The sequence below is a fragment of the Nesoenas mayeri genome (assembly GCF_963082525.1).
Source record: "Nesoenas mayeri genome assembly, chromosome: 2".
Taxonomy (NCBI): Eukaryota; Metazoa; Chordata; class Aves; order Columbiformes; family Columbidae; genus Nesoenas; species Nesoenas mayeri.
This window is the reverse complement of record NC_137543.1, coordinates 96,987,621-97,131,799: the sequence shown is the minus strand read 5'-3', so window position 1 is coordinate 97,131,799 and position 144,179 is coordinate 96,987,621. Positions and strand designations below refer to the sequence as shown.

General features: G+C 40.6%; 2 protein-coding genes across 2 annotated transcripts; one reads left to right on the top strand and one right to left on the bottom strand.

Moving 5' to 3' along the window:
- Nucleotides 1-54,751: 54,751 nt before the first annotated feature.
- NRSN1 (neurensin 1) lies at nt 54,752-56,371 on the top strand (the record flags this gene model as incomplete). The annotated part of the gene is made up of 2 exons (XM_080339069.1): nt 54,752-54,940; nt 55,973-56,371. 2 exons carry the CDS (start codon nt 54,752-54,754, stop codon nt 56,369-56,371), a joined length of 588 nt encoding a protein of 195 aa, XP_080195195.1.
- Nucleotides 56,372-71,497: 15,126 nt separating this feature from the next.
- On the bottom strand, nt 71,498-139,326 carry DCDC2 (doublecortin domain containing 2; the record flags this gene model as incomplete). The annotated part of the gene is made up of 11 exons (XM_080339108.1): nt 71,498-71,605; nt 73,470-73,817; nt 92,369-92,469; nt 110,078-110,279; nt 112,527-112,581; nt 113,694-113,840; nt 118,268-118,399; nt 118,527-118,603; nt 123,985-123,999; nt 134,157-134,208; nt 139,034-139,326. 11 exons carry the CDS (start codon nt 139,324-139,326, stop codon nt 71,498-71,500), a joined length of 1,530 nt encoding a protein of 509 aa, XP_080195234.1.
- Between the last annotated feature and the right edge of the window lie 4,853 nt (nt 139,327-144,179).

Here is a 144,179-nt window from a genome sequence, read left to right as displayed (position 1 = left end):
CCCAGGTCTCTGAGGACAGATACAAGCACAAGAGGCCAAAGAAAACAAGTAATTCCAGTAGCAAAGCCACGTGAAATATTTTTGTACATGCTGTACACCAGGCCATCACCACAAGTTTGTTGCCTCTGGGTTCTATCTCAGTGCTCCTGATCCATGGCCTTCTGGTTAGGTTACATTTACACACTCCAACACCATTAGTGCAAAAGGCTCTCAAGCCCCACAAGAGTCGGCCTTCAAAGCCACCATCCTAATTGCTAGGTCTATCAACATACTGACCTGCTTGGCCTCTAGGGGACACTACAACATCTGACAGTCTTCTTGTTCTCTAGGAAGCAACCTCTCTGATCTTCTCCCAACAAGGACATGAATCCAAGGCCTGACTAGCAAACACAGGTAGTTAAAGGAGCAAGCTGCCCTGTAGCAGCCCTGCAACACTGTGAACTAATGAAACCAGAGAGGGCAAGAGAGCATGTGTGCACACATGCACAAAGCAGCTGCCTCCAAAAAGGTGCTCAGTAGCAGCAGATTGGAAAGATTCTGGAGTGGGAACAGTCAATACCATTAGAGTAAATTGCCTGGAGTGAGAGAGAGAGGGTTGAGGTTTTGTACTTCTTGTCAAAGAAAAACAAATCATGAATTGTGCTACAGGGTAAGTCTGAGTTATAATCAAGCAAAATATGACTTAAATGGAGAATCTTTGAAAGCACACACATAGTAAATTTTGCAGAAAGAACACAGTGATTTTAAATATGACATTAGGAGCATTATAGCAAGCTCTTTAGAAGTCCCTGCAGTAACATTTCACTACACCATTTGCTAATAATTGATCTTTGGCCTCTCTGCAACAGCTTATTCATCTGTACCATGAGCATGAAGCATCAAGCTTACATTAATGCAAAAGTATTAATGGTCAGCTTTTCCCTAAAATGAAATCAGTTTAAGAGGACCAGTTCTGGAATCTTCCTCCACCTTCCTGGACAGTCAGTGAGACAGAATGAAAGAACCAGCCCCTTTGACAGCACAACCTTCTTCATGGTAGACAGTAATGCTTTGGGAGATTTAAGGGAAAGCGAATGTCACACAAGGTGGGAGTCCATTTTCCACAGCTCCACTTCATATGTCTGTCTTGAGACATGCCTAGCAGCAGAAACCAGCAAGCAGAATGTTTTCAGATAGTGTCCCAAGAAGAATTTTTTTGCTATGACATTTCATGGCATCTGATGATTCATTGGTAGTACTTGATTATGCACATTTTTATGAGGTTTTGTCACTGTGCAGGTTTGGGGGAAAAAGCACACACATAGAAAGTAAATAGCTCCTTTTGCTCTTTGACAATATTGTCCTAACTTTTCCAAGTCACCCCACTGATTTTGAGAACATCAGTTTTGATTACTATTTTTCAGCTTCTCTGAAATGTGAACTCCCTTTAGCTTCACTAGCAAAAGTTAAGGGGCAGGGGGAGAGCACGGGCAAACAGCGAGATTTACTCTGTGTGAAAAAACCTCACAACATTAATCCAATATCAAATTTGGAAAGTCATGCAAAATTGCTCAAAGGCATTAGCGTTACCAATTTAAAGTTCAGATACCTTTGTATTTCAAATCTATCAGTCACACATCACTATTTAGACATCTCTAAATCTCAGGGTATTATAAAATCCTCTAGATAGTTTATTTTCTACAAACACCCACAGGCAGCACATGCAAAGTATCATTTTAATGCTCCTAATACATAATGGGAACTGAACTTCGTCCCAAATACAGTGTTAAAATTAAGAAAATACTGCCTGATTGCTGAGTTAGCTACTAGCCATCTTGGATGCAGTAGACAATAAACCAGATTCCCAATTTAGGATTTTTTTATTTATTTACCTTTTGTTCCACAGGATAATATTACTGAAGCTTAGCCTCAGAGCATGTGCCACCCTGAAACTCTGTGAGAATAATTTTCAGGTACTTCAGTATTTTTGCTTGCCACAATACAAGTCTTATCAGCAGATGACAGACTAAAATATCTGGACGCAAGAGATACTGTAAAAATAGTCCTGTAGCAGACACTAGACTACATTTGTGAGGACCTAGCTGTGACATGAAGATCTGACACACACTGGGTGAAGTTTTTAACAGAATGCTCCCTGTTTCCTCAGAGTAGGGTTAAACTTCCACCTGTTTTATACAAGAGATGCTCTCTTAAAAGTGAAAGGAAAAGAACTACAAATAAAGAACACCAGAAAAAGTTTTACAAGCCATTTCTGCATTTATGGATCCCACTTCTGGGGAGCTAGGCTTGCACAAGTTTTCTTGGCAAGAGAACACCTTCTGCAGCTACTAATATCAACTGCTAGGCTCCAAAAGGTTAATGAGATCACAGTATCTTCTTGTGGTTCGGTTGGGAGAGGGACAAATAAATCTATCTACAAATATATATATGCATATATGAGAAATTAAGCTTTTGTGGACCATCTAAGAAGGACACATTGCACCCAGAAAACTGAGTATTTTTTTGTAACTGCATCAGTTCACTAAATAACAGGCTAGCACTTTTACAAACCCTGCCTCAAACATATCATGCCTACAACTGCAAAATCACTACTAAAATGAATAAATTAAAAAAAAAGCCCCCAAATCATCAATCCTTAAAAATTGCAGATCATAATAGTACCTAGATCAGAGGACAGACAAGAGAATGCACCCTTTCATCTCATTTCAGTTCTCATTGCAAAACGACACGTGAACAGAAATCCAGTGAGTCATAGCTGAGTAATACGATTTTGTGCAACAGCATAGAAGAATTATTAAGGAAACCAAGCCACAACACCTAAAGCAAAAATGTACATGTGGATGAACTTAGATCTTCTTAACTGCAACAGTAAGCACTGCTGTTTGGCTAGGTCAGTATCAGAAAGAATGAGCACAGAATACTAAATTAGGAATAGTCCCTTAAATACTCAGATTGCAATTGCTCTAGAGGAAACATCCTTGTTTACAACCTTTGCTTGAATATTTTTAGTGATGTTGCAAGAGAGAAAAAGCATCACCTCTCCACAGTAATTTTTCATCTAGACTTAATGATCTCCACAGACCAGCAATGCACAAAACTTAGCAATACATAATTGATGACTTTACACAGTCTGAGCTGGCTGAGTCATCTCCAATAGACTATTAAAACAGCATCATGAGCTCAGCTGGTATAACATGCCTAGAAATTCCCAGTTCTTCCTGCAACCAGAGCCTTTATTCCACTCAGGTTGAGACAATAAGAAAACAAGTAATTTAAGGAAAATCGGGGGAGGGGGGGAGAAGAGGGGGGCAGTGCAAATGCAGATCATGGCATTGTAGCTAACAGAGTTTGCTTCTCTATTTCTGAGCATAAATACCATAGCTAGGCTACTTACAACAGGGTGAGGAGCAGGCATTGCTCTACTCCCCACACTGTAAATAACCTTAAGAACCAATGAATTCTAGTTGCATCTTTGGAGGGAGGAGGAAGAACTAGCAGATCCCTTGACAGAGGAATTTAAGGGCACACCACATATCTTATTAGAAGGAAATTGAGCTAGTTGGCATTTCAGACTTTGTCTATGTACAAGGTCTTTATGATAAGAAGTAAAATACATAGAGATAGAAGGGATTTATCAGCAGTCTTTGAATTGACCCGAATAGATGCTTTTGCCTGCAGATCAATAGGAGCTTTACACACAAAAATATTTTTACTTGTTGAACCCTAAGAGAAGCTGACAACAGAAGTCTACCAGCAAACCTTTTCTAGTGTAGACCTGGTCTTGGGTGACAATATACTATATCAGTCAAGGTTATGGGCCTATTTGTTTGCAGAATAATAATATTATCCACACATGTATTGTAACGTGCCCTGACAAAGGTTGCTACCAGCAAGACAGTCATCTAGTTGTCTCATACCCCGTGGTTTATCATATTGTTCTGGATATGCACACCCCTAAACAGCCCTTATCGCAGGGAATATATGAGGATGAAACTGACTATCAAAAAATAGCCTGTCTTTGAGCTAGCTCCAATGTTAGTTCTTTGGTTTGTGATCTTCTCAGAGCACTACATTTAAGAGCTGCTAAGAGACAGAGGAAGGAGGAAACACCAGATTAAAAACAAGTCAATCTATTCAATGCCACTTTCACATCTTGCTGAAGTATACCTGGGGCATACATCCAGTACTCAAAGCTAAGCATTTTAAGAGCATTTTTACCTCTGCCTAGGACAGTCTAGTAGCAAGGTGACACCAAAAGGGGCCCTCCTGTCCCATCCTCCATCTCTGACCATGGGTTATCATAAACTCTTTTGTACAGGCTGGAAGCTAAGCAGCAAATACTCCCTAAACAGAAACCGCTAAGTCTCCACTCCTTTAATCAGCTTACTGAAGCCAGCTCTGGTGTAAGTGAACCAGAGAAACCATCCTTTTTGCCTGTAGTTAGATGCTGGATTGGCTTTAGACACCATAAAACCCCATCATCAGGGTACCCTTGAGAGTGAGTTGGTGAGTCTACATGACACAGAACAGCAAGGTGCAGAATTTCTAGCTCAGGTCACACAAGCAAACCACTAGTTGCCTAGCACCCAGCTGCACTGGCCTCTACTCTGAGGCATAGAGGTGCCCTAACAGCAGGAGCAATTTTGCTTTCATGACTGATCTCACACAGTCTGATACTGACAATCAAATTTATTATTCCCAATGGAGTAAAGATAAGGTACCAAATATGATCTTTCACTATAATGGTTGGTGGTCCTGCAGAATTTGGGTTTTCGCGGTGCCAATGTGCTCCTTTCTCCTGACCTTCAAGCATGGAGTTGAAATGGCTCCCTGTCCACAGAGAGACAGGACTACCTTCACTCTCTTTTTCAAATCAGAAAAAAAGCTCTGGGACGTGAAGGGAACACCATCACCAGCTATCTTCCAGCTGACATCAATAACTTCAGTATGAATTCCCCTGGGACCAGGAAAAATTCCAGCCTATTGAAAGAAATAGCAAACCTCACACACAGAGAAAGAACCACCTTTAAAGAGGTTAACAAAGTCTGGTATCCAATTTTCTCTCCTATTCAAATATCTAAAAACTAGAGCAAGAAAAAATTAAACAAAACAAAAACAAACAAACAAAAAAAGGTCAGGAAACAAAATACTGTATTTAAACTTATTCCATGCTGGTTTTGTGTTTGAAGAATTAATAGTTTCCATGACAGAACTAACACAAGAGTCATGAAATCCTGAACTAAACGTGAAGATCTGTTTTAAGCCATGATAATACCTCTTCAGTGCTATCATCTACCCAATGCAAGGTCTCCCACAAAATATATCATCTAAACCAGTATCTTTATGCTGCCATTTAAAGAATGGGAATGGGAATATCTTATCGGTTCTCTTATGGAGCTGTTGACCAAAACTGATTACACTTTTGTTAACGTAATGATGCTAGTAGATTGGGCTTGGACCAAAAAAAGGACAACTGGGTAAACCTAATAGAAGTCAGTAAGTCAGTGCTAGTCAACATGCTTAAAAAGATACCATACAAAAAAAATTAATAAGAAAATTCTGAAGTCTGTTTACTGCAACTACTTCTCAAAAAATTGCTGCTAAGTAATGATCAAACTGAAACTGAACATCCAATATCCATTTCATTGAACAACATTGTGATATTATCTCCCTGACTCATCTGGACAGAGCTTTTAATGTAATTCCCCCTGCATCAACTTCCAAAAAAAAAAAAAAAAAAAAAAACAAAACAGATCTAAGACATGCCATAATATAGGAAAAGAGTTGAGGTCTTGATAAAAAATGAATCCATTCTGGAAACACAAATGAAGAAAATAATTCAGAAAACAATGAAACAGAGAATCATAGAATCACAAATTCATAGAATAGCTTCCAGCATCATCTAGTCCAGAAACCCTGAAATGTACCAAATGAGCCCATATGCCAAAAAGGCTGAAGAAGAAGACACACTTCCTCACGTCTAGGCAGAATCTCCCCTCCATTAGTTTCAAACCATTAGCTCCTGAGCAATCGCAACAGGCCCTGCTAAAAAGTCTGTCCCCATCTTTCTGATAGGCCCCTTGGAAGTACTGAAAGGCCACAAGAAGCTCTCCCCACAGCCTTCTCTTCCCCAGGCTGACAAGCCCCCATGTCTCAGCCAGTTTTCATAGCAGAGGTGTTCCAGCCCTCTGATCATTTTGGTGGCCTCCTCTGGAGCCTCTGCAACAGGTCCAGCTCTTTCTTGGACAGAGGGCACCACTCAGCTTGCTGCCATCTGCAAACTTGCTTTGTTTTGCCTTCCAAAACTTGCTCTGCTGTGCTCCTTGGCCAGTGATGCATGACAAGCGCTCCCGTGCCTGCCCTGCACTTGTGTTGCACGCAAGGAGAGCTGCAAAGTGGCAGCTCCGGAGGGTGCAGCAAGCCTGGAGCCCTTCAAGTCCTGACTATTTTGCACAGGCAAGAAGACCTAGGGAAATGGAGGCCAGGGAAGAGCAGAGCTTACTCTCGCTACAAGCTTGCACGGGGCAAGAAAGCCAGCGAGCACCAGGGCACGAGTGGTGCCTTGGCAGTGCAAGAGCAGCAGGCAGGAACTGAGCAGAAAGGGCCCAGAGGAGCCCTGACACAAAGGGGCTGTGCTCAATGCTACAGAGGACAAGAAGCAAGCCCCGGGGGCCACCCTTGGGGCCCACCTGGGGAGCCTAGGAAGCTCCCTCCCCCCAGCTGTGGGGCACGAGGGCCACCCTCATGGAGCAGGAGCAGCAGGCCCCTGGCCACAATGGCCCAAAGGCGCCGTGGCAAGGGGCCCTGCTCCATGCTGCAGAGGAAGGCAAAAACCCCCTGGGGACACTTCTAGGCCACCGTGAGGGACAAAAAGCCTTCCTCCCCCCAGCTGCAGGGCACGAGAGGCCATCTTCGTGGTGCATGAGCAGCAGGCAGCAACCAAGCCCAAAGGGAGCAGAGGAGCTCTGCAAAGTGGTCATGCTCAATGCTGCAGAGGAAGGCAAAAAACCCCCGGGGACCAGTGCCAATCTGCCCCAGGGGAAAATTCCTTCCTGACCCCAGCCAGTGCTGGCGATCGGCTATTCCCTGAGCACATGAGCAAGACCTGGCTCCTCATCCCACAGGCTGGTCATGCCTCCCAGGACATGCCCAAGCCCTATTCTGCCTCCACCTGCAGCCATCTCAGGTGCTTCTGAGAGGGGACAAATGCCCCCAGCCTGATCGCCATGGGGAGCAAGAATCCTCCCCATGCCTGGCAGAACACCAGTGGCTGTTCCAACTGGGACCCCTGGCAACATCTCTGCATCCCATTTCTTACAGCTGCTGCCCCTGATTCTGTAAGGCATGAGGACAGCCAGCTCTGCAGTGCTCCTCAAGAAGGCATTCCCTTGCTCTTGCTATTGCTCTCCAGCTGAAAAGGATTTCCCTCCATCAGATGAGCTTTGAAGGTGGCCCTGCCAGGAGCTGGCCTTGCAGCGGGGAACCTCCAGCAGCCTGGCCCAGCCTCCCTCTGGTCTTTCTCCCTCAGCCTGCTCCAAGTGATTCCATGGGCTCCTCAAGGACCTGCTCCCAATGTCTTCAGGCTGCTCCCGGGCCAGCTCTGGCAGTGGGACGTGGGAACACGCTCCCTTTTATGCTGCCCCAGGGCATTGTGACTGCTGCGTGACACGGGGGTGACTGCTATGGGTAATGCCAATGTGACACGGGGGTGATGGGGCCCCCCTAGCGCAGCCCCACCCACTGCCCCTCCATGCAGCATCCTTGGGAGTCAGGCCTTTGGGGTGCTGGCCCCAAGGCAGCCCCTGTGCCCAGAAGGCCCTGGGGGCTGCCTCTGCCCTTGGTGCCCAGGCTCTGAGCATGGCTGCTGGGCCTCCCTGTCAATCTGTCTGTGCATTCTGACTGTGTAAAGAAGGGCATTTCTACCCCAGCCCTTCCTTTGGCTGTGGGCATGCCAGAGGTGAAAGAAAGGGCTTTGGTGCCCTCTGCACAAGCTTTGCAGAGACGTGGATTTCCTCCCCATTCCTTACCAACACACCAAGGGACGTCTGCTTATGGGGACATCGTCCTCTCAGAAAGAAGTCCTGAATTGCTTTGTGTTCTTGACCATCTTTTTCCTTGTGTTTCAGGAGCTCTTTTCCTTCTTTGGCCTTCCTTCTTGACATCTTTCTTGAAAGCAATGGCAGCCCTCTTAGCCTTTGTCTCGCTCCTGCTAGTCATCCCCTTCTATACGCCCTCCATACCCCTAATCAACTGCTTAGGCTCTGTGTGCCTTCATCACAGACAGAACCGATCTGTCTTGAACCTGAGGAATGAGAGAGGTCCCTGGCAGTACAGCTGAGTTCTCTAGCAGGGCTTTGCACAATGCTTGTCTTTCCAATGGAGCTATCCTGCATGACACACAAGAAGGCAACTGCCTGTGTCAGATCTATGCCTTGTAGTCACCCTAGGATCTGCTCATGCCTCCAAGAACAATGAGCTACTCTGATGTTTCCCAACTGCAGAGAAACTCATGACGCTCAGCCTGCCGTTGTGTCACCTGCAGTTCTTCACACATGCTCAATTGATGCCAGGTTATCTCTTCAGTCAGAGCTTCAGCTAGTATGGGGGCCATAGAAACGTGCCATAAGATACAGCTTTTTCTGGTTCATGGATGCCATGACCTCCAGAAGATGCTGTGGACAATGAGTGCATCTTTTGGAGAAGGCAGGAAGCCTGCTTCTCTTAAACAATGTTTTTCTGCATTATCCAAACTCAGGAGAGCTGACCATGAACTTCATGGTTTCCTCCATTGGATGGCATCAAAGTAGGAAGGGTGGAGCCTGAGAGGTGTGTTACTGAGGCTTTCACCCATCCGTAGCCTGCTGGAGCCTAACTCTATGCAGTCACAACCCATAGATCCAGCTCTCCGCCGGCTGGCTGAGCTACACCTGCACTGTGGGGGGGCATCCACACGTGAGGCCACTTTCAGCATGGGCATCTTCCCCCTCGGGAAGAAAAAGCCACAGCTGGCAGTAACTGCATGGCCATTTTTGACATTTGAGTGGAGAAAGAGCCAAATCAGACCAGAGGCTGAAAAAGCTGCAGGAGATGACACACTAGTGGGTCAACACGGTGCAGTTGGTGGCACTGCTGTCTGTGGGGATCAGCTTGACTCCCCCAGAAGTCTGTGTAAAGTTTGCTGATGATTTTTTCAAGGAATTCTGCAGGCATTTAGTGAAAAGGAAACTTGATGCTGACAATGCTGATGTGGGCAAGGATTTGGCTGGCCGGGTGGCCATCCGACACCAAAAGGCAACTGCCACTCCTGAAGAGTCCCTGTGCACCTGGAAGATTGCTACAGAGAAGGACTGAAGATACCTTGCGTTTTGTACGCCCACCTGAGAACGGCGTTTTCATGAAATCACTGGTGACAGCATGAAGATAGAAGGAACTTTATTAATAAAGTTAAAAAAAGAAACCATGAAAAACAGCTAAATCCTCCTTTTTGAGTTACACCTGCAAATGAAAAACTGGTAGCCAATGCATTTGAAGCCCAGGCTTTCCTGTTTGCAAAGGGTCCTACAAGGACAAGGAATGCAGAAAGAGCATGTCCTGAAAGAATTAGCTGGAGCTCTACTACTGGCATTCCCATACCATTGGGGATCCCAGTATGGGAATGCAATCCTGACCATTGGGCAGCACCATTTGAAAAGGATGAGGTGATCCTTGAACGCATCCCAAGAAGGGCAGCAAAGCTGGGGAAGGGGCAGGAAGACATGTCCTGCGGGGAGTGGCTGAGGACACGGGGTTTGTCTGGTGTGGAGAGAAGGAGACTGAGGGAGGGGCCACCCCACTGCTCTCTCCAGCTTCCTGAGGAGGACAAGCGGAGAGGGAAGTGCTGAGCTCTTCTCCTTGGTACCCAGTGCCAGGACAGGTGGTAATGGCTCAAAGCTGTGTCCACCAGGGAAGGTTCGGCCTTGACATGAGGAAACAATGTTTCTTTCCCGAGAAAAGGGTGGTCAAGCCCTAGAACAGCCTTTCCTGGAGAGGTGGTAGATGCCATATGCCCGTCACTGTTTAAGAGGCCCTTGGACAATGCTTTAACTTTGGTTCAGACCTGAACTAGTCAGGTGGTTGGACTTCATGGTATATTTAAGTCCCTTTCCTCTCTTCTTTCTCTTCCTCTTCTCTTCCCTTCCCCTCTCTTCTCCTCACCCTGCCCTTGGTGGCCAGGCTCTGGGCACAGCTGCTGGGCCTCCCTATCAATTCATTTGTGCATTCAGACTGTGTAAGGAATGTTTACTATTTGTAAACTATATTAAGTTTCTTGAATGCAGGACAACCCCAAATTTCAGCCTATCCTCAGAGAAGAGGCATTGCAGCCCTTTGCCATTTTGTTGGCCTTCCTCTTGATATTCTCCAACGAGTCCATTTCTGTCCTGTACTGAGGGAAATGGGAATCGAAATGGTTAAGAAATCTGTATCATTAAGATGTTACTTGAAGTACTTGGCTGAAAAACATTACAGCTTTAAAAATTAGATACCATCTTTCAAACAATCTTTTCCCATGTTCTCCGGTGCTTCTGATTGGAAAAGATATCATGCTATAATGAATCTAACCATCTTATTTCTTTTATTAATAATGGACCCATAATACTCCCAAAAATAATTGGACTAGTGTTTTAGCTTCAAGTCTTGTACTATTACCAGTCATTAACAGCAATGAGAATTGAACAGTTTACTTAGTATTAACATGAATACTCAAAGAAAATCTTTCTAACATATTGTGAAGTTTTATCAGGTATTGGGTGATTATGGTTCATTTACAACTGTGATCAGCTGAGGCAATATTCTGAACCCGATTTATCACAGGAAGAGGGTTTTAACCACTATATACTAAAAATCTGTTTTTAAATAGAGTCTGGTATCATTCACCAAGAGTGCACTAAGCCAAACAAATCCCATTAAGGTTATCAAAATTTGTATGTCTTCCACACCTAATTGTAGACCAAGTCTCTCCTAGCAAATGGATTAAGACTTACTCTTCACATATTTGTTACCTAGACAAGTAAAAATGGTTCAGCAACACTACCCCAAAACCAAATGTTGCAATAAGGCTTAAGTCCGCATTTGTGCAGCTTTAACATACAACAGTAAACCAAGTCATCCATCTACCTTAACATGAATTAACCTTTAATTAGCCTTGAAATATATATATCCACAGTAGATTTCAATTTTGAAAGGCAGTGTCACTCTCTCCAAGTCCTGTTCTTCCTTTGAATAACTGAATGCTTTATACCATATATCTGAACTGAGCAATGAGAAAATGTCTTTGAATGTCTTTATTTGCAATAGAATTAATTAAGTCTAATGATTTACGTAGAAGCACCACTTTCTGGTGGATTTTTTAGTTTCTTAAGCACCCACAGGCATTTCAGTTTTGTATTTGTTCAGAGCTCCTACATAAACAATCTGACATTGGCTGTGATTTTGAGTGTCACACTTTGCTTGTTTGCTATGGCTTTATAAAAGCCCTGATTAAAAGCTCATTATGAAAATGTACCATCTGATTATTTTTTCCCCTACCAGCTCTACTAGATGAGATTCTTTACTCCCAGCTACTGTAACTACTTTCCTCCGCAGCTATACTTGCTAAAACACTACTCAACTGTGTGTGATTTCACATATACAATTCACACAATGAACATTAAAAGCAGACTTCCTTTCTACCACCTCTCAAGAAATAAGGGTTTAGGTCAGCCAAGAATCCTGATGGAAGCGGGATGACTCTTTTCATATTACTCATTTGTGCCTACGTAGTACTTAAAATTCCACTCTCTGCATATTGGGAAATAATCATTGCACACCATACTGACAGATCAAGATTGTTTATTCTGAAACAGAGTAGAAACCTTCCCTAAGAAGATTTAAGGGCATTTTTATATCATGGGGAAAAGCAATTAAAGGTTTCTTTTCTCTTTTTAGCCTGAGGAGATGTAATTTGCTGTTCCCATTCTGACATAAAGTACATGTCTCTTGGAGGCAGCATGAAAATTTCCAAGAACTCATTTGTTGAAGAATACATTTTTTGTGTTTACTAGGTGCTTCAGCTAATGGAAAAATAAGTTTAGAACAGTGAGATTTAATTTTGTGATTAATGATCTATCACATCTCTTCCTTTAAAGAAACTCATGCCTCAGAAGAATTTAAATACTCAGAAAAGTAAGGCAAATTAAACACTTAAGTTTTGAGGCACAATTTCACTTCAAAGATTTACAGCAGCTTATCTGTTATCTCATTTTTTTCATCGGTAAATACTAAAGTACTTAAAAAAAGAGATCAGCCCTATTAACATCAACTTCAATATGGAGAAATTGAAATACATCATTTTGTCCAACATGATATGTTTTGGCCCCTCCCTGTGTCAAGAGACTGACAGTCCCTATGTGAGCTATCATGTTGCCTTCTTCCTTGTTTTGCTTTCCTGGCTATAAACTTGATATGAAGTTCATCAACGGAGATGCTACATGCAAAAACTATGTGCAAGTCAACTGTGCCTCAAGTTTGTGGCACACTACAATCATACCTTTTTGGATCAAGTTTATACCATTTCTGTAAAATCTAGTAAAGTTAGCTTCTAGTACTGTCCTGACAGTTAACAGAAGACTGCCTACAATCTCCCACATCTGTTAACAACAAAAAAATACCTGAGATTGTGCTGGCCAAATTCTATTCATCCTTCATATTCTGGCATTGGGTCTAATGCCACCAGGAAATGCATGGCCAGTGCTTCATGTTTGTACATGCCCATGACAGTGCAATGTCAGACACCCCTCAGGAGACACCCTTGCCTCTCATTTGCTACAGATGTACAGCACCTATAAACAAATGGCAACAGATGTCATCAGAGGATGCAGTTATGCAATTGCTTGCAATGTTACACGGTTTAATGCTCTCGAGAAATGCTTTTATATCAGATTGAGGTTAGAGAATGAATTAAACACTATAAAAGGTAATTGCTGAGGAGCATCTAGCACTTCTTGCCTGTATAAATGTGCATTACCCTCATGAAATGTTTCCAAGTAGAAACATCTTCTGTGAGGAAAGAGCTACTGAGGAATCATCAATAAGCAAGCTTCTCCTGTTAAACTAAAAACATTTACGTGCATCAGCCATTCCAATTGCCAGTCTTCACAGCACAAAATGCAAGCCACCTTGGGAGTGTGGCAAGATTAAGCAGGTTGCAATACTTGTAAAACATTTCTTGACAAAATACTTACACACTGATAACATTTTGTGATATAAAACAAAGGTAAAAACCATGATCACGTTATCTAAAATGCACTGTCTCTCATAAAATTCAGCTCCAAGAGTCATGACCCATTCTGTTTATTTCAGAACGAACTGTTAGGATAGTCTGTTGGAAAAAGCCTTGTTTCATTCAAGTTACTCTACAAACCACATCCCTGATGCTCACAAACATGAATGAATCCTAACATGGTCTGAGCAAGAGCACTGCATTCTCAGGTTGCCTGTATGGGAGCACACTTGCAGTGCTCCTCTTCAGGCTATGACCCAGAGTGAGACAGCCTCCCCTGCCCATGTCCCCAAAATAAAAGCCCCTTTAAACACTTTTTTTCTAAAAATAAGTACCTGTCTTCTTTGAAATCCTGTTCTAAAATGGGAGCATGAAATTCCTGTGGAACTTACAGGTTAGCACTCTGGTAAACTCATAAAACACTGATGGTTTCTGTGGCTTGCTTAGACCACAGGCACTTTCAGATCACCATGTCATGAATGCACTACAGTTATTAGCAATCCAAAATTAAAATACTTACCATGAAAATGCATCATTTTGCTGTTTCATGCTGTCAAATGAATCTGTAGGATGGCAATGATATTTCACTGGGAGCTGAAGATGAATGAAAAAGGAATTAAGCTGAATGCTAAATTTATAACTATCCATAGGAAATCAGGGTCTCAGAAACCAAAACTGATGAATCTTACAATGATTAAGTGTTGATTTAGCACAGAATCATAAAAGGGTTTGGGTTGGAAGGGACCTTAAGGATCCTCTAGTTTTAACCCCCCGTTGTCATGGGTAGGGACACCATCCACTAGACTAGGTTGCTCATATCCCCATCCAACCTGGCCTTCAACACTTCCAGGGATGGGGCATCCACAGCTTTCCTGGGTAGTCCATTCTAGAGCCTCACCACTCTCACAGTGAGGAATTTCTTCCTTATACCTAACCTAAATCTACCTCTTTCAGTTTAAACCCATTACCCCTTTATTCTATCACTACACACCCTTGTAAAAAGTCCCTCTCCAGCTTTCTTACGGAGCCCTTTTAGATACTGGAAGGCTGCTATCGGGTCTTCCCAGAGCCTTCTCTTCTTCACCCTGAACAACCCCAACTGTCTCAGCCCGTCTTCATAGGAGAGGGGCTCCAGTTCTCTGATCATTTTTGTGGCCCTCCTCTGAACTCAATCCAACGGGTCCATGTCCTTCTTATGCTCAGGGCCCCAGAGCTGAACATAGTACTCCAGGTGGGGTCTCACCAGAGCAGAGGGGCAGAATTAGCTCCCTGGACCTGCTGGTCACACTTATTTTGATGCAGCACAGCATACAGTTGGCTTTCTACGCTGCAAGTGCACATTGCTGGATCATGTTGAGATTCTCATCAACCAACACTCCCAAGTCTCTCTCCTCAAACACTCCACCACTCCAGTCATAGGAGCCATCCCACCATATCTCCACAGCTTGAATGCTCCACCAATTTCATCTTTTTTACCAATGTTATATATGGAAAGTCTCAGCTACTGCCTGTCAAATAGCTGCTGAATAATCAGCTCCATACTAAGCAGGTTGTGGAAGGATAGCAATGAAACCACCTTATGAATGTGACACAGGTTTAAACAGACAAAATATTAATTTCAAGTATGATGGTTTTTCTTCAGCAAAAGACTACCTAGCCTGCAGTATATGAGCCATCACCCAATTTTACCTTGTTTTACCTCTGTTGCAGTGATAGGAAGGCAATTTGCCACTTCTACTAGCATATCTCCAAATCAGAAATTAATAAACAGAGCTGTGAGGATGCAGTTAGTTGAACCTTCACTGAAAATTTCACCGAGATTGACAGGAAATTTTGAAACCCACTCTGACAGTCTGATCTGTTTTCTCTGCACTCATAAAAATGCCAGACACTGTTCTGCACAGTGAGGAAGGAGGCAGCAGAGCTGACAAGAAGCTCCTTCCCCAGGCACATCAGGGTGGTATATGCCAATCTTCACCCAAGCAGAGGATGAAGAAAAAGGAAGACACGAGAGCCAAAGAAGAAACACCCCAGCAAATGACTCTGACTGCAATGCAGCAGCTCCCAGAGATCACAGGAACAACAAAATGTATCTGCTGGCACCTGGGAGCCACTCATTCATCCAGCAGAAAACATTTAAGGCTCTTATCAGTAAGAACACAGTAACTCCCATTTTTGCTAGGTAATGACTTCCTAAAAGGACAAAAAAAAAAAAAAGCCTGCTTATTTTTAAATCCACCCCATTTTTTTTTTCTTTAATAAAAAAGATTTGAGAGATTAACATGGGAGCTGCCTTACAAGAGAGCTGTTTCCAGGATCATTGCTCTGCTAATGGCACCTCTTCCCCAGCAGAGCTGTTTGCTAAGAACAGTGGCTGTAAACACTTTTAGACAAACAAGCAGTATATTTGAGCCACACCTTGCCATACTAGAATTCAATCCAAGTATGCTGTCAAAGGTAGGTTGATGGCAGGCAACTAACTCATTCCCTGTTCCAGGTTGTTTGCTTCCAACAAGCTCATTTCACAGGATAGTTAACAGAGCCTCTCATGATAAGGATGACTGCTCAAAGCACTTAGGGTGATGTTGTTTTAACACCAAATCTATACTGAGGTAGCTGACACGAGTAGTGGCATACAATGCTTGAAATTTAACATAGTTCCTAAGAAAAACATTGGCTTACAAATGTTAGTGGAGTGGAACAAGACATGAAACCTTGTATCAACATTCATCTTTTTCTGAAAGTCCAATTATATTTCCTGCTGCTGTGGCTATTTAGCAAATATGATGCTTTCACACAGCATTTTGTTTATAACAAATGCAACTACACTTGCAGATCAATTTGCTGGGAAAAGATTTGACTTCCAAGATTAGCTAGTGTTCTTCCAATTCTTCTGGTCCTTGCATACGTAACACCTTTTCAGTGATATTTATGTGGTGTAAGGTTATTCCACTTTATTTCCTTGCAGGGAAACCACCTGAAAAGGGGAAAATAAATCACTTGATATCATCAGTTCAATGCATATGTTCTGATTTTATGTGGTATATAATTTACATAAAAAATATTTATAATACAAAGAAATTAAAGATTGTACACATCTACCACAGTGAAGTTATTTTTAAGCATTAATGATGGAAACAGGAGAAGTTCATACAGAAGTCTCATATAAAGAACTTCACCCTCTTGTTATCCAAAAGTGCTTTTATCTTTGGACTATCTCATTTGAACTTCTCCCAGATAACTCCACAACTATTTCTGAAAATCTACTCTTTCCTGTCATAAAGATTTCTTAACTAATGTTCATTACTGTTTGGATCCTTTAAATGCTTTTCCAGATCAGTAGGTATCTAAACATAACAGAACAATCATAATGTGTGGTTTGTCCTTATTATCAGAAGTCACAAGTACTGTGATGTTTGATTCATGAACCACATCTTTAATAGCACAAAAAAAACATTAGCTCGCTTAATATGGTTCTAAGTCCTTTCTGCAGTCTTTATTTTAACAAAGATATACACACACAAACATGTCACTTGGTCAACAGAGAATGAGTCATTTGCTGTTATGTTGTTCACACTTTCAACCTCTACTTCTATTAGCCATTAAAAATTATTAAGAGCATACAGATTGCATTGAAGGTCAAGATCGATACTTTGTGTTCTTGTTTTGGCTAGGATAGGGTTAGTTTTCTTCCTAGTAACTAGTGTAGTGCTGTGTTTTGATTTAGTACGAGAACAACATTGATAATACACTGATGTTTTAGTTGTTGCTGAGCAGTCAAGGACTTTCCAGCTTCCCATACTGGCCTGCCAACAAGAAGGTGGGGAGAGCACCAAAGGCTGGGAGGAGACACAGCTGGGACAGCTGACCCCAAATGACCAAAGAGATATTCCATACTGTTGGAGAATTGATTGCCTTGGCTCGGTGGATGTGCTGCTGCTTGTAGAACTTGTCTCTAACACATACCATATCATATCATGCTCAGTATATATTTTGGGGGGCAAAGAAGGAATAGGGGAATGTAATGGTGTAAATAACCATTACACCTGATCTAGCCCAGCTTTCCTGGAGATAGCTGAACACCTGCCTGTTGATGGTAAGTGGTGAGTGAATTCCTTGTTTTGCTTTGCTTGTGCACTCTGGTTTTGCTTATTGAATAGTCTTTATCTCAATCCACAAGCTCTCACTTTTCTGATTCTCTGCCCCATCTCACTGGGGGTGAGTGAGCAAGCAGCTGTGTTGTGCTTAGTTGGCAGCTGGAGTCAAGCCACAACACCTAGCTTTTTGTTGGGAGAAACAACTGAATTATACCATCACTACAGCATCTACGTGTCAAATGAAAGTGTACATTAAGCACACAAACATTGGATCTATAATTTGCAATTCCCTGTAACTGTTGTTCATCCCCATGCTAACCAGTGGAAAGGAATGAAAAAAAAAAAAAAAAAAAAAAAGGCTGCACTCAGCTCTGTTGTGTCAAATTCTGCCAAAAACATCAAGGTGGGTAAAAAAAGTGGAGGAGGAGGGAAAAAATAGTGTGTGGGATTAAATGCATACACAGTCATGAGGAGATTTGGTCATGATAAGTGAGCTATGTGTATCCAATTAAATGCGAGCTAGTAGGTCTGTTAGATGGAAAAGAAAAACCTGCATACAGACATACAGAATACTTTCACGTTATGTCAGGGTCAAAACATAACTATGGAAGAATGTTAGCTCTCGCATAAGTTATTAAGAAGTAACTCTAAAATGCCTAGAAGACTGCAATTTTTTCATCCTCCACCTCAGATCAAATTAAGGCAATGGTACTAAAATCATGTTGAGCTATTTCCAATGCTTAGATTAGCAAAACAATGAAGACACACCTACATTAAAAAAAAAAAAAAAAGGCATAAGTTATGTTGGAATATTAAAGTTCTCCATGGCCATCAGCCTGAGCTTCTGTCACAGCTACTTCATAGCAATATAGGAACTGAATCACAAAGCATCTGGGGAAAGCAGAGTCCCAAAACAGCCTGTGATTCATCCTGCAGCGTCCTGTTACTTCAGGGGGGCGAGTACTATTACCAGCACTCATGACAGTGAGCAAGCCTGATTCGTCAACCTGATTTTTTCCAACTCTGAACTCAGAAACCTGCAAGAAATCTATTCATGGTTACAATGGATACAATGCTCATGGGCTTAGAGACCAGTGAAACTAATACAGGAACTGTTGGAGTTTTGCAACAGTGGTCACCAGAACTAAGTGAAGGATACGTTGTATTTATTGTTTAATTTTTTATGTTCACGGGTTAGCTTGGGTCATTGCCCAGAGGAGCCTGTGGGACCACTTCAAGAGGCTTGATATAATACCCTTAATTATTTTATTTTAGGGATAGAAATGAACTTCAGCATCAAAACAACATTTCTGTCCATGCTTCAGGATTAGCATCTGAGGCTGTCATGTTTTCCTTAGTGCAGCGACCATCTTCTATGCTGTATTTCTTGAGTGCATCAAGTTGTCAGACTTTGAAGAAATAAAAATAACTATACAAAGAAAAAAGCCTTTTCCCGTAAATAGTTTAAAGGTTTACAGGTAACTCACCACCACCATATCATGAAAATGAAGAAGTGGTCCATGGTGTAAAACTCAACTATTGAGCTACTCACAGCTGGGCTGAGTGGATCTGAGAATCTCGTGGAATCAGCACCAAGGATCACAGATGCACAAGCACAACACAATTTGAAGAGATTAGTGTTTAATCACATGTCTTGGAACTAATAAAATAGAAAAGACCAGAGAAAGAAATAAAGCTGGTCTGCAGACAAACAGATTTCAGCCTATCTGTATGTCTGTCTATAACTCTGGAAGCTGGTGCTTTTCTGTGCTGTTGAAACTGCCATTGAATTGATTGCCTCAGTTGCTAAGGAAACCAAAAGGATGATTCTAATGGATACTATTTGGGATACAGAAAAGTTTAGAAAATAAAATTGTTTAACATTAAAAGCATGGAGACACAAGTTAGTTAAAAGCCACCTTCAGTCTTAGCACAGAAAAGGGAACTAGATAGGAGGTTTTCTTTTTCTTCTCTTTAATTTTTCTCTTTTTTGTTGGTCAGATACTTATACTTCTATGCACTCCAACTGGTTTGGCCATCAGCATCACTCCATTGTGATTTTTCTGGGTTTATTTTAAAATACAGAAGTTCTCATTCTAAGCAATGGAGCCCAGGCTTTTTAAAAGCATTGCATATGCTGCAAAATAGGATTTGACTCTGGAAATGCTCTTCAGAATTTAGAATTTCAAATTCAAAAGGCATTTAAGGTGCTTTCACCTTTACTCTAATGAACTGTAAGTCATGTAAGATTCTCTTAATAGATGTGGCAGACCTCAAACCAAACCTACATGACGTAAGTTATACCTTCAGGAACCTATGTTTCTATTTAAAAAAAAAAAAAAAATACACACACATCTCAATTAAAAGGAGTCAGATTTTCTAAAAATGTAAGAAAGCATCAAGGAACTGTATTTTTCCCTTTCCCACAAGCTATATCTTCACAGCATGAGTCATATCTCAAAAGTAACCAGACAAGTCTGAACTTAACACCAGTGAAGGATCAAACTCCAGGCACATATTTATTTACAGAAGGCTTGAGGAGTTATTTCTGCACTAGAGTCATAGATGACCCATAGTCAGACACCTCGTTGCCATGGAAATCTCACACCACTACCCTCTGCCTTGCTCCCATCCAAGATGCTCCCTTGAGATCCCTGCCTGCCACAGCTCCCATGGGCCCCTCCAGCTGCAGCTGCACATTTAACCCTGACTGGCACTTCCAGTTGTAGGACAATCCCGCAGGTGAATCTTTAGGCTTAGGATACTTGACTGAAAGTCATCCGTCACCTGACATTCTCATGCCCACAGAAGTCTCTAAAGGTGTGTCTTATTGCTTAATTAGTGTTACATGGAAGTAATTACAGAAACTAGTGCCCTTCTGTGCCAGATATGGGGCCTGGTGAGATAGAAGAAAGTCCTAGCCAATTAACAAGAATTTATTCCCAGGGGAAGGAAAGAGAAACAATATCCTCAACATCCTACAGCTACTTGTTCTCATGGGAGAGCCATTTATAGAGGCAATTCAGTGACAGGGCTCATAAGGTGCATCCAAAATAGAGAGTTGAAAGAGACAAGAAAGCACATACTCTGTGAATCACACTATCTCTCAAGTTGGAAGGAGCCCATAAGGACTGAGTGCAACTCCCTGCTCTCACAAATCATGTGACTAAGAGCACTATCCAGACACTCATTGAACTCTGACAGGCTTGGTGCTCCCTGGGGAGCCCGTTCCAGTGACTGACCACCCTCTCAGTGAAGAACCTTTTCCTAATGCATAGAATCCACAAATAATGGTTTGGGTTGGAAGTGACCTTCAAAGGTCATCTAGCCCAACCATCCTGCATGGGGAGCAGGGAAATCTTCAACTAGATCAGGTTGCTCAGAGCCCCATCCAGCCCGGCCTTGTATGTCTCCAGGGATGGGGTACCTACCACCTCTCTGGGCAACCTGTGTCAGTGTTTTTCACCCTTATTGTAAAACATTTCTTGCTCCTGTCTAACCTGAATCTCTCCCCCTTTAGTTTAAAACCATTACTTCTTGTCCTATTGCAACAGACCGTGCTAAAAAGTCTGTCCCCATCTCTCTTATAGGCCTATTTACCTATTAAAAGGATGCAAAATAAAGTCTACTCAGAGCCTTCTCCAGGCTGAACAATTCCAACTCTCTCAGCCGGTTTTGTGGTCTCCTCTGGGCCCTCTAAAATACATCCATTTCCTTCTTCTGTTAGGGCCCTCAGAGCTGAATGCAGTGCTCTGGGAGTGTCTCACCAGAGCAGAGGGGCAGAATCACCTCTCTTAACCTGCTGGCCATGCTCCTTTTGATGCAGCCCAAAATACAGTTGGCTTTTTGGGCTGCAAGCACACATTGCCAGCTCATGTCCAGTCTTTCACCCACCAGTACACCCTAGTCCTTCTCCACAGGGTTGCTCTCAATCCCTTCATCTCCCAGCCTGTACTGATACCAGGGATTGTCCTGACCCAGGTGCAGGATCCTTGCACTTGGCCTTCACATGGGCCCAATATGAACCCAATAGGAGGGGTGGTTTCCAGATTTCCGTTGGGAACCTCAGAGAGCTATTTTGACCTCTGTTGGTGGCCACAGACTACAGACCCTGAACATGCTCACCAGGAAGCTCTGCACCACCAGCAGTCCTACCACTCAATATTAAGTAGCACAGAGCAGCGTAATATTTCTTTCTCTCAGGAGAACTGTTCTACACACCACCATTGCTGGCTGGCTAAGTACTTTCTACACATTATCCCAATCCAAAGCATCGGGAGGACTTTAGATGGTTACTGCATTATCTCTGTAGGTACATATATTTGAGTAATAGAGAATAATTATTCCTTTTTCATTGCACCTGTGCCTCTACTCCAGACTCTCTAGTCCAGAATCATAGGTCCTATTTATACATAAGCTATTGTTGCTCTTTCCCAATGTAGCAGAAAGGAACAAGAGCCTAAAATAAAAGTCATAAAACATAAGATTCAGCAGGTTCACTGGAAGCAATATGAGACAAGAGGCCATTGTACCATCCACACAGATACAGGACATTAAAATCACATCTAGAGCACTTCCATTTGCATGGCCTGGTTGCAGACATTGACCTTTGGTGATACTGAAAACATTTAAAAAAATAATTGAATAATCTCAGTGATTATTCTCCAGACAAACACACAATTCCACTTCCAGAAAGATATCTTAATTTGACCCAGACTGTGAGCATTAAAACTGCAACCTATCAAGATACACATATTTGAAGCAATTTCAGTATGAGACAATTAGCATCACTGTTCAAGTCAAGGAAGAAGTAATGATATTTTCAAGTTGGCTCTAAGAAAAATACTTGAAGGAAACACCTTCCCACTACTGCCCAGTGCTGCTGTTGACCTTTCAGTCTCCTCTGTGGCCTCAGGAGGGAAAGCTAAAAGCAGTGATCCTGACACTTTTACAGCTTGTAAAATCTAAATAGCTTTCTTCCTGGTTGAAACTGAAGGATTTTATTATTATTATTATTATTATTAGTCCCAGCACTGAAGATTAGCCACTCCAATTAAGGCTTCAACAAGAAGTAATGTGTCCCTTCAGGGAATACACTGACATTTTAAATTAAGAAACATTCCTGCTAACAAGCCTATAAATCTTCCCAATTAACTGTATTCTCCACTAGTTTATGAGTCTTCTGTTCACTTTGACAATCCTAATCTCCCAAGGGGAGCAGGGAAGGATCAGACCTCCATGAAATCTGCTTTCTATTTCTTGCAGCAGAACGGGATACAGATGCCCTCACTAACTACATTTTTTTTGTGTGTGCTGCATCCGAGGCAAACAGCACCTCAAAAGACAGGAGAAACCTGCTCATGCCAGATATCACTTGGTCCCACAACCCTTAAGGAGGGATCTGATAATCAGGAGGCTGTAAGTGCAGCATTTGACTACCCTAAGCAAAGCTTTATGCAGGCAGCACATTCCCTGCGTTCTGTCTGTTATATTCTGATATCAAACCATATGCCAATACCTCAGTTCCTCGATCCATCATTATTGAGGGGCTGAAGAGCCTGGGTACTTTTTATTGCCATCAGGTGCAAAGGGTTTTAAGTCAGCCAATAGCCCCCATGACATATTTCTCACTCTCCATAAAGCAGCTCTGTGTCAGCACCTCTAGACACACATTGCCAAGTGACCATCCCACAAGAGCGCTTTGCACACTTCTCCACAGATTATTCTTTTTCTAATCAAAGTTTTCATGGAACACAGTCAGGGTCTGTCTTAGGAAGCAGTGTCACACAACAGTGCTTGATTATGCCAGGGGAGGTGGGGGAGGAGAAAGCCAGCACAAAAACATCTGTCAGCAATATTACAATAAGTTTAACTTTTCTTTCTGTAACATAGATAGGATTATTCCCTTTCAATATGTCAAGAGTATAGCTGAAAAGAACAGATGTCAGATGAAGCAAGCAGGGGTACTACCTGACACACCTTAAATACACAGCCAGTTGAAACACCACTTTGGCTGAGTGCGATTAAGTCGGAGCATAAGATGCAGTCATTAGTCTAGGGCACAACAACATTGTCTTGATGTATGATGTGAGGTACAAAAAGAGAAGTCTCTCACAGCTCCCCAGGAAGGTAGTTAGCACAGAAATGGCAGAACAGTTCTCTGCCACAATACAGCTTGTCACACTGCTCTGTTAAAAGGAATGGGTGATGATGTTCTCCTTTACTTCATTGGTTTGCTTTTGGGGTTGTTGATTTTTTTTGTTGTTGTTTGGTGTTTTGTTTATTTGTTTTATTTTTTAGGATTCTGAAATAAAGCAGTCAATAAGCTACTGTTAGGCAAGATGTGTATGAGGTTCAAATCTTTATCTCTGTGAGCACTCAAGAGAAAGTCATGCTGACTCCCTTTGCCCTACACCCTGGAATGCTACAGGCACTGTCCTGTATATTCAATCACTCATCTGTAAGTAACAGCATCTCTTGGCAAGCCATAAGCTTTGCACCCTGCTATTTTGTTTGATTCCAGGAGCTTCACATTCACTTTTGTGTCTGGATTTCTCCTACTGCACAGAGGCAAAGAGCTAATGTTGTTCTTCCACCACCAAAGCTCAAGCAATTTGCTAACATTTAGACAACTCATGCATGAAACTTGCTCCTCAGGTGTAAGATGACCTTAGAGAGACTCCTTACTCTATACAAACACTTATATCTGTACAGTTCTGTAGTCAGTGGCTGTAACCCACTTTCTCATCTATTTAATCTGAGCCATGCACCCAGGCAGATGACTGCTCTGTGCCACCCCATGCACACACATGCTGACAACAAGCATCCAGGGTGAGAGATTAACCACAGAGGCAGAAAAAACAGAATGGGACAGAAAAGAAACATGAAGCATTTAAAGCAATAGACATGCAGCAAGAGAGATACAAAAGGTGAAGGCAACACAAGCGACAGTGCCTACCATCACTGTCATGATGAAATCAAGATAACAGCATATGTATATATAAATACATATATACACACTCAATATTCCAACAAAGTATAGACATCCACTTCCCAGCACCAATACCCAACATCACTCACATAAATTCCTGAAGGCCAGAGCAGCACAACCACAACCGCACACCAACCACAATGATGCCACAACAGTACACGTCTTGCAAAGGTGACTGCACTGTGCAGATACAACCCCTGAGTCCCCATGGTCACCATAACTGTTCAGGGGAGTTTGTCTTTACTGTGGTTATTTTCAGTGCAGGGCCACAGTGCCACAAACTTGGCTCACAGAGCATCCCATTTTGCCAGCATTTGTTAACTCTGTAGTCTCTTCTGCATTCTCCTTTTCTACTCATCATCTCCAGCCCTTCTTCTGCGAGCAGCCCAGGCCCTCTGCTACCATAGGAAGACTTTGCTAGGCTTTCCTTGGGTGCAAACTCTGCCAGTAGTAGTACAAATGCATGCAACCAGGAGTATGAAAGAATGTAAATTAATTAGAATAAGTAGTGATATTTTGAAAACCTGTCCCAGGAAAGAAACCCTTTAGTATTTATATGTTGTTCTTCAAGCTGCATGTCTTCACAGCTCTAGTTGTATTTTGAGCTGGAACAGCCAGGAAGTTGAGAAAACAGATCCTGAGAGGTAAGGATTATCAAGACAGTCAAAAAGTGATGCTAATGAAACACCATGCTTTGGAAACAGAAGCTGTTAGCACCTCTCCTGGCCCACAACACAGAAAGCACTAGTGTATTGACCCTCAGGTACAACCATACAGGAGCAAACCAAACATTTCAAAGACATTTAAAAAATAAAAAATTGCTGATTTAAAAGAAAAAGAAACCAAAATAATTTCCCCAAACTTATTGTTTGGAGCAGAACTGAGGTGGGGGGATGTGGAGAGATAGGGGAAAAAAAAAATACAGGTCCTCCCACTGAGAATGCAGCACATCACCTCCTCTGTTAAGCATGACATGAAGCCGAGTGTCTGCAGTGTGGCCTTTGCAAACAAATAGCATTAGTCTATCACAATTTAGGGCAACCCTGTGCTGTCAGATCTAAGGCGACTGCAGCTGACCTCAGACCACAAAGTGAGAAGATGACATCCCTTCCCAAGACGCTCAAGGTTGCTAGAAAGGCAGGTAGTAAAGGAGATGAGTACTTCTGCAAACCCTTTAATCCACATGCTCAGTCTAGTAGGTTTTAAGAATATCTGCAGATCAGGGTTGCACTGAGGAGCACCTGTATTTAGAAGATCCTGGACACACAGTGGTAGAGACACAAACATTAAGATCTCTCTCTCCAAAACAACAACAAAAAAATCTAATTCCAGTAACAACAGAAACGCATCACCAGCTAAGTGGGTCTGTGTTTACAAAATCTCTAATGCTCAATTTGGTCAGTTTATCACCCTGCATAATTGTTGATCTTAATGCAGCTCCTTCTATTGATCACACTGCAGCACCTGCTATTGCTGCTGCGTAAAAATTTTTACAGTGATACAAACCTTTCTACATATGAACTTAAATGAGAGCATTTGCCTCATTAGCCAGGAAACACTGTCATGGTTCAATTAATTTAGAAGACACAGAAAATGGATAACATATGGCTCCACTCTTACAGAATCAGTCAAAGCGGTGGGGGGTGGGGGAACAAAAAACAAACCAAACAAGTTTGCTTGTTTTTCTGCTACTAAAATAAATCCTTAGCATATGTAGAGAAGTTGTCACCTCTTCTAGAGGTACAGACAGCATCTTTTATAGGTACAGTTCACTCTGATGTTGAACACAGTGAAATCTCAGACACAGAGGCAGACCACATATGATTCATTACTAGTTCAAACAACTATGGCCATTATAAATCCAAATAGGAAAAAAAAAAAAAGAAAAAAAAAGAAAAAAAAAGAAAAAAAAGAATTCAGAATATAGGTTTCTAATTAATCACTACAGTGATTACAATACCAAGAGTTGTTTCATTAATCAAACACAATGCAAAGATTCAGTAACATTCCAGCATATTTGTCCTTCATAAAAACAAGCCAAGAAAAAAACGCATAAGAGATTTAACATCTTCAGTAAGACAGGTCTGGAAACTATTTATTGGGTCAGAGAGTCCTACCTCTTCTTGCTAAATTTTAAGCTTCACTTAAATCAATAAATGAAGACCAAAAAAGCACTTCCAAAGCAATTGCAGTCTGGGTTAAGTTTGCAAGTGTAGTTTTGCAAGTGTGGTTTTCAAAACTCTAATTTTGTCTGGATAGGGAAATCAAGAATACTAGTCCATACAGACTCTGGACAATTGCTTTGTGAGACATTACCCAGCATCCAGTGGCCAGGATGAAACATGGGTTCCCACCACTCCCTCATGCAAGAGGGAGAGAGCCATGGTACATTGCAGAAGTGCTTTGCACCCACCCAACAGGGGAGAGAGGCAGCAGGGGCACAGCACACCTTCCTCTCAATGGCCAAACCAATTGGATGCTAAATTAGCTTAAGACCATGTCTTTTGAGAAGGTTCTCCCATTTCCCTCTTGTCAGGGGCCCTTGTCTTGGTCAGAAGAGGAATCATAGAAATGTCACTTTCTCACTCCTTGCACATGCTCTCAGACACACCTGGGCTCTTTTCTCTTTCCACGCATTTTTATGACCATTGAGGACTGCAACTTGATCTCAATATTCATTGTTATACAAGGGATGATGAGCATATATAACAGGAAAAACATGAAGCAATAAAGCAATAAGAGTGGAAGTAAAAGCAGCAAACCAAAGAGAAGCACTTCACATGAGAAGTTTTCAATTCTCCTGAAATCTTGAGAGAAACAACTCCATCTTACACCAGCATGTATGAAGCTTGCTACACCGACACTTCATACCTTTAAAGACAAAGGTGTTCACTTGCCCAGTTTACCTTAGACAGAAATGTGGCAAAAAAACCCCAAACACCTTCTTTGCCCCAGCATGCACAGAACTGTACCAATATGTTTAACAGGAATGTGCACTAAATCTTATAATTTCTTACAAAAACCCTGACAAGTAAACATGAATGATATTTTGATGTCCTTTGGCACATTAAGATGCTACTATAAAGCTTCCAACTAGAAGAGCAATCTTCTCTCCCCCTCCTTTCTCTTTCCTCAAAATAAATTAGAGAAAAGCTGTGAAAGGAAGTACTAACTAAATTTCAGCAGGAAAGCATTTCACTTGTCCACGCTGACTAGCTCCTGATATAGAAATTTTAACAAGAAAGGCGGTATGCCACAAATATTTGTCAAGAGCGAAAAAACAAAATGCTACACTGAAGAGTGCAAAAGTTCTGAGATTTTACATTAAAGCCTTAAACTTTTAGATTAAAAAAGTATTTCTTAAAGCAGAAGTCCTGTATCATTGATAAAGTTTCTGAAATCAATTCACCATTGCCTTGGGGCTTGTTTATTAAGTTACAGAAGTACAAGATAGATGTAACACATCATTATAAAATATTATTAAATCTTATGTTGATTTGCATAGAAGCCAAAGTACCACAAAGAATCAGGTAGGGCATAAGTGACATGATAAACATACCTGGGATTCTCTACCCTAAAAAAAAGAAGCTTAATTTAGGCAGGGGAGAAGGGGAAGAACGCAAGCTCATGCAATATGCTTAAGACTGAATATAAAGTGAAAAGGAGTATTTACACTTTATGCATACACTTTTTCTTGGCATTCAAAGAGACATACAATCAGTTTACTCACTTTCACACTTCTACGCTTCCCTTTCTAGGGAATGAGTAATATTGATAAGCTAAGGAAATACTTTTGACATATCCAGAAAGAGCTTAGAAAACTACAACTCTGAGTCGTACAAAATTACTTTTTACTATGAATAATTTTTTCCATGAACTTTTACCAGGCCCTTGGGAGTAGGTCAACTGCCACTCATGAAAAGCCAGTAGACAGTCAAGTGCTCAAGCAGTCACAACAAAAAAAGGCCTACTTTTCTCACATGGCAAGGTTTATGAGCTGCTCAGAAGGAAAACGAGAGCCAGGACACCACTCAGGTTTCTTCATTGTGAACAAAAAGGAAGGTAGTTGAAGAATGAAAATACACAAGGAGGATGAAGGATTGTCTCCTGCCACCTTTTTCCCACAACACATACTTACCAAAAATCCATCCAATATATCATCTCCGAATCTCATTCCAGCTTTTCCTCACATGCACCTCCCATGCTGGCAGGTGCTTCCAGCATTCTCCTCTGGATACATCATGTTCTTCATAGCAACTCAAAACAAAGGTGCTCAAGAAAGAAACACTAACAGTAGCTCTCATTCCTGGTACATCACAAAAGAGCAGTCTGATTCCAAGTCAGGAAACAAAAACAGAGGTGGAAAAGACAAAGGCAGAAGAGATACTGATCAAGAAAGACGGGCAGTTTCAAACTGCAACTTGGATCATAGGAACTTCTACCCTTGAAAATGAGCACATCAGAAATCCTAGTCAGATGCCTCAATCCTCTCACTACACCCAGCCACATGAGGATCACTTGTGACTAAGGAAATCACCAAGGTCTGTGGTCATAACGTTTCTACCTCTTATATCCCAAATACTAGCAAAACTACGTGGGATTTAAATTATATTGGGAAATCAACACTGCACAGCAGCACCAGGATCAAAGGAACATGCAAGAAGTTTCATGGTTGTTTGTTTTGTTTGGGTTTTTTGTTTGGTTGGTGTGGTTTGTTGGTGGAGTGGTGTTGTTGTTGGTCTGTTGTTGTTTTGTTCATTGCTTTTGTTTTTTAAATCTTCTTCCTCAAATGTGCTGTCCTCATCCCAGCTAAGACAGCTGCTCACATCAGTGAAGCTGCCGGGGTATTATAGTATTTCCAAGATTATACATTCCATGCTGCACACAAATGTGATTACACATACACACACACATATATATACATAGAGACAGCATGCTCCTAAAGGAGTGCATTAGGTATACATGCTCACTCTGTGTTGCCTTTGGAGAAGAACAGGGGGGTTTGTTGTCGCAGGCATTTTTTTTTTTTGTTCTGTTTGTTTGAGGATTTTTTGTTGGTTTTGTTGGGGTTATTTTTGTGATTTGGTGGGTTTTGTTGTGGTTGGTTGGTTGGTTGGTTTTTTTCAGTCTAGCACTGTGAACTGGAGAATCACAAGCTCCTATTTATTAAGATGACAGCCATAGATTTGCTCTTAGGCTTGGAACATTATTTCCTCCCATCCGCCATAGTTGCAGCAGCTATACACTGAATATTTCTATGCCATACAACACCATTACAGCTTCACAACTCTTTCAGTTACAAGATCATCCTGACCCCTAACACAATTACCACTGTTCCTCCTTTTCTGCCTCCTGCCTTTTTCCCATGATTGTTTTCTGTGCAATATGAATTTCCTTCCATCAGTGCCCATGGTAACATCCATAGAAATAGCAGCAGGCTAGACAGTGGCCATGAACAGCTCCCTAAGCATGGAAACCTGCCAAAATTATCACAAATATAATAAGATGTGCCACAGAAGCAAAAAGTAAAACAGCACTTCTTATACTCTCACACATTCTTGACACACTGTGGTTGCCAAAGCAATTTGTGAAAATTGTGAACCACCTGTCTGACCTTTTTACATTCATAAGCACATGGATGCACCTTACTGGCATGTTCAGAAATTCTAGGACTAAAAATTCAACTAAATATATACCTTCACATTAGCCATCAAAAAATACTTGAGTCACTATGCTGTCAAATATGCTATTGTGATAAAGATGTAGCACAAACGGTCTGCCTCATGCTGAAAGAAATGCTGGAACTGTTTTACAGTGGAAAATTTTGAAGGTGCACATTGAATATTCAATATTCTCAGCAATTAGGGATATGGCTTTTGGGTGTGGGGAGTTGGTTGTATTCCTTTAAGTAAATTTGTTATAAGATTGTGATGGGAGGGTGACATGATCATATCCCCAAAAATCAATGATGATAGCCTGGAATCCTGCAGTGATTTCTTTAAAAATAATCAACAATTGCCTCCCAGAGTATCTGTTTACTGAGAACACCAAATGATTAAGTTTACAGTGTTGAATCAGAGAGAGTAGCAGACCCAGGCTTATTTGGAAAGCTATTAAATTAAGACTGGAAGATGTTGAATACAATAAAACACAGATATGCATGCCGTTAGAAGGTTCCACACGCGGACTTTCAGCATGCAACAGAGAAGTGGTTCATCTGGACCTGCACCGAAAAAGTATATATAGATCTGGACTTGTTTAAGTACAAGGGCACAAGAAAGTCCATGCCCAGCTGCCATGTGATGCTCAACTATTCAGTTTTTCTTCTCTTTCAATCAAGATAGCTTATGCCTCAGAGGACAGAGGTTCACATCCCTTATTTAACAATCAAGTTCAGATCCTCAGCTGACATTTAACAGTCCTTGCCTTTGGGTTACGTATTTTCATTTGAATGCTTTCAACTATTACTTGGGATGCTTGGATAACTGTAAAAGTGCTTCTACTTTCTAAATTCCTGTCAATTTACGGACTATAAGCCTGAGGATGCACCAAGCCTTGCACAAAAGTTTCTAACATGTAGACTTGCTAATAGCTATATTTCAGCATTTCTGCATACAGGACTGCTTACTAGAACATGAAGATGATTACCCTAATTGATAATACCATTGATAATTACAAGGCTTTATTTCCAGCTCCCCAGGATGTGCAAGATCTAAAGCATTCTGTATAACCCAAGGTATGAATTTAAATTAGTGTACTATAGCAGTTTTACAGCTGCATAAGCGCACACACTTCTAAGCCAACGCTCTCCCACCAGAGCATCCTCACATAGGGTTGTGTACAACTGTATATTATATCTATATGACAAACAGCAGTATTTCTTTTAGAGGGGGATTCAGCATTTCACCTCCAACATCACAAATCAATATTAACTTTTTTCCAAGTCCCGCTGTGAACTCTCAAATTTGCCTATTCCTTCTCTCACATATCCAGTTAAGAGGCTTATAACCCCAGCCTGTCTAAGCTGGGGTAGCACTGCCAGCTTCCAAACTGCTCTTTGCCACATCAGCCTCGCGGCTCCTCCTCAGGTTCACAGGGCCAAGAAAAAGGTCCATAGGCAGAAACAAACAAGCATGCAAAGGTGAGGATCACAGTGTCTAAAGAGGTGTTGTGAGAAGCAGCAAGTCCCTGCCCAGAATGCAGCAGGAAACAAGGGCCTTTCCATCAAAAAGTGAGGTGCCACTCTTTAGCTGATGCACAGCGTTTTGTCTCCCTTCAAGAAGGAAACCCACTGTGTTTTTTGCAGCACATATAACTTCCAATTTGGGTGTGAAAAACTCTAACACACCACCCCAGAAAGGCAGTCTGCTCCCTTCCAGACCACCATGAAAGAAGAGTTTAGCATGAAGGTGAACTGACAGAGGACTGCAATAGCAGAACAGCACTTTCACTTGTAATATTAGTCCTGTGACAGAGTCAATCAGGCTTTATATTCCTGCAAAAATCACAGGACTGTTTTGCTTGGTTGGCAATTCAATATTCCCAGGTATTTTTCCTCAGAGCCATTCCTAACAGCCTCCAACTCACTGAGGAAGACTAAATACAACTTCTACTTCATTCACTGTTACTATTAATACAACTGTACGAAGAAGCCCAAGCACAGGCATCCTAACCATACCACCCCCTCAACTGGCAAGCTTAACATACACCATCCTGGTTTCCTCTAAATGCTCAATAAGTTAAGCACCACCATCCTAGGAATAACTGTAGAACAGTATGAAGTGAACTGCAAAAAGTGGTATTTCTGTAGTTTCTAGCACTTTACTAATTACTATTTGCGTAATGGAGCTGAATCTTTTCACATAGCTTGATGCTACTGCAGCCATTTGGCTAATGTAGCTTAAAGACTCAAAGAATATGATATTTCTTTGAGTTAAAAGTGAGGTTAGTATCCAAGTACAATTTAAATGATGTAATTAAAATCTCACTTTCATGGGTTTCTAAGAAACTAGTCTCTTATGATTTTGAAGAACAAAACCTAACCAGGGAGATGAGATAGATTTTCACTAAGTAACAAAGCTGGAATATCAAGACAGAAATTAATTCTGTACGCTACCATGCCCAAGAACAGAAAGTAGCAATAAATGCAAACTGAGAATGTCACTGTAGGGTTTGAGGGAGAAGACCTTATGATTATATTTTTCACAACTAGCAATGGAACTGAAAATTATCCTAATGACTTAAATTAAAAACAAAACAAAACACCACCACACCACAGAAAAAGTACTGTAAAAACCATATCCTTGGAATGAGACTCAAAGGTTATGGAAGAATCCTCCTTGATATTCCTTCTCAAAAGCAGTTGGGAATTCAATGTAACTCCTAAAATAATTTATTTTCTACCTGTATATATAATGACAAATATATAAACTAGATAGCAATTTTTGAACACCTGGACTTGGATTTTATGTATTAGTTTATGTAAACCAAGTGAATTACAAGTTCTTGATATATGTGTGCAGCTTGCAATCTGCCCTTTCATCAGGTTTAGGCTGTATGCATTTGTTTTAATTTTAGGAAACTGTCCACTTAGCCTTGAACCCAAGGAGCAGCTATCACATGGCTAATTGCTTTTTGTTACTTTCTTGATTTTCTTTCTAGTGAATACAGCAGGAGTGAGTGCACCTTTGACTTTCAAAATACAAAATTCCAAGTTAACATCTTTCCTGTTTCTGCCCTTTCCTGTTAACGCCTTTTCCATTAAAAGCATATTTGATGGAAATAGTCAGGGTTGAGGCTGACTCAGGTACACATAAGACTGATGAATCACCTAGAACACAGGTTACCAGCAAAAGTGACTTTGATGGAGGAGGTGCACACTTCTGATTGTGCAGTTGAACTATGCTGCAAACTGCCAGGGATGGAGACAGTATGGTTTGTGCTACAGAGACTATTGCTATATGAGAAAGCTTAAACCCAGTCTCAATGCAGTTCAGACTAAGCTATGGCTACTGTTTCCATGGCCTTTGGAACAGCATGCCAACTTGAAGCACCTGTAGCACCCACTGTCACCACAACATCCATCACTTGATTTTTTGGCATCTTTTATCGCAAAGGCCTCCCAGCTGCATGTCCACAAAAGCAGTGCTTTGCCTTTCCTTTGCTGAGGAAAACTACATTCTCACTTAACTTTCAAAGCTTGTCCCTTAAAGGTATATTCACAGTGACTGAGACAGTGCACAGCCAGATTCCGGTGCCAATCTTAAATTTTTAAAAGGGCATAATTCTGTATCCACTTGCACTTAATAAAATTCCTGTCCTTCCTCTATTACCTGTTTGTGAAGTGGGAAGCCAGTTGCTTACAGCATATAAAGCAGGTGAGCAAGCATGGCTTTTGAGGGTACTGCTGGGATACAACCTTCTGTCAGTGGATTTGTTCAAGGCCTGCTTCCAGATTTTATTTATGTTGTTCTAATGGCCTCACAGATAAGGACCAAAGTGAGGTACAACTCCCTTCTTCACAGGGGCTCAGAGTGCATGCAGTCATGGAGTGCTCTCAGAACATTATCATTTTTCAGGTCTGGTGAGCACCAAAAGCCTCACATATTACACAGTGAAGCCACATGCAACTTTGTTTCTTACGCTAGAGTTTTCCAAGCTCCAAATGAGAAGCCTGTGGCTTTTTAAGTTTCATTCCTGCATGACAAAGCCTACCCACCTTCACTGTAAGGAGATGCACATAGAAAGACTCTGCAGAGGTGAAGGAGCAGAGCCATTTGGAAGAAATCCTTCCCCCAAATAGAACATGCACTTGTAAGAAATCAGTACAAGGAAAGAATCTAGTTCAAACTCTCTTCGCATATGAAGATCTGTGAAAAACAACAAAAGCCTGGCATCTAGCTTCAGATTCCTCCCAAGCCCTCTCCACACAGCAAGCAGTTCGCATAATTGCAAACCATTCACTCTGTATATGAAATAAGTCATCTTCTGGTGCAGAGTGGCTGAGAGGGCTGGCAAGATTTACATAGAAATGCTGAGCAAGTTGAATGCATGTAATGAAATGCAGAGGTTATGTGGTATTAGGAGGGCATTGGTGATGTTGCTTATAGCTGTTAATGAGGCAATGGAAAAAAAAAAAAAAACAGAACAGAAGCAAAGGTCACAAGCTTTAAATATTAATATGCTTAAATATCAACTCAAGAAAAATCTTTGCAGTGAGCAGCAAAATGACCTCACTGCAGGAGAGATTATTCTAAAAGCTGACTAATGAGCAGAGGAGGATCATCATCTTATAGCAAACTGGGTATTTTCAAAACCAGTCATTTGAACAGGAGCTGTGGCTTCCTTGACAAATCTGCTAACATCCACTGCGAGAAGCATGTGAGAAAATATTTTCAGAAGGCACCTATGAAGTATGAGAATCAATGGATATTAACTTTTATACATACCACAGTTCATACCTTAGTTTATACTAGTACATGGGACTGAGAACCTCAGATCAGACATGTTTAGGTACCAGTCCCACAGGAAGGACAGCATCTGATGAGGTGGATCTTAAGGGGCTAGAGCAGCCTGTTGAAATATTCAGCACTTTATCAATTGTATTTTTAGAAAACATAAGAACAATTTATACTCAAATTCAGGGCTTTTCAGTCATTGTTTTAAAGCCTTGAAGGCCTCATACTCAGATTTCTCAGGGGTATTTTAAGTATTTAAATCCCATTATCATGTAGGGGCTTTCACAGATCAGCACCTCAGCACATAATTCAGGGGATTTTCAAGTATGCCTTTCTCCCATTGGTTCCTGTGGGAGTTAGTCATCGGGGGAAAAAAAAGTAGGACAGGAATAATTATAGAATAAAACCTGACAGAGGTGGTCTATCTTAAATTTCTTTGGCATAACAATTTTAAGAACAGCTATATTTAACAGTATGGCTGAATTCACAGTTAAAAAATAGTCCCTGTTATTCAAGAGAAATTCTTGCTGTGCAGTATGTCCTGTTCTCTGCAGTGTTAGTGGGCAGCTGATTATCTTCATTTTCGTAGTAGTCTTGAAATCCTATGCCCCATCTTCAGTTACTTTTTTTTAAACAGAGCATAATTCCTGCATACTTCCTCTGCAGGGCATATCTCTGAAAACTTTTAGTTTTACTACCTCTGAATCTTCAAACACACTCTTTCTGGACATTTCAAAACTAAACACAAGAATTCAACAATGCTTCAACATTGCCAAGAGAAACATCACCTTGTATACAATTATCCTGTTTAGAAGCTCTGGAATAGTATCCTTCATGCAATATCATATTGATGATTAGTTATGTTTGTAGTTTCGCTTAGCTCTTTTCCAGATCTGTAGTAATGCCTGAACACAATAAAACCTGAACAGGAGGGGCACCAGTCCACAGTGTTTAGATATTCTCCCCTCATGTGTCTAGAGGAGAAAAAATGTTAACAAAATGCAGTACATGTATTTTCAAAAGAACCCCATATTATTGTATGTTATTACAAGATTTATAAATGGGTATGCCTGTAAATGTATTTGCCCACATCACCAAAAATTCAAACGTGCAGAATCCAAGAACAGAGACCAAAGACAGAGGAAAACAGCGAGAAGTGCCACATTGTGACCTCACCACCTGAGGAAGGTGTTAATGTCTAACAGAAGACATCCCTGTAGGAATCCAGTTAGCTCTTAAAATGCAATTTAACTTCCCAGTAGACTGGACCAGACAATTTGCAATTTCAATAGTTCCAGGATTCAGACAAAGTCCTGGTGCAATTAAGCAATTTATTCCTTGATTAGCAATTAATTTAACAAGCACAGGTGACATGGAAGACAATACAAAAGTGTAGGCTTTTGAAAAGTGAATCAATTGAGGAGTTAATTATTTTATTAATTTATGTAGTGAGGTGTGCTTAGCTCTACTCAGCCAGACCAGGAACCCTTTGCAAGTATCTTGAGGGAAAGGAACCCTTTGTATGACTGGTAGTCAAATATGCAAATGCCTCAAGTGACAAATCATCCTCTGGCTGTATGGCTAATACTTCAAACAAAATGCAGTTGGAGCCATTCAAGGCTTCTTCCAATACACCCCGACCATGAGTTCTGTTTTCTCCCAGCACAGCTGACTGACAAGCTCTTCTGGTTCTTCAGAACCAAGAGAAAGTCCAATTCCTTCAGATTCAGACAGAAGATCTAGATGTGAACACAGGAGCGGCAGAAGGGGGACACCACTGAAGAGATGACTCTGACGCATGAACCTGTAATTTCATTACCATTTCCCATGGCCATGTCTGGACTAGCGAACCAGGAAGGGTGCAGGTATGAGCATTCTCTCATCACACTTGTTGGCACACTGCCCAACCCCATTTTTGGCCCATGTCACCCAATGCAAGGACGTGGTCACAGAGCACACGTGTCATATGCAGCATGGATGGTGAGGAAAAGTGGTGACAGATATGCATGTAGCCCTACAGACAGAAGCCATACCATATTGCCCTCAAAACGACAGTAAAGGGCCTAGCCCATTTTATTTACTTATAGTCATGTACCTCATAGAAGTACTGAGAATTGCAAAAACAATTGCTTCTGTTTCTAAGAGATGCCAAGTACTAATAAAAATGATAACAGCTTCCTTGGTCTAAAAAAAACCTAACATTCATTTATTTTTGGGATGGATGAGTCAGCAGACAGGAAAGGCAATTCCCAAATATAGTTCCTTATGCCAGAGGACATAGCAAGAAGAAACTGCAGTCAGGCCTCCTACCTCACACAGATCACAGCAATACATTGCTTGTGATGAGCCACATCAGTCAAACCATGTTGCCCTTCACCAGCCCCTCCTTAAAATGTCCCTGAAGTATTCCAATGGTGAGCAGAAAAAAAACCCAGTATTTTGATTGATACAAGACAAGGTGACTTCCACAGCAGGTAGTTGGGAAAGTTTCTGACACAAGACTATGTGGGGTGCCCAGTTGGAACAAAAACAGTGAACAAACATGTAGCGCTCTGTATTGTCACACTCCACCTGATTTTAGGTGAATTTCTTACTAAAAGCATATTCTCTGGATCATTTTGATCTTTCCCTGGCAAAGGCTGCTTAGACAAGCACTCCAGATATGATAGTTATTATATACAGTACTCAGCATCAACACCATGTGCTGGAATTTTTGTTGAACTACAGGTCTGTCCTAACTGTTGGCTGTATTTTAGTACTGTGATAGCTAACAAATCCATAGCAGTCTAATAGCCAGTCTCTGGCTTTTTCTGAAGCAATACTCAGAAAATCCACACATCTTGAAACACAAGCCTCTCTACAAGATGAAGATTACTGCAATGCAATTCAAATTTCATAGAATTTCTGGTTTTATGACCACAGGTCCCAGAAGATGAAACTCACAGTTTTAGCAACTTCAAGCAGAGCTGTATCAATTTACTCCACATAGGGATATGATGCAAATTAGTACTTTTGGAATCCTCCCTGATGAAACATCCATGAAAAAATTATGATGTTTGCAAGAGCTAGCTACAAAAATTCTGGAATCAAATTTTATTTACCCAGAAATAATAAATTACATACTTTTTGAGACATTGTTACCTTTGTAACTTGTTCGGTACAAGTAGATACTTCTCATTAAAAACACAACGATGAAATTACCTTCACTAACACTTGAGAGCATATTTTGTGTAAAGGCAGTTTCCTCTTTTGCAAAGTGTCTGCATACCAGGAAAGGCAATGTTATTGTGAATACAAAATGCAACCACCAAACCCTAAAACATGTATTGCAGAACTGTTTTTTGAACATAAATACCAGATAAATTGTGTAAGTCATAGTGTAAAGTGAACTCATTTCTGAGTGCACTCCAAATACTTTGTAAACTGCTATGTCTCACTGGAATAAAACAACAAGTTTAAATAGAAGTGTTCCAAAACTTCCTGTAACATTGAGTGTTGCTACTAAACAGAAAATAACTAGATGTTAGGAATTTAATAAGCCTACATAATGCTAAACATAAATCAAGCCACCTACAATAACCACCACCTCAGATAACCCTGATGAAGCTGCCAGCCATATTCCACTCCCTAACTCATTGGCTGGTCTAGGAACACAAAAATCTTGAGGTATTTCCAAGAATTTCAAAAGGATTTGAGCCTTCAGTTCTGGGCATTGTTTCTCACACCTTCAGGATAAAGTTTATACCTTTTCATAAAGCTGTACAGTTGCTAATATGTAATGAGAAATCACTAGAGTATACAAAGGCAAACAAACAGATAATTTAGTAAGTTATAGGTTGATTCAGACCTCCATATCCATGGGCCTGAAACTCTTTGCCAGGTATCACATCACTTAGTCTGTATCACTGCCTCCCTATTTATCCTATCTCAAACAAAATATACCCGACACTGAGCATATTTATATGCCAAACGATTGTGCTGCAGAAGGATGGAGTGGATTTTTGAAGGATGTGTGCTAAGATACCCAAAAAGCTAAGAAACAGGAATACATAGCTGCATCTTTTTCCAGTTTGTTCTCCCAAGTCACCGAGTACATTATCTGTATCTATTTGTTGAGCTGTCTACTGTAAGGTATGAACACATCATTAGCAAGACATCTTCCTTCTTGGGAAGTACATTAATTACCTCAGTATCGCCCAAGGTTCAGGATGTTCTCTGGTGAAAAAACAGTGGGTATGAGAACTCCCTACCTCAAAAAACATGCCCTTAATAAATGAAGCTATAAAAACAGTTCTCAGACCAAAAGCCAAGAACAACAGGTTCTTTTTTCCCCCACAGTTACAGAGCACAGCACCCAATAGCTCTCACAAAATACATTTAAGGTCCGTTAAGTAAAAAATACAAACCAGCTGGTAACATGTTCTAGAGACAGAAGACACCATAAGCCTATAAAATATCTGGTCCAATTAAACAATAACTGATAGCAAAATCTGGTTTATCTTGACACTAATGGATTTAAATTAAGTTTTTTTCCTAATTTACCTCATAGTTTCCAAGATCAAGATCACAAATAGTAACATGGTATAAAAGAAGAATGCCCACACATGAATAAAGCAAACAGATACACATAACAAAGAGCAAGCTCCTTGCTGGCCTTTCTATATCAACTTTTTCCTCATTGACTAGAACACAGCAGGAATGTAATTAATACACAAGCAGAATAAGAGCCCAAACAAACTGGATCTCAAGAGAAGAAAACATAGCAGAAGCATATGGAAACAACAGTAAACATTAAAGATTATGGCAAGACCCAGTTCTCTCCTCCAGGATTGCTGAAGAAATATTTATTCAGAATTAAGCCTTTATACATAATGGTCAACTTAAAACACAAATGTTATCTCTCGAGAAGTACCATTGTCAAGTACACAAACCAAACATAGAAGTACACAAAATTATAGCAAACACACACAACTAGCGGATGAGCTTGCTTTCACCCAGCACTATCAGGGACAACACTTGCTCTTGAAAATAACTTTACTCTTTTGCAACACACAATTTAAGCCAAGGCTTGTGAAACTAATTAGCAGCCATTACACACACTAAAGAATAGAAAGAACTAGTAACGACTGTGTCACACTTGCTACTTGGCAAATATATAGCCCTTCTACTGACTTTACCAGGAAGGAAGTTGACCTTCTCATCCCCTTATAGCCCAGGCAACAGGTGTGAGTCAATCTGATTATAATGCACTCCTGAAGCTGGGTTTAAATAGGCTAATAGATTAAATACCTATTAACTGGAAGTCAAAGGGCACAAGAGTTAATCATGCATTCAGGAAGCCCTTAAGACATCGTGGCATCAGGTTTTAATTGGGTTTTCTGTCAAGCCAATTCCTCCTTTGTGATCTATCATGAAGAAACTGAAGTCTTATTTTGAAATGCTAATTCGTTATCTAGCACAAGCTTGATTAAAAAAAAAAATAATAATCACCCAAACCCTACTTTGGGTAGCACAAAAGGTCTGGAGACTGAAGAAACTACCTAATCTCTCTGACAAAGAAAGTGTGGAAAACCTTCTCATACCACCTTATCTCTGTATAGTAATTCTAAATGCTTTATGGTAACCTGCCTAGGTACAGTAGGTATTAGAGGCATCTGAAAATGTCCCTGGCCTAAGGCTTGAAGCAATGTGAGACTGAGAAGTGCTACAAAGCTATTCTTCCAGATAACTGTATTGAAATAGCACTTGGATGCCATTGCTACAGCAGTCAGGTAGAAAGTCAAACATCTTGGCAAAACACTTTTATCATTCCCACCCATACAATTAAGGTTCAGGAAAAGAGGCTCAGGTTTTATTCCACACAGCCACCTAAGCTGAGGAAGCACGCACTGCAGACTCAGTGAAATGTCAACTCTATTGACAGTCTAGGGAATTTTACCATTTACTTCAATGAAGCTACACTATTGCCCAACAGGTGATAAGAAGCGTTACTCTCTTTTAAGGTAATAATGAAAAGCACAAAACTGTCTTCTCATCTTTGGCGTGATTCAGGCTATATGATTTCAGACCACTTCTGAATGAAGCCTGTTATTTCTTGGGGACTAAGGCATCTTCCAAAAAGACTTCTAATCTTGATTAAGAAACAGAATGAAGAAGAATCCAGCAAACTCCCAGTCAAATTGTTAAAAGAATTAGTTAGCCTTACAGTTAGAATAAAGTTCCTCATTTCTATCCTGCATTAGCACTGCATTAGTTTTGAATCCCTTTATCACAATATCACCTTATTTTCTCTTAGATTACAGTCATTAACTACCAGAAATTGCCTTTACTACAATAGCCACAGTGTTGATTACAAAAATGAAAATGTTATAAATCAACTTAAAACCCTCCCCTACAAAAGCCATAGTCTAGTTCAATGTCATTAAACAAATTATGACTGAGATGCACCTTTACAAGAGCAAGACCATCTAACCACTGGAATAAGTAACCAAAAAAGTCATTACCCCCACTACAACTGGAGAAATGAAGGGTTCATTGGTTTGGCTGCAAAATACAAACATTTATTTTGGTCTGACACAAAATGAGAGGTTTTGTTTCACTTTGGGACAATTCCATTTCTTTGTGTCACATTTTCTCTCTCTGTCTTGGTCATTATTAAACAAAATCAAATGACTACTTTAAATGGAAGAGTCGAAGGATTAAGTTTCAAAATAGAAATATTTTGACATGTCAAATGTCACTTGAAACACTTCATGTTGAATAATGCTTTATCAAAATATTTTTTCAAAATCTTTCCCTTCTCCTTCCATTTTTTGTTTTCCCCAGTGTAGCAAACAAGAAAACCCCTTCCTTTTCCCAACTGTCCAGAAACTCTTTTTTTTTCAGTCAATTTACAACCGGTCAAAATAAAATTATGTGTTCTATTTATGTAATAGGTAAAAATAATTCCCAAATTTGGAACAGAATTATTGTTCTTGGTTATGAGAGATGTTGAATAGAAAATTATAATGGTATCTTTCAGTCTTGAAACTGATAACATAAACAAAGAGAATTAGAGATTTTTCTTTGAATGTCAGTATATCTATCATGAATGGAAGATGCTAGATTTTCCACTTCTAGCTGTAGAGCATTAGGATTGCATTCAAAATCCCTAAAGCTACCTAAGTAAAAAGGTGTAGCTGGTGATCCAGTGAAAGTTCCAAGCTGTGTCAGTACCCACCTAACCATGTCAGTGACACCATGACCATCATAGCACCACGCAAAAAATTATTGGGACATTAACACATTTTAGAGTATGAAGTGGTAAAAAAAATACACATAATAATTTTCTTAGATTTATAAATAAAGAACTAAATAAATAACTAAATAGATAACTAACTAAATAAATAAATGCCCAAACCATTAAAACGTATTATTTAGGCAACTACATCTCATCAATTTCTAAGAATTTAGCTCTCTTCAATGAGATCCCTGACAAGTAGATCCCAGAGCAGATTTAAAGATCTGGGCCTTAATCTTCAGTCTTTGCTGCACAAAACACCTGGAGCAAGCAGTTGTCCTGAGCATGTTATTAAACAGGGGTGCAGAAGGAACAAGTGACTTCCAAGGGAAAAATTCATTCTGCAGAGATACCTGGAATGAGATTCCCATTCACAGTGAATGAAGACCATAACCCATTGCAGCTGTTGCCGAAAGCAAAAGTGAATCCAAAAAGCAGTGAGGCTCCTAATTTCACTAGGGAAGGTTCATTAATGGCTGTTAAACACAAAGAGGTGGCTATGACTCCCTGTAGTCTCTAAATCCCGTAGGCTGCAGACTGTCAGAAGATGGGAGCTTAGAGAACCTCATGCAATTTCCCTGTTTTTATAATCTTTTCACAAGCACCAGCAACTGGCCACCATCAGACACAGGTGGCTAGAGGGACTCAGGACTGCCCAGTACTCGTAACTGACCCCTGACTTCAAAGGAATTACTCCACTTTCAACCCTTAGGCAGTCAGCAGATAATAGCATATTACACCAAGCAAGCAAACAGCAGGAAGGAGACTGTGAAACAGATTTTGTTAGGGAACATGTGCTATTTCCTCAAGAAGTCTGCACACAACTGTTAATCTACTTTGTTCAGACAAAGAATGATTATTACACTCTCTTTGTAAGTGAAAAATAGTAGTCAAGTGCAGGTAATTCACCTCTGGGGAGCAACAAAAACCAATGAAATCTTTTTGGTGGCAATGCAAAAACAACTTTAGAAAAGGTCCTCTGCTGAGTTAGCTCTACCAAGTGAAGAGCACCACACTCCCAGTGAAATACAGTTATAGAAATCAAAGGGGTTTAAAAACACTATAGGCACAAGCAGAATATTTACATCAATCAGTTCGTCCTTGTGACATCTTCACAAAGGCAGCAATGTTTTAAATGTCCCGTCTGCAAGTCCAAGGATAATGTCAAAAGCATGATATTTGCTTTGGAACCTTGCTGGTTTACACATCAGGAAGCACATGGTTAGTCTTCTCATTCTCAGGTGTCCACAGGAGTGGGACTGGGCTGCCTATGATTGTTGCCTATTTACTTTTGAACATCATCAACATCAGAACTTCCATTATTTTTTAGTTCCAAAATAATAGACTGTGTTCTGCTCTCTTGAGAGTACCTGCCTGTAATTCCACCGGTCCCATGGCCTCCGAAAGGGCCTCGAGGTCAAAGGCAGAACAGCAATTTACTGGACTGGTTAAAAATAATATAACATTTTCCTCATGTCTCTGTTCAAACAAGTTGGACAGATTTGACACATTTATTTTGTCATAACATTTACAAATCATGTGAACAATCAATGCATGCTCTCCTCAGTTGGGGGTTTTTCCTTCCAAACAGAGGTTAGAAGTTCCAGAGAGCCTTGTAGTAACACAGACACTGTCTTTGGGTTGCAGTTTGATACAAGTTCTTTTGAAAGTAAATATGTAGTTGGCTGCAAAAGCCGAGACAGCATTCACCTGATCCTCCTCACTGCTCTCAGGGAAGCAATTGTTTGGAGAGACACTTTCATCACTAAAATTCAGCAGTGTTTTCTGAACAAGAAATATAGATTAACAGACAACCAAGACAGCCTGGCAACTGGTACTTGATGTAGTGGCTAATTACATTACAAATACAGTGTGATTACACTGTTTTAGACAACAAAAACAAGTAACTCTCTGGAACAGAAGATGCTTCTGCACAAATATTTGTAGAGCATCCTCTAGCCAACATGGTTCACGTCTGATAACCACCATTCGCAGACACTGCCAGTATACATGGGCAATAACAATATCAAAGTGGTGTCCTTCCCACCTTCGGCCTTGTAATCAAAATATGCCTTTCAAAACTCCATTAACATTGATTACACTGTATTTGTGTACTACCTTCACTCTGCTGTGTTGTTAACATTCGTATTACACATAAAGGTATATGAGAGACCAATCACAGTGTAATTGCATTATAAATTTACAATGGCTACTTCATAAAAGCCATCCAGTTTATCAAAAGCTGACAGGAAGCAGTATAATGATTTCTGGGATAGCGATCAGCCAGACAAAATGCTAAGACTCCAGGGCACTTTGAGAACAGTTATTAACGTTGCCCTCATGACCTTCAGCAATCATGGTCGAGGTCAAGTTTTCAGATGCTCCCATTTTCATACGGGCACCAAAACACCAAAGAACTTGGCACATGACATGTGCAGCATCTTTAGCACCCTAACACATGAGAACAGAAAGCACAGGCATGCAAGAGTTACCAAAAGATGCTTTGGTTCACACACTTTTCCTCACAGGTGCAGAAGGTAGGAACACAGCAGAGAGAGAAACTCATCTGACTTGGCCTAAGCCACTTGGGCACAGTAGCTCATGCACGTGGCAGCCACGGCTCAGCACACCTGGAACCTCGCCCCTGGCTGTCTGTCCCATTGGGAGCTCAACACTCTGGGAACTCTGCTTTCGATGGGGGTGCTCAGCACCTGAACGTACCTTACACTACATCTCCTCTCAAGAAAACTGAATTTCTTAGACTGATTCTGAATTGTTTCCCCTCACCTGCCCTTGACTATGCATTACACTTCCCTTGAGAAACCAAATTTTATAAATTAACCCAAGCTCCTAAGCACTGATCTTCACAGGCAATGTATTTTAAAACAACACAGCCGTCTAGCGGTAGTAGTAGCTGCTGCAAATAAAATACACACTGCTGCACACTTTTGCTGTCCAATGCTTGACACTTCTAGAAAATGGTGGTTTTGACATTTTGCCATTTCATTTGGATATAAATTAAGGCTTTTTGCTTCTAACCCCTGTAGACACACTGCATCTGCAAAGGTCTTTTGGAGACAACCTGATGGAAGAACAAGGATTTTTCTTATTAAAGTCTGGAAACACAAATGTGATAAATGGAGGCAGTCTCTGGGTGAAGATGGGTCACCACAATACTTCCAATTCCTCCTTCCTAACCCCCTTTGCCCAGAATCCCCTCACAGGCAAGAGTTTACTCCTTCATACAAACTCCCTGTCATTGCCACATCTTCAATCACTTGTCTATATGTTTTGGATTAGATAGATCCCAAATATTCCCTTGTATCACAATATTTAAATTCACCAGGACCAGCAAGAATGAAAAGGTGAAATAACAATTCCTACCACATACATTTTCAGAGTAAGAAAGAAAAAAAGCGTGTAGATTTATGATTTTGGCTGTGAAAGAAGCATCTTCCCTGTTTCTGGCTCAGGGGACAAGGACAAATATATATACAAAAATAGTGATGGCAGAATATGATAAATTATCACAATCATTTTTGCTAGCTAGAATGTTCTGAAGAAAGCACTGGGAAACATAACAATACTTCAAAAACAAGTAGCCAAGCACAGATTTCTAGACAATATCAACATGAAAATCACCTTGGATGAAACAGGAATGGAGAAGCTGGCAGTGTCTGCCCAGAGTCTGAAAAAAAGTACTCCTTCCATTCATAAGCCACCTTCTGCATCAGAAGTTTTGAAAAACAAAAACATACCCTCTCTGGCTACTTAATTCAAGCCGGTATGCAGAGTGAATATCAATGGCTGCCTCCCCCAGTACCACCCTGTCTCACCAGATGTCTCTCCAAAAGTAGCTGGAAGAAGACAACATTCTCATTTCAGGCAGGAGAAAGGCAGGCAAGAACGCAATGTGTTTGCAAAGGCATTTACATCTTTTAAGCTAGCACCTTGAACCTGCACTTGTGACAGCCATTGATTTGTCCTCCAGGTTCTGCTGTCAAAAAATAGTGTGGATACCGGGCATCATAAGAGGAGCATCTGCTCTGAAAGCCTCAAGGGAATGGACAAGAAACTGCCACCTTCCCCCTCACAGACTACTCTAGTCATTTTGAACTGCCACAGTGGCAGCACAAAGAGCACCAGGAAAGCACTACAGACCTGAACTGACCTCTGCCTTTTGCTCCATTCCTCTCCACTATTTCTGCCCACTTAGAATGTCCACCTGAATGGCAGTGACAGTTTCTGGAGGAGACTCAAAGTCAGAGGCAGGGTAGATGACAGCTACTAGCTCCTACTCCTCGTGGTCCCCTATCAGCCACTTCTAGAGTGGAAGGAGCTCTCCCACCTCTATCTTGCTGCCCTTTAAAGTGTGGGAGATGGGTGGGATCACCTTTATATGCCCAAACTGCTCCTTGTGGTTCCAAGTCAACTGAAGGTTTTCCAGGATAGTGGGAATGTTATGGGCCTTGCTCTCCAGGTGGTGAGCCAGGCACTAGGAAAGAAAGGACAGACAGCCATGTCAATAACATCATTATCATAGAACTATTCAGGCCACAGGTTTCTGCAACATGTGAAACAAACAAAACAGAACAAACAAACAAACAAACAAAAACACACAAACAAAAAAAGAGCCTTTGAAAGCTTGCCATTGCCATTAAGCAAAAAGGGACAGACATCTGAAACTCAGTGAACATGAGTCTCATACCAATTGCTGCATTTTGCTACAAGAGAAATGTGTTTTCCAGAAGCTGTAATTCTTCCTATTCAGCACAGGCTCCCTGAAGCTAAGTAAGCTGGCTGATACAATCACTTCAACTCTCAGCAAGAGAGAAGCCTGTAAAATCTATGGCAACCAACTCCATCACCTTCAGAAGTTCTTGACAATATATGACAATACACAATTTCTCACCATTGTCCATCACAAACATTTAGCACAGCAGGTGGAAAATAAGGAAAGCACTAGGCTTGGGTTCCCTTTCCACAAAGGAACATCTATGACTTGAGGTACAATAGTATACTTGCTCTCCATGACACTCCCAGCTGAAGCCTTCAGCATAAACACAGTCTAAATTTCATGAAAGCTGAGAACTGAGGAAAAACTAAAATCTGGAAATCCCTTAATATAACAGCAGATCACATCATGAGTCACACCATGACCTACAGGTCCTGGTATTCTAAAACATTTTTGCATTGATGTTACCCATTTCAAGGTTAAACAAGACATTTACGTTCTTCTGTTCAACATCTCTCATAACCAAGCTCAGCTGTACTTCAAGAACAGCTCTGATCTCAGACTCAGTTTATAGTTTTCCTAATGCACTAAAAGTGCACTGAAAGCAATTTCTGAGATTATCAGACTTCCAGGTAGTTAATTTGGAGTTTACAGATAATTTTTAGCATTATTGCAAATGTCCCCATCGCTACAATACTAATTTATCTTGGTTCACTGAGCATATCACTTCTGTGTCAAGAAACAAAACTGTATGGGGCCAACACAGGTATTTCATATTCCTTTTATTTATTCCCTTTGTCAGTAGGTAACTAATCAAAGGAAGCTAGCTTTGTGAATAGAGAGAGGACAGTGCATGTAGTTTAATTGCTTTTTCTATAGAAGACATCTTCCTGATCTGGGATAAAGCAGAATTCAATCCTAACTGTGATACTACATGTAAATCTGGTGTTAGTCTTACAAGGCAATTGATCAGGAAATCTCTTTAAAGATTGATACTCCATCTTGCTTTTCACTCATTTACCACTTAACTGTATTTTCCTGTTTTTTCACAAATAATTGTCAGTTTATTGCCTTGTTAGTTGCCTTGGGCTGGAGTATGCCAGTGCTACCCACTGAAAAGCATGCCGCTATGGAAGTAGCTCTGCTCAGGACAGAAGAACCACTTTTGGCATTACTCATTACTTGAAACAAGAAAGTCCTAACAGCTTCAGAAGGACAGGATGAAATCCTTTGAAACTAGCATTTCTTCCTCCAAATGTCATCCCTTACTTGTTCTTTTTAATATGTATTTTTATGATTCCTAGTTTCCAATTGCCCAAATTTACTGTTGTCATCAAATGCAGGTTTTTTTCAAAGGAGCTTGGGCATTGCTATTAATTAAACCACTATTAATTCCACCTTCTTCATGTACTATAGCAATTTAAGCACTTTAAAAATACCTACGTTTTCCTTTGACTAATACTACCCCATTTTGCTTTAATGCACCTTCAGTTTTTCTGCATGTAACAATACTCTATTTTTGTGTGTATTTCAGTACAGAGCATTAAAACGACTCTTCAGCATTCTTGCCCTTTACATTCTCATTATTTTTTCAGAGGAACTGCATACTGCCTCTTTGTGGGATACCTTTTAGCATCCCCAGCTCTTAATGCCTTGTTATGCTAACTCTTCCCTCACTAGCTTCCTTACTTCTCCAAAGTTGCTTACTTGAAATCCTTTCCCACTGAACAATGAACCTGTTGGTATTAGGGCAGACCCAGGACATCCATGACAGGCTGAGAGAGTTGGGGTTGTTCAGCCTGGAGAAGAGAAGGCTCTGGGGAGACATTATTGCAGCATTTCAGAACTTCCAAGTAGCCTATAAGAAAGATGGGAACAGACATTTTAGCGGGACCTGTTGCAATAAGACAAGGGGTGATGGTTTAAACTTAAAAGAGGGGAGATTTAGACTAGATAAAGGAAGAGATATTTTACAATGAGGGTGGTAAAACGCTGGAACAGCTTGCCCAGAGAGGTGGTAGATGCACCATCCTTGAAAACATTCAAGGCCATGCTGGACAGGGCTCTGAGCAACCTGATCTAGCTGAAGACGTCCCTGCTCATTGCAGGGGGTTGGACTAGGTGACCTTTGGAGTGCCCTTGCAACACAAACTGTTCTATGATTGTATGATTCTGTGAATGCTTGGCCCTCAGCCTTACTCTGTTTCTCTTAAAAGTCCAGTCTGGTCTCCTGCTGACCAATTTATTTCCTGAAACCCCAAATCTCAGTGTCTTATTCTTCCTAGCTCATATATCAACTTATTGTGATGTCTGTTCCCTCAGGTATATAAATTGACAGAGAATTGAGCCTCACCACGTTTCAGTGCTGACCAAAAGAGAGGAGAGCTGGGGCAGCGATTAGTCCTGCCCCAAGGCCCCTGCTGCGCGGGGGGACACCGCGGTGACCTTGGTGGGCACCTGGGCAGGGGCACCGTGTACGGGCACCGTGCACCTGCAGGCCTGTCCGGCCCGGGGGACTGTCCGCCGTCCTGCCCGGAGCCGCCGCCCCGGGAGCCACCCCCGGGCGGGGGCGGCGGGGCGAGCGCGGCCCAGCGCCCCTGGGCGCCCGGCGGCGGCTCAGTGCGCAGGCACGGAGCGGGAGCGAGCGGCGCTCCGGGCCGTACATAATACGTGGTGTCTGGGGCCGGCGCGGCGCAGAGCGGAGATGGGACCGGGGCGGGAGAGCCGCAGCTAGCGCCGCCGCGGTTGCTCAGCCGGTCGAGGGGAGCGGCAGGAGGGACAGGTAACCCTGGGGCCGCCGCTCCCGGCAAACTTGGGCTCGGCAGTTTGGCGGGGGCGGCGGAGGCTCCCGTGACCGTCGGCGCTCTCACGGGGGGCGTACGGCGCGGAGCTTCCCGCTAGGGAGATGGCGCTGAGGCACCGGCCGCCCGGCGGGGGGAGCGGTACAGCGGGGGTCGCGGGCTTCGTTCCCCGGCCGGGGGCGCGGGGGTAGCGGCCCGGCCGGGGCGGGCGGGGGCCGCACTGCCCCGCCGCCCGCGGGAAGGCGCCCCAGCGCCGCGCTGCGCCAGGGGGCGCCGCGGCCGGGCTCTCCGGGGCAGGGTGCGGGGGGGCCGGGCCGGGCCGGGCCGTGCGCTCTCCCGCCCTCGGGGTGGCCGGGCCGCCGGAGGTCTGTTGGGCGGGCTGGGATGTCCGCCGAGGTGCGGGCGCTGCGGAGTTCGTCCGCTTTGCCCGCGGGAACGGGCGGTCGTGAGTGTGTGGTGCCCGGCCGGAGGGGGATTCCGCCTCGGCCTGTGCGGCCGTTGGCCCGAGGGGCCGCGACCTGGGTGCTGGGAAGCGGGCGGGGCCGCCGCCGCCCCGGGACGGGACGGGAGGCCACCGCTGTGACCCCGCGGGCCTTGTCCCCCTGCGTAGGAGGAGGCCCTGCTCTCTCCCCCGAAGGCAGGAGTTTGCCCCAAAAGCAACCGGGCACCCCAGACGTCTTTGGGGGATGGTGACAGCTGCTGGTCCCACTCCCCCAGCCCCGTGTGCAGGAGCCAGGGCTGTGTGAGGGCTCACGTTAGACTTGGGTGGACTGGGTCAGGCCAGGTGCTCCTTGGCCCAGCCTCTGGCCTGGAAAAGTACTAGGCAGAGGTATGACAGGTAGTTGAGGCATCAGAAAGGTCATTTTGAGATCGCTGTCAGAGACTGGTTATTTATTCTAGTATTTGTGCTTCACAGGGTCTCGCTTTCTATAGGTAAAGAAAGGGAATGTGGTCCTCTGAACAGAGGAGTCAAGGTGTGTAGATCTGGAGAGCGGGACTTCACCTGAGTGAACCCACTGGCGTTTGTGCCTTACATTTGGTGGCTGTGTGGTGTCACAGAATAATGGTGCATACTTATTTGCTTCATCCTGCCTTTCAGATGCCAGTTCCTTACATTTTTTTTAAAGTGTTAAACCCTTCAACAAGAAAGCAAAGTAGTTGGCAAATTTATGGGGTAATTTTTCTTGGAGAATGGTCATCTTTTTGTCTTCCTGTTCACTAGTCCAGTCACATCTCCCCAGATCGGTGAAGAATAGTAAAGCTCAAAGTAAACAGGACAGCTTTTGCCATGGAAACAAAAGTTGCTAGGGGATGGATTGCTACTACGCAGTGGTGTGCTCTGAAGCTGTGATCATACATCCCACGTGTTCCTAGGCACTTCAGGTTTAGGCACTGAAAACTTTTAATGATTAAACCACTTCCTGCAGCGTGAATGCATGTCCTACGCTCGCACGTAATACAGATTTGGGTAACAGTGACTCTTTTTAGCAAAAGTTTCCCAACATAGCAGCATGTGGTTTCTCAGCCATGAAAGTGAGACATGCAAAACCTCACCAACACTCAAGAGATCATAACTACTGCAGTATTTATTCATTCAATGTAAATTGAAGGTGTGACACGCGTTTCCATCTTGTTTATGGAGAACTGTTTTCTCCCACTATGTTCTTAACAGTTCTGTTTCCTCTGCCCCATCTGTAAGTAGCAGGAACAACATTATGTTTACATTGCAGCTGAGAAAAGAGACCACCTTAGGCCAAATTACCAGGCTGCTTCAATGAGTCATGTAGGGCTGGGAAGCCTTCTCTCTAAGGAACAAGATATTTTGTAAAAGATAAGAGATCACTTATGGTAAGTGGAAGAGTCTGAGCATAAAGAATGTTCAGTAGGACTAATAATATGCAGTCCTTGAAAAGAATTAATGATGCTGACAGTCCTTTTTTTTTTTTTTTTCCCTTCTGTTTTAAAAGATCATACTACTTGATGCTATCAAAACTCTTTCAAGCAAAAGATCATTACTTTGTTTTCTATTCTGCCTCCCAAACTTTTATTTATCATTTTGCTCGTACTCCTGACCAAAACTATCAGCATTTTAGATTGCTAAAGAAATATAATCTATTTGCAGTATAAGTGATTTCAGGCTGTGTGGTGGTTCTAGGCCATTCTTCATGAAGCTGTTAGAAACACCACACCCTCCATTCTCTCTCTTGACTAAACCTACAGATGGTGAAGGCAAAATAGTGTTTATACAGATTTCTGTCACATTACATTGAATTTTCTTAGTTGCAGTGAACTACAGTTGCTGGGTCAGACACAGCAATGTGCTCAACCTGCTTTCTGAATTCTGGAGAAACCAAAGCAGCCCTAAAATTGTCTCCTAGGGACAGCTGGAGTAATGCAAGTGAGCTTTGACAAGCCACATTATCTGGTCATATTAGATCTGGTCCTTCCCTACATTGACCTTATGGAGTCACACATGTGGAAAATACCTCCCTTTTGCTCATTATGTGATGCTAAATATGCTTGCCTGAAAGATTTAAGTTGACAAGGAGTTTAGCATAATTTCTTTATGGAGGTAAGTTTGATGCGAGAGTAAAGATCTAAGTAAGGACCTGAGGGAATGTGTCACAGAATCACAGAATGGATGGGGTTGGAAGGGACCTCTGGAGATCATGTAGTCCAACCCACCTGCTAAAGCAGGTACACCTAGATTAGACCTAGTAGATGTCTCTGCAGACCTTTGGTTGGCTTCTTCTCTTTCCCATGGGGGAGGTGGAGTGCTTGCTTACTCATAACCAAAAGACATGTTGAGGGATATGAATGTAAACTGTTTTTATCCCGGAGGTACAGGCTGTGTGACCCTGAGTATAGGAGCTGGTGCAGCTGTGGTGAGTTGTACCATTGCTTCATCCTGCCCTTTCACCCTATGGTATTTTTATGGATGTTTTTATGAGAGCTCTTCAGTGCTTGACCTGTCGAAAGATGACAGGTAGCTATTGAAGAAATAGTGGCAGTGAGATGAGAGGACTTCTCTTCCTCTCTTTTCAGGAAGGGAATAAGCAGCAGAAGTGGAGACTCCCAAGGGTAACAGAAAGAGCTCTTCTGCAAAAGAACAAACAGGCTCTAAAAGTAGAATAACTTTCCGCATTTCCCCACAAAAGTTCAGACTATATACTTATAGCCATAAAACTTTTTTTTTTTGGTAACTCAAAAAGTAATAGCATTCAAAAGCTGATAGCATTGTAAAAGAGCATAACAAACTAAGTTTATCTCAATATAGTAACTGTTGTGGGAAACATGAGTATTAGCTACATACAACTTGACACAGGGTGGCCCAGGTGCCAGGCTCTCCCTTCCCACCTGGTGAGCAGCTGGTGCTGCCCAGGAGGTTCCTGCTGTCTCAAGGTCTCTGTCCACCTGCCTGTTTCACTGTCTTCCTGGGAAGGCGAGCACCTTGAGCACACTCCCGAGGGCAACTATGCCGTACCATCAGCAGATAGAAAACCCCTCCACAGAGTCAGAGAACATTTATTTGATTTCCTGACACTTTACAGCGGCTGAAGTGGAAAAGGGAAGCCTGCAGGGAATGCAAAGGCAGCTCTGGTTCAAAGCAGGGTCTACTGCCAGAAGCTGTGCCTGGCACTACCCCTGCAGCTCTGCAAAGCTCAGCTGCCAGCACTGTTCTCCTCCCCCCTGGATGGAGCTTTGGCCCTTGTTGGGGACCCCTGCATCTTGCAGGCCTCCTCTGCCACTCGGTTCTGGCTTCTGCGAGGGCCTTGAAGCCTCATCACAAGTTGCGAGAGAGAGACTTGCAGCTGTAAGATGTTGAGATCATGAAATCCCAAACTAAATACATATTAAGTAGACAAAATAAATAAAACCCAAGATTACTGGTCTTTATAAAGAGGCAAAAAGCAAAATCCCCTCTATTCCTGAGCCAGGAAAGATCACCCCTTCCTGAAGGGCAAAGGGCTGCAAAATTGGGAGGTCTTAGCTGCCGTGGGATGTCAAAACCTCCTTACTTTCTTCCCTCAAAGTAAAATTGTTGTGGCAATCTGATGAACTGCTTGAATCTGATATAAATTGAGCTGTGACATTCAGATGCAAGTACTGATTAACAGTTCCCTTTGGACTAGGACTTTTTGAACTTCTTTAAAAAGAAGTCAGTCAGCTTAAGTAGCATTGACCTGTTGCTCAAGGTTTTTAGGGGCTGGTATTACTTTAATGAATTCAGTAGCATTGCACCTGTGCAAGCAAGTTCAGGCCTGGAACCTGCACAGTTAAATACAAATTTTGTGTGCTAAGAGAACTTTCATGAAGTGGAAAGAATAGGGAACATTGTTGGTAGTTTTCATAGCAGTCAAGATTCTGATTTAATTAACGGCAGCAGGAGCCTGATTATTGACTTCTCCAAGGGAGCAGTGGTTTGCTAGAAGTTTGGTATTTCCGTTTCACTCTCTTCGGTGAGCAGACTGGTGCTGTTATGGCATTCAGTGTTCTTAATTTTTAATTATCCATATTTAAGTACAGGATATATACAGTTTCAGTCTGTCTAGGGCTTATTTTGCCTCTGCTTCTCGTGGCTATGAATGTTGTATCTGTGCTTAGTCTTACAGTTCAAAAGTTTGGGCAAAAACATTAAAAAAAAAATCTTACCCAGCTGTTTGGAAAGTTCCTAATGTTGCAAATGATAGTGAACTGATAGAAGCAGAGTCTGCATGGGAGGCAACATGAGTCCTTGAGAGATGCTGGCTTTTGTTACCTGGTGTATTCTGCTTTTTTTCAGTCTCCACAGAAACACAGTAGCACGCTAGTGTGAAAGATGGGTAGCAAGCACCCTGTGTACGGGAGGGAATGTTCCCTGCAGCACCTTTAGGCTGTGCTGTGCCAAGATGCAGGGTGCCTTGGGTTCCCTTGAGCTGAGTCACTGCATGCAGCTCTAGCAGGGTCATCTCTTGGTTTGGAAAAAAGTGAAGGAAAGGTCTCTCCTGGGCTACTTTTATTTGTGTCATCCCGAGAGTTTGTAGCCAGCTTTGCTCTCCCGCTACATCAATAACAATCCACTTTGCATGAAACCTCTCATTGCAGGTAGGAAGGATGAGCTCCTATGCTGACATCTGTGGGTCCAAGCATGCGCAGGGCAGCACCGAGGGAGGGTACCAACGCTACGGAGTTCGGTCCTACCTGCATCAGTTTTATGAGGACTGCACAGCTTCAATTTGGGAGTATGAGGATGATTTTCAGATCCAGAGATCGCCTAGCAGGTGGAGCTCTGCATTCTGGAAGGTACTGCCTGTTTGATGTTTACTGGAGAGCATAACTCTCATTTCAAGACTTTCCCATATAACTAATGGGTTTAGATGTTCATCCAGGAAGACCTGTTGCTCAGTTTTCCCTGAGATGACTGAATAACCATCTGCCTGAAAGCAGGGTGCTTTTACCAATATACATGAGCTTCCAAGGAAGTCTTGGGGTTTTGGGATCCTTTAGATTTTCTGTCACAAGGAGCCATGTCACTGAAACATCAAAGTCTTGTCCAGGAAACCCCACCCATAGCTTGAAAGTGTAGTTTGCATCTTCTCTGAACCTACAATAGTCCTGCCAGAATATTGGAAATAGGATTGGTAGGTTAACAGGAGTAACTCTAAGACTGTGTGACCTAGGGATCAAGAAAACCACAACATCTCCATTAAGGTCTGCGAACTTGACAGAATTGGAGAACGCCAGAGGTTGGAAGGGGCCTGTGAGGCCATGTAATCCAACCCCTCTGCTTTGATGGTAGGGCCATTCTGTGTGAGCCATAATTTGCTATTATACTTGAAATGTGCTAGAAATGTTCTGTGATCTGTTCACAGCAATGGCAACTTTTTTTCTAATTCCTGCAAAGGAATGACATTTCGTGGAGTAAAGGCAAGTGGTGGATATGACACAGACTATCAGCAGGACTGAATTGGTGGGGTTAACCACCACCTAAAGTTAAAGAGATAATCAGTCATACAGCAGTGGGGTTAAACTGTGTTCCTGTCTGTGAGGGGCCTTTGGACATGAAATCCTATTTAGATGTATAGATACATATTCCATTGTTTCCAGAAATGTCAATACTCAATTATATAAATATGAGTTGTAAGAAGACAGTTTCCCCATATATTCTCGTTCTAGTGAGGCCACATATGGCCTAGAAGAAAAAATACCAGCCTTCTCCTAGAAAAGAGAACTGTACCTGCAAGACACTGTGAAAGCTAAATGCCTCCTAGGACATTTTACCAACTAAAAACTGGAAAGGCATATTAATTGTTTTTTTGTTTGTTTGTTTTCCAGGTCGGACTCATCTCTGGGACGGCTTTTATGCTGATAGGTTTAACGGTTCTTGTAGTGGGCTTTCTTGTGCCACCGAAAATCGAAGCCCTCGGGAAAGATGATTTTGTTGTCGTGGATACCCGTGCCATTCAGTTTAATGGGTCCCTTGATATATGCAAACTGGTAGGAGCAATCTTGTTTTGTGTTGGAGGGTCCACTGTGGCAGCGTGTCTGCTAATGTCTACTTTTGCTAAAAGTTATTCCAAAGAGGAAAAGTACCTGCAGCAAAGATTTAAAGAGAGAATAGCTGATATAAAATCCCATGCAAACCCAGTCACAAAAGCGCCAGCACCTGGAGAATCAAAGATACCTGTCACTTTGTCCAAAGTTCAAAATGTCCAGCCTTTATCTGAAACCTGACCCTTTCCTCAGATGTTGTTTCTCACTTGCAGATCACTTTAACTGGAAAATACCAGCTGTTGTTGGCATATGTGCTAGTCAATTACAACATCAAGTGCTGTGCTATACAAACACACAGCTGATGGGGAACCTGCTCCAATACAAATTTAGGATTGGCAAAAGGGAAATTATGTGATTAGACCTGTGACCAACATATTCAGTGTATTTGAACATTTTAATCTCTGGTGAACCAATAGGTCCTTGCAATGATGATTAGGTGTTTAGCTTATCAGATTGCATCCCTGGAAAACATAGGGTGCATTTATGACAGCTCTACCAGGAACACCCTACATTCCACATTGAGCTGGCTTTTTGTTTAATTTTCTTCTTGTTTTTAAAGTACTGTTTAGTCTTACTGCCTGGTTCTGCTGTCTGGGAAGCTAAGATTCTGCCCTTGTAATTTGCACTTATCCTCCTGTCACATGCTATAGTCTGTATCAAAGTAATACTGCACAGGTAAAACATCCATGACAGTGAGTGCCCTTATTTGGTCCCAGCACATGTCACTTCTCAGTGGTGTTACTTTCTAGGAAAAATAAGTTATACTTGATCCTGAGTTACAATTAACCTGTGCAAAACTGCCACTTTTGTCTCGGTCATTGCCATGTTAACAAAAAATACAAAATAAAGGTATTCATATGGTAGGAGGAACATCATACTTGTGTAGCAACTTTGGTTTGTTACTGTTTCTTTTATTATATTGTGTTACATTTGAAGCTCATACAAAGTGTTTTAGTTTTGGCTAGGTATGAATTACTGAATGTGGTTTGACATGCCCAGGCCCCATATTCTGTCAGTACCATGTTAGATGACCTTAACATATTTACCTAAAGACATTTTGAAATGCTGTTTATATTTTTATAGAGGATAGAAAGAGTTATGCTTAACCAGATACATTTGTGCAAATGCTTACCTGAAGACTTGTCCTTTCATGGAAGACCCTTAATTATTTTCCCACCCAGGGCAATTATTTCACTGTCTTCATCTATGGATTTAAATTAAAATGTATAAAGAAAGATGTGACATTTGTACTCTCTGACGATATGTGCCACCTTATAGTTCTGTCTATTTTTTGAATGGATTGAATAAAGTTCTAGGCCTGAGCCAACCATGGATTTTGTGAAAAGTCTCCTTCTAATCAAACAGGTTTCTCTGTAAATTTAATATTTCAGTTTGAAAGGAGAAATTAGCAGTTGAAACTTGCCGGTCTCTTAATGCAGTCTGTGTTTTCAGCTTTCATAGGTGAGGAAGTCACTTCGGTGCTGAATCAAAAAGATTCCAGCACACTAATGACAGGTACATGGCAGGAACGGTGCTGTTCCCTTGCTGACAAAATATTTTGTGATCTGTGAGTCGGTTCATATTTCCACAAGTTAAATAAACCAGAACATATGTGTTTGGAAGTTTCAGCTGAATCTGTAATAATTATCATGGTTGACAACATGGACAGAAGTGAAATTTTCTTCTGTGAAAAAAGTGCCCAGCTTAGCAATGCAATTGCAGTGTCTGAACACTAGCACTGGAAAGATGCATGCAGAGAGTGAAACAGAGTAAGTTTTGGTGCATCTGACAATTCACTGGCAGCCATATGTGAGAAAGGCAAAAGCATATTGCACCCAATGCTTAGAAATAAGATAGTGATCTCGAGGGAGAGATTAAGTAGTGTTAAGGAGGAAAAGATGAGAAGACTGGTAAGGTGAGGAGCTGGGTATTATTTGTAAAGAAAGCTAGCAAGAACGGGGTGAGGGGCAGCGGTTACAAGGCACCCAGCAGGACTGGGAGCAGGGGACAGGCTGCCACCACTGCCCTTCATTAGTTACTCCAGGTGAAGAGGGTCCTCAGCACATTCTTTGCAGGCTGGGAGGAATTACTGTTTACTGCCATTAGCTTTCACTGCTGTCTGGCTATTGGTGTGTGGGCGGCAGAGAGTCAAGCTGTCCTGACCTTTTCAGTGGAGAGTTTTTAATTAAAAACAGTCCATGGAAGAAATGTGACATTTTAGGTTTTATAGTGAAGTTCACTGAAGGAGATGGGAGTGAGAGCTCCTGTAGCTATTACTGAGTCCCTTCTCTCCACCTGCCTTTTGTTAATGCTGTACTAGAAGCTTGACTGAAAATTCAGCTGGAAATATTAGGCTTGTTTACCTGAAGTAGCTGTATGGGCATACAGTTCTCCTGAAAGCACAGCCCACATGTAGATATGCACATGCGAGTGTTGCTGAATATTTGTCCAGAGGACAGCTGACCCAGCACATAATGAATCGAGCTGATCCAGGCGCTGCGTGTTTGGTCCCACTGCGCATCACTCCTGCAGAACTGAACATGCTCTTGACAGAGAGGATGAGTCATGCGTGGCGTTACCCAGGTGTCAGGGAGAAAGAAAAAGTGTCCAGCATCTCGCTGAAGCTCGCTGGGATAGGAAATGCATTTGGGATTCAGCAGCAGCAAAGCTGGTAATGCTGTGGTAGCGAATATTGCAACACACATTTCACCTCATTAAACCCTTGTTTCAGTTGCTTAAGAGCTTATCCAGAATTAAGAACTCTGGAGGCTGCAATCTCTCACAGCAGAGAATCAGTGCTGCACATGGCTTTTGTGGAAATACTGAGTAGAAAATTATTCTGTTACTATGAAGAAGCCACATGCTGGAAAGTTTTAAGGTGTGAAACATTTTCGAGATCTAGTTCCTTGTAATGTTTTAACACTGTCATCCTTTGGTGCAGGAAATGAAGCATCAGCAAAGCAGCATTGGAGATGTGCTTTTTTCTGTTCCCATGGAAAATGCCCGTAACACAGTCTCTTGCGGGGGAGCAGTGAGGGGCAGCGAGGCTGAGGGCAATCTGTCCCTGCGCGTATCTTTTGCCTAACATAGAGCTTTTTCCCTTTTCCCATTCCCCACCAAATTGCAGAGCAGGCTTCACTCTGGGACCACCCTCCTGGCACTGGCTCCTTTTGCTTTTGCAAAGGGCACATTAATGCATTCCCTAGTGCAAATAAAATATGGCTTGAGCAGCCAAGCTTTTCTTTTTCCAACCTTCTGACTCCTCAAGTGGCTTCTTTCAGTTTCTTCATGCTCACCTTATTTCTAGCCTCTCTTTTAGCCTCATTTGGCTTAAAATTACAATGCAACTCCTCTTAGCACAACACTGTTTTCTCTGCAATTGTGAAAGAAATCCCATTTTTCATTCTGCGTGGTGATCTGTGACTTCATTTTGTTAATACATGCACTCCTGAAGGTTAGGTCTGCTTCCTCTACCACTGCACAGAACAGGCTTCCCTTCAGCATCTGTTCTATCCTCCCCCCTCCAGGCTGTCCTGATCCCTCTATTTTCCATTTGTTCCCAGTGCACAGTGAATCATAGGCGAAGGCAGATATGCAGAAACGTCCCCTCCTCCCAAACTGCCTGAAAGCAGATTTAATTTCCAGTTTCTGCTATGGCCTCAGCCTGCCATTTCCAAGTATGAGACTGTTAATCATGCGCAAGTGCAAGCAAACAGCTCTTCATGAACACAGCCACAGCAAAGCAGGAAGGCTGCAGTGTGCTGACCAGCAGCCAGCAGAGAGAAAGCGAGCTTTGGCAGGGGGAGAGCAGCAGCAGAACCTGCACACCAGGGAGGCTTTTTAGCCCGCAAAGACATGAAATCCAAAGCAGACAGCAAAAGACTGCAGGAGCGTTGGATGCACTTTACCAGCAGGTTTCTATCAAAGGGCTAAGAGCAGAGCAACAATTTTGGTAAAATAAAGGTATTAGCACTTTGGTTCATTCAGCACCGATGGGTCATCATGCCATTACACAGCAGGCTGCCCTCTCAGCTTGCTGCATGTCAGGAGCAGCAAGACGATGATACTCTCTGAGCAGGCTTTGGAGGTGCAGCCTCGCTCATGCCTCGTCCCACCACTTCCACAGCTGAAAGAAGCCTCTCTAAAAGAGCATTACTCTGCGCTGACCATTTGGCATTAATGCCCACACATTGCTTACAGAAGCAATGTTTGGGCTTTGCCAGATCATCCCCATGGCACGGTTTGTCTCCAAGGAACATCATCGCAAATGGGGAGACCCATGTAGCCTCCTTCTATTTCCGATTTTTAGAGACCATGTGTGCTCCTTCTAGGGCCTTCTGAGCTCTGGGCAAACAATCCATCCACACCCTGATTTTCTCCAGCTCTTATCTGGATGCACAGCAGACCACACAGCATGTGTTTCCTGCATCAGCTCACTCCATACACATTAAGCAGGGCAAAGCTCAGCTTTGCTGTCAAATAATTTACAGAGGGACTGTTATGAAAATAATCTCTGCATATTAACAGTAGGTCAGGCAAATAGCCCTGCAGACAGATGAGACTGCATCAAATGTTTTCTTTCATTGTTTTGTCTAATCATTTGCAGCTGCTTTTTTGCAGGCTCACTTTTCCACAATTTACCATTCATGAGTTTTTGCAACTAAAGATGGGGCATCATTTTTAAACACTGCTAATAAGCTAGTCAATTTAACGATGTACGAGATATGCTGCTCCAGCAATTTCAGCCTCAAGACTCATGAATTCAGGCCATTGCCCAGCTAAGGCACCTCCCAGTCTGAGGCCAGGAGGGTGCCTGTTCGGCTGGCGAAAAGTTTTTCTGGAATGTCATTATTTCTCCATGTCTGCTTGCCTAATGACTTCAGCATCTTCTGCCCTTTCTATCCCTGCCTCCTTCAGGAACCTCAAGCCCTGACATTTCCTTCCTAATCCTCTGCATCTATTTTTGGGACAGCAGCAGGGGTGAGGTGAGAGGGACCTCTGCCCCAGGCACATCTTGTAGGGGGTGCAAAAATGTGCCTGCCTGAAATGGCAGCACAGGGGAGCCAGATGGAGGAGAGAGGCAAGTGGGAAGCGGTCCCTAGGGGAGATCTGGCAAAATGCAGCATTTCAAGCATCAACATTGGTCATCTGTCAATGAAGATCAGAGGAGACAGTGAATACTGCAAGTACAGAAAAAAAACTTGCTGCAGGTCTAAAACCTGTGACTAGAACAACATAAATATGGTGGCTAAAATCTTAAAGGAAGTAGATATTAAAAAACAACAACTTTTAACATTGATATTGTCTTCACTACAAACGGTTAGACAAGCACAAAGACCTTATTCTTGGACAAATGCATTGTTACCAACGTGAGAACACGTTTTTCCCTTTAATGTACTATAAGAAACAAATCTTCTGACAGCTCTTGCTCAGACTGGGTTCAGCTCTCACCTGACCCCTTGCAAAGGGATTTCTCCTGAAACCAGAGCGAGTTTAAGCCTAGAAAAAAGCCACTGACTTCAAAGACTGCTGAACACTTTGCCACCATCTCCAAGAGGCACAGGTTGTCAGAGAGGGGCTCCAGGATCCATCACATACAGGCTGGCTGGCTCTCTGGCTCACAGCTTTGTAAGGCCACAACCAAGTTGGTTCATCTGCACCTCCCCTTGCAAAGCAGAGGTGACTGAGCTGGCCCAGAACAGGCACACACCATCAACACAAAGCAGAGCAGAGGCTGTCACTGAGACCCAGTATAGCCACAGGAGCCAGTGCCACCTCCTTTCAGCTCTGTCCTGTAGCTGAGCTCTGAGGGTAGTGGCAGCTCCAGCATTTGTCCAAAACCACCACAGAAGCCACATGAACTTCGACAGCCAAGGTCTCAGGTTTCCCCAGGGGTAAGAGGTGACCATCTTTTGGAGTACTCATGACATGGGCTGTGGTAAGAGTTTTGTCCCTTGGAATAAACACCTGTTAAAGAGACATGATTGCAGTGCAGGTAACCAGCCCCTGTGTAGCTCAAGATGACAGCAGGATGGACTGCAGCTAGTTTGTGCCGTTCTCCAGACAATTACGTAACTGTGGAAAGCAATAGGTTGAGTTAGTTGGTTAGTTTAAATATGTCTTGCTTACTCTGCACTGGTGCAGCCTCGCCTGGAGCACTGTGTGCAGTTCTGGGCGCCACAGGATAAAAAAAGATATAAAGCTACTGGAGTGTGTCCAGAAGACATAGTTGGTGAAGGATTTGGAGAGGAAGCCATATCAGGAGTGGCTAAAGTCACTGGGTTTGTTCAGCCTGGAGGAGAGGAGACTGAGGGGAGACCTCATGGGGCTACAGCTTCCTCACAATGGGAGCAGGAGGGGCAGGCACTGATCTCTTTGGTGACCAATGACAGAAGCCAAGGGAATGGCAGGAAGATGTGCCAGGGGAGGTTTAGGTTGGACATGAGGAAAAGGTTCTTCCCCCAGAGGGTGGTGGAGCACTGGAACAGGTTCCCCGGAGAGGTGTCACGGCCCCAAGCCTGACAGTGTTCAAGAGGAGACTGGACAATGCCCTCAGACACATGGTATAAACTGTGGGGTTGTCCTGTGCAGGGACAGGAGTTGGACTCAATGATCCTTGTGGGTCCCTTCCAACTCAGGACATTGTATGATTCTGTGAGTCTGTGATTGTGTTTAACCACATGCCTAAGTGAGCTGCCATCAAATCTTTGTCCTGACAGGCAGTGTTCTCTGGGTCCCCTGCCTCACTGTCATTCCTCCAGCTCTGGGAACTGCCCTCTGAGGAATGCCCCAGCGCTACCTTCTGAACCAAACTGCTCTTTCTCCAGACACCACACATCATACAAGCTTAGCCTTATGTATGACAGGAAAGCATCCTCTAGATCATGCAGATTTTCCCCTGCCTGAATCAATAGCATAAACCAAAGGCCTCAGCATAAAAGTATCTCCACAGCCAATATCCAGATCATTTTCTCTCTGCAGACATATGCATGGCATTCACGTTGAGAGGCCTACAGTATCTAGTTGTTGGGTATGCTGCCAAGTGTATCCACATAAGCTGCCTGCCAGCAACCCAGCAGGCAGGCATACACAAGGCAGTTTCCAAACCACTCTCCAAGAGCAGTGTAGACAAGGCCACTGAGTCCTCACCCTCAAAACACCCAGGTATGGATTGCACAGTTGTTGGTTTAGAAGAACATCAGAGTATACACCAAACTATCTCCACACCTGCTCTGCAAGGACGTCACTGGCTGTGTCTCCTGTGTGAGTGTGATGCTACTGCAGCAGACAGCTGCACACATAGACCTATCTGCAAGCATTAGATGTGCCTGAGGGCAAGGTCCCCAACCAGAGGCACCCAAGAAGTTTATCTATCCTACCTTCCTTGTCCTGGGATGAGACACTTCTAACAACACAGTCAGGATGCTTTGAATGACAAACCCTTTGGTCGTCTTGAACTAGGCCTTTTGTTGCGTGGAAAGGAGAAATAGCCTCCATCTACTTACCTTTCCTCTGCAGGAGACTACTTTTAAACAGTGGATGCAAATCCTAGCCCTTAGCTTACTAAGTTAATTCCTATTTGGTGCTAACTCTGAGGGGCAGTAGGAGCAATAAGAAAACAGCATGGGAAGGTGTAAAGTTCAGGTTTCTCGGCAGACACTGGCTTTGCACCAACGATTTCTAAGTCAGAATTAACATGGAGCACAGACAGGTATTATTTTTAGAAATATATTTTCTCACAACCAAACTAAAAGAAGCAAATACAGCAGAGAAGCAGAAGGATACAGAGATGGTATGGAGTAATGAAACCAGTAGTGGAAATGAGGGCAACTTCCACATGAGGATGCCAAACTGGGTATCTGAAGCACCGCAGCAGCATGACTGCTCCTGTCTGACACTACCCGTTCACCACTGAGGCAGAGAAGTTTAAATCAGCTCTCTACCGAAACCAGAAGTCCTTCCCACCTGAGACAAGTAGAAAAATCTACACATCACAGATCTGAAGATATTTTCTTTCCTCAGGGGCATAAAGGCAAAGGGATGCTACCCATCCCCTAAGTCAGGGGTGTCAGACTCATTTTCACCAGGGCCACATCAGCCTTGCAGATGACTGTACAGTTCTATAATTACATTCGGTCCTTTGAAAGTAACACAAGGCTGATGTGGCTTCCGGTGAAAATGAGTTTGACACCACCACCCTAAGTACTCACTAACAAAATAGCCATTCTCTCCTACCTCAAGGATTGACTTTGTGGTCTCCTAATTCTCAGCTCCTTGCTTCTGTGACATTCAACTGGGTCTTCTATGAAGCTGCTTCAGCTGGAGACTGGAGCACTTTTCCCCCCAAGGCTGGCCATTCCCAGCCTCTCAAGCAGGAGCAGGTGTCCCAAAGACTCCCACCAGCTTATCTCCTCCTAAACACAATTCACCTGCACCAGGAAAGTGAGCCAAGGCCACGAGTAAGGGGCATAGCTCCACAGGAGGTATGGCTATGGTAGGGGTGAGGTCTGCAGGGTGAGGGGGCCCCTTCTCCCCCAGAATGAGGAGAAGATGGGCAGGCTGCTGCCAGCAGTACCGGCCATGCTGTCAGAGCGACTGTGTGACAGGTTTTACCTGGGAAGAAGCTGCATCAGCCACCAGTGTGCAGCAGGTATGCTCACAGTGCAGTCAAGTCTTGCTCAGCTGCAGGAGAAAAAAGGGTTGGAAGCAGTTTTCTTAATGACTAAAGATAAATGATGTAATCTTAGTGGTTTTCAGTATCTTGACAGGATCTATTCTACCAGATAATGCATTAGGTTTGGAGTATGAGCTTCTAGCGATACTTTTTTATTCTGTGGAGTTGAACAGTTTTTGAAAGAGGAGGAAAGTCCAATGTTTTCATATTTAAAGGTAACAAGATGAACTTAGTTTTTTGTTTTTTTTTTTTTTCTTTTTTCCTGGTATCTGATACAGGTAGTATGAGAAAGAAGAGAGAATAAATGGCCCTAAGAAGATTTGAAAGCAATGCAGTGTGTCTTAGGAAATGCTGTTTCCCTTAAACTCTTCTTGTAAAACCTTTTGTTCAATGTCTCAACAATCTTCCACAATGGTGAAAACATTATTTTACTCTGAAAGGTGAGGCTTGAAGTGTTTTAGACTTAAGGCTAAGCATCACTCTCGTTGTCCGTTTATGATACAAGCACCAACTTGATCTGTAACACCCACACTGACTCTGACTCCCTTCCTGAGCGCAGCCCACCAGAGGATGCTCCTCCTTCCACTGCAGCCTCCGCAGCCCTCGCACCTGAAGGCTGACCCAGTGGCTGCAGAAAAGCTTGGGCTGGTGGTGCTGGAGCCCTCCTCTGTGTTTTGGCACCTTCCCCTTTATCCGAGCTGCTACAAATTGATGACTTCCTATTCTGTGCTGAACTTTTTCCCATACCTCTCAGTGGGGCTCATGTGCCTGATGTTCCTCTGGGAAAAGGCTGAAAGAGAAGAAAACCCCAAACCACAGGTAGCACAGTGAGAAAAAAACACATATCTCTATATATACATACCTTTTGTTAACAAAAGCATTCTGCCACTTTACAGTACAGGTTCTGATTTACATGCCACCTTTGCAAGCTGTTCTTTATTTTACACTTGTTCAAAAAGTACTTAACTTCATGGCAAGGGCAGCTAGGGAGTTGCTTTCAATGTTCCTTTTCTTCCTCTCTGAACAGACAGGAGGAATTCAGACGGTGCCGAGGGGGGAACGACAGAGACCACCATTCCTTCGGCACCACTGGAAGTTGTTACAGGGTAAACAGTGCTTTCGTATCCTGTTACTTAAGCTTTATTTCATGCTATTACTGCCTTTTACAACACCAGCCAAAGTTTCTCCTTCTTGTGAAAGTCAGTTTCTTCTTCTTCAGTGGTGAGGGGAAGAGGAAGGATTTTGATATGGATCCCAAGCGGACGTCATCCTTCCATATCATTTAGTTTTAGGCTTGTTCTTAAGCTGCCTCTTCCATTAGGAGTGACTCAGCCAGGATCTCAGATATTTTGTATCATTGTCTGGAGGGCAATTTTTCTCTAGTCAAGACCTGGAGAGCCTGGAGGACCGGAGCCAGAATAGCCACCGAGGCCGAAGCCATTACGTGCAGCTGTTTGATGACCTGGCTGATGCTTTTCTGCACATCTGGAAGAAACAGGGCAGGACTACCCTCCTGAAAATCACCAGTGTTGAGGCTGTAACTTGGATGTTCAGGAGAGGAATTTAAACTTTTTTCAGGTTTTATTTTGGAGTATCGAAAAAAAGCAAATGTTTTCAAAAAATTATTGTACAGAGGGAGTTTGACTTGACCTGCTGCACCTTTGTGCCAGCACAAAGGCTGAGGTCCAGAAAATGACAGTGAGTATCCAGGCAAACAATTCTTACAGAAGAGAGATCTGACTAGTTTTTACATTGAAATGCATAATCATAGTTGACAGTATGAATAGTATGCATGAGACCTGTGCCTTTGAAAATCTGTTAACCATCACCACAAATCTCTGTGTTCCTGATATACAGAACTGTGAATCATTTTATTGAGAATTAGATTCCCTCTAGTTTATACCAAACAATGGATTTTGAAACCTTTTAGGATTAGAGAGTAGAAGGTCTCAACTGTCTTTTGAATTAAATTTTGGTCCCACTGAGGACAAGGCAAAAGTATAATTGAATTAGAGATTAATTTATAAAATCACAAATATTAGAGCCAAGTACTATCACAGCTGCAGGTGACTGCAAGAAAAATATGAACATTTTAAAGGCATTCCTAGTAACCATGTAGGTTTCATGAAGTCTGCATACTGTTTCAAAATGCCCCTTTATTTAAATCAGATGTTCCCCACACTCTAGCTAATACTAAAGACTTTTGAAAGTTTTGGTATCACGTGCTATAGTAAAGGTTTGTACTTTCTTTCTTAAATTTTCCAAATTCTTTCCAGTTCCTTATGACCCATGTAGCTCCCAGTCAGTCCTAGGCTGCTATTTCCATTTTACTTCAGGGTTTCAAGTATTCTGAGCTTGGCTCAAAAAGCACCAAAGTACACATATAAGTTAAAAAGAGGTGTGTCAACCTTTTTATGACGTTAGTTATTGCTAGATTTAGCTATATTTTCTTGTATAATTATAGCAAATTTCAGCTACAATCAATAATATTTTCTCCCATCAGTGATAAAATAAAAATATTAGATTATTATATTTGCATACTATCTATGTGTGCAGTGTGTGTGAACACACAGCAAATGCATTCAGTTGCAGTGTTCATGCACACGCCTGTAAGCTGATGCACACAAATATGCACATGTTCAATAATCTAAAGACAGTGGACAGCTTCCCTGTTTATTGCCATTTCTAATGCACTTCTTGTGAGTAAAACATAGACTGAAGGCTATCAGCCACCCAAACAACGCATCCTTGAGCTGCATCCCATTAAATCATTCTGATTATTACTACTTAATAAATACACCCTTCCTCAGAGTACTGCATTTTGTACTTATATTTATTATCTAATGGCTATTTTAATGTACCTTTGGAATAATTAATCAAAATACACAAGCAACAATCCTCTCCCTATGTTTTCAAGTAATCAGAATACTTACACTTATTATTTTTTTTCTTCTGCACAGGAGTTTGTTTTGTTTTACTTTAGATGAGACTGAGTGGGGATATTTTCTTTATTTTCACCCATTTCTTTCCGGAAATTAACTTTATTTTGCCTCTGATATGTCAAAGCACCAAAACATTAGATAAAAATTAATGAATACTGCAGTCCTGTGGGATTTAAGTATATCACAGAATCACACAATGCTAGGGATTGGAAGGAACCTCAAAAGATCATCTGGTCCAATCCCCCTGCCAGAGCAGGAACACCTAGAAGAGGATACACAGGAAGGCGTCCAGGCGGGTTTTGAATGTCATATGCTTTCATGCTTTGCTTATATGATGAATTTCAGGAGGGAGATATCTATAAGTTTTGGTGGTTTTCTCAAGTATTGCCAGTGAACAGATAAAACTCATGTTATTTGCTGAGTATCAGCTGAACAGTGTATACATACCAATACTCTAGTCCTAACCTGAACGATGGCATTAAAAACCACAGGCAAGTTTAACTGTGCTGTTATTCTTGGATTTATAACTATGTAATAGCTAAATTGTCAGCATCTTTCGCAGTCGCAATATCAAAATGACCAAATCTGATTTTTTTTTTTTTTAAGTTCTAATTATGGGAGAATCCTATCGGCTGCAAACTCACCAGTTTTATAAAGTCAGTCACCCAAAGACAGACTTAACATCAAACAGGACTAGATATGAGACAAAACACAGGAATATCTGTATGCTAGTTCTCTTTAATAGCAAATAATTTTTTAAAATAAAATCAAAACATGAAAGCAATACTTTAAAAAACCTCAGAACTGTTGCATATAAGCTTATTAAAATAACATTATATAAGCTTAACAAAATAATGTATTTCTCATGTAAAATTGAGTTAAGCCATCACACAAGGCAAATACAGACAGAAAAGCTATTAGCAACACCACCCGTATGTTTTTTGTTTAATTTCTACATTAGCATCAGAATTATTTGTTATGCAGAAACTAATTTCTCTCTCTAAAAAAAAAAAACAAAAAACAAAAAAACTAATACAAAATTCATTATTTTAGTGTTGTAAAGGTAGATTATAAAATGGTTACATCTCTATGTCCAAAATGTCTGATTTGCTGTTCTGAAGACATATATCTCATCTTTCTTACAAGAAAACAGAAGAGGAAACATATTAAAGGCCGAATAGCACTCATAGGGATTTCATGTTCCCATGAAAGAAAATTATAATATTGAACTTCCCTAGAATTCAGTTCAAGCACTTAAATTACTCTTAAGTAAAATCTCTAAGCATGGAAGACACTGAACATTTGAGGAAAAGTTAATAAATGACAGAAGCTGTTGGCAGACAGAAGCTATAAATAGAAATCAAAGAGAGAAAAGTACAACCATACAAATCCCTCAGTTTCTTCTAAATATTATTTGTAGGTACAACATTTTGAGGCAAATGTTCTCCAAATTAAATACATCTAACAGATAATTTTGGGTGTAAATTTAACTTCAGGCTTTTGAGGATGAAGAAAACCTCAGAGGTTGTTCAAGTCTTAATCTGCAATAGGATAACAGGAAGTCGGGTCCTGTATTTGGTTCACTGTTAGCTTCTAGCCAAGAGCCCATCCACAGTAATGTCAGTACAAGATTACTGCGATTTGTCTTGATTCAGGAACACATTTAAGCCCATGTTTACTGGTGAGTATATGAGCTTTTCAGCTCTAAGTGAGCAAAGAGGCAGCATTAGCCATCTTCCTTGGTCAGCTTTGCACCGAAGGTTCTGCGGGTAAGTTTCCCTAAGCTCCCTGAGGAGACAGAGCTGTCATCTCTGGCTGCTTAACTATTTTTTGACGGGTTTTAATGTTGCTGCATATATTTTTCCAGTGCAAGATTATCTATAAAGGTACCTGGAGGAACTTTTATTCATTTTGTTGGGAGAGGCTGGGGGGAGTGTTGGGTTTTTACTTCTGTTTAACTTTAAATATTTTCTTAAATGCCAGTGAAATCAAAAGTATTTGAGCACAGGCTTAACTGCTGTATCAATTAAAAGACACAGACATACTTGCTTAAGAGCTTGGGTAAATTAGGAGCTTATTTTGAACTGATCACAAATGTAATAATATTCTCTCAGGTCTTTGTCAGACAGCTCAACTAAGGACACATGAATCATAGACAATTCACAGATGCCAGAGGGCAAAACATTCTAACCCTATTCTCATGGTTTTTAACATTATGGGTTTATATCTACATTGCCAATACCCAGAAACTTGCTGAAGAATCTCTACATATTTCTACTCTTTTGGAAAAATATATTTCATAGTTACTAGAAAAAGTGAATACATTTATATGAGTTTCAGTCATGGCAGGTGCTTTTTCACGTTCCTCCATCAGTGCTTCAAGTTCAATTTGTTCATAAATGTATTTTTTGTATTAATGGCAAGAAATCATCAACAATGACATTTAATTTCTCATAGTAATAAGTTACCAGCATTAAAGGTAAGGAAACCCACTATTCTTTTTGTATACTTAGGGAAATTATTCTCAGGGCTTCTATGAACTACAAATTATTCCCATTACTAACAGAGAAGCAGTACAAGAAATAGGATTGCTGTCATTAACAGAACTAATACTGTGGGTCAATGCCTTATTTACTAATGCAAACTAAGCCACAGCCTATCAGGAGTTTGCTCAAATGGCTGAGGATGCACTTCTAACCATTAAGGCTGCATAAAGGATTAATAAATGCAGAAATTGTTCCCGACTTTTACACAAAACTGGTGGGCTCATCCTAATGTTTCATATTAAAATGGCTCCATTGGTAACAATGGATTCATGGCAATTTCAGTCCGAATCGAGGCCTATTAATTTTTTTTCTTCAATATATTAAATTTCACATAGATTAAATTACAAATCCATTCAAACTCAACTAATTTGAAACTAATCTGCTACATACTCTTCCTTTACTTTTTTCATTACAATAACAGTGAATTGATGCAGGACAATCAGCAAAGCTTCTTGCTGTAAATGGGAAGAAGCTGCAGTATTGTAGGCTGTCTACATACGTTCATAAGACTACATTAGTGCTATTTATGAATGTAAAAGTGAATGATCCTAATTAATATATTGAAAATGTACTATTTTGTAACATTACAACTAACACCTCATTATAGTACACCATTTTTTGTGGGCCTAAGTCCATTAAGTATGCAACGTATTCTACTTACGTCTTAATGTTATGCCTGCAAATCACATATATCATGTGTAATTTAAAGGAAAAACTGCATATGTCCTCATTAAAAGTCAAAAAGTGTTTCTCTTTTCTGAATGCATCTGCAAAAAAGTTTTGCCATCAAATTTGGGTGTTTTTTTTTCCTTTTTCTGGAACAATGTCATTTTGGTGGTTATTCTATTATTGGTAACCTTTTTATATCACAGAATAGTTAATTTATTTCTAATACTACTATACAGTACTCTTGTATTTTCCCCCTCAAATTCTACTGGAAAGTATCACCTCGTAAAAATATTTTGATGTTCCTTTAGTAGCTATTTATGTTTGGTTTATGTATCATTCCATATGGCATTATCATCTCAAGCCTCAATATGTACTCAACTTATCTTCCTATTATAAGTTACCAATCACAAAAATCACATGCTTTATATTTAAAGGATTATAATCTTTCATTTTCTGCTCATTACATTTTTTCTGTCTATGCAACTGCAGCATAGTCACTGCTCTGGTCATTTTTTTCACTTTCCTGTGGGCTGGTGATTGTCACCCTTGGATTTCTGGACGTTTGTTCAAGATGGAAATCAACCTAGAGAAAAAGGACATGTACTGTTAACTTCATCAGTACTTCATTTCAATACAGTGTTAGCTCTTCATACTAAAATTTCCACAGGGGATTCTTAATGTCAAAAAATATTTTTTGAGAGTGATCACATTAACATTTTTATTCACATTATATACTTTCCAAAGGAGAAAGTACTCAAATTAGACTTTCCCCCCCAATTCCTTCATCAAACATCCAGTTACCCACATAACCATTTAAAGTGAATGCTCACTCACTTTCTCTACTTCCATAAATAATCTCAGCTTTTCTAAAAACAAACAAAAAAATCAATATATCAAGCATAGAATAAATTCAGGGCCCAAGAAAGCGTCATATTACTCAGCTCTCTTAATTGAAAAATGTTCTTGTGTGTCATACAGAAACAGAAGAAAGCCTAGCTGCAAGATGCAAGCAATGATGCCCAGTGTCACAAAAAGCAAAGGAAGAGTCTGTTTTTCAGCAGCCTATAGGCAGGGAATATGTGGCAAGCTGTTCTGCTTCTTACGCTCAAGAATCTTGCTCCTCCCAAATCTGGATTCTCCCCATAAATCAAAACACTTAATTTCCCACATTTGGTTTGCTGGTCTGTTCATCTGACACTCGTGGTAGTCCAGTTGATTTTTCTGAGCTACATCCCTCCATCTAAGCCAGCAGCATGTTATCGTGTCTCCTAAATTATTAGGACATTTGCTTTTAAACCAACTAAAGCCTCTTGCTTTGAGGATCTTGTTCATCTTCACTGTCTTTTCCAATTTCTAAGAAATGGAAACAGAATTTCCACAAAGCAAAGGCAAGAGCCCTTTATGAAATGCAACTTCTATGAAAGTCAACTTATCAGAATAATGAGGCACTGTGGTTTCATGAACACACCCTTCTGCTCTGTCCTAAAGGACAATGTAGTGTGGAAATATACAATGATTATTCTTTTCTGGAAATTGCAAGTTTGTTCATTTGTTCTTTCAAAATTCAGCATACTCAGGAAAGCAGGAGATGCAGATTCATCAAATAGTGAGAAACATCTGCTTTCTCAGTTGGACGACATATAATGTAATTACAGATATAACTGATCTATACAGATGGAAAACAGCTTTTCCCACTGTCCTGGTTTTGTTAAAAAACAAGTTTCTCTTTTAGTGAATTTCCCTATCAGCTAAAGCCTTCATATTAGCTGCTTTTTCCTGGAGAACCAGATACATGTTTTGGTAAACATAGCAATGGAATGCGAAGTTATTGATAACAAATGGATGCACTTTTCCTGAGAGGGGCAACGAGAAACAGGTGACCAAGAAACTGATCAACTGAGTAGAACATCCCATTCATGTGAATACTTCATATAAAAGTGGGAGATCACGAGGATCTCGGCCCTTTTGCTTATGGACAACATTAGGAGAGGACCTCGCTAGTCGTCCCTGTGAACAGAGGCCCAGTGACAGACTGAATCCAGCTCCAGTTGGCTGCAGAGTCCAATCCAGGACTTCGGGTGCTGGCTCTGCAGTTGCTGAGACTTTCAAGATTGGTTTTGTATATTTTGTATTATTTTCTCTATTCTTATTAGTAGCATGAGTAAAACATTTTTAATTTTCCCAACTCTCTTCTCTCTGTCCTTCTTTCCCTCCAGATCGCTTGTCCTTAGTGGGAAGGGGGGAGAGGGATGGGCTGAAGGGAGGAGAGGGGGTTAACAATACATCTGCCACAGTTTTATTGTCACCCCACAATCAAAACCCACGACACCCACAAACTGAAGTTCTCATAAATGCCTTCAGGACTTAACAGGAGTGAGCTACTTAGAGACTAGCTGAGAAGAATGAGTAACAGTAACTTAAGAACAACAAACTGAAAGGATTCTCACCCGGTTCTGGCTGTCAGGATCCTCTTCTTTTATTTCTTCTTCAGGGTGAAGATCATCTTGGTAGTTCAAGTGCTCCATTCCCTCACCATTTTCTTCATTTTTATTGCCGTTTAAATGGATAGATTCCTCTTCCTCTGCTCTGTCAACAGTCTCTGTTGCTTCTGCTTCAACTTCATAATTCCCATGTAATTTCTTCTTGTTTTCTTCCACTTCACTGCTTTCTTTAACAGTTGCCCTACTTTCCTCTGCATTCACTTCTTGATATTCTTTCTCTCCTTTATATGTCTCCTCTTCCCTGTCAGTTTCCTCTTCTGCATTTTCTTCTTCATCTACAGTTTCTGCTGGCCTCTGGTGAAAGGAAAAGCAGCAGCATTATGAGGCATTTTTAATCAGAACGCACCATACAACTCTGAAACGTGATAGACATCAAAATCACAATTACATCATTACTGGGGACTAAGTATGCTAATTTGAGGTTTTTCCACATGGACAGAAAATTATTCTTCTGTATGAACATCCCATAATGCACTCTTATTCTATATTAAAAAAATGCGTTAGTGAGATATAAATGTATTACACTGGGTTAATCCATTTGACCTTACTCATAACAACTGCAATGAGCTAGATTTAATTTATACAGCACAGCTACTTTGTTTCAGCTATTCCAGTTTTCCTGACATTCTAGCATGTCGTACATAGCTGTTTATAAAATCTTGTCACAATAAAATATCATACATCACTGGCCCACAAACTGTTCCCCAAGAAGCATTTTACCTATGGACCAGGCCATGCCATGCCAATCAGTCGTATTGTGCAGCCTGTCTTCTTTGCATCCACAGAAAAGTCACAAGACAGATGAGGCAGATCTACTGGTCACTTCCATAACATCATTTGCCTTCCCAAAGACCCCTCTATAGGGTGGTATGGTCATGATTTGTTTGATATGTAGCAGTTAATTTTTCCTACACAGTGTCAAACCAGCAGGCCAGAAGAACAGGATCTTGTCCCGTATTGAAGAAGAGTAAACAGAAACTCACTATAGATAAAGCTGCTAGCAGCATCATTTTATGACAAGCTTAAAGAGCATGGAGGGTGTTGCTCTCCTCCCCCAAGTTGCACGTGCTAGGACAAGAGGAAATGGCCTGAAGTTGCACCAGGGGAGGTTCAAATTGGATATTAGGAAAAATTTCTTCACGGAAAGGGTTGTCAGGTATTGGAACAGGCTGCCCAGGGAGTGGTGGAGTCACCATCCCTGGAGGTATTTAAAAGGTGTTTGCACGAGGTTCTTAGTGACATGATTTAGTGCTGGATTTAGGTTATGGTTGGACTCCATGATCCTGAGGGTCTCTTCCAACCAAAATGATTCTCTGATTCTATATACTATCTAGTTGTTGTAATTTGTCTTCCAGTTTCAGCTTTGAAGATTCACCTGACTATTCAGTGAACCAATGCCCCCACTGCCAAGATGACTTACGTACTTGTGCTAAGGTTTGAAAGAAAATAAAGAGAAAAATATCCCATAGGAGTGACAGGGTGTCTGCCTCCAACACAGCCTCATCAGACTCTAAATCTAAAGTAAACAAGCTAAGAGCAAGAGATTATCTCTTAATCAAAAGTGTTTGGAATTTTACTATCATTAGCAGCTCCTTTATGCAGGCAGCCATCTGCTAAAGACCTATAAGTTATGTCTTATAAAAATCTCTTCCTCACTGATAGTAAGATTAAAAAAAAATCATCACATTAAACATATTAGTAAAAACCAAGTCAGCAATAACAACAATTGATTGAAGCCTCTTGATGAAACACCTTGCTTTTACTATGGTATCCAAGTAGCAACATAAGACAATTATGCCAGTGCACAATACTGCATTCACACAGCTTCGAAAAGGACAAGTTATTGCATTGTAATAATCCATAGAATGACAAATTACTAGAAATATTACATGGTTACCTGACCAGATAAATTATGGCTCCATAAGTAATTTTTGGAGTACAGTGGTGTCTATGTGTTTTTCATTCGACTCTTCCTGACTCACTATCATCTGGTGACATCAAACTGGCCTAATTTCCACCAAATTAAAAATTAAACAAGCCAAGTCTCTACAGACAACTTCAAAGAAGTCACTATCCAAAGCAAACTTGAGCCAACTTTGGTAACCTCCAGCACACAAAGAGAGCAAAGAATCTGTAGATCCATAAATTCTCAGAACTTACCTGCTAGTCTTACACACGTGACCTACTGATTTCTTTTCAGTCTGCTAAGGAAACTAGCAGCTCTAGATTCTGACCAGAAACAGAGGAGGGTGGGACAAATTAAATGCACCAGACATTGCTAGCTAAAATTAAGTGGTTTTGGTTTTGCATCATGACACCTGCTTACTATGTCATTACAAATGCCAAGTGAAGAGAGGGTGAGAATAGAAGAAAAACAAAGCCAGTCTTTCTCAGTTCACTGTTATAGTCATCCAAGATAATATTATTTCCAGCATTCTGTTACTGCCTGGTAGTGGGTACTATCAGAACAAAATATCTGCCCTTGCCTGAACTACTTTAGTATGGTGGCTCACTTCAGACTGCAGAGGGTGTGGAGACCTTACACCATGGTGTAAATGTATGTATCCTAATGCATATGCTTTTACTGGTTTCATTGCTGTGGAAGCCACCTTTGGCACACAAGCACAACGGCCATTTGAGGGGCAGTAACTTCTTAAGGTGCTATGCTAGCCAGACTCACAAGAGTCTGTCTAAAATAGGTGTGGATGCAAATTTTTTAAGAGTGAAAACTGAGTGACACAGAAGATACACACAGCACATAGAACCATACCCAGAAACTCACTGGAAGCTCATAGGGAACTGGCATGAAAATAACATTCAGATTTCAACTAATTTAACTGGGCCAGTCAAGCTAAATTGCCTGAAAAATAATAGTAAAAAACAAGATCGGTAAAATAAATCCCATCAGTGCAAGTGTGAAGTTTTTATAGTCACTGAAAATTTCAAGATAGCTGAGCATTTTACTACAAACAGTTATTACCACTACAGACAAAATAAAAAATCATGTTTACAGCTAATACTCAGAAAGCAAAACGCATTCTTCACTTAATCTTATTTCAAGCTGCATTATACTAGAATGGATATTTCAGACAAGTTAAAATCAGCATTGATCCAGAGGAAAGGACCTTCCACAAGGTAATCTAAAATGCAGTATTCTTCCTACTGCATGCAGAGTCACAGGTAGGCTTTGAAATGCGAATATAATCACAGATGATGTATTTTAGAATGCACAGCAGACCTAAGACAGGACTGTAGGGAGGGAACTGACGGCTAAAATCACCCATCAAATCATACGTTGCTCTTTACATAAAAAGTGTGATATTTTCTACTGAGATCTTATTGATCTACTAGCTATGCATAAATTAGCATTTTCTATTTTAAGTACACCTTCACTGAGAGAGAGATATACTTAGCAAAAGTTAGATTTTTCTTATTTAGGGAAAGAGAATCTTTATGTGCATATATATTAATACATACAGTAAGGAAAATAGAAAAAGGGAGAAAACCAGAGTTTTTTATGGTCCAGAGCCTGTAAATGCTGTACATGCTTAACTTTACCTCTTGAACAGTTCCAGTGATTTCAGTGAACCTCAAATAGTGAGCTAGAGCCCACATTGAAGTTCTTGCTAGGTCTGGTTATAATTCAAAGTCCCATGGAGTCAATGGGATTGAAATTGACACACTCCAACCATCCATCCACCTACAACTGTACAAAATGCCTATTACATTTACATCAAAGTTACTGCAAACTGTGTTCTCTCAGTCAGGATAAATCAGGATGGGCATACTGAAAGGCAAAACAAGTACCTACATATCCTTGCAGAAATTATCAGACTCATTTCTAGAAGTCAGCAATGATCTTGTATACTTAAGGAAAAGCAGTGATATTTCACACCATAGTTTTTAGCTATTCATCAGTTATCTTTTAAATAAACAGAATACTCCCAGTAAGAGGTTCCTATACAGGGACTGCACTGGCTGGATATCTAGGACAGATGTGGGACTCTGCTGCTCCTCTTTGCACCCCAGAAGTCAGAGTTCAGCTTTCAGCCAGTGTGTTGGCTCACAGGAAGTCATACAAGTACATTACATTTGGAATTCCTGTAAAAGCTCAGGGTACCTCAAATCCAGAGAACCAGACGTATCTCCAGGCCTGAGTGACTGAGGTCTCTCACCACTTTGTAACACAACAAAACGAACACAAGCATCAAATATTAATATCAGCACATCGACATGAGAGATTGCAGGATCATAACAGAGAACAAGGGGCACTTCAGAAACTCAGGCTTCAAGCACTCAGCCAGTTGTAGCCCAGAGTAACTGAACACATATACTATAATGAACTACAGAAGTGTCCCTGTGTTATTTTAGTCCTGTGTCCACATCACAAAAAAACAGCAGCACAACTTGAACCTGACAGCAATAAACCTAGGACAGGAGAGGCAAGAGATGATTAGATTCTTATTCCTTGAGGTAATTTTCATAGAGAAGTAAGTGGCTTCTAAGTCAGAGGACTTTTCTGGTGACTGTGATGGATTATCTTCATAGAATCATTGAATCATAGAATGGTTTGGGTTGGAAAGGACCTTAAAGATCATCTAGTTCAAACCCCGTGTGCCATGGGCAGGGACACCTTCCACCAGACCAGGTTGCTCTAAGCCCCATCCAACCTGGCCTTGAACACTTCCAGGGATGGGGCATCCACAGCTTCTCTGGGCAGCCTGTTCCAGGGCCTCACCACCCTGAATAGTGAAGGATTTCTTCCTTATGTCTCATCCAAATCTACCCTCTTTCAGTTTAAAGCTATTACTCTTTGTCCTATAGCTACATTCCCTTGTAAAAGGTGCCTTCCCTATCCACTAAGTGGTCCATCAATTGAACCCATGTTTCTCCAGTTTAGAGACAGTGATGTCATGCAGAAGTATCAAATGCTTTGCACAAGTCCAGGTAAATGATGTCAGTTGCTCTTCCATTATCCAACAATGCTGTAAACCCGTCACAGAAGCCCACCAAATTTGTCAGGCACAATTTGCCATTGGTGAAGCAAATCACCAGTCACCTCCTTAGCATAGTTTCCAGGAGGATCTGCTCCATGATCTTTGCTGGGTACAGAGGTTAGACTGACTGGCCTGTAGTTCCCCAGTTCTTCCTTTTCCCGCTTTTTTAAAATGAAGGTTATGTTTCCCCTTTTCCAGTCAGCAGGAACTTCAGCAGACTGCCAAGACTTCTCAAATACAATGGATGGTGGCTTAACAACTTGATCCACCAGTTCCTTCAGGACATGCAGATGCATCTCATCAGGCCCCATGGACTTGTGCACCTTCATGTTCCTTAGATGGTCTCAAACCTGATCTTCTCCTACAGTGGGAGGTTCTCCATTCTCCCAATACTTGCCTTTGCCTTCTGTGAATTGGGCAGTGTGGAGAGAGCACTTGCTGGTGAAGACAGGCAAAAAAGATGCTGAGTACCTCAAAGTTCTCCATATCGCAAGTAACCAAGACTCATGTTTCCTTCCAGAGAGGGCCCACATTTCCCATAGTCTTCCTTTTATCACCCATGTACCCCTAGAAGCTTTTCTTGTCACACTTTATGTCCCTGGCCAGAGTTAGTTCTATCAGGGCTTTAGCTTTCCTAACACCATCCCTGGCTACTTGGACAATTCCCCTGTATTCCTCCCAGGCCACATGTCTTTGCTTCCACCCTTGTAGGATTCCTTTTTTTGTGTTAGAGTTTGTCCAAGAGCTCCTTGTTCATCCATGCAGGTCTTCTGGCATTTTTTCCTGACTTCCTCTTTGTTGGGATGCATCTCTTGTGAGGCTGGAGGAGGTGATCCCTGAATATTGACAAGCTGTCTTGGGCCCCTCTTCCCTCTAGGGCTTTATCTCATGGTGCTCTACCAAGCAGATCCCTGAAGAGGGAATCTCCTGAAGTCCAGGGTAATGAGACTGCTGTGTACACTCTCACTGCTTTGAGGATCTTGAACTCCACCATTTCATGGTCACTGCAGCCAAAGCTTCCCTTGAGCTTCACATTCCCCACCAGCCCCTCCTTGTTGATGAGAACAAGGTCCAGCATAGCACCTCTCCCTGTTGGCTTCTCTATCACTAGAAGAAGGAAGTTATTATCAATGCATTCCAGGAACCTCCTGGATTGCATATACTCTGCTGTGTTGTCCATCCCACAGATATTGGGATGACTGAAGTCCCCCATGAGGACCAGGGCTTGTGAATGTAAAGCCACTCCTATTTGTTTATGGAGGGCCTCACCTGCTCAGTCTTCCTGGTCAGGAGGCCAGCAGCCGACCTCTGTTATAATGTCACCTGTCCCTGTCCTCCCTTTAGTCCTGACCCATAAGCACTTGGTTGGCTCCTCATCCATCTCAAGGCAGAGCTCCATGCACTCCAGCCAGACACTGACATAGAGGGCAACACCCCCACCTCGTCTCCCCTGCCCATCATTCCTAAAGAGCCTGTATCCTTCCATTCCAACACTTCAGCCATAGGAGCCATTCCACCACATCTCCATGAGGCCAATAAGAAGACAGCCCTGCAGGTGTGCACATGCCTCTAGCACTTCTTGTTTATTCCCCATGCTACATGCATTTGCATAGAGGCATTTAAGTTGGGTGCCTGAAGAAGCTGACTTAATGGCTGGAGTGGCTGGAATTCCTTTGTCCTGCTCTTCAGGTGCTCTCCTGATGACCTTTGATCCTTCCCCAGCCTCTGGGCATCAAACTGGTAGGAGTGGGATGGATTGAGGTTCCCCTCATTCCTCCAATAGTCAGAATTACCCATAGCAAGGTTTGTTATTTTGCCCTTTTTACGGTTGTAAGAAATAGGAAGTAACCTTCTTTTAAGTGAAGATGGTGCTTTTGCTGTTCCCCAGTCGAAAGTACAGTGGTTAAAATAACTAGTTTTCAAACTGTTCCTTCATGACTGTGACTTCTTTGCTTGTCATGGACTAGCAGTAAACAGACTCACCGACAAAAGACTTGTATGTGTATATTGAAAGGCATATTCAACCAAAGGCACATAAAACAACTGAAGTGCTTCTCAGCTTCATGCTGGAGACATGGACCCAGCTTACCTTGTGGAAACCTCCCGACTTAATAGCAGGTTGATGAAGAACAGAGTGAATTTCATTTTGCATTCAAGAAGTATGATTGCTTGATGGTATTTTTAATCTCAGCAAAAACAGAGTGTTTAAAAAAGAAAGATGTATTCTAATTACACTCATCATGCTATCATTCATTAAGAGCTACATTACCAAATGCCATCATCATTCAAAAGTAATAAGTCAGGAAATCTTCAGACATTGAAGCATTTGGCATCTTTTCCTCTAGGGATGCTAATGTAACCTCTCACAACGTTTGTACATGACTGATACTAGAATATTGAAAAGTGCAGTATCACAATCATTTAAGGCAGAAATTATTTTATAGCATTAATGTAAAACATAATTTGGCTTTATTGAAGCCATTTGGAAATGTTTATTTGGCTAATGGTCACAACAGACAAACAATAAGGCAGACAACAAAAATCTTAATGGTTGCAAATACAGACATGAATACATCTCACAAATGCAGCATCAGGAACACTTAACTTTGATTGCACCAGACCTCTCCAGAACAGAGCTGCCCTTGCTCCTACCCAGTCAGGAATGCTTTGCAGCTGCATGGCACAGATTCCAACAGCAAAACATTTTGTTCTCAAACCTGATAGGGTTGCTAAGTGACAGCAGCCCTCATCTCTTCCACATCATTTACAAAATCCAGGCTCTTAAAAACAAATAAATGAATAGTTAAGGGTTCATCAGTCTTACACTTCCCACATAGTAAATGCACGGTTGTTCCTGACAGACGGCAAAAAAGTCTTTCTCCCCACAACATTTAAACACCAACCATCTTAAATGCTGAATGTTGTTGGTTTTTTGGTTTATTTTTTTACAAAAAATGCAGCATCTGTAATCAATCCACAGAATCTGAGTTTTCATAAGATAATAGAACCCAGAAGTGTAACTGGAATGAAGGGAAACTATGTAACCTGAAAAAAACAGCTTTTCAAACTCCATTCCTCAGTTTCATTGTGTGGCAACTGGAAGTCTGCAGAATTCCTTAATTATAAAACAGCCGTGGCAGACAAGAAAAAATCTGATCAGATCTTTACTTTTCTAAGATGTACATAAGTCAACAATATTTTTCTCCACCTATTTCATTGACGATCATGTCTAGTTTTTTCCATAATGTTTTCCATGTGTTCATTAAAATTTGCCTAAACCTCACACCCTACAATACAGTATGATCTGTTGGGCATCCTCACAGACAATGACAAGATTGATAAGAATCTAGAAAGAAGCACTACCGAGGCTGCAAAAATACAGATTTTTTTTTTTTTTTTCCAGAAATAGACTCTTCTAGAGTGAATGAAAAATGTTAAGGAATTTGAGAAATTGTCTGCTCTAGGATTGCCATATTTTTTCAAAACAAGTGCACATACAGAAATTTTTTTTTGAAGTGGTGTCAACACTAGTTTTCCAACAGAACTGCATTTGCAGGCTTCACTCAGAAGTGAAGGCCCTCCAACAGTTGGCCAAATAAGCCTTCAAAGAAAAGATCACACCTTGCTGCTATAGCTTCAGAAATCAGTCATCCAATGCAGAAACCAAGGGAAGATCTCCCTTCTCATTCTGAGTTGCAAGGAACCAACCAGAATAAGTTCCCCTATCTCACACTGACAAACAGTAAAAAAATTAAGTGTAAATAAGCAGAGCTGAAGGAAGAACACACAGGAAAAAGCCTTATCTGATGGTTTGTCAGCACTCAAAATCCAGAATGCTTAAATTACAGCCGCATCATCTGTAGCAAAATTGGACCATAAAAAGCTCTGCAGGTATTCTTTACAAATGCCATTTTGAAATACATATTGATGTAGTGCAAAATATTTCTTCAAGAAAAGTTCTGGCCTTTTTAATCAAGGAATGTCTTTTTGAGCAGTCAGCCTGTTCTAGTGTTGATTCAATGCAAACTTTAACATTTTATTTTCAGCAATAAGGAAGATAAACATTTTATTATGTTCACTGAAAGGTGCAAATTTTCTGCACTGATGATACACTCCAGAGCACCTAGGGGTGATACACAGTCCCACATCATAGCCCCGGAAATGGAGAATAATGAGTACCATCAGGACTGCATTAACCAGTGAACATACCTGTAATAACGGAAAGCAATTGGCTACTGAAAGAACCAGGAGTGTCAACATCTACCAAAAAAATCCAAATCAGTGCCCATTAGACAAATTTATCATCCACTGATTTTTACACGCTGTGGAATAATTACTGAGGGGGCAAATTACTGAAACTAATTATCAAAGGTAAACTTACTGGGAGTAAAGTTATATCCACATTCTCAGCACACAAGGCCTCTTCTTGGCACACATGGAATCTGCTCTGCAATGGTTTCCCCTCCGAACCTGGCCTGCATCCTTAGACATTGACACATGAGGGGAGCTCAGTGTGCTGGCACTAAGGAAAATAGGGGTGAAGCGGTGTGGAGATACCACAGCCAGGCTCTGTGTGAGAGGCAGGTGCAGACTTAGATGGTACTGTGCATATATTTGCTGTCAAGTAAGAGATAACACATCATTCCACCCAAAATGCTGATTGCTGAGCTAGTAGTTGCAGCGAAACTTGTCCTGTGGATGAACCTTGCTCATTATAATTTCATTATAATACTAAAACACACCTCCATCCCAAAAGCTACCCACCTTCCTTTCCAGCGGAGCATATTCTCTGAATTATTTTAAGTCTATACCTTTAAAATCAAAGCAAGATAATTTTACACCAATCAATAACAAAGACATGTAAGACTAGAGTCAATCGAGCTCCACCTAAACATAGAAAATAGTATAAAATACCCTAACAACAGGGGAAAGTTAGGGAAGACACCATCATGGAGAAGTCAAGGAGACAGCACCACAGCCTTGTGGGATCAGTTGACAGGCTGGACCTGTCTTGCCCACCCATAGGTGCGTAAGTCTTACCTTTGGGTAAGACTCACAGACTTGCTCATACTGAGTGTTTCCCTGGGAAACCTGGACTTCAAGCTTGTATTTGTAATCACATTAGTAGTACTGTATAGTAATCTTAGACTATTTATATATGGCACCGAAGTGTATTTTTTCCAGACAGTGTATTTTATCAACAGCAATTTAAAATAACTTGAACCTGTTGCTTTAATAAATCTCATTATCTGTAAATTTGGTTGTGAGAATCTCTCACTGCATGTGCTCAGACTTATGGTACATATTATACTATTTGTGAATCTGTGTAAGCACACAAGTCCAATGATCACAACCTGACTTTGAACTATTGGTGGATCTGTAACTGTGTGAATTCAACATAACACCAGACTGGCTGTTGAGCATGATTGGATTTATAGTGCTGGCTTGAGGTCATTTTGGTTTAATTTGTCATCACTCAGAAGCTAAGCTCAGCTGGCCCAGCCCCCAGTAATATCTGAGGACAAGCTGGAACGCAAGTGGGTTTAGTTTCTGCCAAATTAACCCTTTTAATGCAACACAAATAAACACAAAGAGAGGGAGATGCGGGTGATGAATCTGGAGGGGCAAAAAAAGAAACAAACAAACAAAACAAAACAAAAAAACACCACCAAATATTAATTCTACATCACTTACATCTCAATAGCCATTATCATATACCCCATGGCAATGTAGGCTGGCACAGCAACATGCCTGAATTTCTGGTAGGGATCATGCACTGAACAACTCCATATCTCATTTATTTCATACTTACTCCACCTCCCAAGGTCTGAGCATGGAAGAAAAACAACTATGCTTATGGAAATAGACAAACTAATGCAAACTTGCAGTGTTATTTCAATACTATTACTACTAACTACTGTTTCACAAAATACATAAAATTAAAGAAAAAGTAGTAGTTTGTTCTAATAACTTTACAAGTGAGAAAATTTTCTCTCTCAGAAAGTTACATCAAATATATTTATATTACTAACAGCAAACTCCAAGTAACACACTTAAGTGACACTTCAAATAAGGAACCCCTATTGCTTTGCTGCCTCCCTGCAAAGAACAGCTATAAAACCATCTTGTTTCCTTGCTATTTCCACAATTGATTTCATAGTCTGTCATCAGTTACCATGGATGTTGACATGGTGATGTAAATAACCAACTAGGAGTAAGTCTGCATGTCAAGAGAAGAAACTATCCATTTTGTAATTCGAAGCTGAAGTCTGGTACAGAATATAGAACAGAAGGGTTTGGTTTCAGGCAAAACACTTATTTTTCCTCCTTGATGTTCAATTACAGCTGTCAGCTAGTCTGGAATAAAGCAAGTCCTGTTCTTTTAGTGTGTTCTCAGATGGCAGGCAGCATTTTACAGAACAGGACATAAGCGGGTATCTAGCCAGTATTACTCTAAGTTTGGTTACTGGCTAATGTGGCATTTGTTCAACCATGTGCTTCAAATGGCAAGACAGAGAAGGTACATAAAAGAGAAAAAAGACTAAGTTCTATCTTCATCACCTTATTTATGTGGCTGATGGAAATGATAGGATATCAGAAGTGTCAGCATTCTAGTGAAAGCCGGCATGTAGATATTTATGCATCATATGAGATAGTCAAACCCTGGCTGGCTGTCCTTTTCCATGTTTCTAGCAATAATAGCAATGGCAGTTCAGATAAGAAAAAGCTATATAGCTCTACATCACAGAATTTAAAAAGATTTAAAATGGGCATTAACAAGAACATGTAAAATGCTAAATGCTTCCAAGGTCTGAGTAACCTCAGTTATCTGGGAATAAAAAGTACTCGGTGTTAATCAGACAGACCTGGCTTGTTGTCAGATTGCCTAGGAAACTATACATGAACTTTTAAAGTGTGAAACAAACCATGTCTTGAGTTGCAATACATTTTGATGTTTTGTCTGGCTTTTCTGAAAATATGAAAATCAGATCATTAATAGCGTGCATGGCTGATTCCACACACACCCTCCTCCCCCCCACTTCAAACACACTTGCTTCCAATTCTTTCTCCAGGTAGCAACATCAGTTGACAGCGACTGAAAAATCTGAGGAAAATGCATGAACCTTGGTACATGAGCTTAGAGGTATCAAGCAAGTCCCTAGTGTTGTAAGCTTGCCAGCACAACCAATGTTCACTGGCAACTGCACCAACAACTGTAACTACCACTGTCAAGTACAGAAGTGGCAGTGCACAGGTAGCAATTCTCCGCTCTCTGGTGATAGTCACCATCTTCTGGCTGAGGCAAACTGGTCAGACCCACTGGCAGAGCTGTTGCCTGGAGCATCTGCATGGAGAATTAAGGCTGCTGTCTCCAGTGCTCTTGGATTTCATATGAATTGCAGTCAACGTAAAAACTAAGCCCTGACAACCCAATTCACACTGTCAAATACTTTACACTACCCAAAGGAATTCTTTACACACCTTTGGAGGCCAATAAACAGGCTAATCATTTTTTTAATTTGATTATTGTACTGTCAAGGCCAGTGTAGGATATACCTCAGGATGTCATAAGAAACAAAGGTGAAGATGACAGTTCTTCCCCAATGTCAGCACTATCAGTACAACCCAACACATCCTAATTATCACAACACATCACAAGGACAACTGCAATTAACAGTGCTGATGAGCCCAATGGTTCCCTGTTTCAATCACCTGATTCACACATCTTCAAGAATAACGTCTATAAAGTAGCTGAGTAACAAGAATGACCCTTCTTAGAAACAGCAGCCTAAAATAAAATACAGAAATCCAGATTTTTATATTTTTTTTAGATGGGTATGGTGCCATTCTTCAAAATGGCTACAGCAGCAACTTCATATGTTGCTTTTGTTAACGTATAGATTGGTATCACAGGCAGAAATTAAAACAAAGTGTAAGCTAATAAAACTTCTGTCTATTTTCTCCTCAGACTTTTTTTAAAGGTAGAAGACAAAATGTATATGTGTAGTATTCTTTTACCCAATTAAAATAAATTGGAAAAAAAATATCAACCACCTAAATATAGGACTGAAACAATCAAAGATGAACAAATAGAGAAGTTGGAAGAGAAGTGCAGAGCAGTGGTCTCCAAGCTGGTTTATTGCACAACCCTACCAGTAAAAAAATTTTGAGCACATACTGACAGTATAGAATCATAAAATAGTCTGAGTTGGAAGGGACCTTCAAAGCTCATCTAGTCCAACCCCCTGCAATGAGTGGGGACATCTTCAATTGGATCAGGTTGCTCAGAGCCCCGTCCAGCCTGGCCTTGAATGTCTCCAGGGATGGGACATCTACCACCTCTCTGGGCAACCTATGCCAGTGTTATTACCATTCTTATTGTAAAACATCTCCTCCTTTATCTAGTCTAAATCTCCCCTCTTTTAATTCAAAACCATTACCCCTGTCCTATCACAACAGACCCTGCTAAAAATACTGTCCTCATCTTTCCTATAAGCCCCCTTTAAATACTGAAAAGCTGCAGTAAGGTCTCCCCAGGTCTCTTCTCAAGGCTGAACAACCCCAACTGTCAGCCTGTCCTCAGAGGAGAGGTGTTCCAGATCCATGATCATTTTTGTCACCTCCTCTGGACCCTCTCCAACAGGTCCAGGTCCTTCTTATGTTGGGGGCTCCAGAGCCAGATGCAGGACTCCAGGTGGGGTCTCACCAGAGCAGAGTAGAAGGGTGGAATCACCTCCCTCGACCTGCTGGCCACGCTCCTTTTAATGCAGCCCAAGATAGGACTGGCCTTCTGGGCTGCAAGCGCACATTGCTGGCTCATGTCGTCTTTCATCCACCAGTACCCCTAAGTCCTCCTCCGCAGGGCTGCTCTCAGTCCTTTCATCCCCCAGCCTGTATTGACAGCTGGGCTTGCCCTGACTCAGATGCAGGACCTTGTACTTGGCCTTGTTGAACTTGAGCTTCTTCACATGGGCCCACTTCTTGAGCTTGTCTAGATCCCCATGGATGGCATCACATCCCTCCAGCATGTCACCCACACCTCTCAGCTTGATATTGTCCACAAACTTGCTGAGAGTGCACTGGATCCCACTGTCTATGTTGTTGATGAAGATATTAAATAGTACTGGTCCCAATACAGAACCCCGAGAGACACCACTCATCACTGATCTTCATCTGGCCATTGGGCCATGACCACTACCCTCTAGATGTGACCATCCAACTGATTCTATGATTCCTCATCCAGCGAATAGTCTATCCATCAAATTAATATCTCTCAAATTTAGAGAGAAGGAGGTTTGGCGGCATCATGTCAAAGGCCTTACAAAAGTCCAGACAGACTATAACAGTTGCTCTTTCCTTGTCCACTAATATAGTCTCTCCATCACAGAAGTAAATATATATACTTATATACATAAGTACATGTATATACCTATTTATAAGTATACATGCAAGTACTACCGAAGTTCTAATATTTTCTTCCTGCACCCAATGGATTGTCTTTCATATCTCCTGGGCTGTGCACACTCCACTTCAGAGACAACTGCTCTAGAAATCATCTAGGCCAGTGCCCTGCTGGGCCAACTTGAAAATAAAAATAGGCTGTTTGAGGCCCTGTCCAGTTGTTTTAAAAAATCCTGAAGATTCCCCATGCTCTCTGGACAGGGAAGTGCTTACACAATATCACTGCTCAAAATATTTTTCTTATGTCCAACTAGTACTTTCCTTGCTGCAAATTCTGACCATTGTGTCATCCTATCACTGTGCAACACAAAGAAAAGGCTGGCTCTGTCCTCTCTGTAACTCCACCTGTAGCTGAAGAAAGCAGTTTGATCTGCCTTCCCTTGCTTAGCCTGTAAGATGAATCAAGCCCAGTTCCTTAAGCTTCTCCTTGTGTCATAGGCTCTAGCCCCCTAAATGTTTTAGTGTGTTGCCATGCTGGACTCTGTCCTGTTTGTAAATACCTCTCTTGTACTGGAAAGAAACTGGACAAAATACTCTAGATGCAGCCTCAGAGGTGCTAAGTCAAGAGAGATACATCCATTCTCTTGATGTGCTTGGCTGTGCTCTTATAAGTGCAGCCCAGCATGCACAGTCAACCTTCATCACCCAAAGGGAGCACTGCTGACTCACTGGCAACTTGCTGGCCACTAGAGCTGCATGGCCGCTCCTGCAGAGTTGTTCTTTAGCCTACTCATGCCACCTGTGCCAATGCAGTTATCCTGTCCCAGGTACCACACTTCATATTTCTCTCTGTTGAACTTCATGAGGCTCAAGCAAGCTCATTCTTTCAAGCTGCTGAGATCGCTCTGAAAGGCAGCTGTGCATATCACCTGATAATGACAGTTTGGCTTTACCACTGAGCCTGGATAATGCTGTATCCTGTGCCATTGTCCATGTTACTGATGGACATATTAAAAAATATCAGACCCAGTATCAAATCCTGAGGACCACCATCCATAAATATGTGCCAGTTAAATTTCAACCAAATGACCTTTTAAGTCCCACCAAAACAGCCATTTTTTCATCCACCTTGTAGGCCACAAATCCAGTCCCTACCTTCCTTAAGGATATCTTCCTCCCCATACCTAACACATTCCTTCCAGTTTCTCCTACAAATAGAAAAGTCTACACTGAAAACAAGATAAATGACAATAACTGCTCTTCCTTCATCCACAGAGCCAGTTATTTAATCACTGAGGCAAAGACTTTGGTTAAGTATGATTTGCCCATAGTAAATCCATTTTGGCTACTGCAAATCACATGCATCAGCTTCCACTTCTTGACAAGCTTTGGCTTTCCCACGTGCATCCCTGCCTGCCCAGGCAATGTCTCTATACTGCTCCTTAGCAGTCCATCCCTTCTTCTACTTACCACACTCCACCTCTTTTAGTATGAAGTCAGGAGTCTTCTGTTGATACTGGTCTCCTGCTATGCCTGCTTATTTTCTTGCACATGGGGATAGTTCTTGTGCTTTGAGGAAGATACTCTTGGGGATCAACCAGATCTCCTGTGTTCCTCTGCACTTCAAGGCAGTCTCTCACAGGATACTGCCTGACTGTTTGTGAAACAAGCCCAAGTCCACTCTCCTGAATTCCAGGATTTTTTTTTTGTTTTGGTTTGTTTGTTTGTTTGTTTATTATTTGCCAACCCACTTCCTTCAGGGTCTTAAATCCTAACATCTCATGGCTACTGCAACTGAGGCTGCCACCGAGTATCACAACCCCAACCAGTTCCTCTTTATTCATAAGTAGCAAATTCAGCAGAATGCCTCTCCTAATCAATGGGAGAGGTGCCTGAGGACTGGAAGAAAGCAAATGTCACTCCAGTCTTCAAAAAGGGCTAGAAGGAGGACCCAGGTAACTATAGATCGGTCAGCCTCACCTCCATCCCTGGAAAGGTGATAGAACAACTTATCTTTGGTACCGTCTCAAGGCATATCAAGGATAAGAGGGTCATTAGGGGCAGTCAACATGGCTTCACCAAGGGGAAGTCGTGCTTAACCAGCCTCATAGCCTTTTATGAGGACATATCCAGGTGGATAGATGATGGCAAAGCAGTGCATGTGGTCTACCTTGATTTCAGTAAAGCATTTGACACGGTCTCCCACAGCATCCTCGTTGATAAACTGAGGAATTGTGGTCTGGACGATCGGGTAGTGAGGTGGACTGCGAACTAGCTGAAGGAAAGAAGTTGTAGTCAATGGGGAGGAGTCTAGTTGGAGGCCTGTATCTAGTGGAGTCCTTCAAGGGTCAGTACTAGGACCAGTACAATTCAATATATTCATCAACAACTTGGATGAGAGAATAGAGTGCACTGTCAGCAAGTTTGTCACACAAAACTGAGAGGAGTGGCTGACATACCAGAAGGCTGTGATGCCATCCAGTGAGACCTGGACAGGCTGGAGGGTCGAGTGGGGAAAAAATTAATGAAATATAACAAGGGGAAGTGTAGAGTCTTGCATGTGGGCAGGAACAACCCCAGGTTTCAGTATAAATTGGAGAATGACCTATTAGAGAGTAGTGCAGTGGAATGGGACCTGGGGGTCCTGGTGGACGGCAGGATGACCATGAGCCAGCATTATGCCCTTGTGGCCAAGAAGGCCAATGGCATCCTGGGGTGTACTAGAAGGGGGGTGGTTAGTACCTCCAGAGAAGTTCTCCTTCCCCTCTACTCTGCCCTGGTGAGACCACACCTAGAATATTGTGTCCAGTTCTGGGCCCCTCAGTTCAAGAAGGACAGGGAACTGCTGGAGAGGGTCCAGCACAGGGTAACAAAGTTGATGATTAAGGGAGGGGAGCATCTCCCTTATGAGGAAAGGCTGAGGGAGCTGGGTCTCTTTAGCTTGGAGAAGAGGAGACTGAGGGATGACCTCATTAATGTTTACAAATATGTAAAGGGTGAGTGTCATGAGGATGGAGCCAGGCTCTTCTCGGTGACAACCAACAGTAGGACAAGAGGTAATGGGTACAAAGTGGAACACAAAAGGTTCCACTTAAAATTGAGAAGAAACTTCTTCTCAGTGAGGGTGACAGAACACTGGAACAGGCTGCCCAGGGAGGTTGTGGTATCTCCTTCTCTGGAGACATTCAAAACCCACCTGGACACCTTCCTGTGTAACCTCATCCAGGTGTTCCTGCTCCAGTGGGGGAATTGGACTAGATGACCTTTTGAGGTCCCTTCCAATCCCTGACATTCTGTGATTCTGTGATTCGGTAACTGTCCCACTACCTACATCAGAAAATTGCCTCCAACACACTTCAGAAATTGCCCAGCTTGTTTGTGCTCTGGATGTTTAAAAGTGTATTTACAAACAACTATTTTTAATTCCCTCTCTCCCATTTATTTACAATCTCACATTCACAACTGTTTCTCAGCATTGATCTGACCACCAGGAAGGCAGAAAAATGCTCAAGAATTCCTCATGTTGTTGAGAGGATTTTTAGCCTGAGAAATCTATTGGATATTCTGTGACTCCCTACACTGCAGCATGGATCAGAAGTATTATCTTGTGGCCCAGGTGGCTGTCCCCAAGCCATTATCAACAGACACCTGGGCCACAATGTAACGTCTTGTGGACTGGACACAAAGTTGAACAAGCTGGAAAATTCCTACAAACGGACAAGATGAAAAAGAGTATTGTCTTCTGAGCAATACACTAGCAGGAAAAAAAAAAAAAAAAAGTTTTCAGCAAATACTTCAAGCAGTTCTACTCTCCACTTCATCAGAATAAACTTCAATTTACATATTTACTGGATTATTTCAGTTCACAGGAGTTTCTTTTAAAAATAAATCAAAGTAAAGCAAAAGGGATATAATCTTATGTTTAGTTATCAAGACCTATTTATTGCACATAAATCTTAGAATAAAAAAGTTGGCTATGTACCTTGTTGCTCCAACAGAAGAAAGCGCTGGCAGCTTTAATAAAAATCAGATAAATCAATAAATCCACACCTATTTGTGGTCCAGGACTGCAGGAATTCTGACCTTCTGTGCCATAGTCCCTTTACATTGCTCCACTAGCACAAAGGGACTGTTATCCAGGTGGATCTCTTTAGCAGCTAGGGAGGCCTGATTCACTTAGGCCCCATAAGAGCTCTCAGTGCAGTTCCCAAAATGATGTACGATGAAAAGGTAACTGATATTTGACACATTAACAGAAAATTAAGTTTTGCTAAAGCTGCCATAAAAGAAGCCATACCCTTGAGCTGTTACAATCAACCCCACAGAATTATGCTGTACACTTGAAAGAAACTGATGAAAGAAAAACAACACACAGCCTGTGATCCTCAAAAAAAAAAAAAAAAAAAAGAAAAAAAAAAAACCACTTATTTCAATCTCGATCAATACCTGGTCCAGCGGAACTTCTACACGAGTATCTTCATCTTCCTGCACTTCAGCTGCCCCCCACATTTCAGATGGTTCTTCTCTGACTTTGTAAACATCTTCACCTACAATGGGAAAGATACAGAGCGGAAGGAAGTGAAGCCCAATTGTGGCACCTGGCGGCAAAAGTGCTGCACTGCAGTCAGGTTTCTGAGCTGGCCCACCATTCACTACATCGTTTTCAGTCTCCCATTATTGTCAATTTGTTTTCCTTTCCTTTTTAATATGAAATACTTCTTATAACGAAGTTTTCAGTCTCCTATTATTGTCAATTTGTTTTCCTTTATAAGAAATACTTACATGCTGTGCAATTTGGGGAAGGGAAACAGACACTAAACAAAGCCCTGCATCTGAAGTTCCTTCAATTCTGGCAAAGGACAGGAGTAAATCCAAACTAAATACATGACAACATATTACTTCTGTTGCTACAGTCAATGATAGTACCTTCTAGTAATTAGCATTACAATGCACATCTAGTAAAAATCTCAGGTTCTGAATCAACAACAAACACGGTGATCCAGGAAAGGAGTAAAAGTTTAACAGAAACAGTTGGGATTAATGCTACTCTCCACCTTTGAGCAGGTGCAAGTAGAACTATAGCCAAAACTTCACATCCTCATTAAAAAGCACATACTCCTAGAGAACAAGGTTAATGGTTACAATGGTATTCAATTTTGCAAAGATTTTACACCATTTAGCTTGAGTAATTTTTTCCCCCAAGTGTAAGTAATAACTAGGGGTCTTAGAGGGTCTTAGGGGTCTTCTAATGTGAGTCTTTCTGTATCAGCTAACTAGGAAAGACAGGTACATACAGAAAACAAACAATTTCTAAGTGACACGCATTCCTCTCTCCCTTCTCCCCAAACTGAAAACAGCCCAGAAATTAAAAGCACAGGTTACTCCAAATCATCTCCCTCTCCCTCCATCTATCTAGGAAAGACAGATAGTCCTATGTTGACATGTTCATATGCAACATAATAAGTAACCACAATAAGACGAAAAAATACTTGTGCTGTTTTGGATTGCCTCTTAATTCTTCATAAAAGGATGTGAACTTGATAATATCAGCTGACCATACAAATTGATCTACATTGCTGGACAGTGTTAAATAAACAGCCCTAGTGAGGAAAAAGAATGTGTAAAAAAACAAGACTCAGAGAAATCTGAAGTCTACCTGCATAAAAAGTTGGCATTGACTGCTGTGGATATTAGTTTTCCAGTTACTTCCTCATAATTATGGGAGCCAAGGAAAGAGTTTACACTGGGAACAAAATTCTGAGATCTACCATACCACTGCAAATAGCTGACTTGAGGCAAGACGCCAGCTCATCCAGATGATCTTAGATGTCCACTGACAGGTCACTGACCAGAACACCAGAAATGAAAGCTGTTCTCACATTTTGAAATGAAGAGGCAGAAATGAGGAAGTCTATGGAACATCACAATGATATTCCAGGGTGGTACTGCTGGCTGCATCTTAGGAGCGAGATTTTCTGAGCTTGAGTACCTGAGCATCAGTTCCACTGGAACCTCCCCACCTTCCCAAAAGATCCATATTACTTGTCCTCTGAAAGTAATGGTGTTGGAAATACCACAGGGTTCTTAGCATCTTTGGTTGGATTCTTATCCTGAACCGCTCACTCATCTTGAATAAGGTCCCACCTTCATACTTAGCACGGAAAGAATAATTTTATTTTCTTAATTTCCTTTTTCTGTGTGGATTATTAAATATAATGCATCTGTTGTAGTTTGTTCCATTGAAATCAACTAAGTATATGCAATATTTGCTGGCAGCATGGTGAATCTTGGACAATCTACGTGTACATATCTCATTATAGCAGACCTCTTTGCCAAGACAGGGTTTTTTTGACAAGTTCAGCAATAAAAACATGGAGTGGTTGAGAATAGTAACAAAATGCATCTGCATGAGTGCTACTTGTACTTTTTCAAATAATCAATGCACTTCATATTTCCCATTTTTCTGAGCTCTCTAAAGAACAGAAGGTTCTGTTTCTCTTGTCTGATATTATCTTCATTGCCTCTTATCATAGACATTTGATTGAGATCTAGATCGCTGCCATATTCTGAGAGGAAAATGTATTATATTCCTTGAAAGCCATTGTGAAGACTCTCTTAGCTGAAGGCCTTCCCTTAAGTACGCTAAGAAAATAACCTTGTCCTAGATTCCTCAGTTCACTGAACTATAAAAACAATCAAATCAATGTCTGAGACAACTGCATTTAATATCACCATCTTATCATTTAGACTCTGTAATAACATCTTTGCCTTCAAGATCCTCAAGTCTTTTAACCAAAATGGGGATTGTGTGGCCTCTAGAGGTAAAAGGACTTTGATGCAGAGGTAATTCTCATCAGGTTTTCTCTGGTGGGGCAAAAGAAGTACAAGAGAGACGAACGTGTGTTCGCCCTGGAGGTCAAATCCACAAAATTAATCTTAAGAGTTGAGGGTTCTCAATTTTAAAGCACTTCTCCCTAGATGAGCAGATGACACTCGGGGCTATGCTGAATAACCCAGCAACTAAGCTCCACAGAGGGAGACAGACATGCAATTATTTTCAAAACCTTTAATCATGAAACCAAGAGAGAGTGAGAGACACAGAAGAAGACAATAAGTTTCTATCCAGGTCATGCAATGGAATTTCATATTCAAAAGAGTGAGTGTACCCAAAAGGCTGGTAACAAGGACATTTCAATAAGCAAAACCTGAAATCCCCACAGAATCACAGAATGTTAGGGATTGGAAGGGACCTCAAAAGATCATCTAGTCCAATCCTCCAAGAACTTTCTAACAGGTGACTGCTCAGAAAGCTGGTCATAAATGAAAACAGATTAGTTGAAAAGAGCTCTGCAGAACCTTCCAGCATCTCTCAAGGATACCACTGTCCATTGTCTTGCACAGAAAGCACTCTAAGTGAAATGGCATTTGTGCTCTTCCACAGAATGGAAGATCCCAAAACTAGATGGCAGGCTGCAATGGGAAAGCATGTCCACCACAGAAGTCATCAAAAAACTTCAAGGACAGTTATTCAGACAAAATGGGAAATTATCTAATTTTTAGAACAGCTATATTCTTTGAAGAAAACAAGTAGTTAAAAAATAGCGTTATTTCAAATGCATACAACACAAAAGGTCATTAGCTGGTTTCTGAAAGCATGACAGAAAAGATTTGTTGTCAGAAAAGGGAAACAAAAAATTATTTAAGGAAAGAAGGAAATTGACAACAAAAGGGAAATGAATTATTTACCTCTGCACAAACATCAGCGTATGGAAGACAAATGTCCAAAACACACATACCATTAATAGTTACAGAAAGAAGAAAAACACTTAGGTCTGAAACATGCCAAAACAGGCAAGGAAAAAAATGACACTAACTGAAGAATGGGAAAGTTGTAACACTCGAAGGAAAAAAAAAAAAATCCAAAGAAAATGGCAAGGAATGAAATTAGTCTTACATTAGGACACATACTCTTGTCTTTTGGTAGCAAAAGTGAAAGAAATACAAATATAAATACAAATATAAAATACTTCACAAAAAATTAACTTGATTAAATGGAACATTAAGAAAATAGTTTAAAATTTAAAAATTACTAATGTTGCTACTCCAGCTAGAAATATCTACACTTTTTGCATGTGAATTTACAAATATCTGGAGGAGGGCCGCTTAGTGAAAGGCCAACATATTACTTGCTTATGTGATTCTGTGTCAAGATCTTGTCGGTAGGAGTTTGCAGACCACAATAATAACTATTATCAGTGTTGCGAGTTACTCAGCACTGCCCAAACAAATGTGTTAAGTTGGGTAATTTTGCCTCATATTTAACAGGTAATATTTCAGAAACGCTTTTTGGTATAGGAAAAAAAAAAAGAAAAAGGGCACAAAACCCATCTTATTGATGCAATATTTCATGTCACTGTCTCTGAATCATTAGTCATTTTCTACACACTTCTCTTAATGGAGGAAAAAAACAAGAAGGCATTTTAGAAAATGCTATAAACTACACAAAAAAACACTTTTGCAAGCCTTCATTCTGTATTGTTATGGGCTTCTGTTGGAATCTCTACCAAAGTTAGAAATAAGTAGTGTATCTTACTGTAGAAGAATTCCCACCGCTTCCATTAGATGGAACATTTATGCCTACCCCAAATGGTTCATAAAATACTGCAGATTAAACACGCTTCTCAGAAAAGAGCTACTTCTGAAGTTCTGTGCCTCAAACTGAGAAGTGGCCAGAGTAAGAGTCGTGGTAATGTTGGGGCAGAAGAGCTCTAAAAGGGGATAAGAAAGGAAGGTAGGTCTGAGCCTTACCATTGAGATGTGGCATACTCTACCCATTTGCTCCAAGTTGAGTAGAATATAATGGCAGCAAAGGATTCAAGGGCTCTTTGAGCTCCAAAATACCTCCCTACAGCTTTGCTGACAAGTATAAATCAGAGGATTTATTTCAGTTAGGTTCTCAGTTCACCATGCCACAGTAAGTGCTGCTTCTGTCAACAGGCCAAGCAAAATATTATTGAGAGTCTCTTGATCTTCTGTGAGGATGTTTTACTATGGTGTCTAGACAACCATAAGAGACTGGAATTTTTCAGGTTTTGCCAGTCACTGTGTGAAACAGACAGTCTTGAGCTAAAAATCACCACTATTTTTATACCCTATACAGAGAGAAGTGAGGTAACCTAAACAAACATCCCTCATTATTTTTTATTATTTTAAAGCAGGGAAGTTCAGTAATTTAGAGAAGGGAAAGAAACTGCAGAATGGCAAGAACACAAAACAAGAGGGAAAAGGCATTCAAGAGGAGCAGTCAACTGGAGAGGATATGCAGAAGCTCAATGATATGGACACAAATAGAAAGATGAGGAAACGGGTGAAAAATATGGAAAAAATGGGGTCCAGCACAGTGGCAGGAAGGCAAAAGAATGGGTTACATGCAGTGGAAGAGTAAAAGCCTGAAAGAATGAAAGGAGAGGAAAGAACAAGCCAGCAGCTACCCATGACAATTTATGCTTCTTAAAGGAATCTTCTTTCAGAAAAGCCTGAGAAGAGGAATGTCTTTTTACTAGTACCTATCTGCAATTGAATTTCTATGTTCAGATACTCCCACACATACTCATTTGTGACGGAGATGTGGCAAAATGCAACAATGAAAAAATGCTCACTGTTGTCAGGCAAGTATTTTTCTTGCTTTCTTATTTATTCCTACAACAAACAATATTTAGTAAAGCTCTGGTCAGTGGCTCTACGTTTTGGGGAAAGAACTCTTACAGTGTTTTTTGGTTTCAGGGTGAAGGAATGAATGAAAACCGCAACCACAAGTGTTTCCTTATGGAGCTTCTTCAACAGTTATGATCTATCCCACCTCTTCTCCAGCTCCATAATCCCACATCAAGGAAGACTGATGAACTCTCAAGAGGATCCAGACTGCTCAAAGACTTGTGGGGGTTCTCAGGAAAGGGAACACCTGAAGCCTGATAACAGCTTTACTGAAGAGAGGTAGGTAGTGTCTCAAAAAACAGTGAACCAACTCAGCCTGCCCTAAGCAAAGTCAAATGATACAGCTGTTAAAACACCAGCACCTACTTTATGCTGACCTCTACAGCTAGCAGCAATGGAGCCACACAAACAATATGAACAAGAGAACATTTTCATCAGAGAAAAAAAAAATAGTCAGGAAATTAATTACATGAGGAAGGATGCTTTCAGAAGGCTTCACAATTTGGAAATCATGTCCAGAGGCTATGGGTAGGAGAAAGCCAGAGTGGTCAGGTTAGGATCAGAACCTTAGAAAGGATGATGACTGATAAACAGGGTGTGGGACTTGTGATTTTGCACTTGGCCAAGATAAGTGGCTCAGTCCTCAGGTGGTTCCACCAAAGATAAGAAAAGGCGGTACTGTATTCCTACAGTACGTTTTCACCTCTGCGACTTCGTTGTAAAAAGATAAATAAAACCAATAAAATTTAAGACCAGGTTAAGACTGCTTAAGTTATGCTTCTTGCATAACAGCTCTTAACAGCCAAGGATCTTCATTTTCAGAGTCACCTGCTCTGTCCTGTCCCCTTAGCCGTGCCAGCTAAGCTGGCTTTGAAGACCCTGAGAATTCTTTTTTGTGAAAAGGAGTCCACTGATCATCCAGGGGAATTTTCTAGAAATTTTATACTTCTGGCTAATCTCCTGATAGGTACAGAACAAATTAATTATCAGCAACAGCAAATTTATAAATGCCCAATACATTTTGACTAAAAACATTTCAACTGATAAATGTTGCCTGTTGTCTCAATACGCAGATGTTCAGTGTATCATGCACTCATTCAATATGTACAGAATGAAGCAATGAACCGGTGCATATATATAACTGAGCAGACCTTGTCTAAAGTACAAAGATAATTTTCTGTCTGATGCCTTTCAGCATTTCAGCTGGAATCCTTTTGTACACTTTGATAAACAAGAAAATTATATGACTTTATTAAATAGTAATTGAGTTATACATTGAACTAACTCACAAGAAATCTACATATTTTAAATAATTAAGCATAGAAATTAATGGCTCTTGTGTAAGCTCCTTTCCTAACCAGCATTAACTGTAAAACATTTACTGCAGCACAAATTACAGCATTGTACAGTCATTAATGCATTTCAAATTTTAAACTGATTGAAGTTTAGCAGTAGGGATAAAAAAATCATTGTAATAATAGTCTGCCCTGAATATTTTATGGAAATCAGAGGCATTTACTAACTGCAAGCTCTGTATGCAAGCAAGAAAGTTAATGTGACTATAAAAAAAAGCATTAATGTGACTTACCACGGAGGCTGCCTCATAAAAATGCTAAGTCAAATTAAAAACAAAATGTAAAAAATCTGTGGCTCATTAAATTGGATAGATTGCTATGAGGAACAGGGAGGACATGTGCATTTATGCCTGTCTACAACATAATTTTCTTTTCTGGTTGTTGTTTTGGTTTTGCTTTTGCTTTTGGTTTTTGTAATTTCAAAGTATCACTGTTGTACAATGCCTATTTCCAAGAAAAAGCCACTGCACTGGTGATAGGTTTGCATGCGTGTGTGTGCCTGTGACTTCTGTCATCAAAAAAGTAATGGAATTAAAAAGAAACTGGTAGCAATATACATATGAAACGGTTGGGAATATTACAAAAATATGTATTTTTTCCTTCAGCTGATAATATTGTAGCCTCAAGCTTCTAAGCAATTAGTTCCTCTCTTCAGAAAATGATGAATTTCTAATAAGATTTCACGCCATTGTACATCGATGACATCTAACTGCCCCAACAGGCACTGCAAAAGGTGCTTCTAGATTTTGACCTTATATGCAGCAGTCTGCTTTACTGGTAGGAAATGCACTAACGCTAGTGCAAAGGCAAAGCTGCCTTAGCTGCAACAGCTCATTTATCTTTATACATAAACAGCTACAAAAATAAAGGACAGCATGTCATCATACAAGGTTTTTTCTTCTTCTTTCTCCCTACTTTGGTCATTCACTTCATTTATTTCCCATGTTTTTAAGCATCTAATTTATTCATTTATTTAAATGACAGATTATTAAGACCATTTGCATTCTGAAATTAACCAATCAGCTCCCATTCAGCCACATCTTTTTTAATTCCATGCCTGTTCCAAAACTAAGCCTTCTCTTGGGTACAGCTGGGTCCTAAGGGCTAAACCGTGACAAAGTAAATGCAAAAGCCCTGAAACATCTGTCCTGGTTCAGTCACTCCTATCTGAGCATCAGTACACCTACACTTCATCCTGCAGTGAGTTAGGCAACGGCTTTCCTGGTGCCAAGTACCATTTGCCGATTTCATGTTTTGCAATGTATTCATTGTACTAAAAGCAAACCGAAAGAAATTCACCATGTGCTCAAAGAAAGAGGCTGCAAGGTCTATCATCATCCTAGTTCCCCACTGCCATTAGTGTATCCTGGCTAACGTGATTCAGCACTCTAACAATACACACTAACAGCAACAAGGGTTCTCATTTCTTACTATAAAGTGCGATTTTATCTCCTATTATGTGGGGAATAAACTTATGTTCTGTAAAATCTCTACATACAAGAAACAAGATGATCTTCCATTCTTCAGCACACTCCTTGTCTGCTTTGACAACACACAGTGATACGATCTATATGTCTATGTTTTAAATACAGAGAGCTTTTTAATCCTAAAAGTTGTCAGCAAAAAAAATGGACAACAGTTTTAGCTCACAATGCACAGCTGATATTCAGCATTTCACGTTTATACTCTTTGGCAAGTTCATAATTTTCTTGAAAGCGATTCAGAGCATAATAGCAGGAGCGCTGCCATACCTAATATTCCGTGCAGCTTTCTCTTTAATTAAGGGCTGGCCTTTTTCTTCCTTTTTTAGCCAATAGCAAAACCAAGACATTGAATTTATCACTAACTTCTAAGACCTCAGATTACTCAAATCTAGATCTGAAAAACTATGGAGTGCCTCATCCCATCTCCAGTATCATACTTTTCCAAATCATAGCAAGATCTCAAAATTCACATTCTATTATCTCTAGAACTCATTTTATAGTTTGGGTGGGGAGGTTACACTGCAAGCTGTGCAACGACAATTAAACTACTATATTTGAATGGAATATGTTTTAAAGTGAGGCTGTTCCCTTACAAGAATTTTCTACTATGCTTCTGGATTTGCTACCTTCCTGTTCAACTTCTTACAATATACTGTTCACAGAATGTGGTGCCAACCAAGAAATACGTAGGTTTGGGGTTTGGGTTTGTTTGTTTAAACCTTAAACCAATATCCTTATAATTAAATGTACCTTTGTTGTCACTTTCGTAAGTCCAAATTCTGCTGAAACAGTTGTACTAGTCTAGGCTCTAATACTCACATTTCCAGTTGCAATTACTGTTACATAGAATATATTCAATATTATTTAGGTTCCTACCAGTGCAATGGGAGTCCAACCATTACATTAATACCATGTCTTATAGGTTACAAAAACCAAAGCACCAGCTCATAGTCTACTGGATTTGCTCTAAGTGGTGAACTGAAATCTCACAGAAAGAGCTTTCAACTTTAAGAAATACTTTAATCATCCCGATTTGAGAGGATTATGACATGGATCAGTTATAATATGAATGGCATGCTGGTGAAATTCTCAGTGTATTAAAACAAAACATCCAAAGTAAATACATGGCTAGCCCAACTAAACTCTGTTGAAAGATTAAGTTAAGCTTTAAACAGGCTATGAGTATAATTCTTCAGATGTTAAGTCCCAGGAAACAATCTCTTTCAAACAGTCTGAGACTCAAAGGAGAGAAGATTCCACATAACTGCTAAATTGGCAGGGACAAGGACAGCAAAGAATATGGGATATATTTTCAACTATGAATATTTTCCCTTTATCTGTTTCAATAGTCTCAAAAACGTGCATGTGTAAACTCACCATAGAGTTTATTGGTTTCAGATTAAAATGAATTAGCCCACATCAGTGACAGATAAATGCAGCCAACTAGAATGCCAAGAGTGTTTTTTGTTGTCCATCAGGAAAATAAAATAAAATAAAAATCATAAGATGGTGATAAGTGCTTCCTTTGCCCAATCCAAAGCCTTTGAATTTGAAGGAATTTTTTTGAATAGATCTGCAAAGCCAACTGAGGAACTGTAATAAGCCTTCAGAGTAGACAGTGGAACTATGCTGATCAAAACAGTACTTGGGAGCAATCATTACCACTATGTTTGTGGAGCTGGCTTCTAGCTCTCCATCAAAAATCCATCTCCATTTCAAAATAAGACTTCTCACTCCAAAATGAAACTGAAAATGTCATAATTCAAGCAGTAATTATATACACAGTACATCCGATACTTCAGCATCTGGTCTATGCTAGATTTCTAATTTCACTGTCAACTGAGAGAATGGGCATCTCCAGACACACTTGTCTGTCTTTTACAGCTGAAGCCAAGCAGCCCAGTTTGAATTAATCCTCTAACCAGATCTGGAACGCTATCACGGTCAAGAAACAGGATTTACTGCATCTTTCTTCTTGCCATTGGGAAAGGGACTGAAACAGCCTCTCCAAACAGCCTTTTCTGAAGTTCTGTTCATGTCTTCTGAATGGACAAGGCAAAGGTGAGGCCAAGTACATTACAGCTGGAGTCTTTGCAAATAATCCTGCTGTGCAGAGTTTGAACACTATTAGCCTGAGCAGCACTTTGGCTAACAGTCAGTAATGCAGACAGACAACAGACATGCCAAGAAGTCTGGTGTGCTTGTGCCTGCTCTTTTCTTTTCACCCCACAAGGGCAGAGCTTATAGCTTGGCATTTGTGGGCAAAGGTAGGAAGAGAACAAAAGGGCCACTTGCACACTTCCCTCTCAGTTTTTGTTCCTCAAACATATGTTTGAAGCAGTCTTCAAAACACAGAAGTAAACTGGGAAGAAAGCAGCAATGCTCCTTTCCGCTAACTGAATCTACCTGAAATACCCCAGCTAATCAACTGTATGGTACTGAGGCAGGTTGTCCTGCCTCAGAGGGATGCTTCATCTCATACAGTCATCTTCAGGTGAAGCAGAAGGGCCTTAACATAGAATAAACTACCCCCATGACCAGCTTTTAAAGCCCTGTTATCATCCACTTCAGTCCCACTAGTCACCCAGCAGCTGCAGGAATCCATCTCACCCAGAGACCAGCTGACAAACCAGGACTGAGTTAAGGAAAGATCCTATTGACAGGGAGACATTTCACAGCACTGAGACCGTATATATTAGGAGAAGGGGAAGAGTTTGGAATAATACACAGAGCAAGAGCTTATATTCCGCCCTTTCAAGTTGGACTGGATGTTAACGCAGGTCTTCAGTATACGAAGAGGTACTGAAAATAACAGGTGAAGAAAAACAGTACTGTTAGAAAAAGACATGTACCCTCACCTGCCCTCTGGATCCTAACATGCTGTCCCAATAGTACAGGCTCGTTTTGCACTCAAAGAGGAACATGATGGGTCCTCAGCAGGCATGTACACAAAGCATGTAAGCACAGGAGAAGTACAAACATGCACACAGAATGTCTGAGTGCCAGTGTAAGCCATAGTCACTTATTTGTATTCTGAAACCCAGAGGCTCAGTACCTTTAACATTAATTTCAATTAAGTTTTTTGTTAAAATTAAATAACTGTTCATTAGTTATTAAACAAATTTTGTTCCACAGTTGTAGCACAGTATTCACATTAACTTGTAATGAATACTTAGAATGAAAAAAAAAAATCACAATATTCTTTGCTCTGTTGAGTTCTTGTCACACTTCTATTGTATTAATACAAAAGACACTGGAGTTGCTACTTTTGTTCAGAAGTCACAGTCCATTGGAAGTACACACAAGAACTTTTTAAAGAGCATTGGGACATACATTTAATTGATATGTTCAAAAGAATAACTTCATATTAGTCAGAAAAAAAGCTATATTTCACACTCACATAATGACTTGGGGGTAAAAACCACAAAGCTATGAATTATGATTTGAATAAAGTTTAAAGAAAACTCTTCAAGCTATGAAGATATATATGTGTATATATACACACACACACACACATATATAGTGATATTCGGTATTCTTTATGTGTACATAACACAACATCTTACCAATGTTTTAATGACCTCTGCTGTATGATCAGATGAGATTTTCAGAAAACTGGCTTCATCAATGTTTTTCCAAACCTTTATCACTGAAGTAGCACCCTATAAAGTATTTCAGTTTTCCATTTACCTACCCTTCTGCATTGTTTTCACTTTACCAACATTAACTGGATATCGCATCATCTTGATAGTCGTTTAGCTTTCTGCCTAGAAACTGACATTTTTAGAAACTATGAATATACAATGAATTCTTCATCAGTAAATCTTGCAACCCCACCAAACCACCCTTTTATTATTATTATTTATCTTTGCCATATTGATACATTGAAACAATTCTAGCAATGAGGAAAAAAATTATTTCCTCAGAAACAGGTTTATTTCCTTAGAAAGAAGTTAGATGCTCTCTATCTATTATACCCCTCATGCTTCATGAAAGTTACAAGAGAATCTAAATAACAAAACTTAATAACAAGAAAAGTTCCAAAATATTATTCACTATGAATTTTCACTACAAAAAGAAAGATAAAAAATGTGTACATACACTATTAACAGCTTCAGCTTCACAGATGGACAATCAGCAATGACACAGGTATGAAAGTATCACAGCACCCTACAGTATAAACTAGAAAGTTGCTGAAGGGTAACTGGTTCAGTCATTAGCAAACAGTAAAACTCTCCCTGATGCACCACCTCAACAGTATGGAAAGCACAGCAGACAGCAGTGACTCCCTACAGCAGTGGTATCCAACTCATTTTCACAGGGAGCCACAGCAGCCTCGTGGTTGCCTTCAAAGCACCAAATGTAATTTTAGGACTGTATGAAGGTAGGGGTAGTTACATTTATACAGTTCTAAAGTTACATTCAGCCCTTTGAAGGCAACCATGAGACTGATGTGACCCTGGTGAAAATGAGTTTGACACTCCTGTCCTACGGGGTGTCCCCCAAGGATTAAAAAAGACAAGTAGAAATGGAGTTGGGAATTTCTTCTGCAGATCATCTTCTTTAGTACAGCTCTCCATGGGGTTAATCAGAGCAAAGGTTGTCAAATACAGTCTGGCTTGGGCGACGAAGCCTTCCCTGCAACAGGACCATGACCACTGCAGGACACAGGTACAAGACGTGGGCTTAGCTTAGAGATTTGCTTGAAGACCTGCCCAGTCAGGATACTGATTTCTGCAAAGTGCAGAAATGAAGTTTATAATGGCAGGCTGAAATCCAACTTCAGTAGCAGCTGTGTTTGGGAACACTTAGACCACAACAATGAGATTGTTGCTTGACGTACAGGAAGTTGGAAATAGCACCAGACAGGCCACCTGATGAATCTGGTGCCTCAGATGACATACCTGAACACGTATTTTCCAAAGAACACTGCAAATTATGATCCTCGCACTTCCTGTTCTTATTTCAAGATGTAGTCCATGGAAACGAGATGAGCAGACAAGTTAAACCCAAGCAGCCTACTGAGCCACAAACAGGCTGTAGGATAGGGACATGTTAGGTCATTTGGGTATTACAATATTTTCAGTCTTTGCATATTTCTAACATTTATATCTTTCTTGCTTCTTTGGAATGCTAGAGGTCACCTTAGCATGTTAAAAGAAGCAGGCAGAGAAGCTAGTCACAACCTGATCTGCTTGAAAGGGCAAACTGGTTTGTTTGTTTGGTCAGCAAGGAAACACAGTAGTGAGACTATGCCACTGTGAATTTTTTTTTCTGTTAGAGAAAGGTCAAAACTGAGCCAGGTGACTCTCCTCTGATGTACCATAAAAACAATGCCAATGCTAATGAGGGCAGAATGTTTCAGGCTTCACTTATTTCAACTCATCTACTTCTTTCTCAGATCCCCCCTGACAGAGTTGTAGTCAGTGGGACTGTAAAGCTGATTTGACTGCTGAGGCTCTCTAGGGAAAGTTTTCCGAGGGGACTGCTCTGCTACTTACCTCTGTCCTAAAATGTACATCAATCAGCTAAGAATTTCCACTTCCCATCTGCAGATAGATAATTTGTTGGAAATACTTAATCAGGCTCCTGTGCTATATTTAACTCAATTGATAGTCCCACAGGTGACAAATACTCAGTTAATGAGAAATAAAGAAACAAACTTGATGGGAAAACAATCTATCAAGTCACAGAATAATAAGCCTTTGGCAGTAAGCTGAACATCATCTCAAATCACACAGCAGTTCAGTCTCTTCAAATAATATAAGACAGAAATACAGTGTAATGCTGACCTCTGCAACCCTACATTTGTATGGTCCACTGGCTTTCTGTCAAGGACAGCCTTTGTCACAGAGGGCTGGCAGGGCAAGAGGACACTGAAGCTGCAGCACTCCACACTGACAGCTCACAGCTCCTACAGCCTGCCTGGCCTATGCTTCAGGTCACTCCATCTTCAGGTGTGACCAGAAAAAACACCTGGGAGACAACTGCATAGAAGATGTCCCTTTGGGGTCAGTATAGCACATTTTCTTTGAACTACTTCACTACAAGCTACGTATGTTCTGACTACAGTGGAGCTCCCACACAGGGTCAGACATGAGTGAAAAGACCTTTAGTCTGATTTTTCAGGAGTTGTCCTCCTTCTCCAAATTTTGCCTGCAAGTGCCACAGTCTCTCACAGGCAGACAAATATTGGCAAAAAAGTGCAAAAGCAATTTAAGAATCCTTCATATCCAACATGGAGATGGTTATTTCCTAGTGCTTTCAACTCTCCAGAGGGAAGCCTGCTGTTCATTTACATGGGAATGAACAATAAAAAGGAATATACAGTGACAGATTTTGGTTACCAAACATAGGACGGTGTGTTAACTCCTTTTTTACATACCTAGGATTCAATTAAAAAAATAAAGTCTACACACATAAAACCTGGAAAAGTTTTCTGAGTAACCTACAATATACTGTTAGTATATTACTCGAGAATAGTTCCAGCCATACAACTACCATCACACTAATAATTTAAAAAAAAAAAAAGAAAATGCTGCTTTCTCCAGAGATTCTAAAAGGGTACATTTAGACAACTGTAACTATAAGGCTAGACATTTCCTATATCCCTGAAAGGCATTGTTGCATCCTAGGGAAATGTATATACGAAGTGCATTGAAGCACTCAATTTCAAAGTAATTGAGTAGTGTTAGGTACTACTAATGGTCTTATAGGTGCATTTTAATGTTTAATGTTAATGATGAAATACATGCTTCTTGTTTCTTGAACACTAGACCTCAAATGCCATTCATTTACAGAAGGACATTTCTGCTTCTGTTTAAATGGTGGCACACACCTCTTGCCACTGCAGGTCAAAAGAAACCTCATGTTTTGCCAACAGCATCAGCTCTTGTAAAAATGTTGAGCATCTCTACCAGTCTGTTAGAACTCAGCCTGTTCAGAAAATAAACCACATACAGAGGCTGAATTACCCTCACTTACAATGAGATACACCTATTTCAGAATATGGTTCAGATATATTGCTTGGCTGATATAACTAAACCTATTGCAGCAAGCACAGCTGTACCTCTTTCAGAGAGAGGAAAAAATCTAAAACAAAACTCTGTGGATTGATCTGGATGAACAAATATTGGGGAATTTCACTGGGGAAAGATATGTCTGCAGATGTTCACAAGTCTGTAATTGTCACTGTGGTTGTCATAAAGACTTTCAAGATCATGCGATGGTTTGTTTTTCATGCTTGGCAAAAGAAAACAATTATCACTGGCTTATCTCCTCCTCAACACAGATACACTTGAGAGCAGGGATTGCACCCCAGCAGAAATCCATTACAGGGCTCTGGATTTCTCATCCCATACTGTTGTCTGAATTCAGCTTAGAGATTTCATCTCCCTCAGCAACTGCCTGTACGACCAGCTAGGTCTACCTAGACTTGCAGAACAAAGAGTATACACATCAAACCACCTATTTCCACTTCTGCTAGCAGATCTTCATACATGGAGGACAAATAGAGGTGCACAGAAAGAACTGGGAGCTTCTCCCGACATACACTTTAGGTCAAATCAGAGAACTGGCTGCCTTGAGCAGCTTCTCCTAGTTGGGCAAGACTCACCAAACATGGAAAAGCTGAAGTGAGAATCTAAGTCATTGCTGCTTAGTGGATTTCCAACCATTTCTGTCAGTAGGTGGAGCACCAATAGCACTAAATATGGAGAGGTGAATACCTCCCCATACTTTGCTGTCTAGCAAAGTAAGAGTCACTGCCTGCCGAAAGGACAGAGAAACTGTTGCTGCTTTTAGCACTCTTCCCTCCACTGAGAAATCAAAGAAAGCAATTGGAAACCTCTGAAAGTGTAAGTCAAGGCTGACACAGGGGAAATTTCTCTTAAGCAAGAGGTATCCCTTTCCTTCCAGGAAACATCTGTAGAACTTTTACTCACAAAAATCCTCAGGCCAGAAAAGACATCATATAGAAAAATCACCATAATGGTACTATACCTATCAGAAAAAGTTATGTGGCTTGGCTTTTCTTAATGTAAGAGGTCTGACTAAGATCTATCTCATCATCAGTAGAGGTCCAGAGCAGTTCAGTACCCTGAACAGGAGACTAGATCAGAACATGTAGATTTTGAGCTCTATATAAAGAATTCTCTACTGGCATTTCCCAACAGAAGTCAACACATCTGTTTCAAAATAAAGAAAACATATCAAAGATTGAAGGTATCCAGAGTGGACAACTGCCTAAATGTAAAAGCCTTTCCTTGCATTCTTTATGTCTTACATAATGAGTCTGAGCCTTCAAAAATGTTAAGTGAAGCCCCCTCTGAGAGGTCAGGTCTGGTAGTCTCTCTCTCATTTCTCTCTCTCTCACTCTTAGCATGCATCACTCAATCTGTAAAAAGTAGTGATATGCCATGATGACTTCAAGAATAATATATTCAGTCATTTCACAAGTTATAAAGGGTAAATGTTTCCAGTCACTTTCATTATAATATAATCATGTTTCTTCAATAAGAAAAAAAAAACCTTGACCAAAAGAGAGTTGTCTAAAATTACGTCCATTTATCAGCAAAAGGACAGAATGGTATTTGAATCAAGACTAAAATAAACCTGAAATTCAACAAGCTAACTCTTGAAAATACAATTAGATTACAGAAGCATATATTTCATTGATCTTTTAAAACTCAAATTTATAAAACTGCTCCTGACTCAAAGTAAATTTACAGCTCACGATTCTAGACAAACAGAGGTACAAAACTGTGCTGTTGGATGACATATACTAAAGTTTTAGACTGTGATTTGTTATTGCAAAATTATAAACATTTAAACAGCAGTGAGAAGATGCATCAGATGCTATGAAATGTATAATTTATTTCTCCTGGCAGACATTAATTGGTCTGTATTAATGACTTTTGGAACTATTACTAATGAGGAAAATTAGCCATCCCTGCACGGCAGCAATATCTGTGAGGGGACAGTCTTCTAGCCATTCAAAAAGTGGGAGGAGGGGCAATACCACCCCATAAGAGAAGAAAAGCATTTTTTCAAGGAGAATGTTTATCACTACATTTCTAAATTGCTGCCACAGCACAGTGGGGGAGAAATTCTAGAAGTGCCTCCAGCAGCTCTGCTGTATGATTAGACTCAGCAGGTATCAGCTAACTGGAGTTCATGCCTGTGTTATTCACCCAGAGTCTATTCATTTTGTTATACAGAACCAGGTGCTAACCAGTGATCCTCAGGGACAGCATGGTGTCCTCTGAGCAGACCACCTCCTTTTCTTCACTTTTTTGCAGGGCAGAACAGTGGGAAAATGGTCAAAATATGTTTTCTGCTTTTGTCAAAAGCATAAAGATAGGACCGTATTAGTTTAACTTCCAAGGTATACTAAAAATCATATACAGCCTTCCATGGCATGCAAATTAAGTCAGGAATGTAATGGCTATGCACAGGTACATTTCTTAAGCAGAAAGAACTTCTGTAAATTCAGTTAGCCAGAGTAAATGGACAATTCAAGAACTATACAAGCATATGATTTCACTTTTTTAACTGAAGATCAAAAGCCACTATGCCACAATAGTGTTTATTTCAATACTGACCATTATCTAGAAGGACTCCTGTGGAAGCTGTTACTCTCACTGTCTGTCTCACTTTCACAGAGTTGTTAGAAAAGTGTCGTCTGGACATAGAACCCTCTGGGTTCTGGATTTTTTTGTCTTTTCCTTTGAGAAGCTGAGGTGAAGAACTGTTTTCTCTGGGGTCACTGGATCCAACGGTAGATTTAGACTGCCAATCACTTCCCTGAAAAGAAGTGTACATAATGTCCACTGATGAAAATTACAGAGTTTGTTTTTTAAATCTCAATATTTTTTCAACCTTTTCATACTGAGGATTGGCATCAGGTGTTAGAGAAGCATATTAATTTTCAATCAGTACAGTTAAGTGATGTCTTTAACTATCCAGAAAACTGTAACTATCTCATCAGCTTACTATATGATCCAACTGATTAAATGCTCCTCAACAACTCTCAGAAAAAAATAACACATTTACTTTAAGGAAATCATGTTTCATTTGATGAAAAGAATGGCTAGGTGAATCTACATATGCATGCGTATGACATACAGTTATATCTCAAATATACATGTGTGGAAAGTCACAAAATGTAACATATATAACTTGTGAATAATTCATTGCCTACGTAAATGAGACACGGGCATTAATCTTAGCGTCCAAAGCAGTTGGAAGAATATGACAGTTTTCATGTGGCAGTAAAACTGACTGCCAAGCGGACAGGAAGAAAGGAGTCTGCCAACACATCACCTCTGAATCACCACCAAGAACATTAACCACTTCCGCTGCTTGCAATGTGATGCATCTAGAAACAACCAGAAACCTGTTCCTTATTTTTACATCTTTGATGTATGTACGATCCTGGGTGTACTAGCCAGAGATTTTACTATTTATACACCTTTTTTTCAGTCTAAATCTGTTCACAAACAACAGCATAAAAACCTGAACAGTATACAGCAGCCCTTTAGGGTGCTGTTTATATCGTTCTAGGCTGCGTAAAGACTTAACCAATTGAGCACCCTCATTGTTGCCTCTCATTAGAGGCTGTCAGCCTCCTACTTTTGCCAGTTAATACCAGGTATAGTATCTTCCTAATCCAGATCTAGTAAAGCACTCCATGTAACAATGAAATACTCGAGCAGACAGGGCAGAAAACCTGACCAGTACCTGGAACTATTCACCTTATCACAGACACAGACTTAATCGAATCACAGAAGATGGACATATTCTACTTTGTTGTTTTGCTTAGTGTGGCTGCATTAACAATTCATGCCATTTTAGAACTTGCCCACCAGAAAGGCCTTTAATTCTGTCATGATCATGGACAATACTTTTCACCTCACTGCTAAAGGTAATACTATACAAAATTAAAATCTTAAAAAAAAAAAAAGTCCTGAATAAATTCCCACATCTCTTTAAAAAGTCCTGCATACATGACTACATTTTTATGTGTTTCTTCTAGTTTTCACATAATCAGTAGAAATTAGTTCTATTTAAAATATCTTATTTAAATAGTACCTAGCTTTTACCATCTAATCTACCATTTATCTATGAATACCATCAAATCTACCACTTATCCTTTCTCTATAAAGAGAAAGGAGGGCACAGCAATATTTCAGTCTCTTCAAATTCAAACTGGAGACTGTTACTCCCAAAAAATAATAGTAAAAAAGTGTAGATATCGAATTGAAGTAAACAACTGCATGTATGTTCCTTACTGAGGTTTATCTTCGACTGAATTTCAGAGTGGAACAGACACTTGTATTTGTATTGTTTATTATGTTTAGAGATTTTTTTGTTTCGTAAACAGTGTATGGACATGATCAATTACCACAATTATAATGACAGGCTGTGAGCCTGACTCTGTGACTCTGCTGCCTTGTACTTTTACAGTAAACTGCACTTGTACAGGATCAATGCAAACAGATACTTATATTCTGATTTGGCACTGTTTTAAATCAACAGTGGACTTATTTTGTACACATACAAATAACTGAACACTATATAAAGCAGCAGAGGCTCAAGCTCTGTATTTAGTGCTTAGCTAGGACAAAACACATCAGATAGGAAACGGTTTCAGGGCCCTATTCAGACCCAGCATACAGAAAGACGATTTTCTTAAGATGCTTTGTAAAAGGCTCTGTGTTTTTCATTTAGGTGTAAAATTTGAATAAATAATTAAAAAATACACAAAGATAGCTGACCAGGTTTATGTGAAAAACCTCAAGGTAACAGTTGATCTTTGCTGTGGAAGATTTTCTAAAAAATAAAGCAGCCATTACCCCAATAATATTTTCTCACATTTCTTTTGTCTAATTGACACTTCAAATAGCTACAGATTCATCAAGCTTTAATAAGCATACCACCAGGTAGCTGTAGATTTTTTCTCTTCTGATTTAATTAAAGCCCAAAGGACTTTCCATCTGCCAGAATCAAGCAAGACTAGAAACAAACTTTATTATGGCACTTGGTACTTACACTGCCTTTAGACTTTCGAGATCCCACAATCGGAGGGAGTACAGAGCCTTTGGACCTGTAGGAATAAGCCACATCTTAGAACTGTGTACACTGTCACTATCATAGATACTATGTATCTATAAACAAGTTGGATAACACCAAGTCAGCTATGGCAACAGAGTTAATGGGTTTCTGCATTGCATGTTTTTACTAAGAATCACTAGTTTTTGTTTACTAGACTACATCTAAATGCATAATCATTCACTTATTGAAACAAATGCACTACATTTCCCCACAATGCATACTTGATATACCAAAAATATTCAGAGCAGTATTCAATGAATTACTGTGTGAAAGATCCTTACAACTATTATAATGAAAAGTTCCAGCAATTTCAACAACTCTGTTTATATCAATTGATCAACATAGCTTCTCATTGTCCTTACATTCATTTTTTGCAAATGTTGTTTCCCAAAATATCTTCAAGTTATTTACAGTCTACAGTTGCTCACTTTAAAAAAAACAAAAACAAACACAAACAAACAAACAAACAAACAAACCCCTCCAGTTTATATGCAGAATATGGGACAAATTATCTAAAATACACCAATTTGAGCAACAAATTTCCATTTCTGTCCATTTATTTCAATGAAATGGCTCCCAATTTTCATGTTTTCTGTAGATATCAAAAGCTCAAGTTTCTCCTTACAGACACCCGGTTCAGGACTCTATTTAATGTGATAATTCTGGCCTACAAAAAATAGACCCAAACACAAAGCTTTCTTAAAAGAGTACATATTCCACAAAACATTACCAAGCAAGTATAGATTTAGACTGGGTTAGCTGCACCTAATCTCATTCAGCTGCACATGTTTATATGCGGTGGAGAGGAAGAAGGGGAAGCCAAGTCAAAGTAATCCTTTCTTCTTTTCTCTGACATTAATTTTGTGATGCATGATCAATGATATGTTTATGAGGTGAAATAGTCTTCTGAATTTTCATTTTCTGTTTTGTTTTTTGTTATCTCAACTTCCTCCGAAGTTGTCTATGAAGCTTTGCATCCATGCTAATTCATCCACCCATCCCTCATTCTTCAAATGATTATTTTGTACTGTACTTGTGGTACTTAGTAAACAAACTGACACACACAAGCCTGTGAGAATTATATCACACACTTATAGAACTTACCCCTGTGGCCTTCTTATTGTAGATTTGCTAAACAGCAGATCACCATACGGCAGCTTCTTAAATTTTTCTCTACCCACTGCAACATATATTTGTCCATTCTCCAAGTCTGATCCATTCTGAATGAGTTTTCCATCTAAAGTGTAAAGTCTGAAAAATATGAAAATGCTTAATATAATAAGCCTTAACATTCAGTTAGGTCTATTAAGAGCGCTGAAAGCTACATAAACCTAAACTCACTAAATCATGTTGAATTTCCAGATTTGAAACCAAATAAAGTACAGTGAAAGTCATACAACAATCGGTCGCTACATAAAAAACAAAGGACAAGACAGAACAAAATAATGACATAAATCACATGTTATATAAAACTAATGAAGTATGAAGCACCATGACAAATGAAATACTCTTATAATTTCTAAAATGAAATAAATTTATTTGTACTTAGAAGGTCTTCAGTGCCTTTCCCCTGACATGTTGGAAGGCATCTATTCCATGAGTTCCTGACCCTTCTCATACCAAGTTCCACTTCCCATCTGTGCTTTGGGCACTACGCAGTAATTTGGGAAGAACAGGGCATTCACAGCCCCATGACTGGAAACCCAGAACTTGTCCGCTTAATCCAGACCAAGCTGATAATTTTGCACTTATATTGCATAGATCAGAAGGCTGGAAGTAGCAGGAAATACAATAATACATTATAAAAAGACATTGTGTTTCTCAGGCATCTACAATACCAGTGATTAATATGTCTATAACAGCAGGTAGACTTTTACCACAATAATTTGTTAGTACTCCTTACCAAGAAGAAAGAAATTAATCAGGGACTTGGGCAGAGGAGGTGATTATATTATTTCTATGCTATTCCAATCACTTTACTGTCGCGTTTGTGATTTTATTTAAGGATGGTCCAAACAATGAGGAAGGAGATAACATTTCATAATAAATAAACTCTTTCTTATGAAGCATATTCCAAAACTCAACAATATTTATATTTAATTAAAAAGTCAAAATTAACGGTTTTGTATTTAGGTCTTAAATGCAGGAATGTCGAATGTCCATCTTATCTGCCTTTTTAGAAGTCATCTACAACAGCTAGTATAAGTGTTATTCATAAATTTCAACACAATGCAAGGAGATATCAAATTATATATACACCTATGAATTAAACTTTTAGGAAGAATATCAACAGCCTGCCTTGGGAACAACCCTGACTTACAAAGTGCAAAAATTTTCAATATTTTAATAGAGGAAAAGCTGCTTCTTAAGTTCATACACACAATGGCACAACCTTAAATAAACAAAGGAAAAAAAAAAAAAAAGGATGCAGCTTATAGAACCAGGAATCACAGAATAACTGTGGTTGGGCATGATCTCTGGAGACAGTCTAGTTCAAGCACCCTCTGCAGAGCATGAGCAACTAGAGTAAGTTGCTCAGGGCAGTGTCCAGGTGTGTTTTGAACAACTGCAAGGATGGAGAATCCACAACCTCTCAGTGCAACCTGTTTGTGTTTAATGACCCTTACAGTAAAAATTTTAAGTTTTTTTCTTCTGTTCAAGCAGAATTTCCTGTATTTCAGTTTATGCTAATTGCCTCTTGTCCTGTCACTGGGCACCACTGAGAAGAGCCTGGCTGCAGTTTCTTCACACCTTCCCACCAGGTATTTATACACATTAACAAGATCCCCCTGATGCTTCTCTTCCCCAGGCTACAGAGTTCCAGCTCTCCCAGCCCTCCCCACATGACTTCAAGAACTTCATCTTCATGGCCCTTTGCTGTGCATGCTCCAGTCTGTGCATGTCTTTCTTATACTCCACCCATGAAAGAACCTTGATTTTCTAGGTGCCTTCTGCTATAAAGCAGTACTTTGGTTTTCTAAGTGCAAAGACCAGAGTTCTCAAAGGTGACATTGCAGCTTTTAAAAACCTTTATCATGTTGTTGCTTCCTTGTGAAGAGGTATGCTAACTCTGAAGCACCCCCTTGGTATTACTCATATTTACTTCTTTGTTCAAACCTTTTACAGGCATGCCAGCAATTCAAAGAGCAATTTATGTTTCACTACCACAGACAATGTCAGTTACACACAAACAATGAAAATAAAGCAAGCAATCTAAAACTCAGCAAGAAGCCTATTTCCAAATTAATCTCACTATGTTTTACTGGATTACATTTTGCTTTGGGGAACTCGCAAAAAAATGGCAAACCAGTATAAGTTTAAGAACTGTTTTATGTATTTGTATGGTGCTGCAGGCATACAGGGGTAACTACACACGACTATGGATTTTTGTAACTGATCTTTCACTTTACTTGCATTTTAATGATATATTTGATGCACAAAAGTTGTTTGCTTAATATAACTCCCAAAAATGTTATGGATTATCTGGTAATCTCTAGTTGTATTTTTCACCCTGAAAATAATAACCACAATAACTGAATCAAACATAATCAGTCACTGAAGATTAAAATGAAATTAAAAATGCATTTAAAAAAAATGAAACTTAAAACAAATAACTAACTATTGATTAACAAGCATCACACAAGTTTTGTGGCAGTTACTTCTGAAGCCTTTTACCCACTCACCTGACCACAACCACTCAAAGACCAGCTGGGTTCTCTCTGGCTAGTATTATGCAACAGAGATGTCCTTGTGATCACTTCTTCTGGTCACTGGGGGATAACCTAGGGCTTGTCCTGTGGGATGTCAGTGGACTCCCTTTTTCCCACCTGAACCCAAGCCAAAAAGTGGCAGCCAAAACAAAGTAAGCATACCGGCTGACAAAGGAGACAGCAGACACACAACTTGCAGGACCAATATTCCTAAATTCCCAGTTGTCGATGCACCAGGTACCTGCCCATCAGGTTGCTGTACCTCATCCCCAGGCACAGTCCCTCATATTTCTTACATCTCTATTCTGATGGAGATGACCAATATTTTTTTTAAAGCCATATATGAGACTGCATAAGACTTGGCAGCATTGTATGTCTTTTAATAACATGGAAAAGAAAAACTGTCATATACATAATGCAGGTTCTTGGGATTCTATTTATCCTTCTTTAAGGAGAAATTATCTTTTCCCAGCATCAATGGTCTTACAGGACCTCCCCTAATGCTAACATAGTTTCAGTAAACCTCAGCAATTAATATGTAACTTATTAAAGAACAACAATCACCTTACTAATGTATTTAATGTGTATTCCTAGCATTTTAAGGAAAAGAAAATGAAAACCGGGTTAATAGAAAACCAGAAAAAGGAAAACATTAAATAATTCAAAATGTCATGTACATTATCTTATCTTTAAAGGATTAAAACTGAGCACTGAAGGGAACTTCTCACAAGCAATCCTGGCTATGTATGGAATGTTTTATGCTTTCATGTACATCATTCCATTTCACCAAGAAGTGGCATCAAGTAACGAGAATAGAATGCAAAAGGTGAGTTACACTAGTTGAGAGTCAGACCCAGAAAACTGCAACACATATGTAGGTTTACATTACTGTAAGTAAAAGTCCTAAGCAGCCAGATAAGAGGAGCAAAGAAATGCAGGGCTGAGAGGAAAAATCAGATGAGAGCTAACAGTCAACAGACAGCATTACTTAAATCTTTTATCATCTATATCAGCTCTGAGAAAGCAATCAGAAAAACTGAAAGCCTACCTTATTGCTGATTTGAGAAAGATTTTTGCAAGCTTAGCCTTAGATATTGTGTAAGCTGTGAAGAATGACTTTCCACAAAAGGCCCTTTCCCACCTGAGGAACGGATTTCTGTAATGTGCTTTGCATGGGGCAACACTGGAATGTCAGTAATTTGTCAGTATACACCTTGGCAGCCCATTTACACTGCAATGTTTGTAATGCAAACCACATATATAATTTTGCTCTAAAACTTGGAACTACCAAATCCTATTTTAGACAGCTTATTTTACATTGTAAAAGCCTTAAGGGACTGAAACTCACCTATCCAAGAGGTGTTGCTGGAATACCACAACAACTCAGACCAGCTCAGACACTAGAACTGGCAAATCCCCAACTACAGCTTTGTCCTTGGCTCTTATTAGGAGGCTGAGCTGGCTGAATATAAAGCACACCCTAGTCATAGCATAGGTCTTCAAAACGCAAAGAATATGTAATATTTTCCTTGAAATTCTTTGCCGAAATGAACTAATAGAACTCTCAAAATAAAAAGATAACATGGATTGCATCTATTATTCTGCATTCCAAACATCTTCACCAATTTGACCATACTCATTTATTTAATTCTGACATGTAACTTAATTATTAATACTAAATATATTGCATTATTATTGTATTTTACACGTGTGCTAACTAAATATTTAATAAAAAAATAACAGTTGAAACAAATTGAAGTTTTTCTTTTTTTAAATAGCAGTTGAAATGAAACCTGAAGCTTACTTGGAGTCAACATATTTCCATTTTGTGGCTCTCTAATGTATTTTTATTTTCTTATAGTGGAATTTCCCATGAATCAGGAATGATCCTTTATATCTATCTATGGAGTTTTAAAAACATATCTACGCATATCAAATGTAACTTGCAAATATTCAGGTTCCTGATACCTGTGAACAGCTCCGCTTCTGAGGGTAACTTTTCCTGTAACCATTTCAAGAATACGATCCCAGTGATTCAGTGTTTTCCTGGGAATGAGGAGGCGTGCTACAGGGCTAATTAGGTCTCCATTAGCAATAAGGCTGAAATAAAGCACAGTAAAATAACTTGGAGGAGCATTTTAAATAAAAATCATCTGAGGTTAGGACACCACCGCTACCACCACTCTGACCCCCAAATGGTAGCTCACTAACTGAAAATTCTACTTACAAAATCGTGTAGGGCTCCTGGAGTTGTTTTCGAAACCGTGCTGACACAGTGATTCTACTGTGAGTAACTGGCTTGACCTGCAAGGACAAAAAGAATTAGAAATTACTCAGTCCTCACTCTGGGAACGAGTTTCCTCTGACCACCACCAGCAAGGGGAGCAGCATGTCTGCAGAAAGAAGTTCCTGTTTTTAAAACATGCATTTTATTCCATTCCAGCTTCACCTACTAACAGACCATACATAATTACTGCTGCAGGTTTATATACATCTTGAATAATAACCACAGCATAGTGTACCAAAGTGCAGCACTGCACAATGTATGTTTTCCACTGAGAGATGAGAATGGTATGGACATCTTTGGTATTGTTGTTCCTAGAGACCCAAAGCAACACTCTCAGATGCCATTCTTTCTTTCTTAGTCTTTACTGCTCATAGCCATGGCTCAGACAATTAAACTATCTTCTCTTTATAACAATAAATCCCATTTCTAGATCTCTCTGCTATTATGTAATATGTACTTTTGCTGTTGTCCACATCCGCCAGTGATTTATAAAGGTTGCTGAATACTGTGTCCATTTAGGGCAATGATTCACAAGTGAGATGAACTGCAGATTTTTAGCTCTCAGAATAAATCATAGGCAACTTAATTCCCAGCATTATATCCTATACTCTTGAACAGACACTGTATTGAGAGCAATCAGGCGCCTCAACATTAATGCCATTATACTGAACAGAAAGTTACACAATACCACCTAGCTAGGATTCCCTATTGCATTTACAAACACACCCTCAAATTAAAAAAAAAAAAAAAAGGATAAACCCAAACCTCAAAATCATTAAAATCATTAGGAAGATTTTTTTTAAATTCTCCATAATTAGCAAATCAAAATAAGCTGTCAAACCCCCCAAAAAATTTGAAAGTCATAGTACATGTATTAACAAGTTGTCTGTATTTCTAAGAAGGACCTTAAAAGCTTGATTCAATACCTGGCATGCACAGACATGTGCTTTCAAACAGATGTACGAAGTTTATTTAAATTAGCAATGTTCCAGTCACTATGTAAAGCAGCCTAATGACATGATGTGTTGCAGTTTTATCACACTCTGTGCTAATAATTTAACCAATACTTCTCCTTTAACTTATGGAAAATGGTTTTGGCTCCAGTGCTTTAGATCTTTGCTTGGATTTTCACACAATTTCATTTAGCATTTGACAGGACTGCTTTCCAGATCTTTCTCTTGTATATACTGAAAAAAGCAAAAGAGGTGCTCAACCTATTAGATATTCCCAACTGGCTAAAATGATTATTAAAATAGTCAAATCTGACTTCCCACATAACCCAAAGAACGTCAGACAGCAAATTCTGCGCCAAGCACATAAATTCTGGAGCTAAGATAGCTCTCATGGGTAAAAACCAACCAACAAACCAAAACAAAACTGGTATTCCTGGAAAACAGCAACAGGTAAATCTGTTGAACAAAATCTTTTCTCAATGCCTGCTAAAAAAGAATATCTATGCTGAATTCAACTCAGTTTTGGCTTCTTGCCTTTCTCAAAGGCCCTTGTAAGCAGCATAGCCCTCCCAATCGTCCCTTTTCTGACAGACTCACAAGACATGAAAGCCTGTGCTGCTCATGGACAGAGAAAGGCAGAAAGGCAGCCCTTGCACAGCGGCATGATGAAACAGAAACACTCAGCAGCAGTAGTGGCATAGTGATCTGAAGCTCAGTGCAAAGGGATATTTTGGCCAGAGAATTTTACAAGAGGAGAGACAGCAAGAAAGATATTACTACTGCATTGTGCCAGCAGTGCTCGTGGACCAGACTAGGACCCAGGCCCCCAGAATGGCTGGGAATCTCCCCTTTATGCAAGTTAGTAGGCAGTGTATTTACTCCTTAAGATCTGTTTCATAGATCCATGTTTGTCTTTGCCTCATACAGTGGGAAATTTTGTACTAGACTGCACATAAATTATATATTAATGGAGGGGTGTCAACCTCATTTTCACTGTGCGCCACATTAGCCTCGCAGTTGCCTTCAAAGGGCTGAATGTAATTTTCTGACTGTATAAATGTAGGAGTAGTTACTCACATACTTGCTGTTAATTCCAGTGTGCTCTGAATTAGGTGGAAGATTCACACCTGCTACTACAGGCTTGGAAAGAGAGTAAGGGGTTGTTATCATACAGCTCATTACGTGAGGTAGCAAAATTTGTGGAGACTGCCAAATAATTTAGGAGTTCAGCCATTCTTGCAGAAACATTTAAAACTCATTTTTTCAGGGCATAACTGATGGTTTACATCAGCGAAATCTGAGCTGAAAATATATTGAGTCTCCAGGAAGAAAAAGAAAATACACCTTAAACTGCAACATCTGCAAACATTTCTATTGCTGCTATAAGCCATGAAGGGTTATTTCCCCAATGTAAGCAATTAAATAGCTTTAGAATACAGAAAAAATAAGGTAACTTTCTAAAGAGTATGCTACTGATGGCTGAGGCAATACTGATTTACTTCTGTAGCATCTGGTCCAAACATTTAGATTTCAAACACAAGTTGCATCCAAAATGGGAATGACCTAACTTTGGCTGCCCTTATACCTTTCTGCATAGCTGCTGGGTTACCAGGCTAGCCCCCTATAGAGTGTTCAATACGTAACTAGTAAGCCTTACATCAACTTTTTCTAAAAGTTGATTCCTCATCTATTCCTGATGCTCACTTATGCTGTTGATACCAATGCTCAAGCTCCCACACACTCCAAACAGTCCATCAAACTAAGTTCTCCAATCCAGTCTGTAACACTAGGTTTCAATGATCCACACTTTACTGGAACTAGTTACAAGGCATTCGCTAAGTTTAAAGGAGCTCTTTAAGATAGTCCCAGGTGTGCCCAATTATTTAGTTGTTCCTTCAAGCTGATAAAACCATTACTGTTGATGTAGGTTCCTCAGAAGGCCATCATGTTATTGCATACAGCACAGTCACCAGGCTCCTGAGAAAACAAGCAACCTGGCAGATGTTAAGAGCTCATTTATTATTCAGAGGATTGTATTCTTGTCAATAATAGATACTGTGGCATCAGCTTGCAAGTCTGTCTTCTGGGTTACTCTCTCAAAAGGTTAGTAATATTTCTGTCACCCTTCTGTGAGTTAACAAGTTGGCCTTATTCTTACACAAGCAAAATGCAGAGTACTGTAATATAGAAGCAGCTTGGACAGAGACTTAATATTTGTCTTTTATACGTAAACACAGCCTAAACTAGAACAAAATACAGTCTTTCATTGCTTTGTTAAGTGTGTTTAAATCAAACGTACCTCCTATATTAAAAGGTGAAAAGAATACATTAGTGTAATATTACATTTGCTAATGTAACACCACAAAAATCAGTGCACAGCAACACTAAGATGACTATGACACCATTAAAACACCCACAAGTATTTAGTACAGTGCATAGACAAGACTTCATTTTCTGGGAGCTTGGAACAGAGTAGCCCAGACTAAAATAAGCAGGTGTTGGACCACCGTGGCACAGAACTCTCTAAAGAGATTTTTGCCTCACATGACATGAACAGCACACTGCAAGCGTACTACAAGCATACTGCATCTTTTCTTGGGGTCCACATGCTCTTAGACAGATGTTTAGGCTATTTCTGTTTGTCTGGAAGAGAAGCGATAACTAAGGATTTTGGAGCTGCCTGCCCCCAGAAGGTTCATTTTACAGCTGATCTGCTTTGGGGACCAAAAGAAAGATAAACATCCAGGACACAGGGACACTCTGATGGTGCAAATGAGAGAGAGGAAAGAATAAAATAAATATATAGATTGTAAGAAATTTTTGAAAAACAAAAAGAAGTGGCTGCACAGAGGTGCTGCAAGTATGCTGTGTACAACACCTTTAATTTTTAAGCTGGCAAGCATGCAGATATGCAAGCAACTACATATAGTATAATGTAGTATTCCAACAAAGCATAATGTATGTTCTGGCTACAGCATATCAAGCTCTCCAAGTATAGCAGCGCAAAAACTCAGCACAAGCAACCCTAGCCTGCTCTGAAGCCACATTTTTAAACATTATTCTTCTATTTCACCTGGCTGTCCTGTTCTCTCTTTTTTTTTTTTTTGGCACAGTCTTCATGTTCCTACCCCAAAGAGTTTAGAACAACTTCTGTCTGACCAATATTAAACTATTTATAGTTATGAAAAGCAAGGAACATAATTTCAATATACAAAAGTATACATTAATAAAATACCAAGTACTCAGCCGCTGTAAATCAATCTAGTCCCTTTGAAGTAGATGAAGTTATGTCAAAACACCTCAGTGGAAGACCTGATCCAGGATTTAATTAAAGAATACATAGTTCTGCTGCTGTTTGTTAGTAGGAGATATCACAGTGCTGCAGTCTCTAGAGTATCCTGACCCCCCGGCACTGCAGGGTTACATATTAACAATGACATGGTCCTGAGTGAAGGCTTATGCTTGCATTAAGAGACCAGCATCACTAGCCCCCTAAACCTTTTATTTTGTTTTAATTTCACCAGCCACATTCTCAACTGATGTAAATCAGCACTTTCCCATTTACGTCAGCAACTGTAAGCAGATTTCCATTAATCAGTGGTCTGGTCTCATTATGATTTTATCTTTAAATTTTGTACATTTTCAGCTTGTTTTAACAGACCCATTCAAGGGCAGCTTCCATATCCTGTTAACAAAGGTTGCCAACATTTCACAATTTGTGATGAGATATTCATCTGAGTACATACAGCAGCAACACAAAGCATTTAGAGGTAAAGGAGAAAGCATTATATCAGTTGAAACTCAGAAGGCACTTTAAGTACACTGGAGGCAACCAATCAAATGAGAATTTTCAAGGCAACAAGAACTAAACACGGTCACAGACATTCAAAACCACCATCATGTTTACCTTTCTATTCTACAAAGAATTTGTTATTTCCCACAGTGCCTCTTATACCAATAGAAGTGTGGATCTTTTTTTTTCTTCAGAGAGGAGTGAAATAACTTTGCGAAGCACCTTGCAGAGTTTGGAAAAAAACAAAGCAGCTAAACTCAATACAGGCTACATTCTGGGAGTGGGGACAGATCTGCAGTGTTTGAGATCTCTGTCAGCACTTGAATTTCAGAATACATTCTACAGAGAGTCTCTCAGAGCCCAGCTTTCATCTTTAGTTGTAATTCACTGTGGTTGAGTTTGTGTTGCTGAATGTTAGCAGCAGCTGAGTGCCTCCTAACATCCCTTTGAAAATGTAAAGCCAAGGGGCAGATCAGGATCTAACTGACACATGGCAAAAAAATCCACACTCCCACAGCTGCTTTATAACAAAATTCTATACATTTTTCCCTTATACTAAAAATATGTTAAATAGTCACAAAATTTAACAAACACAGATGAAACACTTAGCAAACATATACAAGACATTTCACAATCTGCTTCAGGTACTTACATCTTCCACTGTTGACTGTTGGCCAAAAGAAAAAAAAAAAAAGGTCAGCAGCCAAACCATTACCACAGGTATATGATCACATGTACACATGAGAAAAATAGTTGTTATAAGAAAACCATTTGGAATTAGTGTGTGCATACCCACTTGTGTATACATGTATATAATGTGTGTATGCATACATACATACATCAATTTAATTTAATTTTCATGCAAAAATTCCTATTATGTTTATGTTCAGCTGACCACATGAAAGACTAAAAACATGTTACTGCTTTTTAGAACACTACGGATGGACTTGCTCATGCAATGCTTCTAACTCAAATAAGTGTTACATTGGGAAAATAATGTTATATATACGGCATTACAAGGAAATCATAATTGAGACTGGTTACTAATGTAAGGACTCTCAGCAACCCACACATTGGTTTGAAATACACAGATAAAAAGAATGGTTTTCACCTCTTTCTTCAGAAGTGTGTTAACCAGTAAAATGTAGAAAACAATACCTAAAAGGGAGATGTTGCAAAATTATGTGTATTGTTTCGGTCGGTGTGAGCCTATTTGCTGATCCACATGCATTAAGTTTTTGCTTCTATGAAGGCTACTTTGTACTTTTCACACTTACTATAAAAATACTGACTGGAAAGTCAGACAGACCCAGCAAGCTACCCAACCTCCTGTTGGCTACTTGGGACTTGCAAGAGGCATGTGACACCTCAGAGAATCGATCCTTCTCTATCAGAAAAGTGTACAGTTCATTAAATAGTATTTTAATTGTCCCCTGAACATACCATGCTGCATATTTAGTTTCTAAAAAGGTTACTTCTATGTACTTGAGAATAGTTTCAAATAGAAACATGTCATTCTTAGCTTTTCTTTACCTTCCAGTGTTTATTAAATAATAAAAGATATGCCAAATACAGGGGTCTGGCAGCATTTTCATAGGCTGCCATGAAGACAGAGGTTAGTTATCCATAGCTATGAAATGGTATGGCTTTCAGATTTATTTCCTTTTCTTACCAGAAATGGCCCCCCTTCAAAGGAGGCAACTGAACAACTGCTAGATTTACAGGTTTACACATATTTATAAAGCCATACTGGACAGCAGCAAAACAACAGTCAAAAAACATAATTTCCCTGAACCAAACGCTCTGTGCTGGTTTGATTTAAACAGGTTTAAGAGCTAGCCCTTCTTATTGCTGTATTAAGGTAGTCTTGGGTGCTACGAACATCTCACTCATTACTCACGTCACTTTATAACTAACCTTTTGAATTTTTAAATATTTCAACACAATGTCACATTCCAAATTTATCAGCTCAGGCAATGAGCCATGGCTTTGCCAGTTTGTTACAATGGCCTGTTTGTTAATCAATGTGCCCACGAAAATTGAAAACAAATATTTGCATTCCCCAAGGGTAGAACTAGGGTCAAAAGAACCAAAACCCAATTTATACACACCATCACCGCTGTGTGATGTGAAAGAAAGGAATGTTCAAGGTTCAGTGATCAAAAGCAAATTAGAACAATAAGTTTTCTAAAGCTATTACAGCACAGGAAACACTTTATCTTATCTATTTCATAGAAACATGACATTTTTAAATGGGTATTTTTATACACTTTGATGAAAGATTCAGAGTCAAACTCACTGCAGTGTTTGGTGTGTACAAAACCATTTCAGTTATCCTACACAGTAATTAACTTGGATAATCTATATTTGCCTGGCTACTTCACATTGCTAGATGGTACAGTGGATAGTACAAAACAGCCTTCAGCAAGAGCCTACTCACCTTTCTGCTGATGTGGATACAAAGCACCAAACTGCTATTAACTGAGCATATCTCCAAGCTTACATAAATAGGTCACAACACTGCAGCAGTACACAAACTTCTCAGCCCACATAAAGCACAGATAAGCCAGAAACAAACTATGCCAGAACAAATGTTCATATACTGATTCAGGGAGCCTTCTAGACTGCAAAACTCCTACAAAATTCCCAAATCATTTAAAGCTACTCTGTTCACCTCCAAGATAAATCACCCTCCTTTTCAGCTGTGGTAAGTATAATGAAGTTCATATCCCCTGTGTATCTGGGGGTCTCACCCCATCTTGCTAAGCCCTGGAAATAAAAATGTTTCTCTTGGGATCTCTCATAGTTTTAGGTCATTGGACAGACCTTCAGCTTGGATAAATCAGACAATGGCACGGCCCTATCTGCCCAGGTATTTGGCCTGTGCAGTAGCCCAAAACAGATCATATCTGTATTGCTTCTGAATCCCAAGAATAGCTCCTATTTTTTCTCTGATTTGCATGATGTTATATCCTACAGTGCTTACAACACACACAATGATGGCATCAATAATGCAGATTTTATTCAAGCAAAATAGATCCTGATACTCATTTCTGTCACGGACATAATGCTGCCAATTCTGACCATTTTTGCCTCTCATAATTTGCGTATTTTAAAATTCCTTAGATTCATTTAAAGCAAGAGAAAGTCTCTGGCCTTTGTGGCTGGTCAGAAGGGCCAGAACCTGTGAATAGTGACAGCTGAAGAACAAAAGCAACCACCAAAAAAAAATTTTTTGTCCATCATTTTTAATCAAAGATAAAACTTGTTAATATTTCCATTTCATTTTAGTATGCAGCAACAAGTTTTTAATAAGACTAACATGCCCCATTAAAAACTTCAATATTGGCATCTCTTGCCTTCCTCCCATCCTCCTCAGAGACCAGAAAGAGCAGGTACACTACAGAACAATGCAGATATGTTAATCGAGGAGGAGACCAACTTTCATATCAAACTCAATACAGACCATGAAATTCTCCAGTGGCATGAACCAAAGCCTCTAAATCCACTAAATCCATTTGTAAGCAAGCTGTTAATTATAATACTCAAAAATTACACAATTCAGATATACAAAACCATATAAAGATAGATTTTATTAATTCACAGGCCTAATTAGATAAAAAGGACACAGCTTATGTTTTAACTGGATGTCTAGTCAGTTCTTCTCTGATTCCTCCTAGTATTAGATGATGAACACTCAGGAAGAGTATCTGCTTTGTATGTCTTGTTGTGCTAATTAAGTTACCAGGATACTAAATACCAAACAACGATATATAAAATTCAACCATTAAAGATGTTGCTCAGGAGATTAAAGATGTATTTCACATCTTTTTTGATCTTTGCACTTTGATAGTCTTATTCTTTAAACTACACATACTATTCCTAACTCAGTATCAGAAAATGAGAAATCCCTTACTCAGTCTGTGACACTAGCAGTAGGAGAAATGTAACTGTTCAGATATGGAGTAGCAAGAGGTTTAGTTTTGCATATTGGCACAGAATATGAAGTAGACCTTTATACACAATTTGTTTCCAGACATAAAAATATTCTATGTGCAGTAATTTTGAATAGCTCAAATTATGTTTGTTTCTTTCTAATTCTTAGGAAAGAATTAGGAGATAATATCCTGTGAAAATAGATTATTTTGACATAAAGTAGCTGTAATTTGCACATGCTGGCATAATTTTTAGTATCTTTTCAGGCACACTCTTACCCTCACAAAACTATCTCCTGTACAGAGAAAACATGAATAAACAACTTCTATCTGACAGCTTAAAGTTAAAGTGAATCAAAAGTACACTCAGTTAAAAAATGACAACTTTTTTCTCATGATTACACCTGTACATTATTTGTCATATATGATAAATGCTAAATTTGAAGTAAACAATAATTATAAATACTGGGATTTTTCATTAGAATGTACTTGGGAAAAAAAGCAAGTACATTAGGGACAAGGTATATCCAGCATAAATATATCAAAATCATTTGTGAAATCAAGACAACATTATCAACTTTCAAAATTCAATTTTTACAGATTAATCAAATCATATCATTGCTGACAGATGAGTGGTGACTCCACTGCCTAACAAAAAAGATGAACTTAAAGGATGCAGATGAAACAATTGCCATAAATGATACTAAAACAATCTGATTTTAAACTATGGAGGAACAGAGAGAAACAGAGAAATGGCAGGTCCTCAAAATACTTTTCATAGACTCATAGAATAATTTGGGTAGGAAGGGACCTTCAAGGGTCATCTAGTCCAAACCCCTGCAATGAGCAAGGACATGTTGAACTAGATCAGGTTGCTCAGAGCCCTGTCCAGCCTGGCCTTGAATGTCGCAAGAGATGGGGCATCTACCACCTTGCTGGGCAACCTGTTCTAGTATTTTACCACCCTCTTACAGCAACATCTTCGACGCCGTTCTGGAAAATTCTGATGGTAAGTTCATATCTACCAACTCTCAAGCATTGTATTTTTAATCTCACATCCCCCTAACACAGTGCCTGCCTCTTCTGTCAGAACTGGACAACTAAGGAGCCTTTCCTGACACAGTATCCCACCAAAAATGTAGTGGGTGACTGACCCAGGCTGCGATCTGCTGATTAGCTACGTCTGACCCACAAGACCCCACAGCAGGAGTGGCACTAAGCTGATATGCTGCAGCTGGAGACTACCAGTAGAAGGCACATTCCGCCAGTCACAGTTTCGTGCTGCGGTCAAGCTTCATTACAGGAATATACACATTCTCTGAAGTTCCCTAGCTAGCAAGCACACTCTCGTTGATGTCCTAGCACATGTCTGTGTCGTCCAATGTGTAACCAGTGTGAGGACAGACAGGCACTGAATCAAAAGAAGTTTCAAAATGTTCAAACATTCCTTTAAATCATTGTAATTATCCAGTATTTTCACTAGAGAGAGATGTTTTGGGGTTTGACTCAGATGCAAATATTCAGGTCATACATGTACAAAAGTTTTGAGGAGTCTTTTCTAATCCTTTGAAGAATCATTAGTAAAAATATTGATTATTCCATCCTAGAATACTCCTCGAAATATGACCACAACTAAACCACCTGACAAAAGAAGCTGCAACTGAAATAACCTTATGGAATAATAAAGTACATTTATGTAAAACAGAGGAAAAAAAAGTGATGAATGATTGGAAAATGTGAGCAGGACACAACTTCTACATGTGAGACAACAGAACTGCAGAGGGTACCTAGTCTGAACATAGGATGAACATGAAGTTAGGAAGGAAGTTCAAGATCTGATAGGTGATGGGCAGAAAGTCCCTAGTGCATCCCCCTCACCAGAGCCCCTGACACCCATCACTGAATCCAACAGTCCCAGAGGCACACACAGCCACTTGTAATGCTAAATGACAGCACTCCAGAATGAACCCACCACCCAAAGAAATTGGGTAAAGTGACCCTTCCTCAATCAGTCACTCACTTGCCTACAACCAGCCAGCTCTTACAATGTTCATTTTCATATTTACTGCCCTACAACAGTTCCTAGTTGATGCCTAATAATGTTACAAACAAATGGTAAGTAAGCAAATGTTATAAAATTGTGGACTGGGATGTTTACATTGCTTAAACGTCACAGAAAACGCAGTGAACCTAAGGAAAGGAGTCTACATCATCATCTCTCTATAGTGTAGAGCTAACTCTTTATGTGCCTTATGCAGGGTAAGATGTGTAAGTAGAGCTTTCTTAAATAACTCTATAAATGTTTTTCTAGAATATAAGTCAGTAAAAAAATCCAAATGGAACACAAATGACAATGAATTTTGAGCAGCACAAAAATCACTTGTGTTAGAGCTTGCTACACAATCACCTTGTCCTAGAAGCCCAGTAGAAAAAGAAAATTAGTAGAAAAAGCGCAAACAAAAAATCTCAGTGTTTTGACTACCCCCAAAAAATCCATCTGCTATCCACCAAGGGCAAATCCATCTAAAAGGTCAGTAAAGGGGCTTAATGAGGGTCTACTATGAACTTTTGATAATAGATACTGTTTCATAAAGACACTATAACCTTTCTTTTTTCTTTTGGTTGCAAGAGACTGTTTCTTTGATATCAAAATACATCTGCTTTTCTTAGGTGCCTGCAATTCTTTGCTTTTACATTAACACACTGCAAAATCTATGGTGCTAAAAAAAAACTTCTTAGTAATAAGAAGTCAAAGAAGAAAGGAGGTTTCACCTGAACACATTTTTCTGAAACAAAGGGAATTTAAAACAAACAGTTGCTGACAGGAGTTGCAAACACAAAAGCTCAGTTAATTCTTCAGCAGCTTACCCAGCCCCAACAACAAGTAAAATTCATCTTTTTGAGCGCACAGGGAGAGACCATCTAGATCAGAGACAGTGCCTACTGCCTCCATACTTTACACATTATAATTGGAAAATAACATTCAGTACCTTTTACAAACAAGTTTATAACAAACAAATGGTAACTATGTCGGTCCATACTTCCTCAAGAGATTGTTAAATTCCTCAAGCACATCATTTAAAATGTATTTATACTTGCAGATCGTCTTCACTACAAAAGGGATCTCTCTTGCAAAACAAGAAGCTCAGTTGCCAAAACAAGTGACGGATGGAAACATACCTGAGGAATAGCTTGTATCAAGGCTTTTGCTTGGGTCAGGATGAAATCTTTTTACTACTTTCCCTACCAGTAATGTAACAGTAAAATGTTTTAAGACATTATTACAACGTGAGGGCTCTGCCAGAGGATTTAAAATAGCCAAGAGCATAGCTGCCATCTGCTGAAACTGACACACAATTTTCCCATGTTTCTGGGACAAGTATGTTATTTCACTCTTACTGCTGTCCCTGGCTGAAGGAGGGAGAAGGCAAAATTCTGAACTTACTCTCTGCTCCCACTTTTTCCTCAAAAAGTCTAACCTAAGATGGTATGTGACAATTCTGGGGGATTAGCTTGTTGCAGAAGCCATCCAATAGGAACTGAAAAATTAGACTTTTCCTAGGAAACTTGTTCCAGCCTTCCATGTAAAACAGCTACCACAATGAAACAGTGCAAGAAACATGTCATCACTTATCTGCTGGGATAAACAGCAAACCAGAAGGGAAAGAGTATTGCCATGTCAGTAAAATGCTTGAGCTAGACATGAATTTGCTCATACAGGCAGCCTCTCTCCAATGCTGCTGCTCACTGCTTTTAGCTCTGACTTGATCTTTCTTTTCCCTTTCTTCATAATCCACGGCTCACCCTTCTGACCATCATGCAAGTCAAGTGAATTTGCAGCACTGTAAAAACAGTGCTGCTGGTGTTACAGCAGCATGAGAACTAAGGTGCTTTTCCTAAACTGGTATGCTGCTGCTATTGCTAAGAAGAGCAAAATACAAACAGGCAAGGAAGTCCTCAATACATATAACAGTGAATTAAGTGAGTAAAGACAGAGATGTGGCTTTAAAATCTCATCAGCTCTGGCAGCATGCAGCAGGGAATAACTTGTGAGATTGTGCTTGATAATTGTTCAAACACTACTGCATCAAGATCACCTCAGAAACCAGGGAACTGAAATCACGTGTTCATATGAAACTGAACAAATTGCAGACTGATGTTCTGAAGTGAAAAGGATCTTGCAGGCCTTTCCCGTTCTAAACTCCTTCCTTTCTTCTGACAATTACTAATTTTCTCTTGAACTATTCTCTTCATCATGTGCCTAAGTACAACAGTCTGAAAAAGGTTTGCAAAAGCAAAAATGATATAAAGACATCTATCTTTGAAATCCAGTGCAACCACCACTGGTATTTTTGCATAACCAGCAGCATCCCATCTCCTTCCTGGCCCTGAGCATGGCTCAAAGTCTACTGAATAAATGAACACTGAACTACAGACATCACACGAAGTGACACTACTGGAACTCCTGCTACTTAGAAACATTTAATAAGCGTTCTGTATCACTTTCATGCCCTTTGCTTCTATCATAAATTATATGATCCTGCAATAAGACTTCAGTATGGCCCTCCCTCATTCATCATCCTATACTGACAGTGGTCTATACAAAAAACTTCACCCAGAAGAACAAGGCTGTAAGTTCAAGCCCATACCTTGGCTTGATTGGTCAATAAAAAATACCTATTTTCCATCAGCTGAGCATTTGGCCCATTTATTTCAGTTGTTTGAAGGCCTTAGACTGGTAAACTAGATTTTAAGAAACTAGACACTGGATTAAAGGAATCTATCATTGCTATCAGAAGTATTGATAATGATATGATTTAATTGAAGACCACCTTGAAACCTGTTTTTTTAAAAGACCCAGCTCTAACTGATACTCAAACTATTCCAACACATCTTACAGACAATCACATCTATTGGCATATTCCGTTTCTCATCTTAAATAGATATAGATAGTATTTAATGAAGTACATAACATTATATAATTGGTTCATTGTTGGGTTGTAACAACACATTTACATTAAGACCACTTTGATGAAATCTTCCCCTGAGCTCCTCTTGTCAATTGTAGAGGACGCGCAGATAACACAGGTGCTTACTAGCTGTTAGCTTCAAACATGTCAGGCAAGGCACTTTACAGGCCAACAGAATCACAGTATTTGAGAAGCTCCAGCTAAAACTAAACCAGGGCATAACCGAGAGAAATAATATTGGTCTGGTCAGTGACAGAACCTGTTCCTAAATGTTAAATCTCAGCACCTTACAAGAACGGACACTAAATTATTTCATTAGATGAGTTCCCAGAATACATGAGATGGAGAACCGAGAACTTCCTTTCAGATTCACAGATTCCAGTAAAGAAGAGAAACTTATTTCTGATGCACTGCTCAGTCTGTCTTGTCACTCCATGAGAAAAGTGAGAAGAGAGTTTAGAAAGAAATTAATGCTTTATACTTCACATCTATTCTTCTTCCTGAATGTATGCCACTGTATTTACACCGTATCTTGAACATTATTTTTTTCTTGTTTAATTCTAGCTTGACACATATTTTCTAATTATATGCAAATTTAAAGTAATTGAGATGCTGCCTTAGAAAAACAACATTAGAGTTACTCCCAAAAGCAGATGTCAAACATTTGGCAGTTCACCTAACACCAAAGAAAACCTACAGCTGCATACAAATGCACAATGTACAGCTGCTGCATAACAGTTTCTTCCTTTTGCCTTCCTCCTCACTAACTGGAATCAGAAATAAATATTTGTAATTGTTTTACTGGAGAAAAATCTGCACCAAGAAACACTCATCAAGTAGGAAATGCCAAATTAAGTGTGCTTCATACAAGCAGAACTGATACCTTTGTACCTAAGCATGATGTTATCATCCTTAATCACTGATCATGGATTCCTCAAATATGTTTCTGTGCTACCTTTTTAAAGCTTTCAGATCCTTGATACAAACTATGCAGGTACAGAAAAACTGTCTTCACAACCAGGCCAGCAGCAATGTGCTTCCAAAACTTGGTCTAGGGCAAGCCAGGTCTAATAGCCCCAAGATCATCTCTCCTGACATAGGCAAAAAAAATCCTGCACCAATTCTGAACACGCAAGCAGCACTCAGGAATACTGTGGCACAAGGACATTTATTGCAGTGATTGCTCACCCTCAAGGCCATTATTTTTTGGTTCACTGATGCAAATCCAGAACAATCAAGGAGAACAAAAATGTAGCAATACTGCTGCCCCTCCTGGTCCTAAAAACACATCTAGGTTTTTGATTTCTAAGTGAATGCCTAAAAAAAAGTGAAAACAGAACTTGTCTCCTCACATCATTTTAACAGAAATATAGTTAGGTGTTCTGTCATTACGCGCCAAAAGTTCATTCCTAGGACTAAATGATTAGGGCATGAAAACAATTGTGTTATTCATAAGCCCAGATAAAAATATGTAAACTATTACTAGGTTTCATCTCCTTTTTATGACTCCTCTCCCCAAATAAATCAATCACAAAGTTAAACTCAACCTGGGGAGTTAAGCTCTCCACAGAGATTGTGGAGACTGCAAACATAAGTCAAATAGGAAGGAAAGAAGAAAGCAAGCTGAGATAATGAATGGTTTATACTGGTTTACTTCAAAGCCAATGAAGACAACAGGAGATTTTCTTTACATAAAGTTTTAAACTGGATGTGGCAATTCAGAAAGCTGAGAGGAAGATGATCAGTGCATCATGCTCAGAGCAACCAGAGTCATCGTCATGGAAATAATATGTTCAGAATGGTAGGTAATTGTATTATTATTAGACATAATAAATATATTGAAGAAAATCAGGCATAAATGCAGGAATATCACTGACATTAACTGAAGATTTACTTCTTAAATATTTCAGACATCCTACCTCATTATTGACTTCGACAGGTTTCTTCTTTGTTTCTCCAATGTCCAAATAGCTGTGGAAGGAAAACAGTTTTGATTATTTACAGAAGCAGCTAACTTACACAAGATATATATTTCTACACTTTTTTCATACACAAAGCTTTTAAAATTTACCATGCCTCAAAGTAACATAAAAAGTAACTAATTCAAAATTTTAATGAAAAAGTGTTAATATAAATCTGAAGACTAGCCCTCTGGGCTAACACAAAAGACAGAAGAGAAGCAGCCACCTTCTCCAAATCACTGTTGATTAGAACAGACTATCAATAACCCCCTTGTCAGAAAGAAGTTCACATACTACTGTGAGGTAGATCAATAAATCTCAGCATGATATCAACTTACCATATTTCAAAGTCACCATTTTGCTTCTTAGTTTCTCACAGTAAATCTCTGACAAATTTAAAGCTTTCCCCCATACCCAAGTTTAATCCAGGGCACTAGCTAAAGTTTAAATGTATCTACGCCACTTGTGTTTCAACAGGTTGTGGATATATCTGAACACTGTACATCCTAGTTTCTCATGGTTGTGATGAACCAATAGCATCTTCAGATTTATTTTATGAATAGACAAAATATAAGCCTCAACTGGACAAGAAAACAAAATACATCTATTTGAACAATACCACTCTCCACCAGAGAGTACATATTGCCACAAACACCACATTAACACAAATGTGTTAGTTAAAGACACAGTGATGGATTAGCTGTATGTTGCCTTTCCAAAAAAAGGGAATTAAATAAGCATGAGTAACCCACAGACTGACAAAAAGGCAACTGTCCAGGCACCCGGACTACACTAACTCCTGTCTTTTGTCAGCACACTGAGAGCCATGAGAGCGGCTCTTCTTACAAATGCAGCTCTCAGTAGGTGCTTGCATTGCAAGATGTTTCTAGTTCTCAGTGCTGTAGAAAGAGACACCTTCATGGGCAGTTATAACTGAGGACAGCAGAACCTTTCAGCACCTTCTGCCAAGAGCTAAACATGAGAACAAGAATGGCTGGGGCACCTAGTCTATGCCAGGAGCACCTAATCCAACAGTAGGTGATCAGCATTTGTCATGGGTACTCCCTATTACCACTTTCAGTGGGAATCCGCAGGTGCTTTGATAGGCTTTTAAGACTAGAAGACCCTAGCTGAGAACGGCAGGTATATCTGATGGCAAGCATCAGTGCAGGCTCACCAAAAGACCTCAGAGCCCACAATACATCTGCAGCCCTTCAGTAATGTCACACTCTGTAGTTAATGACTGGGTTTAGATTTGTTCACTAGAGGAAACTTTTCTGCCTACCAAAAGTTGAGACCTGGATGAAAGTGTAGAAGGAAGAAGAAAGGAAAGGAAATGGAAAGGGAAAGGAAAAAGAAATAATTAATTCTTTGAAGGAATGGTGGTCATTTTTCAAGGTGCCACAGAATGGTCACAAGGATTTCAAGGCTTCAGTGTGCAGGGACAGTAAGACACAGCAAGGCTTCCAGGTAATGCTTGAAAGTGCATGCCAATGCTTTGTAACATGTAAATTTAGCAATATTGGACAATGTTGAAAAACAAAGTATCTAAGCCTCTTATTTACAACCAAACAAAATCAATCAACTGTTTCAAGCTTCTCCATGTAAAAAGGAAAGAGTTCTCCTGTGACCAAACCAAAGAAATCCTAAGGCTTACAAGACCGCAAAGAAATAAATGCCCCAGACAAAATAGTTCCAACAACTGGTAACAACAGCTGCTGACTCTGGTTCTAGTTTTCTGGGCATCTGTGAACTAAAAAAAAGTAGGAAAGAAAAGCAAATATATTGTCAAAGGCTTAAATTCACTATGCAGAGGTCTGGGAATTAAATTGTCAAATTTCAGGGATCTACAAATCTGAAAAGGTCTAAATAGGGCCAAAAGCTTTTCTTGGGACAAGGGCACCCAAAAAAAAATCCCAGACCAAAAACTTTACAAAAATATTCACACTTTCTAGCAAGCAGAAATATTTCCACCCAGTGACTCTCCAAGCCAGTGATGAAACTACAGTCTTATTTAAAGAGACACTGATGGAGAGAGGACAATCTACCATGCACTAATGATCTCATATACAAGTAAATGGGCAACGAAAGGAGGAGGGTAGGGTAGCACCTGAGAAAAAAAAAAAAAAAAAAAAAAAAAGCTAAAAATTGAAACCAGCTGCAGCATATAGTTTTCTTTCAGGAAGTTGAGAGTCACAGAAGAACTCCAAAGGGCTGCAGGCCTGAACGTGGATTCTCACAACTGCAACTACAATATACTAATGCACCTCACTAATACACCAAAAAAGCATGTATTAATTTAGTACACCTGTAAATGACAAAACCAGCTGGGAAATCCGTTATATATTACAAAAATTCCCAACATTGGCTAATAATTCTTCCATTAAAGAAAATCTCTGCATACTTTTCTAAAAGCAGGATTTTTAAATGTCAATTACTTTATCTTTATGTTAAAAATGAAACATATCATCAGTTTAGATTGACTCTATACCCTGAGACCTACCTATCTCAAGAGGTTAAGATTCAGGGCTTGGAATGACCGAGCTTCACGTGCTAAAGCCAAGTGCAATTTAGTCTAGAATTCACCACAGAGAGGTGAGAAAAAGAATGCTTGAAGAAGAGTGATGACACTTTCAGCTTCTGCTTCTCCTTGAATACTCTCTCCTTTCCATTACGCTCCCACACATAGGTGCCACAAGCCTCAATTTCAAAGTTTAGCCCTGCATAGTCTGTCACAGCAATTAATGTGTCCAACAAGCATCACTGCAAGAAAATTGTTAAAAATGTACAGACTTCTTGCTGCTATCAGACCAGACTCAGATCCTTTAGAGCAGATGCTTTCTTTGGTCTCCCACAGCTGCAACTGTTTTGTCTTTGCCTGTGACATATCAGGAAACATATGCTCTTTTCTTTAATTCCCTCAATTCCTTTCGGAAAACTGTCTCTTTCAATTAAACCCTCCTCTCCTCTGACTTTTCTGGCTAACACATCTCCCCACTTGTCATTCTGTCTACAGCCCAGTTAAGAACAAGATCAACATTAAGCCCTTCAGGTTGTCTTAAATAATGTTTGCAAAAGCACTGCCATCATTTACAAAACTATGTAAAGAAATACTAATAGTGAAGAACTCCAACTCTGAACACAGAAATGGAAAAGATTCCAAGTCATTTTTTTCATCCTCACTGTGGCACAGGACTATGGTATACTATCATGGGATATATGAACCAGCCTGCTTTTACCAAGTCCTTCCGGTTAGCTTTTCTTAAAGTATGTTCTTTATTGACCTTAAATACTTTGGTATTTTGTTGCATGTTGCAACCATAAAAGTCTGAAAAGCTCTCACCATAAAGTTCTGACCATAAAACACAACATGTCAATAAGAAATTCTTCTTCCACCTAAAATAAATCCAGAGTGACCAATTCTTTACATAGGGCGTGCTAATGCCACTTACTCACTTTTAGCCTGTCAAACATAAAACACATTTAGGGAGGTTAAACATTATGTGCTGATAACTAAGAACTTCAAGCCACTCACAGAATCACAGGAATTCATATCAAAAAGATATAGTAGATCTTGAGAGTTGAACGCTGCATTTGACATGGAAGAGAGTATAGAGGGAAAGGGGATTTATATTCAGCCTGTCATACATATTTCTCTCTAGTTTTGCCACTGAAGTGCAAGAAGCTTCAATAAATCTTCAGAAGCAGACAGTGACAAAAACTGTAAGAGTGCTGATAGAGATCCTGTTCATTACACAGAGGGTTTTGTCCTGAAACATAATGAGCTCTCCTGAAAAATGTGTCCTCAACTATATACAACCAAGATGAACAAGGTCCTCTAAAACTGATAGCTTAGCATACAAATTTCCAACCACCTCTAAAAAGGGATTGTTAATTTTGAGGGTTTTTTTTTTTTAATTTAACAGTAGGAAAAATACCCACAAAGACTGAACAAAACGTGTAATTAGGCAGTTGAGACCCTGAAATCCATCACCAGAACTAACAACCATTACTGATCACATATAGAGCCACTCATGAAACACACCAAAAAGCCCAGATCTCCTCCATGATATTCTCCCAGTTACTCACTAGAAAATAGAGAAACTGTCAGCTTAATTCTTGGTGTCCAGGTAGGGAAAAGAAAGCAGTCATATTTTAAATAAAAGGAAGGACCATTTACTCTTGTAATAAAAAGGCTATAAGCCTACCCAAAATGAACCAGTATGATGGAGAGATGGATAGCTGCATAGAATATTTTAGACTTTTTAAAAATGAGCAGGAAAGGAAGCATTGGGAATTAAATTCCCAGGCACATCAACTTCACAGTAGGACTGTCAACACTCCACCTTTCTACAGTTTTCTCTCTGTTAACACAGGGCGCAAATACTGACACTCACCGCACAGCTAAGCACACACATCACAACATGCCACTGTCATGTGGGAAATATATCCCACTATATCTCTGTTAACACAGGGCGCAAATACTGACACTCACCGCACAGCTAAGCACACACATCACAACATGCCACTGTCACATATCCTTTGGGTTAAAGGGCTGTTGCTCCTTTTCTACCGTCATGTCAAGGAGATGGCACTATGCAACTGATGGTAACAGCAGCCTTTCTGTGGCTTGCTTCTAAAGCTCTTTTGCGGTTTTATCCATTAGAACTACCTTTCATTTTGCCTTGGGTCACAGCCTTTAAGTCCTTTTTATGCAATACCTCATAAAAAGGGAGGGGTGCTGGGGGTCCTCTGAAGAACTGACACAGTACCAAACCCCCAAATGCTGATGTTCAAGCTCTATATAAATCTTACGTTACTTTTTAGCCACTCACTTCAGTTTCTTGAAGGCTTCCCTGCCACCAGCCACATACTGCTCTCCACTCTGAAGCTCCTCCAGCTGCCGGACACGATGCCCGCCCCGGGGGGTATAGATATTACGCACTGCTCCAAAGGGTGCCTTCACCCCACCCGTCACCTCTTTCAGGAAGACCTCGAAGTTGGACACTTTCTTCTCATTGATGACAATGCGGCGCCCGGGGAAGAAAGGGTCCCCGTTGCGATACACCAGCACGCTCTTCACTGTCGGCTGCGAGAGCCACGACCCCTTCGTGCCGGTGCTCGTCATGCTCGGTGGCTTCGGACCTCCTGCACACCGACCCACCGCGCTGCCTGCACCTGTTTAGTTTGGAGAGGGTTCCCTCCTGAGCACCCCTCTCACCCCAGCCCTGACAACTCCCCCCGGGGGTGAAGCGCCCACACCCGCGCCGGGACCGGGGCACCAGGGCCCACCTCCGGGGAGGCAGAGGAGGGACTTAGAGCCTCTCCGGGGCTTGCGGCGCAGCCCTGCTCAGCCCTTCAGCGAGCGGTGCCTGCTGGCAACCAGCTCTTGTTGCTCGCTGGCGCCTGGGGTGGTTAATGCCAATTACCCTAACCCAGGGGAAAAAGAAAAGAGAAAACAAAGACAACATTGCATGGAAGAGGTTCCAGACAGCAGGAAGTGCATGGGACCCATGGCCTCCCAGGGTCTTTATCCTCCACTTTTGCCCTCAAGGAAAGCGGCTTTGCCGCTACGGCCCTGTTTTTCTCGGGAAACTTGATGCCGCCTGTGCTTGTGCTCACCCTCCCCCCTGCCCAGCGCGGAGACCTACAGACCCAGGGCCACCGGCCATGTCAGGGGCAGGACAACGCAGGGGCCAGCGCAAAACACGGCTGAATTATTCACCAGGCGATGGCTGGGGGAAGGAGGACAAGGAGACGTCGTGCCGAGAGGCGGGGAGAGGAACGCGGGGGGAGCAGCGGCGGAGGGAACCCGACCAAGGGCTCCGCACCTGAGGCAGGTAGGGAAGTCCCCGCTCTGCCTCCTCCTTCCCGGAGGCCGAGGCGCTGCCTACCGCCGCCTCTCCCCTGCAGCGCGCCGGGGATCCCCGCCACATGGGAACGGCCGACCGGCTGCTGCCCGGCGGGGGAGCGGCGGCGAGTGAGAGTTGAGGCGGCTCAGCACTCCCACAGAGAGCGAGCGCGGGCGGGGCGAGGCGAGGCGGAGCTGTCGTGACGTGCGGCCGTTACTCACCGGTAACGGTCCACCGCCCCGCCGTGGAGGGGCCGCCCGTCACACGGCGCCGGGGAGGACCGGGGTAACCGCCCGCCGGTCTCGCCCCGCCGCTGAGGGCCGCGCCGCTGTGTCGGAGGAGAAGGCTGCTTGCAAAACATGTATTTCATTCACATCTGGCCAGCTCTTCTTGGGTTTTCTTACTAAAGGGTCATCGTTTCCCTTCTCAAGAATAAAACAGACTTTTACCAGACCTTCCAGATGAAGGTCGTGAACCACCTAGGCAGCTGCCCCTAGGTGCAGGCAGGGACAAGCCACAGCTCTTACCAAAAAAGCAATTTCTACAACGTGGGTGACTGCTTAAGGCTCTCTGCCCAGGCTTCTCTGCCGTATTGCTTTGCTGATTCTGATAGACGCATTCTCCACAGCAGGTTTAGTCATTTGGTGCCTGATTTTGTCTTTGGTTCATTATTAACATCTAACGATTACCATTTCTGGTCCATGTATTGATACAAACCAAAAGAACCACTGAAAAATCATAACAATTAGTGTTTTTTCTGTTCTTACTTTTCTTCTTGTCAGTTACTAAAAATCCCACCTGAAAACTGGGTCTTTGCTCCAGGTCGCCTGTTGCCATTGCTGTTTACATTTGCTGCAACTCAGAAACAAAGCTGGGCCGTGATCTTGCAGGGGAAAAAAAATTATCAGCGGGGTTAACATGAGGCTCTTGGACTACACAAATTAACTGCGTCTATGTATGGGCAATTTATTTTTTTTTAATAGGCATACTAACATGATGACCTCTAAATGTCTTTTTGTGATGATATGTAAATGTTACAGACACTGTTAGGGTGCTTTTGCCCCATCCTCCAATCTGAACGGGCAAAATTTACTAGTAACACAAAACTAAACTGTATTCCCCCAGTATCTGGATAAGTTTATTTAGTTATTTGCATTCCTGAAATATTTAGAAGCTTTTCAGTACTCCTATCATTCTTTGGTTGAGTGAGTCTGTTATAATTCGTTCTCTTAAGGATCCAGGATCTATCACAAGAGCTAATATAATTTCTGCTGAGCTAGCCCAAACCTGCAATTCAGTCTGGATAATTTCAGTTAATCAGATTCAGAGGTGACTTGCCCCACTAAACCAAGCTCAAATTCAAAATACATCATGAACAGTAGCCTGAGAAATGAAAATAATATCCTTGTGCACAACTTATTTTTAACAAAAATACATCAACAGAATAACACAGAAGGACAAGAGACAAAAATGTAAAATAACCCATTTGTTGTTCAAAGAACATAAAGTCAAATCAGGTTAATGTTGCACTCTTTTCTAAGTCAATTTCTGTAATTCTACATAGTAGATACAGTATAGTGTATAGAAAAAAATATATTAATACACATATTAGGGACCAGATCCAACTCCTACCACCATCAAAAGACTCCCTTAAAGTTCACAGCTAAGTGTATCAGGTCATGAAATCATCCTGATACCACTTTCATCTTAAACTATTTTAAAAACTTGGTAAACAAATGACCCACTTGAATCTGTATTTTACTTGATAATTCTCAGCCAAACATCTCCAGACTGTCCAATATTTGGGAAGTGTCTTTGCATATTGCATTATCAGAATAGTAGATACTTTTTTAAATCTCAGATTGTTAAAAAATTTTAAAAATCAAACAAGTGTGCACCTTATGGGCTTATCTAATGAACAGATGGGTCTCTGATGTGTCCAAACAAGTTCTGACTGCAGCGAAGTTTTCTTTACATGAAAACCCTGTAGGTATGCTTGGGACACAGTTTTTGGCTGTACTTTTTAAGGTGGTCTGCTTTGCTCTTTCCAGGAAACTGCATAATAAAATGCAGAGACTGATTCCACTGGATTTTTGCCACACATTGGGTACAAGAAGCCATAAAACCTGAGAGAAAAGAGAAAAAACAAGCTAACAACAACAACAACAAAAACCCAACAAACAGAAAATGCCTTAAATTAAAACTTGAATTCCTTTAACAGCCTCTTTTCCTCCTTGATTGTCGCAAGACTAAAACTGGTCTAGACCTTCCTACCTGGAATTGTTTAGTGTACAGTAATGATTGTTCTTCCAAATGGATTTCGACATAGTGATGGAAGGAATTTTTCTTTCCTTTTATCTTACCTCCTCTGAGGGGAAAATTACCCCCTGCTGTGAGTTACAACAGAGCTGTTAACCATTACAAAAAGAGCAATTTCAGGGTGAGGGAAGTCAAATATGCTACTGTTACTGGTTAACAGTTAAATTTCTCTACTCTAATTTTCTTCTAAATAATAAAGGGGAGAACCAAGCATCCTTGAATTAATACTGTTTAACACTCATCTATTGCAACCCGACATGAAATTTTGTATTGAAAATATGCTTATGTGTAAAACCAAAAAATTATGAGCTTCACACAATTCTGTAGTCAAGTAGTAATATATCAACTACCTGCAATTTTGTGCCAGATTCCACCACTTTTGGTGATCTTATGCCTAATTTGCAAACACACATCATCTTTGCTATAGGAATAAGCCACCAAATATTTTAATCATGTCCCTTTTTTGACACTTGTACTACTCCAAAATACTCTTGGTCTTTGCCTATGGCCATACTAGTTACAACCACTTTTGCAGATTGCAATAAAATACTTCTTAAGTGGCACCAGAGCATTGCTAGCCTTAAAGCAGCCTAGAACTGGTGGGCAAAATCTTTGTCCAAAACTGGGAGCACATTAGGAATCCTTTGAAGAATTGTAATGCAGAGTTTTGCCCATAGTTTAACCTTTACATAGCTAATAGCTGTGCCTCTAGAGACTTCATCGTTAAAATTCAGTTGCTTGCATTTCTGCCCTCTGTTGCTTTACTTGTGCTGCACTGGAATCTCACCATTTTCTTACTCTTAGGACAACACCTTCAAATTCAGCCCCGGGGAAGCAACCATGACTGGCCCACCTACAGAGGGCTACAGAGCCCACGATTTCACAGCAGCCTTTTCAGAATACATTTTATTTTCTTCAGTAATACAAACAAAGCAAAACAAAAACAGAGTGTTTCCAATACAGTATGAAGTCAGCATGTTTTCCATCTTGCCTAAGTACAACCACTGTTGGAAAGCTAAGAAGAGCCTGAATGCTTCAGCCCATGATAGCAGGACCTTCATCCATGAGAATTTGATCCTTCTAGCCTTTCCAGGTGCTGACCTCTTATTCCCACTATTGTTTCAGTTTCTAAGCTCCTATCACGTTCTCAACAGTAACGAGCCAAGCTGCTGAACCCCCTGACACGATTAAGAAAAATGCAGAGAGACAAGTAATCTAGTGATGAAGTAATATCAGACCTCTCATATTACTTGAGGTTGATACATGAGACAACGTCAGTCAGGTCCTGTGTCAGGATCACATGATGGACCTGAAGTCATGTAACAAGCACACATTGGAGATGTGATGAGAACACAGCCATGGCATAGTGACAAAGCATCAAACAGGGTCCCTCTTTCTGCAGCAAAATGCCTTGAGGTTTCTGCCATGCCAGGACCAGAAATTATTTTGCAGCTTGTTGCATGTCCCTGACAACAAGGCTCAGTGACAGCAAAACATGAGAACATGAAGACAAGAACATCTCCTCGTGCTGAAGACCATTAGAATGTACAGAAGGGGTAAGAATAAAGTTTCTAAACCTGGGGAACAAAATTCAACTTATTCTATTGCACACAGTGCTGAGAATCACACCTAATATCTACAACTTGGTGCAGCATATCTAAAAATCACACTAAGCAATATCTGCAACTCTCTTCCCTGTTGTAATTCTGGGGTAACTGGACTGTTTGCTTTGACAGTTTCACACACTAAGTGGAATAAAAAAAATACTGATGCACTGATGCAGTTGTAAATTTTAAAAACCATGTCATAG